The 122,080-nt window shown below is 40.9% G+C and overlaps 1 long non-coding RNA gene across 1 annotated transcript; it reads right to left on the bottom strand.

Annotated features, from left to right (window-relative positions):
* Window positions 1–40,833: 40,833 nt before the first annotated feature.
* LOC121614208 lies at window positions 40,834–116,308 on the bottom strand. Its single transcript, XR_006007221.1, has 4 exons — window positions 116,026–116,308; window positions 97,092–97,137; window positions 54,063–54,175; window positions 40,834–42,070 (listed from the first exon to the last, which is right to left on the bottom strand). It is a non-coding gene; the product is annotated as an uncharacterized LOC121614208 (long non-coding RNA).
* Window positions 116,309–122,080: the final 5,772 nt, after the last annotated feature.

Below are 122,080 nucleotides of genomic sequence, written 5' to 3'. Positions count from 1 at the left end.
TACATTTTCTCAGTTTGAGGAGTCACTTCTTCATTTCACATAAAAGCTTCCCAGCTGCTGCTGCAGAGTTAGAACAAAGGCAACACGCGAGGCCGCATCCAGTGACCCCGTTACATTACAGCTGTACGGTGGCTGGGACTGAATATGATACTAACCTTTAATGTGGTTGGCATCAATTTCATTGTTATGAAAAGCAACAACCACCACTTTGATTTAACATGTATTATGACAGCAAATTTCCACCATATATATTTTCTTTAGACTATAGGGGAAAAAAGCCTGTTAAAATGCTGATTTACGGTCATTCAAGTCATCATTTCAAATCAAAAGACACCAAGTCAGAAGAACTCGTGTTTTTAAGGTCAGAAGAAGTAGAAAATTGATCGTGAATCAAGTTCAGATTAACAAAATTACATGAGGGTAATGAGAGAAGAAGAGCTGATGAGTTCATGCATTATGTTTTACAGTGATTTCTATTAGTTTACTTTTATTATTTAATTTCTATGTTGTGGCTTTGCAGCAATGACTCACCAATCAACTTAATAAAAGAATACATATAAAAACAACAAATCGTAAGAAGTCCACTTTACCATAAACTAAATGTGATAAATAAATTAACAAACTGTTGATTTGAAAAAAAAAAATGCATTTAAAGAAAAACACAAAAGGACACAAAATACATTGATCCCATTCCAGAAAGGCCCTCAAACGCACCACAGTTCACTTCAGGTCAGTTTGTGGGCAGAAAGTTCATTTAGGTGAAATGAGGACAGATTTTTTTTTTTTTTTTTTTGAGAAGGCAGACGCTCTCTCTCTCTCTTCTTTTTATATTCTCCTCGTCCTGTGTGCGTGTGTGTATGTGTGTGTGCATGTGCGCGCGCGCGCGAACGCACGCATGGCTGTGCGTGCGTGCGCTCTTGTGCAGGACACGGAAAGTACGGTGCCTTCCACAGCTTGGCACAAACACATGCTGAGATAATTATATGTCTTCCACACACAGACACACACACAACTCATTAACACACATACGCACGGGCGCGCGCGTAAATGGCTCCCGCGTGCGCGGACGCACACATTCAACACACGCGTTTGTGAGTCAGAGTCCGGCAGGGTGGATTCCTCCATCTGCGCAGAAAGAGAAGTAACCAGTTTAACCCTTCGTGGTTTCAAGGTGAGAGAATAGACAGACTCACTTTGCTCTCATGCAGCAGCTTTGTTCTGTGGCAGATCTGCTTTGTAAAATCCATGAGGTGAACCGAATTTGTTATTTTAAATTTATTTTGTGTATAATATAGCATGCAGTCAGCCATACTGTTTGATTTTAAAGGTATTAAAACTCATTTAACCATCACTGTTGTCATCAGCTGATGATGACAAGGACAGCCAGTATTCATGAGCTCAATATAAACATTTAATGAATGATTTATAGAACACTATATAATGCAGTTGTAAGCAGATATAACACCTTTAACTGTTATTAATGTATAAGACCTATTATATTTTTCCTACATTGTTAGTAATTTTCTGTTTATTCACCGTCTTCCAGAGTTATCACTGTTGACGAATAAAATAAACACTTGTTTAAAACTACAATCTGTTTACAACTACATCATAGTGCAATATGAAACATTTTTTCTTCTGAATTACCAGAAGAAAAGTGCACCACGACCTTCAGTTTGCAAGCTAATTAGCTTATTCGCTATCGGTCGTAGCACACGAAGCAGATCTGTCATTTTATCTGTCGCTAATAGGTCTGGTCTTCATTCCTCAATACCACTGCTAACACATCACGACAACGTCTCTGCTCATTGTGTAGCGGTCGGTTTGCTGTAATTTAATTGTAAATGTGGGAATATGCCACCACTTCAGTGCAATCTCAACATGATCAGAGCCGTCATGTCGGTCCTGCTTAAGTCCCTGATCTGAAAAGAGCCACAGTGTCAAAGTGCAGCTGTAAGATATTTTATTTGAGTTTTGTGTCAAGACGTAAAACTACACTTTTAATCATGGTGCCTCTCTGCGGTTTTCAATGGTTGGTCGCAACCAACACCTGCCTCCTCCAAACTACCACAACCTACTGTGTGAAGAGCAGCAGGAACCAGGTGTGCACATGGTTTCCTCACACATGTACGCGAATGCGTGCAGCGGCTCGGCCCGCTGTGCGTTGGCTGTGTTGGGGCCCAGAGGAGACACATTCAGGATGCTGTGGTCAGAGACCTCCAGTCTATTCTCTTCCTCTATTGACTTGCACTCTGCGTGTGAGCAGTCTGAGCCACCACTGATGTAGGAAGTATTCAGATTATTTGTGACCGGGAGCACAAATGGCGTGACGTAAAAGTAATCTATTCCAAGTAAAAATCTTGCACTAACAAGTATTATCAGTAAAGAGCACAAGTAAGAGTGCAAGGTCCAGCAGTTTACACAAAGTCTGACGAGGTTGAACTTCACTTACCAGAGCGAGTCATTGTACAGAATGTGTTTAGGGGCACAGAAGGGCTGGATCCAGGATCACCTCCACCTTGTGACGAATGACAGGAAAGCCCACCGTTAAGTGTCTTAGCAACATGTTGTTCCGCCACTGGCCTCCTGAACGGCTTCAGTGCAGCTTAGCATAGATTCTACAGCAGATTTAAAGCATCAGCCCTTTATGAAAGCATCAGTCAGAAGCACAAATCAGAGTGGTTGTGGATTCAAAATGCTTCGCCGTTACAGTTGAGAACAAAACATGATGACAAAGTGAATTGATTTAAGCTGCAAAAGGTGTTTCCAGTTTTCTAAACGCCGTCATCTTTAGCTTCCACCTGCCATTAGTGGCACACATCACTAATATTAAGCTTGGTGATTGGATGTTTCCTGCTAAAATGCACCTTGGGAGTCGTAGTTGGCGTCTGCCTCCAAGTCTTCAGGTACACGAGCCGGTACCTTCATCATTCACCAAAGAAGCAGATATGTTGTAACGCAGCTCGCAATCCTCTGCACTGATGATTTAACTGAGAGGGTTTCTGCCATTTAAACAGCAAAGCGCCACATGCAGACTCACCTGGCTGTTAAAGGGAATGGGAGATGGCACTCTGATTGGTTTAATTCATGTTAAGCCCAACACACATCCATGATTAAATAAATACAACCCCTTTGCGCCTTGCAGAAGTGGATTCAGACTCACCCTCAATGCACCAGCACCGTGCACTCGATTGTTTTAACAGCACAGAGTGTTTGTTTTAACACTGAATGACCTGTGACAGCTGAACTGATCTGGATTTGATATTTCTAGCACACACACACACACACACACACGCAAATTGACACATCGAAACATACAGCAGGCTGCTCATACATGAACTGTCGCAAACACACACACATGGACATCACACGGTGACGCAGGAGTACAACATCACTGACAAAGCTTCCTTGTGCCTCATGATATTCAGTCTGACTTGTGACGGACAGCTCAGCCATCCCGACACACCTGATTGTATCTTAAACTGGATATTCAGAGTTTGTTTGTGCTTGTTGGGATTAGAGAGCTAACACTCCACGCGGCTGCGAGCATCAGAGAGGTATCAGATCTCACCCGTTTACCCTCTGCTGACAGCAAATATGGAAAAGTCGACGTTACGAAAGGCTTATGGGAATGCAACTGTTTTTTGTTTATTTTTTATGGTTCACAGGCAAAACTTAGAATACAGATTTTAGATAGAAATCTGCCTGTTGGAGTGTGAACATATCGTCAGGCTTGTATTGTCAGATGATATCGTCAGGATCAATATGTTTGTTGGCATCATTGGTGGATTATAGCAAAGTTTATTTACTCAAGTACTGTAGGTGAGTACAGTTTTGAGGTACCTGTGCTTGAGTGTTTCCATTTTATGTTACTTTTACTCGACTTCAGGGGCAAATATTGTTCTTTTTATTCCACTTCTTTTATTTGACTGCTGTAGTTACTGGTCGGCCAGTTGGCTAATACAGCCAGCTCCAGTTTAACATACATGTTTTATAGGCTACTGAAGTCTACTGTTCACAAGTTACTTTCATCTCACCTTTTACAGTATTGTTAAGCTCTCCTGACTCACTGCTCTAATAAACGAACAAGGGCTCATATTCTTGTTGAACAACAGAAAAAATTGGCCGATCTCGCTAAAATGTTTTGTTTTTTATCCTCACACAGCAGTGTTTGTCTGGGTAACACGTATTACAGCCGGAGTGTGACATGTATCACCCTGTGTGGATCACGATCGCTCATTAGCACTAAAAAAGAGACAGTGGAGATCATCCAGATCTGCATCGGACTGCAGAACAGAAAATAGCCAAAGAGATAAAATTAGCAATATGACTGAAATTGATGTAAACTGACATCATCTGAAAAAAAAAATGTATTGAAACTGCTGCAGCAGTGCAAAAAAGCAAAAAACTATTAAGAATATGAGAAGTGAGTGTAGTAATGAGTTGAGCCATACGGCATGTGTGTAGTGTTAACCCCTAAAAGAGATTTTTTTTATAGTAGTTCTGCTTTTCAGCTGGGTTTTTTTTTTATGGTGCTGGGTGATCAGAGGGACGACATGACAAAGGTCACAAGACGGATTTCAACACTGTGCGCCTTATGTCATTCTGCGCTGTGAGAGTTTTACCTCTTTTAAAGAAACGGTGAAATAAGACTTTCTCATCCTGCGTCCCTGTGTTAACTGTTCTGATGTTTCTGACAATAAATCAAGAAGTTGGTTAAAAAAAAACGTGAGTATTTAGATATCATAATTTCTTTCTTTATCTTCCTGTAATGTGGATTTTTGTGTGCCAATATAACTGATTACAATAATGAATAATACTGTTGGTTAAATCATTAAAATGAGCTAACTTCTAATGAGTTGGTAGGAGGAGAAAAAGGTGTAATATGTTAGAGTTGCTGTCAAATTCATATTCCAAACCAGTAGGGGGCAGCATATCACGAGAGTGATTGCTAACTGCTGCTGTTAGCTCAGTTAGCCGTGCAGCTAGCGGCCCTATCAGCTGACTCTACCTGGACTGTGAGCACGGAGCGCCACAGGAGCATTGGTTTACACAACTATAGCACAAGTGGACCCAGAAAGGAATGCTGGTGGGGGGTGGTGGAACCGGACTCCGCAGCCTGCCTGTGAACACAACTTGACCAAACACCACCTTCAAGACCGACGGAAGCCAGTTTGACGGCAGGGACTAAAGTATTGAGGTGAGTTACAGTGACATGGTTACAGCCCAGGACTCAAACCTGGCAAAAAAAACACCTCTGTGGTTTTGGACTGAGGGCAGACTGGATGCTACAGTGACTTACTATCACCTCTTGAGGTACAAAGTGGTATTACAGGACAGGACAGGGCTAGCTGGTTAGCATGCTAACTTCAGAAGATAGCTCTTCTACACATTCTGCTGATAAATTGTGTTAATTTTTGGATGTTTTATGATAAAGTTCTTGCATATTGCTAATTTAAAGACACAGTGAATAAAAAAAAATACATTTGCTAAATCTAAATGCTAATTCTGTCTCTCTGTGGGTAACTTCACCTTTTTCTTGTTGCATGCCGTTTTTAAAGTGTTGCTTTTACAGCAGTATCACTTCCTATTTTCACTAAAGCATCATTTGATGACTCATCTTGAAATTGGGGACGTAAACAAACTCATCCAATGCGATGTGATTTAGGGGGGTTAGCTAACAGCAGCCATCACATAAACCCACACTGTTAGCCAGCAGGTTGTAGCAGCTAGCACAGTCATACCACTGGTCTGTATTTGGATGTGTTTAATTTCTTCCTCATGCACCCAAAGAAAATAAGAAAGCCAGATACCCTCACACAGACATTCAGTATCACACAACTTTGTACCCTGATTAGAAGAAAACGCAGCTATAGTACAGTGATTAGTCATACTGGAGGCAGTATTTTCTTATCTGTGTACTGTGAACACTTTGCCTGAAGGAGAGCAACCCTCCGTTTTAAGGAAGTTATCCTCTCGCAGGCTTGGGTCTCATCAACACACACACACACACACACACAGACACACACACACACAGAGCATGGCCCACTGCTAAAACACTGTTTGACTTCGTAGGGCAGCTCTGTATTTGCATTTCTCCTGCAACACTTTCTCTACGACGTGTTTCCTCAGACACAAGCTTACATCCTGTGACCTTTCTTTTTAAAATTCACATCTCCTCAGTAAAAGCACTTCCTTCGACATGTGACATCCCTTTGGCGAAAAAAAGTTCCTCCTGCGTCTCTTCAGACGGCTGAGAACCCGTGTGCGTCCATGCACATCCAAATTATCTTGCATCAAAGCGTCTCTACACGCGAGCAGCGCTGCAGTGTCGGGCGCAGCGTTGCAGCTCTTTGGCTCAGCGTTACATCAGCCTCAGTGAAGCAGATATGCAGCTCAGGTCAGACCAGTGTATACCCACCAGAGTCATTGAGGCAAATCAAGCCAGCCGCTCCACAGTCAACCTAACAAATCCCAGCTAAAGAGGGGAACGACCACAAGTGAGCCGAAGTAAAAGGAAATAAAACCAACTTAAACAACCCACAGGAAAGGAAAGCGGTGAAATGTAAGAGTACAGACAGACACAACCAATTTAACACAAACTAGTCCAAACTAAAGTGATATGAGACCACGCTGCTCCATGAGACTAATCCCAAGCAAATGTGGCCAGAACGTGAGCCAGACCAAACCACAAAACACCAAATACCCACCGCCAGGAACCAATTTAAAACAACCGAGTGAACCCCCCCCCCCCCCCCGACCCAACCTGGACAAAATAATCCTGGTGAGACCGGCTGACAATAAAACATCTCCAGGCCAGTTAAAATGGATCCACACAAACCAAACAAACCAGCCGGCAAACAATAAATTAGCTCGCATACCAGCCCAGTAACTCAAGCAGTCATCCAAACAATGAGCCAATGACGTAATCAATCTGCTGACGGGCTTTGCAGCCAGTCGACTACAGGAGTAGTTCAGCGCTTTGGGAAATACTGCACACTTATTTGATGTCTTGTCAAGACCTGATGAGAAGATTTACACGACTTTTCATGTCTGCGCAGTAAATATGAAACTATAGCCAGCAGCCGGTTAGCTTAGCCGAGCTCAAAGACTGCAAACAGCCTTTTAAGCTCTCGGTTTGAATGTTTCATGCCGAAATGCACCTTGGGAGTCGTAGTTAACTGCTACACCCAGATCTCTTCACAGGCTTGCATTTTTGAAGTCTCATGCTGACCCAAGCCGTGAGTGAGTGAGTCATGTCGCGTTGTTTATAGGGAAAATGAATGAGAGCATCCACTTCACAACTCTATTGTTCCCATTGTCAACAAATTCCTTACAAAGAAAAAAAAATGAATAGATCACTGCCTCTGTATCCACAGCTGTTGTCTAAAATTAGTTGTACTTAAAATCTGCTGCCTGCTGATGTAAATGCTCACTGCTGCAAACGTGTATTAATCTGTGGCTAAAAATAGTCCCCAACAAATGCACTATTCACTCCTGTTGCTGACCCATGTTTGCAGAAACGGCAGCACTAAGACATTTTTTGATCCTCTTAATAAAAACCTCTACAAACTCATGGACATGAGGCTGAGAGGCACAGGGAAAAAATCTGGATAAAAGGTGGAAAATCATTATTAATCTCATTTTAAAAGATGAGGCATGAAATCTTAAATCTGGATTCTGATTCTGTTTCATGAAAAACTTTTTTAAGTTTAGGGAACAATAGTGAGAAAACGGTCAGTTACCTACTTGAACTGTGCCTCATCATCTCTATTAGACAGAGTGGAAACAATGATTTTCATATTGTCTAAACATGGTGCCCGTTGTGTCTGCATACTTGCCACTTACTGTAAAAGGCAACAAACTGAACCGTGTTATTGGAAATGATAAATTGTGTTTGACTGATGCACTTCCTGTACTGGCTCGCTCGTGCTCAACTTCCTGTTTACGGCTCCAACATCCCACAAACCCCTAGGAAAGCCTGCAGCCAGCTGGGTGTACGTCAGTGACACAGAGATCATTTCAGGGCTTTTCTGCTCTCTCTCTGTGAAACCTGTGGGATTACGTGTGGATGTTTGCACAGGTTTGGCTTGTGTGGGCTCAAACAGTTGAGTGGACAGTTCAATCTGTATGTTATTCTGCTAAAAGCTACTATCAATACAGCAGTATTGCCTTAGAAGGCTAATTTTGGTCATTTTGTAGGATCTGAAACTCCTCTTAAGATCAACAAGATGAAAGTGAACATATATGTATGTAAACTTTTGTGTCCTATATATCTGCGATTGGTTCTTTGATAGTGCTTACACTGTTCAAAGCCTTGCTCTAGAAATTCCCCTCCTGCCTTTATTTGTCTACAACAGGAGGAAGACATGAATGTTGAAACAGTTGCACAGGATCCTTCGTCTCCAACACAAAAACAGCGCATGGAGGATTTGCATGGTAGGAATTTTTTTTTTACTTTACAAACAGAGGATCAGAGTCACACACACAGGCGCTGCAATGGTTTCAAATCACCGGACGTCCCCGGGTCATACTTGTGTGTGCAAACAGCTTTTCAGGCCTTAATGACTTGGACTAATTGCTAATATGTGTGTTTTGTTGCCTTTTATTTACTAAAGGCTACGCTTCAGAGAAGGTGCCATGTACATTTGATTGGTAACTTTGTTTTAGAGGCTGAACTTTGACATTATTGTTAAATTTAGCCTTTTGGAAGTTCTAATTTTATCAGCTCTTTCATGCTCCGAGTTGGTTCACACAGTCACGAGTACATCTTCTTATCTTCCCTTTCTTACTACATATCCTGTACCATTTTTTTTTTTTTTGTTCTCAGTCAAACGTGACATGCAAGTGTGACAAATGTCATCCGAGTCTGAGAGGGTAAAAGGGCAAAAGTGCTGACAAACGGTTCAGGAAGTCAGTTTACGAGTGGCGAATACAGAACCGTCGCTTCTAAATGCTTCAAGTTTGTCATGTCAACATCTCACCAAACACATGCAGTAAAACAGATTTATTTTTACATTTTGGTGTCACTCAACCGTGTAGAAAATATGGCTAATCCGAAGGAGCAGTTTTGACTTTTGCTTAGGGAGGTTTGGTGCTCGGGCCCGGCCGCTGCTGCCTCTGTGCCCTCTGGGTTAATGACAGGTTTGTCTCACACAACATATAATCGCTGGCAGTTAGCAGCACAAGCACGTCATTCAGTGACTCACAGCGAGATTCAGTGTAATTCTGTCCAGACAAAAGAAGCTGTTATTCCCTCCTTGGTGTAAAAAAAAATACAGTTGAAGCTCATTAGAAACTTTATAAATGTGGACTGGTTTAGGATGAAGATGTGATGTTTTGCAGAGAAATAACATTTGCTTAAAGTTTAACTAAATTACTGAAGTGGAGAGAAAGTTGAGATTAACCAACATCACATCTGTGACTGACTGCAGCAGCTGTCTTATTCAAACAGGACACTGGATGCGGTTCTTAAAAATCATCTGACACTGGTGTCAGGCGTGTAGCTATCATTCAGGACACTGTTTTTCCACGGATTTTGGTGGTTTCAGCAACCTGGAAGGCTTTTATTTCCTACAGTTAAACCCTTCACATGGTGGGTGTTTTAGGGACAGATTCCAGATTCAATAGATCGTAAATTTGACTACATTTAAGCCAACAAATTGAATAAATAAAGAATTTAGTCTTTCACTGCCAGAGCTGTATTCCTGACAGTCTAAAGAAGAATTTGAATGAGCATTTTTCCTTTCACATCAAATAAAATGTCCTTAATTTGGCAGCTAAGTGAATGAATAAGATAGAAGATAGAAGACATAGACTCATGACCTCATTATTTATAAAACCTAGGCTGGATCTACTCGTGCACAGAGTCCTGTTCCAGACAAGTGCTGTTGTTGCTATTGTACCTGCAGACTAGTGCAGCTGTTGAAGATATTTTCAGATGACATTCAAGGCCAGGGTTTACATTGAAAAAACGAGCCCACGTTGCATTGAAAGCTTTGGTAACACAGAGTAATGGCTTCTGTTTCCACCATGCATTGGTGAATTTAACCTCCATTACACCAAATTTAGCTAAATGTTGTAAAATGATGCTGTAAATCATAGCCCACCATAAGAAGGACACATGTTGTTTAACCAGAAACTCTGCAAACTGTTGCAAATGTTTCACACTGAACGCAGCCCGGAGCCTTTCCAGCTGAAATGCTGCTCGGTTTGGACATATTTCAGTGATTCTTTAATGACAGGGAGTGAAACAAGACCAAGTCCAGCTGTGATGCATTTACTACTTTATCTGAAACTGATTTTAATAAGAAATTACTGTGATTTTACCACATAAAACAAAGTCTCACTGGTAATGTTAAGTCACATTAGGGATAGTGTGGAAGTCCTTTAACAAGGTGGCTTGACCGGATGGTAAAAATCAAAGACGGTGGGGTGGATTCACACTACATGTGCAGCTGTGGTTTAGCTGTAACACACGTTAAGGTTTCCCCTCCTCTCCTGCCATCGTGCCACTCTGTAATATTTCATCAGCCACTTTGACTCACTGTTTAACTGGAAAGCAGGCGTGCAGACAAATGGATCTAATCTCTGTGAAGCCAGTGAAAGACCTTTAAACCCCACTTAAGTTAAAAAAAAAATCAGGTGCTGTTGCAGAATCTCAACCGCAGGTTTCAGAATAAAAAGGCTTCAAAAACAAAGATATCAAAGCTGCTGCATCACCTCGGGCAACTTCACGCTCCTGAAATTGATTTTTCTGGCCGAACTCCGGGGAAAACGATGTGGGATACACCTGACTGCAGTGAAAAGTTGAAAGGCTTGTGCAACGTCCTTGATAAGATTTTCCATTTGCTGCTTTTATTTATTTTAGATGAGCAGTGTGGCTTTAAGGGTGTGTGTTGCAGAGCGTTTCGTTGTGCTGTTGTCCTGTTTCTGTGTTTGTTGCATTGCATCGGGTTGCTTTGTGTTGCATTGTGTTGCGTTACATTGCGCTGTGAATAAAATGCATGAAACTGATAAAGGGCCAGTCCACAGATTTCACAGATTAAGTTAAGTTAAGTTAAGTTTAGGTGTCACAGCTCAGCCTGTAAAAACAGTTTTTTAAAATGTTGCTCTGAGCAGTTTTCCAGAACTAGAGTGAATTAATCTCATCTTGGAGGCTGATATGACTTTTTTATCAGAAGGCCTGAGTCACAAACTGGGTAGGTTACGTTCTGATGAAATAGCCCATTGTGCTGCATTATGGGAAATGTAGGATTCAGTGTCTTTGAGGACACTAAAAATGAGAACATAAGGCAGCTGCTTTGATTTTTTTTGAATATCTCTCTTTTGTCTCAACTGAGATAGTAAATCACCAGAGTGCGCCATTAAATATCTTTGTAAAAAGCTTTGTAAGCTTGTTTTCATGCTCGTCTCATCTGGATCACTGAGTGAGTCACTGCAGGAATGACTTCACAAGGATATGAACACAGGAAGAGAGCTAATATGAAACTATTAAAAGAATCAAGTCACATATTGAGTATGAGAAAATGAATGGTCAGAGACAGTCGAACTGCAGTCTGTGTTGGTGTCTTTTCCCACAAACCATTCAGCATTCGCTAACCTTAACAAAGCAGCACTTTAACCCGGAACGCAATTTTTCATTAGCAAACTCGTTTTAGTGTCTAAAGCTTCATGTTGTGTTACTGAAGTGGCTAGTAGAGCATTTCCTTTGTCAGACATGTGAAAATGAACGCAGTTACTTATAACACTTAATTGTATTTATGAAATACATAGTTTGTTTTGCAAGACAGTTAGCCTGTACAGATGTAATTTATTGTTCTTATTTGCACCTCCACTTGCTGTTTGCACCCCCCTGTGTTCTGAGGAGCTTCTGTAACAGAAAATTTCTCCATTGTGAGATTAACAAAGTCTTATCTAATCTAATCAAATCTTAGGTAGCAGCTAAAATTAGCAGCCTCACCTGTGCTCATGCTGCTTCCTGTTTGAGAGCACAGCTGTTGCATGTTGGCACATTCCTTTAATCTGTGGCTTTATTGTGTGTGTTCTCGAGGTTAATTTGCGTTGTGGACGACGTCTCTTCATGTGAATTTATGCCTCTTAACCTTTGAGGGTGACGCAGACAAGACTTAGCTCTTTCTCGAGAAAAGTAGCAGCAGTGGAGGAGCTGGTGTAGAAGTGAGTGAATGTGTCATTTTCAACAACTGCACAAATAATTGTTATGAAAATGTCAAAATATATATACTGTATTTACACTTTACACTACATTACACTTTAAAATAACCTCCCCAGTGTCTTTGTATATAGATGTATATGTCAAATTGCGGTATTATTTTCATGTCTTCTTCCCTAATCGTGCCCCCAAGCAGAGGGATCAGATCAGAAAATGCTCATATGTGTCATTCTGGCAGGCACTTTTTTTTTGTTGTTGTGTAACGTGGAGGAGTTGCTGGGTTTTTTTTTTTTGTTTTTTTTTGTCATACCTTCAGTTTGTAGGAAAAACTAAATTAGATTACATTGCTTCACAAATGTGCTGGAACTTTCAAGCAAGCTTTCAAAGAGAAAAGGGAACTAAAGTAGTTATAGTAAGAAAAACATGTTGCTAATACTAATTGTTCCCGCTTAGCTACCTTGATTTCCCAGTAATGGAAACCCAGAGAGTCCAGATGAGGAAGTGGTATTTATCGTGTTGTGAGCTGTTGTAAGTTCATACAGCACATCAGCATTCAACTCATGACTCATGCTCAACCGCAAACTGAGGTCACTGCTACTACTCCTGTAAATTTGAGCAAATCGTTTCTGACAAATTGCAAATATACAGCAAATATGTCGAAACATCTGTAAAAACAACACAGGCAGCCTCTGTTTCTCAAGGTCTCGAGCATATTTGGGAGTTGACATGTGCATCCAGTCATCTATTGTCAGCCATCCTGTAGCTTTACTGCTCAATTTGAAATTGAGACACCTTGCCTGATATTTTTAGAGAGAAGAGGACTTTCACAATTCCTCTTTCAGTGCTGATTTGGATTCCAAGAATGTGTCCTTTGCGCATCACACCCTTCAGCTGAAATCATCATTATATGAATCATGCTGTGTGATAGACTGGCCACCTGTCCAGGGCGAGCGAGCTGGAGACCCAGCTGCAAAGATGAACTGATCATTCATCGTCTAACTATGCAAGCATGCGTTCATATCAAAATGTGAGCAACCTCCTCCTCCTTCTCTTTGTTGTCATTGTGTAACTCTGTGTTTCAGGGAGTGTGCAGAAGCTCCTGAAGTTGAGTACATTCAGTAAGTAAGTCTTAAAGGTTTAAAATTTGGAGGGTTACGATGGGGGTGGGCAACATTTTTCATATCAAGGTCTGTCCCAATTTTTCTGACATCCTACAAGGATCATACTAAATTACTGAACACATATATCACACTAATCTCCAATGCGATAGCTGGAACTACTTTCCTTTGGCGAGGTGTCTGATGTCAGATGGTGGTGATGACGATGCTACTCACAGCTGGTTTTCTTTCGGCCTGCATAACGCTGTCTGTCAGGATGTGGTCTTGTGATAGCTGCTTGTTGGACACACAGACTCCCCAAAGAGCGTTAACTTTATCCCAGAGCGTTTGTCCTCACAGCTCAGTTTAGCATGTTTGTAGCTGCTGTATCTACTTTTATTTTTTTGACGTTGACCATGATGCATGATATAAACCGCTACATGCGTGTTGCGTTCAGGGACCACTCAGAAGGACGTGTCAGTCTACTGGTTTATGTTATTTTCTTTTATCACTAGAATAAGGTAATTATAGCCAAGATCATTTTTTGTGTGTTTCTACAAAGATGCTTTGTATTTTAGAAAAGGTCTCGTGGGCCATATACAGAGACACCAATTAAAGGTGCAGCTCACACCATTTTCTTACCATTACTGTAAAGTTTGTCAGCCTAATAGCTTTTACATGAACTGATTTTTATTAAATTCAACCCTGTTCTTTGCACTGTTTGTGGCATTTTTACCACTATACCCTTTCAGTGTATTTGCATTCTATAATTACCTCTCTACTTACGCATAAGGGATTCACAGGAAACAATGCATCAATCAATCAGCCTCACTGTTTACTCTTCACTTGTTAAACCTTGTATAAGAGCTTTATTAAGTTCATGTTTATGTTTCCTGCTGCAGTCACAGGAAACACAGTGTATTGTTAGCGGCTGGCACTGACCACTTTGTGCATTTATGCAACCAACTCCTCATGCTGTGCCCTTCTGTTGTGTGGAAAAGTTGAAATCGGATCTCGGTGGCTCATGGCACAATGGAAAAAGACGATTACTGACTTCTTTATTAAAACAACATGAGTTTGTTTGGCTGCACTGTAAACAGACTCTCAACACGTGTTTGGATTATAATTTCAAACAATATTGTTTTGTTTTCTTATTTTCCATTCAGCCATTATATTTAAATTTATTACAGTAGTGTATGAAATTCACCTTGAAACTTGAAACAAAACCTCAGTGCGGTAAAGGCCACCCCAACGAAGGCAAGCTATGCCATGTGTTTTTGAAGGTGCTCCTATTTACAGTTACAAAAATATGGGAGGAAGGACTAAAGGGACGAAAAACAAACTATTTTGACGTTGTCTCCTTTTTAAAATTAATTTTGCCATAAGCTAGATAAGATAAGATAAGATACGACTTTATTTATCCCTAGCTGGGGAAATGTGGGCATTACAGCAGCGTGTGGTAACAGTGGGAAGAAAAATAGCAGCAGAGGTAGAGAACATTAAAAAAAAAACAAAAAAAGTAGACTATATATATACATATTATACAAGCAAAATGAAATTTGACTATATAAAAGAAAAATAAAATCTGTAGAAAAAAATACATAAAAATATGTAAAAAGTATGTATTGCCCCAGTAGCTGTGGAGAAAGAACAACGTAAGCTGCCTTCAGATGAAAAATAATAAATAGTGTTACCACTATTGCACAGAAGGCAATTGTAGCTACAGCAGCAGCAACAGCAGCTACTGTAAGACAATAACCCCTGTCCTTCTCTGCTTCTTTGCCAAATTAGGCAAAAATACTGTATATTGAAACAATCAAAAAGATGCTATTTGCCTGATGTTTTGCTGTTGTAGTAGACATGATTGTGTCATTTGGAGTTGTTTTGATGTGGACGCAGAGCCGTCTCACAGTCAGGTCAACCACATCTAAAAGCCTCCTGCAGGGTCATGGAAAATATGTGTCACTGAGCCAAACCGAGGCAAACAATGTATGGTTACACTAATGTGAGGAGCGTCTCTTTGTTTGTGTCTGCCTCCCTGCCTGGAAGTGTCTCTTTCTATCTTTTTCAATAAATGCTCAATTTAGTTTCAGTGATTTTAAAAATCACTGCAGAGCAAGCCTGCAGGCACACCTACATGACACACACACACACACACACATACACACACACACAAACACACACACAAAGAGAGAGAGAGAGATTTGAATACACTTGACCCTGCCCTGAGTCCTGGCCCATCTAAAATCTTCAGGTACTTTCCATATGGATCCCTCCCCGTTTACTGGTAATCACACCATACTGTAAGCCCCGCCTCTGTGTCGTCTGTGCACCAAAGAGTTCTTTGTCTCATAGGCTGAAGTTCATCTGTGAGCTCTGCTGGGAGTGCAAGGTGGCATCGTTGGTTCTCAATGAAGCTCCTCCTCTGAGTTTCAGAAGTTCTTGAAGGAAGATGTGGCTCAGGCAAACAATATGTTTCATACATTTCTCTGTGCCAGAGTAAGATTGGGAATGGCAGACTTTTACTTGTAGTGGAGTACTTCTTATGTTGTGCAACTGCTACTTTTACTTAAGAATTAGATCAGAGTATTTCCTCCCAACAAATGTGGACGTGTGCTTAAAGGTTGTAGGTGAAAACTTATTTCAACTCATACTCTGTTTCCTAATATAATATTCAAGCTCTTTGCGTTGGCATATCATTTCTACATCCATGTAGTCGCACATATTTTTTAATCATATTGTATATATTGTGTATTTTACACACTGTATGAGGTATGACTCTCATACCTCTCAGTATTTATTTGGAGTCTGATAATGTGAGCTAACTTTGCTTTTTCACATTCCGTGCACCAAGGTGACTTCCTGTCCCACCTGAAAGTACCTGGCAGCTAAGCCAGGTACTTTCAGCCATTTTAATAATTGTTCAAGGAACAAGACACAGTCTTCACCAAGGGTGTGGCATTCTTGCATATGGCTAATTTTGGTTCTTTTTTGAACTTCCCTGATTTGATGTCTCATACTCACAGTGTGTGTGGTGCTGTGCTGTGATTTTTTTTTTCCAAAGAATTTGTCCTCTTTCATGGACATAGTCATCTTAGTTTCACTTTTTGTGGGCGGTGAACAGCACTTTCTGTTGCAAAAGAGTTTAGAACAGCAAAAAGAATTTCACAAGTTGTACACTGTGTCTTCAAACAGTGGCCTTAAGATGTAATACATATGATGTATAAAAAAATAGCCTTCATATGTCCAGAATCACATACCTCTGAACTGACAGCGACATGTGTCAGGACTGAGTCAGAATGCAGAAATTCCAGAGTGGAGAATTATAGCAGGAGCAGGAAACTCTGCATGTCAGCTGCTCAAAATGGTAACCTGACGGTAATTTTCAGATTAGTCTTTGAGTCCTTGTATCAAATGATGCAACATAATGAGCCGGATTAATCAGTTTTAGTTTTTTACTTCCACTGGCTGGAGAGGCCATGCCCAACAACAGGATTTGGCAAACAATCAGTGTTCCTGAATCCGTGTAGTACAATCCTTTCTACAGCCACGTGTTCACAAAGTGGTGAACCTCGCTCCATCCTCGCTTGTGAACCACCAGGATGCTCCTTTCATACACAATCATGATCACCTGTTTACGTGTGGAATGTTCCAAACAGGTGTTTTTGGAGCGTTCCACATCTTTCCCAGTCTTTTGTTGCTCCTGTCCTAACTTGTTTGTTGCTTGTATGTTGCTGCATCAAATTCAGAATAAGCAGATATTTACAAAAATCAATGAAGCTGATGAGGTCAAACATTAAACATATTGTCTTTGTGCTGTTTTCAATGGAGTATATGTCAAAAAGGATTAGCAAGTGATCACATTCTGTTTTTTACACAGTGTCTCAAACTTTTTTAGGGTTTTAGTTCAATGTGTTTCATGTTTTGTGCACCATGGTAAATACCTTTTCCATCTGAAAGTACCTGGCAGCTAATCTATCGCTGATTCTCATTCAAATAGCAGGAATAAACTGCCTGCTCTAAAACATGCATAAACATGCGCTCTTTACCTCCTGACTCTATCTGCTCGCACTTCCCAGAAATTTCCTCTCATACTCGTAACGCTGTGCAGGGTGTGTGAGTGTGTACATGTGTGTGTGTGTGGCTGTGTATTACTCATGTTGTGGGGACATAAATGTGTTTACACTGTCACATTGTGGAGCTTTGCCTTCCCTATGGAGACAATACACAAGTCATCATAATGGAAATGATAAAATTTTAGGGTGAAGACTTCGGGTTCGGGTTTGGCAAGTAGTGGTTATGGTTATAGTAAGTCTCCAGGAAGTGAATCTAAGTCTATGGAATGTCAAGTGATGGAAGCACAACTGTGTGTGTGTGTGTGTGTGTGTGTGTGTGTGTGTGTGTGTGTGTGTGTGTGACTTCTTTGGAATTTATCTCACTGACCTTTCATTTTCTGGAAGCAATGTTCATCCCTTTGCCTGCACACACGTGGTGAATGATGCTAATGCTGCTACCCATTTCCTCTTACGTTCCAAATTAAACAGAAATGTTGACAAGTAGAACAGATTGGGGGTGGCATTTTTGGGATTCACTTATTAGGGTAGGATGAGAAGACTGATATCACTCTCATACCTGTGCAGGTGCCTGTTAGCTTAGCTTAGCCCAACGACTGGGAACAAGGGGGAAAAGCTAGCCTGAGTTTCTCCATTGTAGCAAAAACAAATTCACCTATCAATAGTCATGGCCAAGAAACAGTTCAGTACCGTGTGGATCAAAAACCAAAAAGGAGTATTTCGAAAAACTATTCCTTAAGATACTTCTGGTCGTCTGCTTTGAAGAACTTGGCAGGGAGGTTGTGGAATCTGACTGAGAATTAAGAGTTTAATCTTTTTAGTTTTGCGGAGTTTCTGGTTTGCAGTAGTTTTATGTCTTGGAAAGCAGGACCTTATATGAGTGCTAAGTTACAAAAATGTGTATGATAGATGTGTACTGTCTCATGCTTCTCATGCTGGTGACTTTTTCAGTATTTAACCCAGATCACAATCTCTCCCTAACGTTAACCAGTAAATGTGAGTAATTACACATAATAAAAAAACAAAAAACAAAAAAAACAGATATTGTAGCAATAGAAATAAAAATAATTGTCACTGGAGGTTATGCAGGTTGTCAACCACACACCAAAAATGATGTTATCCTCTCTTGAAAAAATAAGAAAACATGTACCATAACTGCATTATCATTTTAGCTCCTATTTCCTTGCACAACAAATGAGAATTCAAATTTAAATTTCTTTTAAGTTTAAAACATGCAGGAGACTTTCTATGCTCTTAAACACTGTAGCTCTTAAGAGACATCATTGTTAATTTAAAAATGGTGAATACTACTTCTGCAAACAGCAGCTTCTCCAACTTTGCAACGTTTTAAGGAAATGTTACAACCACAAACACATGAAGGTGTCTCTTTAGCAAGTCTTAGAGTTAGCAGGTATTTTGTGGGTGAATGGATGTCTACCAGGTTTTATATATTTGTGTGTGAAATAGTTGCCCCAGTGCTGCCAGTAACTGCATGTGGGATTTTCCACTGTTACTGGAGCGAGTAAGCTGATGTTATCACTCCCTGCTGTGTTGGGGAGAGACCGCAGAAGCAGCATTAACACAGTGAAGTCTTGTTGTGCTGCCACAACATGGATCACTTCTTCTGCCCATTAAGAACTTCATTAACATATCATACAGTCTGAGGTCAGACAGCATGCCCCCCAAATCCTCCATGCTTTCCTTTTTTTAAAAACCTCTTTGGCAGCAGATTGAGGTTTGGTTGTAGTTTTTCTGGGATGCCCTGAGGCTCTTTCCCATACTGACCCCCGCTCACCAACATTCACCACAGAAGTCACACTCTCAGCTGTGGAGGGCGCTGCACATCAAGGGGAAGAGTATAATTAGTCAGATAAGCTATCATCACGGACACTGATAAGCTGCTTCATTGTGTTACATAATAATTCCCTGTAAATGCATAGCATCCCCAAAACAAGCAAATATGCTATGAAATACTTCTTTTGTGCAACTTTTTCCACAATTCACTCATTGTATACAGTCTACGGCAGGGGTGGGGAACCTACAGCCTCTGGGACGTATACAGCGATAAAAGAAAATAACATAAAATAGAAGACTTACAGGTTTGTCACCTGAACGCAAGACACACTTTGTGGTTGAGATCACGTCAATCAGTCGTGGCAACTGTCAACAAAATGTGAGGAGATGCAGAGTGTCGCACGTTCTGAGAGATATGGACACTTGATTGTCATGTGACTTATACTGCTTATACTAATCATGTGACCTCTTTCATAATGGTCATGTGACTGCCAGCCTGTGTGTAAAAGAGCCCAAATGCGGCCATCTTGTATTTGCCCTGAAGAAGGCATTAAGGGCTGAAATGCATGGGTATGTGGCTACCTCTATTCTAAATTAATAGCCATGCACTATTCAAGGCTTTTTAATTCACTACTTTCCGGAGTGCCTCAGACCTCTTTTCCAGTTCTAAACTATTTGGATCCCCATACTGAAGAGCACCAGAAGGAAACTATTTTTTTTAAAACACAAGCAGCACTCCTTGCAAACTGTTTTTCTTATTGTTTTGTTGTTGTTGTTAAAGTAAAAGGCAAGCCAGTGTGTCTAAGTTAGTTTGTGGGGCTCGCAGTGATACAAAAAAAATTAATAAATAAAAAAAAAAAGGCCAATCTCGAGCATCATTACAACTGCAAACATGCTACACTGGATGAGCTGTGAGGACAAATGCACTTGGATAAAGTTAATGCTCTTCTGCAGAGTCTGTGTGGCCAACGAGCAGCTTGTGCAGAAGTGCCTTGTTGTTGCTGTAGAGCTGCTACCGCCCGAAGAAAAATGTTGTGTGTCAGTTTGTCTGGAAGAATTCATAGAGATGATGGAAAACCTGACTTGGAAACTCAGTGATAGCAAGTGTCTGTGTGATTTGGTCGTCATGGTGAACATTATTGGAGTACCTGTCAGACCTCAACCTCAACCTCCAGCAGCTTCTCAGCTCTCTGCTTTTCAAACGTAAAAGCAGTTGAAGTGAAATTAAAGCTGTGGCAAGTGCACTGGAAAGAAGTAACACAGCATTTTCATACTCTGCAAGAACAAAACTTTGCCATGACATCCAAATATGCTGGCGAGGGCGTGAACATCTTCAGGCATTTGGTGAGAGGTTTCAGGACATAAAAAGTAACAAAAAGAACTGAACATATTTACAGTTTAATTTGAATTTGGAACCAGTTAATGTGCCCGACAACCTGCAACAAGAAATCTTGGAACAGCAAAACAACAACCTGCTACTGTGAGCAGTTCAATCCAAAACTGACTCTCTGTGCTGCTGTAACATGTCAGTTTCCCCTCTGGAATTAAAAAAGTTTTATCTTATTTTCAGATGAGGGTGTAGGATAAGATTAGAATGTATTTGCTACACTTATCCATTAAGCGCAATGAATACTATTAGCCTAGCCAATGGAGTGTTGGACTGTAAACCAAAATACCCTTTTGTTTATAAATTAATTAATTAATTTGCCTTGGCTTCGTCTCATAGGCTTGTTGTGTGACTGTTTAGTCTAGTACACATTCAAACAGTTTGATTGTTTTTATTTGTAGTGCATTATGGGAACTGGCAGTGCACACCCTCCATTTATTTTACTAATTAATTTTATTATGATTTTATTCCACTTTAGTTGAGAGCTTCTTTACGTCAAACACTTTTACACTTAGCCTGAAACTCTTTGACTTGTTGCACTTAACTGATTTAATATGATTTGTTTGTACTATTGCATCCCTTTTAGGCTTTCATTAGCTGAATCAAGGGTCTAACTACAGGGGATATTGTATTTTGTATAGATTGTAAAATCCTTATGGGGCCAAACTGAGTTGACTTGACAGTGTGTAAGTTAGTCAGAAAAAGCACAATTTACTCATTAAACTCCATTAATCTGCAGATTTAAAAATGTACAGTCACTTGTTGTCAGGGCTAATAAAAGCATAATTTACTGTATAAATCAGATTTTTTATCCTTCCTTTTATTCTATTTATTGAGATCCCCACCATACTTTCATTTTTACCACCAAAGCCCAAACCAACACAGGGGAGAAAGCCTGGATATGGCTCTCATTAGCTGCCTCTTTGGATGAGAGCTCAGTGTTTATTCAAAACCACAAACTGTTTAATGGAAACTTCAGCATATAATTGAAAACCTCTGCTGAAACAAAGATGTCAAAAACAATCCCATCTGTGTGAGAGAGGGAGTGGGCAGCGTAAAGAAAAAGCAAGCTTTTCTTCACCAGGTGCCTTCTGTGTCAAGGGGGTGTCTGAAACTTTGGTCACCCCTCAGGCCCCCTCTGTGCCCAGATGTACGAATGTTTCTGGGACAGTGGTAAAGCCTGGAGGTTGAAGAGGTGTGGTTGTCATTGGTAGGTCAAGGTCTTCCTGTAAATCCCGGTCTGACTGAAATCTGGGCTAAGGAAGACAGAAAACAGAGGTGAAGTAGAGAGGTGGAGCTGTTGAAGGTTGAGGTTGGGCACAGCATTTGATGTATGTTACTGCAAGAACGTGAAGCGCTGCAGTGATGTGGATAGTCAGACATGTTCTGTTACCCAATTCTCTTGACACAGATTTGTTAAAAAAATGGCCTGAATACTGGTTTGCGAGAGGAGGAGACCTGTTCCTCTGTAAGGCATGCTTTTAAAAAGGGTTTATACTTTGTGATTTTGTAAAATATTGATCATTGGTTTGGTGACAAACTAAAGTCCTCCTAATCTCTTACTATCTTTTTTGAAGGATTCAACTCCATCACACAGCATTCACCGATCAATGGATAATTAGGTCCATTTGCCAGTGAAGATGTGGCTCAAACCTCAAAAAAGCTAATGACTAATAGTTTCATTAGTGGTTGATAATAACTGTTTACAGCCTTATCAGCTAGAGGGAAACCTTAGCCATTGTTCTCTGTCTCATTAAAGGAAAAATGAGTAAAAATGTAATCCCTGATCACTTTAACCATGAATGATCTGTGTGGGTAAGGCAGTGGCATGAGTAACCCCTAAATTCCACCGGGCGCGTAATGTCCGCGTTCCATCTGCGACTTGCCTGTAGCGTAGCTGAAAGCTGCCATTCTAGACAATATGTGCAATTCTACCGAGCACGTTCCACCTCTGTTACAGGAGCATCTGAGCATCTATTTTTGATTGACGACACATCCACCTGCACAGAGCAGATAACCAGATACTGGAATAGTGCAGAGAAGCCGGTAAAATTTCAAAATAAAACACCCTGTGTAAAGATGTGGCTCAAACCTCAAAAAAGCTAATGACTAATAGCTTCATTAGTGGTTGATAATAACTGTTTACAGCCTTATCAGCTAGAGGGAAACCTTGAACTACGGATGAACTGTTATCCAAGTCATCTGTAGCTGAAATTAGCCATTGTTCTCTGTCTCATGAAAAATTATGATTTCTACATGTCAAGTCAACAAAATCAGGCAGGCCAAACGCTCCACTTGAGAACAAAAACGCATCACAGATGCAACATCACACTGGAGTCTCGGGGTTAGAGCTCATGAAAACGATTTTGTCTTACTTGTAGTAAATACTATTCATTCATGTTAGTGTGATGGACAGTTGCTAGCTAGCTAGACAACGCAAGTGCAGAAGTTATAATTTTTTTGGCATTTGTGTCAGTTACCAACCACCTTCTGGGCTGGAGAAGGACCGACCCTGATTAGCATGTAGCTCGGGAAAACCAAGGTGGTTTGCAATTAGATTAGTGCCTGAACGAAAGCATCACTAAAATCTGGATGTTATCCAGATACACTGTATGAAACACTTGAAATGAGAATGAGAGCGGAAACTTAAACCTGGATTATTAACAGAAATGCGAACAATAGAATGAAAATAACCGATAAAAAACAGTTAGATTATACATATAGTTTATCATCAATATCTCTAAAATATTTGTCACTTTGTGCAAGTGTGACCTCTTTTTCATGCCTGTATATGTACTAACTTGTTTTATAAACTGTCAATCCACTGCTGAACATGAGCTAATATTAGCTAAAGTCAGAAATGTTCTCCCCTCTTATTCATGTTTTCCCTCCTAAACTGGTTCTCACGTTGAGCCTCACAGATTCTCACTTGTCATTGGTTAGCATTTCCACCAATAAGGAACTGTTGCCTGGTGACTCAGGACTCTTCCAACCAATCAGATCCCTGCCTCTATTTAGCCACTGTGACTCATGTTCCTAAGAGATGATTGGGCGATGATTCAGTCTACCTGTCACTGTTGGCTCATGTGATTGGCTGAGCTATTCTTGTACAGATATATAAACACAACAGAGATTTTGTGGATGTATTGAGACAGAGAGGGAGAGAGAGAGGCTACATGGGCTTATTGTATACGCAAGTTAATCATGGTAAACAAATTGCAAAGACATATTGTGGATATTCTTTGGCATATGAGGACTCATCTTGAAGGTCAATCAGATATTTGGCTGTGTGAAAATCATGTTTAAATATATAACAACCACAGAAGAACATGCGTTAGATTACACTTGATGATTTTTTAAGGTTAAATGAGAGTGAGACTGTTGTTCGAGGTCAGATTTAAAAAGAACTGTGTGTGTGTATTTGTGTGTGTGTGTTTTAATGAATCTTGCAAGGTTTCCAGTTAGAAATACTTCAGACACCCATGTAGTCTATGAACTCATCCAGGTTATGAAGAAGTAAACAAGCCTCCATTGCTGTAGTGGCACCTGTGCTGTGACTACTGCAAAGGATTTTTAGTTTTGAATGGCTGCCAATCACCTTTTGCAAGAAATGTATCCAGGAGATTGATTCAAATGCTGTTGAAGTAAAGTTTATAATCTGAAACTGCTTCCTGAACCACATTCCATTTTTTCATGTTTGAAGCGCACACTTCATGTGTTCAGAGCTGGTAATGCCCAAAGTCTGTGTCACTACCAATTTCACAGTCGTGTTTTGTGACTAAATAACTTCCACATTCACATAAGCTACTTCCAACTGTCATAGGAGGACTGGGATCAACCCAAACATCTGCACCTTTACTGTCAGTGAAAATACACTAATGTTGACTGTGCTGCTGCAATAATGGTGGGTTAGCCCCCTGATTATAGTAAACGTGTTTCGTGTCCACGTGGTTCCTGGGAAAACCAGAGCTATCTTTGGATCTGATTCAGGCCATGTCCAAATTCTGTTCAGTCATTGCCAGTCAGACTTGCTAGATGGTGATACTAGACCAACTCTGACGTGCAGGAAAAGTGACACATATTGCTGCTCGTCATGACTGCTCATTGATTGGTGGTGCACCATTCTGCTGCCAGTGTTGCTCCTCTCTGTACCACATTTTGGATCAGGCCTACGTGAACCGGGTCTGACTGTGCTCTGGTCCTTTCTTTGATGTGTGTCAGGCTCTACAGTTCTGTTTTGCTGAAGAACTCCATCCTGTAGCTCAAAGACGAGCATCCAGACTTGTTAAAAATGATGCCTTTCAACAGCTTTAAATCTGTTTTCCATATATTTTTTGGCTAAACCAGCGAGCAGCTGCACAAACACAGAATGTTGGAACATTCTTTTGATTAAGACACTGTAAAGTAACTGGGAAATGTTAATATTTGTGGCAAGAAACAAAGTTTCTCCATGACAGGCAGAGATTGGCCTATAATATGTATACCTGTACAATATGATGCAATTCAGTTCATGTGAAGGTTATGAAATACCATCCAGTTCAATACACCAGCTCCACAAATTACAGAATCAACTCTTTCCTAGTAGTGTTTTTGTTGAAGCGTTATTTTATTGGATATCATTATAATTTATAAGTATATTGTGACCACCCGTGCAGCCTCCTACATATCAACTGCTTTCTTTTTGTGCAACATCTTTCTAATAATTCAAATTTAACTGGAGGTTTACTTGAAATTGTCAGCAGCATTTGTTTTCCCATCTCACTGCTTTAATTGTTTTAATGTTTCTGCTGTTTTATAGCTCATTCTTATGTTGTTCTGTTGTTGTAGGCTCGTATTCCCGTTTTCATTTCCCCTCTGAGATCCTAAACGTTTTCTTTCATGTGCATATATAAGCCGCATTCAAGATCAGACTTGACCTCAGCAGATTGTCCAAATGCCACAAAGTGACTTGCTAAATCCTAATTAATGAGGGCGCACCAACACTCTCAGCGCCCTTGTACCAAAGCTGACTATGTACATAAACACAGACTGAAAGCACACAGTGTCAGTAGTCTGTTAGGGTGGCACTGTCAGCCTGTTTTCATTTCAGACATCAAGTTTCCACAGCTCCTCTTAGTATGCTGCAGCATCATTCATTAAATCATGGTCCCTATGTTTTCTGCTCATTTGGTTTAATAAATGTAATCAGTATAAATAAGAAATAGGGCTGTAAGTGGCCTTGACAGACAAAGTAACTAATTCTCACATAATCTTCTAACACACAAATGAAGTAAGTGCTTGTGCAAGTGTTTAATGTTACATTCACAAAGTTGTTAACATCAGAGTGTGATTTGGAGCTTTTATGTCAAATTACAACCACTGAATAAACAATTAAAAGCAAACAGAGCAGGCTCACGTATTCAGGAACACAAGAATTGCGACACTTCCCGATGATATCATACAAGACGACGTCAGCGTGAGTATGACTGTGCAGTTTCACATTTCAACATGGCCGCCTGATGTCCAGTTTGCCTGAACAAGACTGCGTGTTCCCAGACTCAACAGCAACCTCACAACGGTGCATGTGTGCTTGTGTGTGCTTGTGTGTGCATGTGTGCATGTGTTTGTGTGTGTGTGCACGCCTCCCCTTCTCCACAGCAACAAGCTTCTCCATTTTAACCAAAGCTCACTCTTAACCCTTCACGTGTAGCTTCACGTGAGTTGCAAAATCCTTTTTGCGTTTATGGATTTTTGTCGCTGTCGTTTGCACATTAATGTATTTGCAAGCAAAAAAACTCAGTCTCTTTACATCAGCACTTATTCGTATTTAATCGTGGAGGCAGATGATCTTTCAGGCTCATTGCTAAACCAAAGTGAGGAGATCATTTGGACAGTATTTCAGGAAATTAAAACGCTGACCAAGTGGGATATCATTTTTTTATGAGAATGTTAAGAAAATAGGCATATATAAGACGTAGCCTTGTGTAAAACAACACACAGTGACAAAAATAGATTTGACATTTGCAGTTGCCACACTGTATGTCCCACACCACCGATGCAAATCTTATCTACTCGGCTACTTTCAAAATAGCACATTTGTGTGTGTGTGTGTGTGTGTGTGGTTTCACACATGTCAGAGCAGGATTCGACTCACTTTCCATAGTATAACGAACAGTCTCTCTGCACAGTTCTTTCAAAATTAATTCTGCAGAAGTAGGAAATGCGTAACAATTCCCTTCAGCTGCACTCTGCGGGTTCGGTGCATCACTCAGCTCTAACAGCCACTTTGGCAGGTGACCAGACACGATTTGGAGGTGCAGCGATATTCCAGAGAAACATGGAAACGACACTGAAATGCAGTTGTGAATTATGGAATTACAAACCCCTGTGATCAAAAACAGTTTCCTTTCATGCAAATTGGCCACGTGTAATGCCAGTGTTACTCCTCTTCCTCTTTTGCGTCCGCAGCATGTTTCAATAACCACTAGTTTCATTAAAAAGAAAGGGAATGTTTTCAGAAATAAAGTTTGATTAGGCCACTCGTACTACTCTACTAAACTACGTATATAGTTTCACAACACACCAGAGAACCTCAAAAGATCTATGGCTTATACAGTAATGAACATTGGAAGGATAATTCTTGTTTGCTGGCGCAGTTTCAGCCATTATTCCTCTTGGTAACAACATTTTACTCTTCATGTTAATGGCTGGAGTTCAGCAACATTGCTAAGAAGTAATCTAGTGGTGCAAGAAACACAAACAGTCAGATTTCAGCAGCCCAGGATGCAACAAACTTGATCCATATTGGACGATTTCCCTCATTTCAATGTATGTGCAATTCCAACGTTCAGGTTTTGGTCTGAGGACAGAGATCCAATCTCAACGAGAACAATGAAACAAAGTAAAAATAGCAGGTGTAAACACAGATTGTGGAATATCCAGATAACATATCTGGTTATAGATCCCGTTTTAATAGCACGTGTAAATGGGGTGCAGGTTTCTTCCCTGGAGCTGCGTGGTGGGAATCGTGCCCAGCGTCCTTTTGTGTTGCCAACTGGACATCTCACAGCTCAGCAGTGGTTTCAGTTTATTAGGTTTACACATGAACACAGTTGGAAAGTCAACCAAACTACTTCCGGGATGAAGGATATATTCACTGTCCATCGCTATTCTGCTGCAACTCTACTGTATTTTCACCTTCTTCTTTCTCTTTTGCCTTTGCAGGTCTTGTCAAACGTAAGCCTGTGAAGCCAGTTTGTTATAAATCCAACCCTGCAGCTAACGTCACAAACTGGGGTTCAGCAAAGGTGTTTGGAAGGGAAAATGAAGGCAAACTGAAAATCTAACAACCTTCAGTACTTGCTGTTGTTTTTCTGTGTAGTGACGAACTCCTACTGACATTTCAATGGTTTGTCTGTGATTGTCATGTGACTATCTTGTGCCGTTGGTCTTCGTTGCAGCAATGTCACTGTCTTCCCAGATCTCAGCTCATTAAAATGGCAAAGTCAAACATTAAATCACATCCCTGAACATGCTGAGTGACGTCCAGAGACAAAACATGCAGCCGTAGAGCTGTTTTGGAATAAAACACACCAGCTACAGTCTGTGCGGTGACGGACAATAGTTTGCTCTTTTATACGTCCTTAATATTTTTTGGAACATGATGGATCTATTGCACAGAATCATAAGCTTTATCAGATTTAAGGTCCTTTCTTTCTCATCTTTTGTTTTGGTTCTATTCACCCTGAATGTGATTTTTACCAGTTTCCAACTCATCATCGCTCCCTCCCTCAGCTGACTCATGAAAATAAACAAGGGAATCACCATCATCCCTGCAAAAATATGCTTCTTCAGACTTATGAAACACAAACACATCACAGCCCTGTGATCGTCTGAGTGGGTGACACTGGTGTGAATCACCACTTTTGTTGCCAGGCACAGAGTGTCTGTTCGCTTGATCTGCAAACACGATCATATGCTACTGTAATTACTACAACCTCAATTCAGGAATACATGAATACAACAGAATGTAATAATTCAATCCTTTTTGACAAAGGCACAGTTCAGCTGTTTGATTGCATCCTGTTTTTATTTTTACTTTACACAGCATCCAAACCTTTTTGGAATCGGGGTTGTATATACACTTTATGTGTGAGTCTAGCAGCTGTTGAATTTGGCAGAAAAGGCCCTGATCTGTGAGGGAGCTGCCAAAGACTCTGAACTGCAGTGAGCAGCGAAGGGGCCATCGCTTGCATCTCAGGCCGTCTCACTGAAGACACATGGTGAGGGTGAGATGCAAGGGAAGCAGACGAGGAGAGAGGAAACACATTTTCAGAGAAATGAGTCGTCCTTTCCTCTGACCTGACATGTCAAGCGAGGTCTATTTCTAAAGGCAGCACAGCAGAATCAGCTCTGTAGCATGTTACCCATTTATGTACCGTTTGCGTATAGGTCTTAGGATGTTTAATTTCTCTACGTATGTTTCCTATTCAGCTAAGATGTTTAACAAAGCTCTGCACATCAAAAACCTGCATTATTCTGTATATACAGCATGTAAACAGACTTCAGTGTGCAGACGCTGAATATAAAGGCATTGTTTTGATTAAAGTATTTTCCTTATTAATTTACTGTTTGAGATTGGATGTGAAACGCTCCGGTGAGAAAGTTGGATTCTTTGCAAGCTTAGCTATCCAACTGAGTCAACTGCTGCTGAGTCTACGTAGCAGTCCAGATAAGAGCCATAGCAACTGCAGGAAAGTAAATGAAAATGCAAACATGTTCCACTTTTACCTTATTTCTCTTTTTCTTTTCCTGCCACTACCCCTGTACATGATCACTGTAGAGTTACATGTGTTGTTGGCAGCACTGAACTTTGTCCATACATACTGTGTGTAATACTGATGAGCTTTGAACTGCAGCTCATATCAACACATACACTGTGACGATTGGGGGAAAAATCTTGATTTATCACCTTTTGCTCTGGAAAACACAAGCTGGTTCCCCAAAATTACAAAACATATTTTCTCACTGACTCTAAGAACGTTTGGTCCAGACTGGTCCGAACCAGTGTTAAAGGTGTGAAACCTCCCCTGGCCCACGGTTCAGATCAAACCTTTTGACCATTTTGGTGACGCTCATCCTGCATGATCAGCATAAGATAGATAGATATACTTTATTTATCCCAAGCTGGGAAATTGCAGAATTACACGAACCCATGTGAGGAAATCAAATTCCTAATGCTCACATCAGGTCATACTGCACTTTCCTGCCTCTTATGCGTATATTCATGTTCTCACAAAGAAGTGATTTAATTGACTATGAGCATCATTAGTAGAGAACAGACAGATACAGAGGGGAGGAGAACGAGGTGTTATGTGAAAGAGGGTTGAGTTACTGGGTTGGTGCACTTCGTAAGCGCGACACACGCTGAGGGAAAACAGCTGAACTCACATGCTGACCAACATTCACTTAATCACTGTTACCAAATGATTTTGCATAACAACACAGATCACTAAACAGGTGATCAGTTTGTGGCCTTAATAGTAGTGTAGTTTTATAATCCCTGTGTAAATTACATATTTAATATCACTCAGCTGTTACGTCTGCTTCCACAACCACAAATGAGCCGAGTTAGAGCTTGAGAAGAACCAGACAGAGACCCCCATTTTCAGGTGTTCTCAGTTTGGTTGTTTAGTCCACACCAGTGCGATAGACTGCTTTTAGGCCAAACCAAATGAACTGAGCTGGTCCAAACGCGCAATTTGTTTGTTTGAACCAAATTAGTTAGGTGTACCTCAGTGTTATCTAACCATGCAGATGGTTTTGGTTTTATTTTCCCTGGATTTGAGATATCCATCTGTATGTCTGCCTCTGTCTAAATGCTATGAAGGAGAATGGAATTTTGGTTTGTGCTGCTCGGAGTGGTGGAAAATTCAACAGCAGCATTTCTTTGGTAGAAAGCAGCTCAGTGCACCTCCGCTGTGCTGGAGTGTCCCTCTGCCCCTCAGAGGCAGAAACTAAAACCAGCACAGGTAGAGACAACTAAGAGCGAGTGAGAAAATATGTTGTTATGCAGTTTGTGTGAAGCGCTCCTTTAAGCTTATCTTTGAAGCGAGCAGCTCGTACGTGCGATTTCACTAAATTCTTCCTTGCAAGGTGTCATTGAGGTCATTGGTTGTTGTTAATTTTACCAGAACAGTGAGTCCATGGTGTCAGAGTGAGGCTGAACCCAGGACTGTCTTATCTGGGCTGTAAACCAGCTGAGCAGCTGGCTTTAACCACAGTGCATGCCTGTGTGTGTGTGTGTGTGTGTGTGTGCACGCACAAGTGTGTGTATCTCTGCAGCATGTAGATTCAAATGTGATTATGCATGTGTGTGTGTATTTTAAAGTGTGTGTGGCAAGGTCGCTCTCAGACATGTCTGGGCGTATTCTCAGTCAGTGCTGCAAAGAGGCCCGAGGCGCTGCAATAACTAAGCCATACACACACAGGACGGCCTCCAGGTAGTTTGTATTGTCATATGAAGCATAAACCATAAATGCAAACTAATCCTAATCCTGATGAAAAGACTAACAATGGCATAAAAAGCAACAAGCAATAATTACTGATGAGGAATAAAATCGGAGACTCCGTTTCCTCTGCGGTGTTTCTGTTATGATCGCGTGTGCGTGTTTCATCTCCAGTTTTCTGTCATCACAATGTTCAATATCATCTAACAGGCTATTTGTTTTCTGTGTTTATGTAACAGCGTCTTTGTGATGAACACTGCAGCCTGGTTAAGTAATCATAATGTAACAAACAAGACAAAACTTTGTACTGCAGCTTGGCACAGTTACTTAACAATTAGTCAGCTCGCCTGCAGATAAAAACAAAACTGATTTTAATATATTAGTCGACAATAAAGACGTATGAAACAAGAGCAGAACAGTAACCCTACTAACAGCGTTTAATGTATGCGTCAACTTCATAAATACAATTTAAAGACAAAAACGGCTAATAAAATGTTTTGAGGGGAAGGGGGGGTCTTTTATTTTGGAAATAAGCCCCCACTTGCCTGAACAACATCACAGAATTTGGCTCCAATCAGATACCAAAAACCACTGAGTCATACAGATACTTCTTTAATTAAAAGCGGCTAATGTGCGTTTCGTTATCTCTGAGTGTTTTCACTGTGATTTCCCATTCTCCGTTAATTACTTCATCACATGCTGTAAAGCAGAATACAGTTCTTCAAGGTAAATTACAAAAATGATTATTGTGCGAATTCTCTGAACAGGTTTTCGTCCAAATGTAGCAGAAATCTTTACAGGATTTTGAGAAAAGCGGCAAAACAAATTCATTCACATTTCCATCCACTACTGTAATGTGTTCAATAGGAGTTGGTTCATTGAGATAAACAGCTGCTGGGGCTAATTTTCCAGCTGGGTGCTATCAAACTATTGCAGAGGAGGACAAGATGACTGTAATTAGAAGAGCGCCAGTCAAACCTGAAAAACAAAGTTGCAAACACGAGGGAAAAATGGCATTTGTGTTTGTTTCATGTATTAACGTGAGAAAAGTCTCCTCACTGCTCCACACAAGTCTGATGTTTTTCATCTCTTCTGAAAGCTTCGTGCTTCATGTATGTCGTAACTCATTTGTCTGTTTCCATCGCACTTGGCTGCATTTTGCTTTTAATTGATGCACTAGCTTGTCCTCCTCAGCCAAGCGTGAAACTTTTTTTGCATTATGTGGAGATTTTTATTTTGCCGTTTCTTCTCAGCTTTTTTGCTTATGTGCAAATTGAAACTGGGCATAAAAGCTGATGGATGGAAATGGACACGACAACAGCGGGGGGGAAAGAGTGCAGCACAAGCTACGTCCTGGGATCCATGTCTTTTGTATCGATTTAATTGCTCAATCCACCCACCCCTCTCCATAGAAAAACTACCTTTTAAGCCCTTAAAACTTGAAATGAATTGTGAAATAGAGAGGGGTTTACAGTATGAGTGAGTCAGCACAGTGAAGACAGTCCGGAGTACACATGAAGCACATCTTGATGAAAATGTGTTTACGTTCCTCTTATCATCTGATGTCTGCTGTAAAAACACTAAAATGAGTCATCGTTATCAGGGAATTGTGTTACAGTAGCCTCACGTGGGTCATCTACCTGCCTGCCTGCATGTACTGCCTGTGCTGCACCTGGACTTCAAGAAAAACAAGTGAAAAATGTACCAATTACTTCACTCACTTTCACAATTTGCAGACAAAGCAGGTTATTAGTGTACTTAGTGTGTGTGTGTGTGTGAGAGAGAGAGAGAGAGAGAGAGAGAGAGAAGTTCACGTCAGCTGCAAACAAGAAAAAATACTTCACCTTTTCAAGAGAGAGTAATGGTATGTCCCAAATTAATACTGGCCTACATACTGATTTGAAGCAGGTTGCTATTACATAGGCTGTTCACACTGGAAAAGTCACCAAATGAAGTACACTCAAAGCAGACAGTACACACAGTAAATTCAGTCAATTCTTGAGTGTGCTTTGGATGGATGCTATTCTCCCACAATGCAATGCACAAAGGAAATGAAGAATCTGCTTATCTTTCAACAACCCGCACTCTGATGGACGTCTAACGCTCCACATGCTGTCACTTTCTTTTAATGTGAGGTGGTTAAGCACATAGATTTTTCTGTATGCTAACTGCTAAAACTGTATCAGTATGACGTACATAGTGCATAGAATTAGTATGTACTGTGGAATTGGGACAGACATGCTAGCTCCTCTGTGAGGCTGCACATAGGCACAGTGTTGCTTTTAGCTAAACGCTAACATTAGCAAGCTAACACACTCTTAAAGGCAACACTAACATCAGCAGGTATAAGGCCAGTCTAAAAGTCCATGCTAAAATACTGCTGAGAGTTTTGTGTGTCCAGAACTGAAGTATGAACTAAATAGTACGTGAGGTCACGATGATCAGCGACTGAGGCAGTTCCAGCTCTGGTGTAGATCAGTTACGCTTCAATTTAAGTGTAATGTAAATTTATGATTATGATTATTGTTATGATTACCGTTAGATAAGGGATTATTGCATATGCCGGGGGAGACGAGGCTGAACAGTATGCTTGAAAAGATAACTGCTACTATTTATTTACACAAAAGTATGTTGAATGACAGTATATCTCCATGTATATGTGTGTATATATATATATATATATATATATATATATATATATATATATATATATATATATATATATATATATATATATATATATATATATATATATATATGTGTGTATATATACATATATACATGTGTGTATAAGAAGTGTATAGTATGGACTTTCGGACTGGCCCGTAGTGTTTACCATGTTCACTATCTTAGTTAAAATGTTAGCATGCTAACTTTTGCATAGCAGCATTAAACACAGAGTACAGAAGAGTTGAGCCTGATTTATTTTATTGTATTTAATCATAAACCAAAATATTGGACACATTTAAAATATGACCCTGTACTGCCACAAAATCACAAATATCAACCTGATGGTGGCGCTAGAGGAAGAGTCACAGGATCCCCAAAGTTATCAGGATTCACCCTCTGGGGGCCGTGGATGTGGGGTGTATTGGATCTGTACACTGATAACTGTAACTGACATTCACACAGCTCTTAGTGTGTGTGTGTGAGTGTCTTCACCTGATCTGATCAAAATGTCAGAATCAACCTCCTCTTTCCTTGTTTCTACTTTCGTCTTTCACGTCTGATCTCTGTTTAGGCCACCAGATCAAACCAAAGCCACAGACAGACATATTGTTCCAGTCTGCTGGCAAAGCTGCAGAGCAGCATCGACCTGCCCAAACTGTTGACTCATTTCATAGCATTTGCGGGTACGATTATATCTGATATCTAATGGTAGAAAATGCCAGAGTTTACTGGGGGTTGTTTACTTTATACTTTCATACTTAATACAATCCACAAAAGATATTTTTACATTCATTCTTTTGATCAACAAATGCAATTACAGTCTACTAGTCCATTTTTCCCTTTTAGCTTATTAAATACATTGTTGATGACATTGTAATTCCAGCATCCAGAAAGACAGAATAATCTAAGACAAAAGGTGAAATATTTACTTATTTTAGGTTGTTTTGAGTGAGAAAGCTGTAGGAAGTCCTGAAATTGATTATTTAAGATCTAAAAAAAAACTGTTTCAAACAAACCAACCATGGGACTCATCATGTTTTAGACCTCTCACCTCTGCACAGAAACTTTAACCAACCCTTATCTAACCTTGATATTAGGTTGTGAACTTTCAGTGTGAGTGATTTTTGTCGTTGCACAGCACCATCCACACCCCCCGCCCCCACATCACTCTCCAATCAGTCAAATATGTCAATCTATTTGACCCTGGGTGACATTTTCAAACTGTCACTTAAAGTAAGGAATGAATCTCTTGTCTTGATGCTGAAGCTAATCATGCTACACTTTGCACACAATGATCCATTGAGAAAAATATTCTGAAGCCACTCCTATATATCCAGTCCTACAGATTTAAATAAAAGTATATTCTGAACAACTTATTATGACAAGCCTAAAAAAAAAATCCTTAAAGCATTGATCAGCCCACAAACAAACATTTAAGGTGGCCAAAAGAGCACAAAACTAGTCAAAATGTGTGTAAAACCCATAAAAAACAACATGAAAAAGTGTCCAAAAACTAAGCTTTTCATGAGCTAACGGCTTTATTTAAAGCATCACTGTCGTGTCACCTTTGGGCTACAACTTCAACCAATATTTAGGCAATATTTGTTTACATTTTGGCAGACGAGCACTGTTAACGTATGCCGAATGTACAGGGACCTACTGCTGGATTAGTTTGACACTGAACAAAACTTAAAAACATCACGATTCTCAGGCAAGTTCTACACACATAAGTAGCATATTTTTCATGATTTCTCCACACAAGTATGAGCTTTAGAGGTGCTGGTAGATGGATTTTGGTACTGTTTCCCCCTCTTTCAGTCTTTATGCTAAGCTTAGCATTATTAAGCTAATTAAAACTCTTATCTAACCCTCCATCAGAAGGTGAATAAGCCTATTGTCCAAAATGTCTACCTGGTCCTTTAATACCAGGCTGAAAAGCAGTGTTGCTCTGGTTGAAAGTCTGTTGCACCCTTGTTGGGTGTGGTCAGAAGTGACACATCCTCAATTCAAACTCAAACTTCCACATCATTGCAGCAAGAAGCTAAATACATTCCTGTGCTCAAAAATAAAGAACTATTGTCTTAAAAAGTGTTCAAATCTGGTTCACGCGTGGATCAGCGGATCTTACTGCACCGACTCCCATTCTATCTGTCCAAAGTGGCGCTAGTGGTACATTTAACAGTGTGAGCACACCCACAAACGTTTTCACTTTTTGTGTCAATCAAACGCGAGTTGTGTTGTTGCACTCTGCATTCTGCGCAGCTCGGTTTCACACTGACAGAGTTGTAAATGTACAGTTTTGACAAAACAGCTTGGGTCACTTGCTGCCATCATCACTGTGTAGCGTTTTTGAAACCAAAAAGTCTCTTCCTGTGGTTAACACCTGAAATAGTTGAATATGAGCATCAGTGGAAACTGCAGCTGCACCATATCCATCAGAGAAACCAAAAAGAGGAGCGATTAGAAAGAGCAGGAGGAGGCAACACATCCTGACTGATGGCGGTCGTGTGCAAAATCAAGTGTCTACTACCACACACGTGACGTCAATATTACACTCCATGTGGACAGAGATGCCTAATTTTCAGTGCACACCTCGGCTTTGAATTGTTCTTGCGTATGTGAGCACGTCCTGAAACCGCTTCACAGAAACGGGAACTGCAGTTTCGTCACTCTCCTTCAAACATACCAACAACAACAACGGTTCGAGATGCTTTATTGGCATATTGTCATCGTGTCTTACAGTCAGGATTCACTTCTGCTAAACTTTACACGACAGGCCCCGGTTCCAAAACGAGAAGCATGCCGAGCTTTAACGGCAGACGAATATATCCGCCCTCCTCTTTCTCTCCCTCCCTGACTCACTCCGTCTCTTTCCTGCTCGGTCTTTGTCCCTCTCTTCCTTCTTCACACGCTCTGTTTCAGACACTTCTCGCACGCTTTCTGCCTTGTTTCTTTTCTCTCGCTCAGGATCTCTTTTCTCTGCACTTCTTAAGATGCTGCAGATGAGATTTTGTGATAACAGCACAATGTCAGACAAGCTCAGAAATCAGGCCACCGGTCAGGTCGACCTCTCCTGCAGGGGTCGCCTGAACTGCTCTGCCCACCTCTGCTGGACTGTTCAGAGCCCCTCAAGTGTCATACAGAACAAAATATTTGAGTGGAAATCTGTGCAAACAGATGAATAAAGTGTGGGAACAGGTTGGTAAAAGAGCACACGGATTAGCGGGTGGTGAAAAGTACATTAATTACTTACTGCATTTAAGGGGAAACCTCAGTATTTTTCCACCTGGACTGTATTTTCTCATGTTTTTGTGTGTAAGTGACTAATGGGGACAGCCAGCAGCCACAAATTGAACTGCAAAGTAATTTAAATCTCAGGACGTTCAGGTTGTTAAATAAGTGTTTGGAACATGATGGAAAGGACACTACAGAGAAGTTAAGGGCTTTTCTTTACCTTTGACTTGATCTGGTCTGTTTGTTATTGTGTCTAACCCAGTATCACTCAAGCAGAAGTCTCGTTCTGAAGTCTCGTGAGAGTTGAGTTGTTGCAGGAAGACGCCGGTGGAAACGTGAGTGACAGTTGGAGCGAGGAGTACAGAAGGTGTAGCTTCGTGTTATCTAGAAGACTTCCTGTGTCATGGCTGAATATTTGCCTGATTTCAACAAACAAGTCACCTCTTGTGAGACTTCAGAGCGAGATTTCTCCCCTGAGCGAGACTTTGTTAGACACAAGAATTAACAGACAGCAAGCAAGAGGTAAAGAAAAGCTGTCTCGCTCAATACTGGACCAGGATCAAAACTGTTTGTCCCTTTTAGTCACTTGGACACAAGAACATGGGACAACAGGGTCCAGTTTGAAACATTCTTAAGTTTACCTTTTGTGGTAGTTGTACTAGCGTATTTCAATTAATGCCACTTTATACTTCTACATATTGTACTTTTTGCTGCCCTGCATTTATCTTACAGCTGTCATTTTACATTGAGAGTCATATGTGAAAAACACGTTTTTAAAGATTAAAGCAGTGGTTCCCAACAATTTTAGCTTGTGACAAAAAAAAAAAATCCACAAGATGTTTGTTTTTGTTTTTTTCTGAATCATCTTGTGACTCCTGAGGTTTATTATTGTGATCCTATGAAGAGGGACGAATTTAAAAACTAAAACTGGCTCCACCTCCACCTGCCACAGTAAAATAACCTGAATCTGATACTTTTACATATCATAACTTATCAGACACTTTTCTGCATGATGAGTACTTTTACTTTTGATACTTTAACTATGTTTTGTTGATAATACTTCTTTACTTAAATAGGATTTTGAATGTAGGACTTTTAAAATGTAATGGAGTATTTCTACTATGTAGTATTTGTACTTTTACTTTTACCATCTGCACTAGAAATCTTTTCCATGCATTCACATTTACAATTTCAGTCCTGCTGGATACAAACTACTATAAGGATGTTTAAAATTTAATATTTTTATTATGTTTCATTAACATGTACAGTAACATTATTATTTGCTTTGCAGTTGTCGCTGCTTGTAGTTTACACAGTTAACATGACATAAAGAGGGATTTTTATGCTCCAATTTTGCAGCCTGGAAAATGTAATGAAATGAACGGCTTTGGGGAAAATGGTCGAAAATAAGACATTTGTGGGCCAGATGACACAATAAATCAGTTAACTGATGGACATGTTTCGTGCTGTTGTCACATGATCCGCAGTGTTCACATTATTTCAGCTTTGTTGACTCGGTCACAACATTCGGTCTCTGGTCTCCAGCTGTGTTCTGTGTCTCCTCCTTCCTGTCTGTCTCTGGCCGTGTTCACATTAATGCAGATTAAGTCTGAAAACGCGGTCGGCGTCTCCTAAAACACTGTCCACGCTGAAGTTCTAAAACAAAAACAGCTAAAAAACAAGTTTTCCTCGCAACAGTGGTGGAAGAAGTACGCAGAACTTTCACTTAAAACAGTTAAAATAGCTAAAATAGTGTCACATGTAAAAGTGCTGCAGTCAAAACCTTAAGTACAAAAGTATTAACATCAAACGATTATTTAAAGCACCAAAATTAAAAGTGAAGAATGGCCCATGTCAGCATAATAGATATATTCCTGGTTTATAATTATTGATGCATTAATGTGTTAAAAGTTGCAACTGATAAAAGAAGGGATGATGTATATACTGCAGGAGAGGTTAATCTAATGTACAACAATTTATTAGTTATTTTCTGAGTATTATTACATGATATTAATAATCTGAATCTGCAAAGTAGCTAGTCGTAACTAAAGTCAATTAATACATGTAGTGGAGTAAAAAGTACAGTATTTGCTTCCGAAATACACTAGAGTACAAGTATAAAGTAGCAGACAGTAGAAATACTGAAGTAAAGTACTAGTACCTGAAAACTGCTTTGAGTGAATCGAAGTAAAAGAGAGAAAATATTAAAGTTGTTCTGCATTCGTGCGGATTTGATCTCAGTGACCAGCTGAGGCCAAAATGTGGTTATTTCATGCCTGTTCTCCCTGAGAGCATTAGCTGCGCCTGCAGACGCAGCATTGATAAACAAATTTCTGTCCTCTGCACAAACAACCCCATCTTTTTGATGTGGTCGTCACTTTGAGGCCGAAACTTGCCTTTTGGACGACAGAAAATTCGGTTCATCTCAGGACAAACAGAAGGTCGCTGTTGCGCGGAGGGGAAAATCTTTCAGGCATGATGAATGTTCTCACTGATAACCACATTCTGCAATTTAACAATGTGGCTTTACAGCCCGAGGGTCATGGAACTCACTCAGCTCATAAATGATGACCTGTTAACAGTCTTAAAACGCTGCAGTGTTACTCCACAGTCACACTCGGCCACAAGTTTAATGATCAGCAGTTTATTGACTCAACTATGAAACCTCCACCATTGTTCAAATAAAATCAATTATTTTGCATTGTGTTCTTTTAGAGAGTTTTATATAGAAGCTGTGCTATACGAGGATGTATCTAAAAATACTTCAAATTATATGTCTTTTCGCTGGGATCTATTATAAGAATCAAAATTTCCTCAACCTACATAAATATCTGAAAACAAATCATTAGGGTCTGATGATTCTTAAGAGCTGTCTCAGACTGTCAGAATGAATGTTTCCATCTATTTATTCATGCAAATGCATCACAGCTGGGCTTCTTTTCAGCTCCACTTGTTGCAGAATCACTGAAATCAGTCCAGTCATGCCAGCTTGCAGTTCTACAAGTGGAAACTTTCCGCTACCAAGACACACAGGGACCACATTGAAGCTCCAACATGTGCAACCCTGATTCCAAAAAAACTAATCCTAATCCGTTTTGACATCCACTCAATTGAAAACACCACAAAGACAATATATTTAATGTTTGACCTCATTAACTTAATTGATTTTTGTAAATATCTGCTTATTCTGAATGTGATGCAGCAACATGTTTCATTTATGTTTACGCACAGTCCCACCTTTCTAAGAGTCAGGAAGAGCAGAAGAATCCCGCCTCCATGTGCAGCCTCTGATGCAGCAGAATAAATCCAACTTTATAATATCTTTTATAGTCAGTAGTTAAAATTTCCATCAACTAGTTTGCACGAACTGCTGCCACACAGAGAGAAAATATTGATTTATCCTTTAAAAACAAAAGTTAGTCATGTGTGCGGATAAAAAAAGAACAAATCATTTTTATAATCGATACTATGGCTGTAAGAGCAGTTCTTCAGAGCTGCGGGCTCTGCAGAGCGTTAACAGTCCTCGGAGGAAGTCAGCTGATCACCTCGCAAAGCAGGAGGCTGAAATTTAAATGATGTCTGAGCTGAACTCCTAAATCGCGATGATTTGCTGCTTTTATTCGTCTCGTGATTCGACTCTTGCGAGTTTTGGATGGGAGGACGTCACGTTGAGCTTTAATGATGGGAAACTTCAACATGTGCTGACATTTAACTCCAACCAAACGATTAAACCAGAAAATGATCAGATTGACTCACAATGAAAATCAACGTGATAATTAACAAGCTGGTCACTGATACGTGCTCACGGTCACATGACACACTGTTAGACTGCACTCGCTCTTATTAGAGTCATTTATGTGTTTTTCATGGTCTTACATTATAATACAAAAACAAGAGCTGGATTTAACTGAACTGGAAGTTAATCTTTAAGTTGATTTATTTATTTAGATTCTGAAAATACAGGCAAGGTGCATTATTTACAACATACAGAGAGGAAGCACAAATTCATTCAGTCACTCAGGCTGGCGGACGCTTCACAGGTGTTTCAGACAGTGTTTATAATAATTATGATTATAATAATAATTAACGTTTAAAGTTTAATTACAAAGTCATATAATTTATCTGTCTGAATTACAAGATTTTGACTACAGATGAGCTTTAAACCTCTGAAAATGACGGTCCTCAAAATAGTATTTGTTTCACTGTAGTTTTAGTTTATCGCCTTTAAATGAACACCTTTACCTGAATACATTCACACCTTTGAAACTGTCCTTCAACCACATACATCCATCCTTTTTTTCAGCAGGAACTCAGCTACAAATCTGTTGAATAATTCTGTTAATTTAGTTATTAAGCTGCCACAAACTTAAATTACAATTAAAAATGACACAGCAGTCTATTAAAAGGTACAAATCCTTAGTGATAATCACTCAGGATATTATTATAGTACAGTTCAAGGTGGTAAAAAAAATATTGTTCTGGTATTTATACACACAAATACAGAAGAAAAATATTAGAAATAAAACTATAATTTACATATAAAGTGACAAAGTGCCTGTAAATCACTGAAAATATTAATTCACTGTCTGCAGAGATAAATGAGATGTGGTGTGAAAGCCCCTCATCAGCACTTCCAGCTGTTTTTCTGAGCTTGTCTCTACATGATGTTAAATAAAGTTGTGTTAGTGTAAACGCAAAATGCTCAGGACTCCAGTAATCTTTGACTTGTGTGTTCACCACCAGCTGGGATTTCAACAGCCCCAGCATGACTTCACTGGGTGTGGAGATTTAGCTCCACAACAGACCACAAGCCGGAAAGCCGGTTTGAAAAGCCCAAAAACCTCAACACCTGGACAATTAACAACACTATCAGCCTCCTGCAGGTGTTTTATGGTCATTTGGTGCAACGTGACAATAAAAATCTTACTTACTGCCTTTTTAAACCTCTTGAATTTGTTCTTCCTTTCGACATTTGAGCAAATTATTCCCTGAGGCAACTGCAAAGCGCAATTTTTTTTTGTCTGCCAAGAGCCGGCAGCTGCAAACCACGACACACAGGCACCTCCTCTTCTGTCGCTGCCTGTGGTCACCGCTCACCAGCCTCCCATCTCATGATGATGATGTCATGACCCCAAACTGAGTCAGCAACATTTCGACTGAAACAGAACAAGAGAAAAACAGCGTCAGGATGCAGGATAGGAACACAGAGAGCGGCGGTGACGGCCGTACATGGAGGAAAATAGCGTTAAAAGGCGAGAAAACGTCAAGTGACACAAGGCATTAAGTTGTAGTGGAAGCATCATTAAGTGTATTACAGGCCTACTGTGAGCAAATAAAATACAACAGGCTGGAACGGTGCACAGCAACACAATAAAGTGTCAAGCTTTTATTGCCCACAAATAAAAATGTTCTGCAAAGCTGCAGAGAGGGAAACATATTTTAATTCCCTAAAAAAAAAAAGCGAACAAAAGGATTAACCTGGATTTAAAACTAATCAAGGTTCCTCAGATTGTCCCGTATCGTCCAATCAGGTATTAGAACAGCCTATAAGATCGTATACAAACAGTGCATTAATTAAGCAATGACCTGTTTGAGGTAATGCTCATAATGGCTGCTGGCTGATGTGTTACAGTCACAGCAAACAGATGCACCAGAATCTGGAGTGTGTTACTGCTTTTACACGTTTTTCTTTTAAATTCTGGTAAAATCTTTAATTTTATATGATTGAAGCTCTCAGTCGGTGTTCTGGAATAAATGAGCTGTGTTTAATATCCTGTTATTTCTATCAAACATGTCGTTCTGTCTTTCTTTCTGACTCAATTTAGATTAAAAACTAAACTAAACCCGCAAAGACATTAATCTTCTTAAATCCTTCATTCACTCATTTGTGATTACAGATCAATTAATGAATTATATAGGATCATAACCAAATATCTTGTATATAAAACTGAATATTTCTTTGTTTCCTTCTTGATCTTCCTGACTTACCAAACTAAGGCCTACAAACATAATACATGGCTTGATATAAACAAGTATCAATACATCAGTCTCAACAGTCCCTTCTGCACATCAGGCATCCCTCAAGAGCAAAACTTTATCTAATTATAGTAAAAACACACTTTAATTCACTTCCATAATTACTGCCTTCACAAATATAAATACAAGTCTAGACAAAAATCAACTTGGCGAATGTCAACATGTGATTTCTTTACTGCAACACTCGTATTTAATAAACATCTGTGTACAATGTTCAGCGTCATTGCAGCTTCCTGCTTTAATTCCAGACTTTCTGTCCGGTTTCTGGATCAGACTGTTGACGTGACACAGGACACGCACACACGCACACACGCACACACACACACACCGAGAGGCAGCATCGACGAAAACAAAGGAAATGTCGGGCTATGATTTTGACTAAAAATACACGTTAAGTCACAATCCAGAGATGATCTTCCCGCTCTTATTAAACCAGAATTTTATTTCTTTTTCCTTCCACAGACGGAGGCTCAACAACAACAGAAATTAGGTTTAGAAAAAACAAAAAAAGGGACGGCAACTAATCCTTTCTTTCTGTTAGCACATTGCTCCAGACCAACACGTGTTCCACTGTGGCATTATTCATTGGTGAATGTGTCTATGAGTCATATTTATTACAGTGCAAATCTATTTTTAAAGTGCCTTTTTAACATCTGGTCAGGAACACCTGATAAAAGATTGAGCTCCTGAGGGAACTACGGCTCGTTTATGGTCCATTTGTCCCTGTGAAATAAACTAAAAGCAAAATAATATGCAGTTGCAGGTATAGTTCCATGTATATACAGTAGATATATATACACACACAGGCTTGGAGCCAGAAGTGCAGCAGCTGACAAACCTTATTTGAGAGCTGAAAGGAAAGAGTTGACCTGATTGTTGGAAACAGTTAGGCCTTAAAAATGAATGCAGCATGTCTGTATTCACCTTTCGGTCTTCTAGCTGATCAAAAGGGAAATCAAAAGTTACATCTTTATATATTGTGAGTAAAAAATCAGTGTTTAAAAACCTGCAGGGTTCAACGGCGCCACGTTTGATGCTACACAGACAGAAAACCTGCTGTGCAGCACATTAAAATTAAGCCACTCATGTATAAAAAGAGCGGTAGTAAAAGTATTAGAAGCAACACAATTCCTGGAAATTGTGTAGAAAGAAGAAGAAGTGTGAGTGAGACTCGCCTGAGTCCCCTGCACACATACCGTCCACGCTCTCTGCAAAGGGAAAGGGCGACACAGTCGGCAGCACAGATAGAGCACAGTGACGTGGGCACGTTCAAGTTTCAAGTTTAATTTTTCCTCTAAGGCACCGGGTGAACATGCACTCAGCTCACTGACACACTGAAACAAAGGCCATTCTGCAGGTTATTGTCAAGGATTATGTATCATAATTTACTGCAAAGCCTGAAAAGAATTAAATCACTGCATCAGTTCGGTCCTGGCATTTACCTTTTATGGATATTCTTCATTTACTCACTTTGGCCTTGCTGAACTAAACTCGCTGAATTTAAATATTTGCGTTTTTGATATGTGGATCACAGTTAAACAGGACCAGAGCCAATTTAAATTTCTGCGACTGTATCTTAACAAAGCATCATCTGCAATCTCAGATTTGCTTTAAAGACTAATAATTAGGCTCGCTTTGATCTGACCACGCTTTGTTTAGTCATGACGGACCCCGTCTGCCCAGTCTAAACTGATTAAAGCAAACTGGGCTTTTCTTTGAAGCTTTGCCTCAGTGGTAGAATAGAAGCGCCGCACACTTTTGGCTATACAACAGACAGTAGGACCTCCTCTCCGGAGCTTTGTGCATTGCTGGAAAAGATGAGGCAGACGGCTGTTTGCAGACATTTACACATTTAGGCTTTTAGCAGACGATGTTCTGGAAAGCTTACAGCGACTGTAGTGTCAAACAACACAAGTGAGATGTTTTGATTTTGGATGAGATGACATGTGTTTTCTTTTAGCGCTAATCTGATCACAGAATTTCCCCGTCATCATGTGTTTATTTGATTATAAACACTCTAAACACTAAGCGCTGGGGAAACGTGTGTTGCTCTCCTGCAAAGGCTGCAGCGCTTTAAATGCATGTTTTCTGTTGGCTTGAGTTTACTTGTCAGCACATATTGATGATTAGGACTCAGAATTTCTACTCTGTTAATATGTGTTTTTGTTTTTTTTGTTTTTTTTTTTGGGAGAAAGCGATTTAAAATTTGGTGAAGAGTATATATGTATAACATTCCCACTGCAGTCTGTTACAATACACAGCTAAAACTTTTCGTCAATTACTGAGATTTTAAAGTCTGAGATAATTTAAAAATAATCCAACCTTTTCAAGAATTAAAGCACTGTTTCATGGTTCAAAGGCAGTGATTTGCCTTCTATGAAGATTCTTTCATGTATTTTAGGAAAACAAGGATTTAATGACTCAAAAATAAACAAAATTACTTGATAAAATGAGATAATATGTACACACACAAATTCCTCCTGTTGTCTGTTTAAAATTAAAATCCCCAGGAACAGCTATATAAATACATGTTAAACAAACACATACGCAGCCCTTTTTTTGAAGACAAATCTCTAATTATCTGCTAACTGACGGGCTCTTCCCCCGAGGATGAATGTCTTTAGCCATCTTGAGGTCCCATAGGTGGACACTGTGATGAATTACAGTCTTCCATTTATAACCAGCGTCTTTTCTCGCGCCGTGGCCATTACACCGACCGCGGGCCAGACAAATTTCTCAGCTTTGGTGACGCTGTTAATCATTCTGTTAAGAGCTGAGGAGATGAATTAGCTGGCTGCCCTTTGAGTGGAGTACCACTTAGTTTCAGACTCGTCGTCCAGCTGCGAGAGGAAGCTTCAATCCCACTCTGAGATTTAGATTTAAAGATTTTACTGCGTCAGCAGCAAATCAGATTCTCAGGACTTGAAAATGCAGATTTCAGAGGTAAATTCTGAAACTTTAATTCCAAGAATCACCTGCAGCAGCATTTGACCCACAATCAGCTTCTCTTTAAACATAAGCGTATGACTGTTTTTATAAAAGGCAGGGATTTAACAGGGCTGCCTCTCACTGCGGCGATCACTCTCGCTCAGGACAGTGACGTATAACTGTGATGAATAATTTACTGCAGGGACAGGATTAACCAGTCTGATAGATGACTCTGTGCTTTGTCTTCCCTGCCTGATGAAGCGGATCTGCATTTAGCTCTCGCTCAGAGCAGCTTCGAACACTGTGGAGAACATTTACCGACGAGAAAGCGACAGGATGCTTTAAAAGCTTGTTGCTGTTTATATTTAACGGCGGCGGCAGCTCGTCAATGGAATGAAATATTGGTTTGCATATCGATCTTAATGTGTCAGAGCAACATTCAAAAGATTTCCATTAAATTATTAAAAATTCTAATTCTAAAGATACTTTGATGAGTTAATGCTGCATTTTCATTGGCAGGATGGAAAAAAAAGAAAACCTTGAATTGATGCATTACTCAAACACTGTTATCTCATTACTGAGCTTTATTCAAAGCCTTCACTGTGTTTCATATCTGTAGCAATTTATTAACAGTGAAACTAGAAACAAAAATAACCAATTTATAATCAGCTCAGCTGATTGTATTTGTGTAAATATGGAATTCCATTTACATTTAGGAAGTTATTGTGGTTTTCAGCCGTTTTGCCAACAGATTGTTGTCATTTCTGGGGAAATTTCTGTCTTTGTGGGAGATTTTGTAGCTGTCAGAAACATGAGCATGTTCCCCCTACTTGCCATCTTGTTATCACAGTCTTAAAAATACAACATTAATTAAGCAGTAGCACATATGAGCCCACGAGGCCTTCCTTCCTTCTGATATAATCAACAGAACATTAGCATGCAATGCTAACAGGTAGCTTTTTAAATTGTGTTTGTTTGGCTTTTTTTTATTGTGTAGCTGGAAAGAGACAGGAAAGGAGGACAGACGGCGGACAACAAAGGGGTCCGGGCCGGACAGCCGAGCAACACAAATTAATTTACTACCTAATTAGCCTAAGTATTCTTCCAAATATAGCATGCAGGTTAGTTAGCCTGTTATCATTAATAGCAAAAAAAAAAAATGCAAGTCATGGCCATTGCACTTCTTCTGTATTTATCTGTTAATTTATTCTATTTAACTTATTTTGAATGGAGCTTCTTATTTGAAAGTTATGTAACTTTAATTGCAGTTTTACCCACATTTCTATCTTCAGGCCTGCTTCCACATCATATTTGAGCTCTTATCTGCCGCTGGCTCATTTTATGCAGCCGGTAAGTGCGAATACAAATTGCAATTTGGTTGAAGGTCGAGGGTTACGCCATGGGTCTGTGTGACGCCTATTCATCACCGGCGAAAGAAGATTAACCAGTTTGATGCATGAGTCGATGTTTTGTCTTGTTGTCTCTTTGGATTAAGTGGAAACCTGCATCAGCGTTAGGCAGGTTTAAGAGTACTTAACACCAGCTGTATGTATTGGCTGGGGATCAAAGGTGAAGACGAAGGACAGCAGCGGATAAGTCATCCTCCTGACAGTCCTCTGTTTGCAGAATCTGAGTCATCCACCTGCCCTGAATGTCACTCTCACTGTGGGTGAGCTGCGTACGATCGACACTCCACTGCCAGCTTATCAGGCACATCTGCCTACCTACCATCAAACTAATGTAATAAACCCTCCCCTTATAAAGGTTATAATGCTCAGAGAGGTGTTGATTCAACTTTATGGTCTTTGCGGAGGCTGTAGCCTGTGGTGCTGTTAAATTGAGTTGCACAACCTGTGTAATGTATATATATAAATATAAGAAAAACACCTCTCAGTATAACACAGCACATTTCAACAGCACCACAAAATACTGTCAAAAAGTGTTTTAATTTATTTTATTAATTTTTGTCTTATGTGGCCTTGAAACATGCAGGAAACGATTAAAATATTTTATAAAGAATAGAAGGTGAATTTATGTAAAATACTTTAATAATAATAATAATAAGAGCTTAAACTTGTTGCTGCAGTAATGCCAGAAGGGTAAAGAGGGTAAAGTTAAGTCGGACGGCGATTTCTTCTCAAATATTTACTCGACAGATGAGTATGAGGCACAATGAAAAGCTACGGCAGTATAGTGCGATCAATTTAAGATCACGCCAACGCCTGTTAAGTTTTCAGAGCTCAGAGAAGCCAATTTGCACGTGGGACTGAGAATACACCCAGAGAACAAATCAACATTTAACTTACTGATCCTTCGTGATCAAATGAAGAAAGAGCCGCCTACAACGGCACAGAGAAACCACACAGGGCATTTAACGTGGTGTGTTCATCAAAGGCTCACCTTAAAAAGCCTCTTCGCAGTGCGTGTGTATGTGTGTGTGTGTTAGCATTATATAATTTCTCTGCTGTTGCCTCGTCATCCTCCTGGTTGCTCTGAAGCTCTGCAGTTCACACTTTGTTGGTAAAAGTTTTGCAGTTACCTGTAGTCAGAGCTGTGCAGCTTCTCATACCTGCCACACGTCTGATGTCGGTTAGGATCTTCTCCCATTTCTTTTATAATTTACATTTTCTTTTCTTAATAGAATACTCACATGTGCATTGAAAGAGTTATTGGTTGCTGTAATAATTATATATATTTAGGTATATGCCTTTCTAATGCAATTCCAATATAAGAGATGGGGCACATGGCTGAAAACGCATTTTATTTTTTCTCTTTTGATTTGTTGTTGATGAGTTTTTGAATCACTTTCAGTCAAAGTAGGAAAAATATTCATTTCACTGGTTTTTGATTCAAATGTGGAAAGAATTGTGGAATAAGATTAAACATCTTGGACAATTTACTAACTCAAAATCATCCAAAATATATTGATGGCAAATGTGACAGATGCCACAACTCTCCTTGTAACTTCAGCCATATGTTTTCATCTCAGGAGATGTAAGGGACTGTTTTCCAAAGCTCTGTTTGACATCCTGACAATGACACGTTCCACATATCTGTCTAAAATAAATACAACAGCTTTTATGTCATTTATGCGCATGTAGCACAGCTTTATCTTGTTAGAAATCTCCCGTTTCTCATTTCCTTCTGGTTGGTTGCACAGCGACCGATCTCTCCTTCCTAGGCCTTTAAATTACAGAAGAAAATCTGACATGTCAGAGGAGGAAAAGCACAGGTGTGAACGATACAAATCACGGCTGCTTCGGTCTCAGGTTCACACTATCATCAGGACACTTGGACAGGGCAGAGGCATGTTGCTGCTGTGCTTTACCTGCTCCAACAAGTCAAAATGTGACAAAGACCTATTGTGCATGCACACATGTGAGTATTGGAAAAGAATGTGAAGCTGTCGTCGGAGGCGGACAAAGTCAGCGGTGCAAAAGAAATTACTTTGGAGTCGGAGTGAGCGATTTACTCCCCGCCGGACTCTGCTCTCACTTTTACATTTCACGGGAGAAGGAGCTCATTTGCTGACTGGAGAGATGGATGTGGAGATAAAATGGCTGAGCCTGGGACCAAAATGAGAGAGGTGGGACATGTACTACAAATTCTGATCTGCGCACACACACACACACACACACACACACACACACACACACACACACACACACACACACACACACACACACACACACAGCTGTCAAAACAAGTCAATGAATAGAGGCTCTTTTGCACAAGACTGTTAAGAGGGAAAATTTACATCTGCTGCTTTTGTGCTCCATGACTGTGTGTGTGTGTGTGTGTGTGTGTGTGTGTGTGTGTTGGCCAAGTGGCCGTGTCCACACTGAGCACAGGGAAGATGACTGGAAACATGCTGCACTTTCAGTTTCCACTTAGCGAACACACAGATGCACACAGGCTCTCTCTCTCTCACACACACACACACACACACACACACTAAAGAGACTCAGTTACAATAATTAAGTGATGTCGCTGTCAGACAGACGCCTCAAAGGTCGCAGAGGATCGGTCTGCTGTCTGCTCTCTCCCGGTGAAGACCCAACCTGCATAAAAGAAGCTGTACTCTAAGAGATGCCGTCAAACATGAAGTCCAAACCACCAGGACCAATACCACTCTCATATCTGTATGATAAATATGTAGCTAAAGCCAGCCGCTAGCTGGCTTAGCTTAGCATAAAAACTGGAAGCCGGCACCTCTAAAGCTGGCTGATTAACGTGGTATGACTTGTTTGTTTAGTCTGTGCAAAAACTCAAGTGTAAGAATCAACTGCTTCTTCAATTAAATGACAAAATGCCTCCAAAGCCATTAAAAAATCACTGCTGAAAACTAAATCTGTTGAATGATGTGACAACGCTGCGGTCGAAGGTTTGGTCACAAACAACTTGTTAAGGGTTAGGGAAAGAGCACGCTTCGGGTTAAAATAAGTACTTGGTTAAGGTTAGAAAACCATCATGTTTCGGTTACAGTCGCAACTTCGTTAAGATCAGGGGACCTTTGTTGTCACGGATACAGTAATAACCCCTTGGACTAGGTCAGGGAAGGATTGTGGTCACGCTTTAAAAAAAATGCTGACTTTAACAGGAAATGAACAGCTGGCTAACTCCCACTTGTTTTGGTCCCATCCATCCACCATCTGAAACATCACTCATTAGTTTTCTGTGATCCAAACCTGTAACCACATTAACTCGTCCATGACTGGTTGTGTGTAGCCGAGCTGACTTTTAATGGAGCCTGCTGTATAAACTCAAGAATACAAAAACATCAAGGTAGACACCAGATTTATTTGTGTTTTCTTACAAGCCAGCATTTTGGAGTAATAATGTTTTCATCTGAAAGCAATAATTGAACGCGTTCAGTGGTTTTGTTCACGTGCCTGCACTGCCACCATAATCAAGAGACTCAGGAAGACGACCGTGGCGTTAGCGTGTACCAATAATCCTCTCGCATTTCAAATGTTGTTCTTGCAAATGACAGTAAGACACGAGCTAGCCAGCGATTTCATCACACTTTAATAACTGTGATGACGGTGTAAACATGTTTTGACTGGTCTTCATTAAAGCCAGTCGAATCTGAGGGCTGCAGATGCCGGAGGTCGCTGTGATACAACCCTGATTCCACAAAAGTTGGGACACTGCGTAAAACATTTATAATAATAATAATAATTATAACAATGCAATCATTTGCACAAGGACTGTGTTTACAGACAACAGTTTTACAAAGTGCTCCTGAGCCCATGTAGCAATATCCTAGACTGAGCCTTTCCAGGATGCTCCTTTCATACCCGTTCATGATGCTGTCACCTGCTGCCAATCAACCTGTTTACCTGTGGAATGCTCCAAACAGGTGTTTTTGGAGCAGTCCACAACTTTCCCAGTCTTTTTTTCAGTAGATGCCATAAAGGATCAACAAATGATGGCATTCTGTCATATCATAGCAGAAAATCGTCCGTAAAAAGGTCGCCTGTGTAGGTTGGTTATTACACCCCATAGTTACGTGTATTGTCGGGCAGTGACCTCTAGTGGCCGTAGTAATTACGTAGTATAGAGAGCAAGACAGTCTGCCTGTGCAGGAAGATGAGGCGGATGGTGAAACCGAAAGGCAATCTCGACTTACTTTAAGTTACGCAACATACATTCACAGCAACGTTTTTAACCCAAACTATGATCTTTTCCTAAACCTAACCAGGTAGTTTTGTTGTCTAAACCCAAGCAAACTGCGACCGTGCCTCAAACGTTAGCCATGTGCAGGTCTGGTACACCTGTCCCTGGTGCTCTCCAACAGTCATATATGACATTTTGGGAGTCCCTGGCAATCGACCTAAACAGTAATCTGTAATCACACTTAAACAACCAGTGTCAGTCCTACTGTACATTTATCTTCAAATTAAAGACACTGTAACCTTGATAAAAAGCAAAAGTACCAGTTATACTTGCCTAATGCAGAATCACTCCACCCTCATCTGTAGTTTTTCTGAATGCTACGTCAGCTGCTTCACAGTTCTTGGCATCTCCTCTGTTGCCATGCAGTCTCTCCCTGCACACGATCACACACACACACACAAGCTTTTTGGTGTCGACACACACCCGTCTGAAGCCATGACACTTATAGCATTGATCATTAGGACTTTGTGATGAATGGATGGACTCCACTTTAGCTAATTAATCTGAGCCACTGCAGCTGCACTCACTGTCAGTCAGCCAGCATTAGAGGCGAGGAAACGGTAGACGAGGGCGGATAGCTGAAGGAGGGAAGGAGGAGAGAAGAGGAGGGAGGATGTGGCATAACATTTGGGTTAGGTGTTAATGAAAAGCTTGCAATTTGTATGGGGGTTTTTTCTCATACCTGAAGGAAGCTGCAGTGAAAAAATACCCCCATGATGTATTTCCAGTAAAAAAAAAAAAGAAAGGTGCAACATGAAGAATTTGACTTGTGACTTGAAAATGGTGACACAGCTTCTTTTCTTGCTCTACCTCCACAACAAAAGTCAAATTGTTTTTTCTCATCTTGGCTACAGGTATCTAAGATATTTATTGATCCTGTTATAAGAACCTCGCTCCACAAGACACATTACTGCCGCGGTAGAGAGAGAAGTAATGACAAGCTGACAGAGTCATCACTACATTATTCTCCTATTAATTAGTGACATTAATTATTTCAAAATGTCCAGATCACACACTATAAATACAAAGCTGGGTCATATTTCAAGGTAGAACAACATATTTGATATCCTATTAGCCAACAGCTAATAGTAGTATTCGACCACTTCGTAGCTAACATTTCTGTTCAATAATACGTTACGATAACATGTAACATGTCTGTGACACAACACGGGAGGACAGGCAATCAAACAATCTTCAACGCATTTATTTAAGCCTGGAAGTAAAACACACTGGATGTGAGCGAGTTAGCGACACAAGGTAACGTCACGTAAGGTAACGTCACGTAACGTCACGTAACAAAGCAGGCATGTCGGCCTCTTAATGCCACACGAAACGATCACTGCTAAAGTGCTTGGACTTTTGTGTTGGATGTTATCTGGATGAACATTACGCAGAAATGTGCGCTCCGGTGCGACAGCAGGACAGCTAACGTTAGCTAACTTACAATACCAGCCTGATTACAACCGAGGTGTCAGTTGACATTTCATTGTTAATTCACACTTTTCCAGCTGGATCGTGTCACACTATCAGTCCAGAATGTTAGCTAGGAAGTGGACAAATGCTAGCATTAGCTTTTATCTAACGATAGCTAATTGGCTAGCAAATATGTTGTGTTACAATGAAATACGGCTTGATGGCCCTCCGGATTTTCATGTCTTTTCAGTTGCTGATCAATGAGAACTGGTGAAACGATAACGATTTGTCAAATTCAATGTTTTAATGACTGGAACACAACAGTAGGCTACGGCGTTATCGTTTTACGACAGCTTTCCACCCCGACCATAACGTAATATTCCTGTTTAATCCAATTTATTATGTTTCACTATGTAAAGTTCAAGAGCTCGTGGTCTCTTTTGTTTTCTATGGACCCTCTGTTGGTTAATAACCAAGATTTTGCTGAAAAAAAAACCATTCACAGGCAGCTGCTGGAGACATGACAATTTAGTCAAGGTTTATTGTCTTGCTCAAAGGCCCGCATAGAAGGAAAAACACACACACACACACACACATACAGTGTATTTCCTCCAGTCACAGCACCATACTGCTGTAACCTGCACACAGACAGTGAGAGACTGTGTGGGAGGATTGTTTTGTAACCCTAATTGATTTTTTACGAAGCAGGTTTTGAAGATTTAGGCCAAGTATCGCACACTTGAACAGGACAATCGGCGCTATCCTGACCTTCAATATTTACCAATAAAACAAAGATAAACCACAAAACGAGAACATGTGCTCTTTTCTTACTGAGAGCTGGAAATGAGCAGGCGGCAGCAGAAACAGGGTAATGTCAGGCAGGCTTGTCAACCACACTTGATGTTGAGGAACGTCTATGAGCTCTCCATTACTACCACTAATGTTGTGTAACTCCATCTAACACTACCTGTGCACAGCTCGCACAGCTGATTCACACAACAGCAGCAGTTTGGGATTTTGTCAGGTAAACATGTTTGATATTATCGACAAGGCACTGATCAGACTGCCACTACAGGCTTGTAACACTCCTACCGGATGAGCTGCGCGGAGGTGGTTTCCCCAGCGGCTGTCAGGATGGGTGAATGTGGTGGAAACCAGCCTGATAGTCCTGTGGTGAAGCAATTTCTCAATCCTGCGTCTCAGCCCTGCGAAAGAAAGAAAAATCCCCACTTTAATGAGTCACTTAGCATATAATTGAGTACTAAAATGCATTCATTCATTTTTCAGTTATTAAAGAACTTCTCATCTCAATCCACTGGAATTCTTCCTGTTTTATAGAAAAAAGGCTCAAAGGCTGGATATGAGGTCTTGAGCAGATGGATATTTAAGTAATTTGGGAGTTTTTTAATGCGGCTAGTTAGAAATACTTTCTTGCATTCATCTGGTGTTGCAGGTTCACACCAGCCTCTCTAATACAATGAGGATGTACTCGGAGAAGTCGGTCATGCACAGAAGCAAAATGCAAATAGGGTTTTCGCACCCAATCAAAGCCCTGAAGAAGCATTGTTCAGTGTTGCATCTCTCCATACACAAGTGAACAAGCCTACAGCGTGACTGACACATTCACTTATCCATAAATGAATGATGAGCTTATCATACCAGTCTAACGATCTGTTGTTTGTTATTCTCGGTCCAGGACTACATGTAAAACCCTTAAAACATTACTACTCGGATCAGATCTGACGAGTTTAAGGCTTCAAATAAAAAGCTGCCCGCGTTCTCCCTTTGATGTTATCATTTTCTTTGGCGCTGGTGATCACACTCCTTTCAGCTGACTCATGAACATCTCCGTGCGACTGGCGCAGTGTGTGTGTGGAGGCACACGCGCACACACACACACACACACACACACGCTCAGCACGTTCAAACAGACTGATACCTGCTTGCATGCGGAAATTCAAATCACGTTATAGATCAGAGAACAGCTGCTAAACTGCATTTGTTTTTTCTCACAGAAAACTGGATTTCTGAACTCTCCACTGCGACACAGAATTTTCTTTTTCTGTGATACCGAGATGCCCTCAGCGCTGGAGTCAGTCGTCTCTCATGTGTTAACCACTGAAAGATGCTGGATGACTACGCCTTGTTTCACAATTAAATGAAACATACATGTCAAATACGCCTCATAAGCGTTCCGCAAGATCAGTATGTCCAGTGATTCACTTCGCTGATATTTGTTATTTTAATAGCAGAAAAATGTTTTTAACATTTTTATCTGGGTCAGTAAACACATCAGGAAAAACAAATACATCTGGATCTGCACTACTGCGCATATGGCAAACCTCTGAAAACTGTAAACAGGTTTTGGAGATATCCTACTAACAATCAGGGCTGGAAAACATGCCCCGAAGACAAACACACGCTTGACGTAGGTGAAACTTTAGGCTCTGAAATTTTTCAAATTTTGTAAACAGTTCCCGCTCGTAGTCCACGACAACAAACCCCCCCAGACTACCCTACATGTTTCAAGGCCATGCTAACCCTGGGTTTAGAGTGTGTGCACACAGCAAAGGCTCGCTCACCGTTCTGCATGTGTTAGTGTATTGTTTGACACATGAGGCAATGTCTGAAAAGCCGTCCCACACACAGGAGACAGATGCAAAGAGGCCTTTGTGTGGGCAGCGTTTTGACTAAACCTAGGGCCTGTTTGTGCATATGTGTGTGTGAGAGAGAGAGAGAGAAAGAGGGTGAAACAAGATCTGACGTGGGTGGTTAACTTTGAATCCGTCTCATCTCTTACTTTTAATTTTTATTCAAATTAATTTCAGTGTTATTTATATTCTTTTAAACCTTGGCCTCTCTCGTCTGCAGGGTGCATGTTGAATTTTGTGCTGCTGCCGTGACAATTTCCCCTCAAAGATCTCTAATAAAATATCATATTTATTAAAAGTGGCTTAAGGTAAAAATAAAACTTGCATGTCCTCTGCTACCACACATCCTTGTTATTAGATAATCTATAGATAAATACAAAACACCTGCAAGTTGTTTTCACCTCCTACTGTCTCCCTTTCTGTCAGCTTGAATTTCAAGTTTTCTTCTTTCCTTTCTTTTCTGTCTCATTCTTCCTCTCTCTCTCTCTCTCTGTTTCTTCTTCCCACGCTGTTTTGAACAGACAGTCATGTGATGAAACAACCATTCAGCCCGGGGGGTCTCCGTCTGCACCCGCACACACGACACATCATGTTTCAAGGAGCTAAACCTGTACTGTTGTTAACCATGAATTTATCCTCAACTAACCTTCAGCTGAACTAGTGCTCTTATCTTCAATTCACTCCATGACAACAGCGACAGCTACAAAGGCTCTCGATCACATCATATAAATGAAGGTGTGCAGAGTCGGCGTGTTTTCACAGTGCTGCAGGGTTAGACAGTCAGTCAGATACCTCAAAATACACCTACCAAGCTAGCAGGTGTAGCATCACATACTGTAAATGCTGTGGTAAAAAAGCTAAAAAAAGGGGAACTGCATTAATTTAAATGATGTATTTTGCCCATTCATCAGCATCAGACCGTAGCTGAATTTGTTCTTACTTGCTACAGCACTCACATTTTCACACTTTGCACTGTAGAAATGCTCATTATGCCGAGCAGTTGCTGTTATTACTCCACTAGCTTTTGTGGATTATATGACTGAGTCTTAAAAGTTAATTAAAAAAAATAATATTGTGTTATAGAGGCAATAATATGCTTTGGTTTGCTCTCTCATTGCAGTTGTTTTAAGTTGTTTTCTTGAGCAGTATTTCAGCTGTGATTCTTATGAAACTCAGCTCAAACTGCAGTATGAACATTACAAACCTTCCTCCTTACTGTTACTACTTATATTGCCACAACTAACATGCTCACTACTACTGGACTCATTATGACTACTATTACTAATCCCACTACTATTTCTTCTTCGTCACACTGCAACTGAAAACGTGTAAATACAGTTACGTGTTTTTTCAGGCATGGACACAGAGAGCTGCTAGCTTCAGAGCTGAGTCAACCTCAAAGAGAGCATAAGTGCATTACAAAAAGCAAAAGGGGTTGATAGTGACACATAATTGGTTGTTCAACTGTGTACCCTGAAGGCACCGTGATTCAGCTGTATATGAAGCCACAGCCAGGAGGCGATTAGCTTAGCTTACCATAAAGGCCTGAAGCAGGGGGAAACTGCTAGCCTGTCCATAGGTAAACAATAACTAGACATTCTTGCACTTTGGTTTTTGTTCAGAACAAACAAAGAAGATAATCTGCTCTAATACGAAGAGGGATGAGGCAAATAGTTTAATAATTCATCACCTCTTCATTTAGAAATGCATAACTTCATGTTTATGCTTCGACTGCCGACAACAAGCAGGGAGGAATCCCAACTACGTGGAAGAAGGAAAAAGGCACCAAAGCGAAAGCACATCATCACACATGGCATATTCCACCTCTTGCATCCTACACAAAAAAAAACGTTGCACTGAAGAATAACACAAGTTAATTAAAGGACACGTCCTTTTTCGAGAGTGAGCTGAGGCTGTGAGCGAGCACAGAGGCCTCCAGTAAAAATAGCATGTTGCCTGGTAAACAAAGCGGCTTCAAAAAGGAAGTGAGAGGTTTAATATCAGTGAGCTGCTGAGGCGGCGGAGCACAGGGAAAATCCAGTCAGTCAAATTCTCGGTGCATAGCCAACTGCTGCATGTTTACATTGAGCTGGGGTTCCTGTGTTGTCACTGGCAATGCCTGCGATGGCGTGATTCCTACAGCAAGAGCAAGCACTGATGAGCCACTGTGAGTGACGCTCCTGGGTCACTGTGGTGCTCAACATTGCTGCAAAAAAAATCATGAAGACTCGGAGCAATGCTTCTTATTCTATCATCACTAGACATGTGCCCTCAGCAACCAAACAGAGACAATGAGAACAACATATTACACTATCTCTGTGCTTTGATAGCCCACAAGCTAACGTTAGGTTTCACATCTCATCCCACTTGATTATACATCCACATATTTTAACTTGAAGGTGCTCCAGAGATTTCCTGCAGCATTGCACTCACCTGCAAACTTGTGAGAAACAGAGGAAAAGTCCAAATTGAATCAACAGTAATGCAAAAATAATTAAGCTAAAAAAACACTGGATCCTACGTTTCCCACAATGCAACTGAATAGTGTCTTTTCATAAGAAGCTTCTGTTAAAAATTGCTAAATGCATATTTATTAAAAAATGAGTTTTTTCCAGTTAGACACTGGGCTTGGATTGGTCTTCCCTTCGTACCCATGTTAAAAACTAATTCAAATTTGTAAATATTGAAAAAAAAATCATAATTTTGGCTCTAGTTCTTGAAGTTAAAGTCAGCAGTTTAAACCAGGTCAGCTGACGGCAGCAGTGATGCAACGTCGTACAAATGATATGAGGAAAGTAGACATCAGCTCTTTGTCGTTAGCTGAGTATCAGTGCCGCACAATAGAGTCCTAAACTCTTGCTGTGACTTGGCTGAAAGACTGACAGATTGTCCAATCATAGCTTTGCTTCATGGCGTGTGATGTCATCAGGAAGAAGGTGCAAGGAACTGACTTTTGGAAACGAGTGTTTGCATCTGCACAACAGGAGCGCTGATCTGACAGGAGCCGGCTGGCAGTCGGTACAGCAGCATCTCTCCTGTGTGACAGGGTCGTTCAGCAGTCTCCGAGATTACACAACACGCCAGCTGAGATAACTTCCTGCATTAACGTACTTATTTTAACCCAAACCGTGATCTTTTCAGTGGACAGCAACAGAAGACAGCAATGAAAACATGAAACACACTCTGCACACTGTTGCTCCCTAATGTGCAATTTGATATCAAACTGGAGGATTTTTTAAAAAAACTTTTCCTAAGTAGGTTTAACTAAACTACCACCGGTTCAAGGGTGTATTATGCATCCTGTAGTACTGTACGTTGCTTCAGTTCCATTTTTTAAGGCTACTGTTACAAGCCATTGTCTACACTGCTAATGTTTCACACAGCTTTTTCAAAATGGCAGTCACCATCTTGTGGTGGGAGAGCACCGTCTGTAGGAGTAGGAGCCACAAAAGTCCCTACTGCAACTCATGGTTGCTATGGTTACTAGATTACATGGCCAAAAGTCTTTGGGATGATGCTGGCTGTTAACTTCAAATACCATCATCAGCACCACTGACACAATGTACCACATCAACCATGATCACACACAAACACACACACGCACACACACAGCTGATAGAAACGACATATTAATAATTAATAATGGGTACAAGTGAGTGTTGTTGGTGGTAGTGCTCATCTGTTCCACACTTGACAAGATTTGACTTTCAGGCTACAGTAGTAGTAGTTGTGTAATTTTCCCATTAACTAAATATTTAACTGGAACTGTCTGTATAACTGTGCACTTGACATAATTTTTCAGTTACTGATGCTTGAGGAGATTTGATAGATTGTGCTGTCTGTGATGAATAACCCAACACGTCACTTCACAAAAAAGCAATTTTCCACCAGAAAACCAACAAACTATGACAAGCTGAAAGCAGTTATTTCCACTTTTGTGAGTGACACTGCACAAAAGCAACTAAGAAAGTATAGAAACTTGACAGAAAATGGTTATCAGCCACAGGTTAGAAGATGAAGTTGTCCACAAACCAGCAATTTACTCCCCAGGGCTTGAAAAATTACACAATTTGAGAAAAAATACCCTCGGACAAATTATCCCGTAAGCTAATATATGAACCAAAGCGTGAACCAGCTCCAGGCTGTAAAAGGAAACTATGAAAGTTACATTCAAGGTTTTTAGAAACGGTGAGTTCAACACTGTTCCTTCTGAAAAGTAAGTATTATTCAGAGGAAAAAGAAAACGCTTGGTGACATGAGAAGAGCTGAGCAGCCATGTGGAGATCATACAGTTCACATGCAGACCAAAGAGTTCAGTAACTGCTGAGCTTTGTTCACACTGATAGTACTTCCTCCTCGTTTGGACCTCCCTGCTGCATGTTTAAAAATAATAATAGGGTGACATGTTAAAATGTTTTCTTCTGACTGACTATTAAAGCACTGAAGTCCTGACTCCTCCCTTTGGCACAAACTGCATGTGACAAAATGTGAAAATGACCACAAAGTATTGTTATCACACCAATTAAAGAAATATTAAATGTTGTATGTTTATTGGGCTGTGTGTTAACAAATATACATTAATTAAATAATTCACTGACAAAGAAATCTATTAAAATGTTTTAAAATGTATGTTTTAAAATTCCAATTACATAAATTCAAAGAGTCCAAGACCCCAAAATAGAAGTGATGCATCATTTTCTGTAGCGGGTTGTGAAACATGCAATAAGTTTAAAATAATGTCTACTTTCATAAAATTAGGAAACATAATGACGTCTCACAGTGTTTTGTTTGTTTTTTTTTTTTGAGCTGTTAAAGAGAGGCCGGGGTCTCCAGGACCCCAAAATGAATGAAAACATCAACAAACATCAATATGAACCACCCTTCAGAGAGCATAAATCTTAATCCTAAAAAAAAGTCAACAACATGGTGGTCAAGCTAGAAACCAGGCAGTCTCTTGGTTCCTGAAAAGTGAACCTTTGGGACATGTGAGGCTTTTACTTGACGTCAACAGAGCTTCACATCTGTGTCGAGTGAGTCTTAAAGTATGAAACAGAGTCTGCAGCAACGCGAGTGACAACCTTAAAGCATGAAATCTTGTCATGTGCCTCAAACGACGATAAACAGCCTCTGATTTGAATGTGTAAATGTCAGCCGGGACAGACGGATGATGAGCAGAGAGAAGAGGGAACAAGCTGTTTCACACGTCCACATGCATGCAAATAAATACATACACAGTGCTGCACACACGCACACAGACACACATGCTACATGCAGTAGTAACATACAACTTATGGTGACAAATGCTGTACTATAAATACGCACACACATGCAGATAGCTGACAAGTTAAAGAAAAAATCAATAGCTAGTGAGGCGTTGGTCCACCACAGAGCTCCAGAGCAGCTTCAGTGCTGCTCCGTATGGATTCTACAAGATATTCCATCGTTTGTTTTTTTGATGATAGGATGGATGATCACATCATTTTCATCAAAACAGGTCCTGTACAGAGGATTCTGCCTGCAGGAGGGCTGCAAAATGCTATAATTCGTGGCTATTTTGAAACATGCATGTCACTATTCATTAATGGTTATTAGTAATATGTAATATGCTCATTGTTTTGTTCTACTAACAATACATCTGTGACAGGTTGAAGGTAAAAAGTGTCAAAAATCAAACAGGAATATAAAAAATAACAGTAACAGTGGGGGGAAAACAAGCAGCTGGTGCTGGGTGCATTTTGAAGCCCAGTGATTTTAGTGTGTATATTTCTCCTGTAATTTCACCCATCGGCATCTGCAGAGGAGCAGAGGCACATGCACAGCCACAAATGAACACGCATGCAGGCATACGTGCATGTACATAATATTACTAATAATAAATAATACATACAGTATATGCACACACACACTCAAATTACCCACGTAAAAACACACCCTGACACACACCTTGTACACATACTGTACAAATAAATGCACACATACTGTCTGTAAACACACACAACTGGAAGTACACACTTATAGAATTACACAAGACATAAATGTACACATTCACAAACACACACACACAAGTAGGCAGTAGTAGTATTAGTAGGAACAATAAATACATATGCACACATACAAAGACTCATAACATCATTTAAAAAGACATACACATTAATAAAAATATGAAGACAGAGCCATACTCTCATACACACATACACATACGCACACAATCAGAAATAAATGCACATATTCATGTACATACACAATAGAAATTCATTCATGCACATAGTAGTAGTAGGAGTATTAGTAGTAGTGGTAATGGTGGTGGTAGTAGTCATGCAATATGTGTAATAATTACATATGCATACAGCACAGACTGTACACACAAACAAATACACAGAGGAACATCGAACATGTAAAAAAACACACACAAACACACAGGACACACACACGTACACACAGACTCATACACAGACTGTACACACACACACACAACTGCAAGTACACTGACTTTTAGAGCCACACCCAATCAGAAATAAATGTACACATTCACATTCACATACACAACTACACATACTGTATGTTCATATATAGTAGTATTAGTAGTACTAATAATTACATATGCACACATACTCAGTCTACAGTAAATATCAACAGACAGGCATATTATGCACATAAAAAGAACTGTACAAATACATGCACAAAAATACTGTATGTACACACACACCTATACACAACTGCAGACGAGTGGGGGAAGTGGGAAGTCGAACCCCAGATGGTCAGAAATAAATATATACATTCACAAACACTACTACTAATATTAATAATACTAAAAAGAACAATAAAGAGTTGTAAACATACTGTATAAATACATGCACACTAAAATCTGTCAAAAATAAACATACAAATTCACAAAAACAGACAAGGAGACATTCGTTTAAATACTGCTTTGTATTAGTAGTAGTAGTAATAATAATAAAATATTTCCACACATACTGTGTACATCTATGTAGTATACATGAGGAATGTATGGATATGGCTTAAAGACAACACCACACACCACATGTCAAAAGACACACTATAAATACTGTACATACACAGACAACTGTAGAAGTACACACACTCAAAGAACCACAGAAACAGAAAAACCTGTAAAGACACACACATCCACACTGACTAGTATATGTACATGTACACACCAGTTGAATGCTTGTGGACGTATTTGCACCCACACTTACAACTGGAGAAATTACCCTCATAGAACCGCATAGACTGTCAGAAATAACACCCATCCACCCACACAAGTAGACAAACAATATGTTCACACACATACAAGTAGTGAGTAAGTACATAGATGCACACATACTGTAAACACACGTAGTCTGACTGAGACAAAAACACAAACATAAATACACACACGAGCACACATTATATGTTCCCATATGTACTAGTAGCTGTAATATTACAAGCACACACACACACATTTGCAAACATACTGATACATGCACACATATAAATATATGCACAGATACTGTTTAATCAAACACACACACACACCTGCAGAAACACACACACACTGAAAAAGCAGCCAAAAAAATACAAACACGTGTACAAAAACACACAGTACACACACACACAGATACTGTAAATATACACGCACGACATATACTGCACACATGTGCATATGTGCACACACTCATATACACGCAGGTCAATACATAAAAGTAGCTGCATGAACACACACACACACACACACACACACACACAGACACACAGACAGACACACAGACACACAGACACACACGGAACAAGTTAGTGAGGTGATTAGTCAAACACTCACTGATGGCAACAAAGTGATGCCACCCACGGACTATGAGCACGCAACACTGCCTAACTGAAACCATAAACATGTTTATATTTATTCTGCCTCATTTTAGATCAGGAAGACTCAACAAACAGCAGCATTTAATATCTTAAAGCCACCAGTGCAGGCAATCATGTTCAGAAAACTCCCTGCAGAGAACGACTGGGGTGACAATCAGGGTTAAAGTCAAGTATTTAATGTATGGCTTTTTATAATTTCTCTAACCAAAAGAAAAAACACACACACACCACAGCACTGAAGGAAATATTAAACCAATCACCTGGGTTACAAGAAACAGAAGAAAAAAGAGAAGTGAGTCAAAGTAATTAACATTTTAAAGCTCCTTGAAAATAAAACCCCTAAATTGAATTTTAAGCTAATGATTAAAAAAAACCTTCAACTGCATTTGAGTCATCAGCAGAGGCAAACGTAGTCAACACACCTACAGTCCAGTCAGCAAAAGTCCCCAAATAAAACCATCAGCGGCACAAATTAAAGTGCAACTAAAGCAGCAACGTCACGGTCACGTCAACAAAAATAAACATTGTCAGCGCTACGAAATATCGTCTCTATTGTCTCATTCTGAAACCGCTCGTCTCAGTCATAAACAAGAAATTATCAGACCGCCACGTTCGGCAGGAGATGAGAAATAAAGGATGTAAAAATATGCAAAAGCTCAAGAGAGACAAAAAAAAACAGAACAAAAAAACCCAAGTGATTGAAATTGTGTATTAAGATGATTGTGTGATCCTGCAGAATGATTTGTCTTTGCACCCAACAGCAGGATTTTTACTCTGAAGTGTCTGCATGCAAACACACACACACACACACACACACACACACACACACACACACACACAGCCGCCTGTAATATTCAGCCACCTTCATTTCACTCGTTTCTTTTCTGCTTTTCTTTTAAACGTGCATTTGTTGTTGCTGAAAAGGTTAAAAGATTTTTTTTTTTTCCAGTCGAAACTGAGTGGGTTGCCAGATACAGAACATTTCAAGGGAAATTTCCCCTTGTGCTCTGGTATTATTATCACTCCAAAGCATCATAGTTTCAGAATGACTTGGATGGATTTATTTATAAGAAGAAAACAAGCCTGACACCAATTAACACAAAACTCAGTCACCAGTGAGAGCTTCTATGTCATTTTGAACAGCATATTTTGAAAGTGACACAAGTCTTGAAAAGCATATTTGACACAATTAAATGTCATGTTAAGAGTTTCGGTGTCTGCAACACTTTCAATATGACCAACCGTTTTATAGATCAAATTCAACAGTGGGGCGGAGCTCATATTGTAGATTTTATATTGTTTAATTTAATTAAATCAGTTGAATCTCAAAACAAGCTTTAAAAAGGTCACACTGACAAACTATAATTTAAATGTCAGTGAGGAATTATATGGTTCCATAAATAATGTAAAATATTGCATAAAATTGTTTCAGCACATTAAACCTTTGTTGGTAAATAATAGATGAACTATCACTCTGAAGCATCACACTCTCAGAAATGAAGATTGTACCTAAAAAAGAAGAAAACCGTTTGCCAACATTAACTCTGCTCCACCCACGCCACTCAACAGTCTGTATGTCACCTTTAAAGGATCATCGATCAAAGTAATTCTCATTCTGATTCAGAGTTTCACTATTACTGGTAGTTTTATTTATTAAAAAACATAAAGCAGAAGCAAACAAACCACACTTTGTGCTCAAGTCCAGCTCCAAATAATTACTTTGCATTCTTTCACACCAGCAACAGCAGCTTAGTTTTGCTGCTCACACTGAGGCACCCTGAGATGCGTTCAGGGGCCTGTGACTAAACACCAACCAGCCGACTCCGACGACAATTTTCTGGCGTCCGACAAAATCAGTAAACACGAAGTCAAATCAGAACTGGGGTGGACAATTTTTCCCCAGACGGCACAGCCCGGGTTTGCCTCTGTGGGATGTAAACAACCGTCGCAGGAGACGATCGCCCCGTCGACCTATTTCAAAAAGTACACCTGAAAAACATGACATAATCCAGCATGACTGCGGCGCCTAAAAATATAAAGGGGAGACAGATCGGCTGTACTCTGCGTCTGGCACTATCAAAATTAGTCAGAGAGCGAAGGAGAAGACGTCGAGGCTGGGCTTTGATGCGATCAGCCGCGGTGTGCGTTTCAAAAAGTGAAAAGGAAGCGGAGAGGATGAGAGAACGGTGGGTAGAGGAGCTGAAACACTTTTCCTCTTTCTCTGCCGCTGATATTTTTAAGTTGAAAGAGAGCAGAAAATGAAAGACAAGAGGGCAAGAAAGAAGCAGAAAAGACAGGAGGGAGGAATCGAGATGAGAAATTAATCAGAGATTTTGCACAGATAAGTGGAAGTCTATTAATTTCTGCATTTGAAAAATGCATTTCAAATTTACGGCCCGCCATCTTTAAATTAGTAGCGTTTTCGAAAGAAAGGCAGACTGATAATAGAAGACGAAGAAGAAGAAAGGAAAGTAGAAAAAGACGGGGGCTAAATTCTGAAACGATACTGAAAAGAAGTGTGAGATGCTTTTCATGTATTAAAAACCGTCCTGCATTATATTCACTAGTCATAGTTTAAATTTCACTCTGAAGCGTTAGTTTCTAAAACGTGGGATCAGTCTGAATCATGTCACCTTTAATGCCTCGCCGATCAAAGTAGTTCTCTTTTTGATTCAGTTTCACAGCGAGCAGAGGATTAACAAAGTCTACCCCTCTCTGTCTCTGTCTCTGCCTCTGAATGTTTCGAAGCAGAAACAAGAGAAAAGTGAAAGAAAAAAAAAACAGGTATGAAAGAAGCCAAAAAAAGACAAGAGGGAGTAAAGCAAGACAGAAAGATTGTGGTGTGCACAGACCTGAGAGAAATGTAGGAGGCTGAACAGAGAGAGAGAACAAAAGTCCGTAGGAGAGCTGTGGTCTCCATTTTGAAGTGACATGTGAAAACGACAGCACCATCTGTTGAAAGTGTTGAAGTGGTGGCGAGACGAGCAGTTAAACACAGGCCTCACACACCTCCACACTAACCGAACTCGTCTCAAGATAACGAGCCCTTCGTGATTAGAGCTATTATCTGCTCTGCACGTTACAATCTGACACCTTTTAATGAATGCACCTTTTGTTTATGATTTATTTTATCAAGGTGCACATATTCACCATTAACTAGCTGCTTATTAGCATGCATATGAGCAGCATGTTGCCTCTTTCTTAGACAGTATAAAGCAATTATTAATGCCTTTTTCTGGGGTTTAGGGGGTTATTAAGATCATAATTCATGTATAACAACTTCCTTACATGCTGTCAATAAGCAGTAATTAGGAGGTTATTAATTGAAAACTCTACATGAATATGTTCATGCAGAATAAGGCATTAATAAGTGCTTTATAACGACTAATAAAGAGATAATATGCTGCTAATATGCATGCTAATAAGAAGCTAGTTTTTGGTGAGCATGTGTTCCTTAATATGAGGTGTTTAAAACTTAATCCAATCACTGAAGGTGTGCTTGGTGATTTAAGTTCTGAATCACGTGGATTAAACCGAGCGGTTTGAACTTTTACTCATCGTGACTAATAACACGTCCTCCCTGAGTGCTACTGGTGCAAAGTAAGACGACGAGAAAGCCGAGGTCGGAAAAACTATGTGGAGAAAGTGAATGAGCAACACCCCCCCACACACACACACCACCACCACCTCAGAATCTACCATCATGCCCTTGAGCAAGGCGCTTAACCCCAAATCATGAGCTCACCTAACCCTAACCCTAACCCCAGATTTTTAGCGCCACCAGCCGGACAGCTTGACCAGGACGAGCCCCACGAGTGCCCGAAATTACTCTCCGTTTGTGCACTTTTCCACCATTTCACTGCATAATTAGTGAGTGTAAAGCTGATCCGCTGCAGCGCCTCCATGTTTCCCACAATACAACAAAGCACGCAGCCTCCATATCATCGGCACTTGGTAATTCCAGTGACTGCATGTCTCATGTGGGGCCACTTTCAAAACGACGGGGGTCTCTGGGCAACAGCGGACTGAAAATTAACCCTTCAGCAGCCCTGAAAACTGAGATATTATTCTGGTTTTAGAAGCATGCTTTGAAAATGTATACAGTGCGTTTGGACTCATTTGTCTCATTTTGGGTTTTCACCACAGTTTAGGACACATGGCCTCTTGTCTGTTTACGGTCAGCTCTGTGTGTGTGGTAAACAAACCAGGCAGCCAACAGTTTGCAAAGCTGCAGCAGAGATGCATGCACAAAGCAACAGCCCACATTTCTGGTCAGAAGGAGAAACACACTAACTCTGACACATTATGGATGTCAACAGGTTTCTGGCCAACCTTCTGAAGAAAATGGCTGAACGAATGAACGTCACGTCATTATTAATGTTGTTACGTAACAAAAACATGCATATTTTGGGCACGTTAGCGTCGCCACTTTCTGCTTGCTACCATTGTACCGTCACTTAAGATGGCAACGGGGAGCTTCCAAGGGGAAGTCAACAGGGGGAAGTCAGCAGGGGGAAGTCAACAAACCACTACTGAGGGAGTAAAGACACTCAAAAGCATTTTAAATGCATTCTGTGAATTTTCCAGGGATGCTGAACTTCCGACCACTGCAGTGCTGTTTACATTAGGACTTACAGAAAATGCCTCACAACGTGAGCAGTTCGTGACCCACTGATCACAGTTTCACACAGCACTGGTTATTCCAGCGGTCCCCCAGCAACAGGCAACAATGGGAGACAACAAGCAGAACAAAAACTCCATTCAAATGTAAGCAGACCATGTGAAAAACACAAGCAAATATCTGCAAATATCGATGGACACAACAAATAAATAATGGACTACACACTCGTAATGGATCTGATGCACAAATAGAGACCAGACATCATTTTAACACTGAATCTTTGCTGTAGCTGCAACAATGAACACAAGGTCCTTTGTGCAGCATAACCCCACCAAGTTTAAGGGTCGGGTTATGCTCGCACAGAACTAGTTCGTACGTGTTTTTGGACCACGTTGGAAATCAAACGTGTTCAGAGCAGCAACGCTGGAAGGAGGAGAGGAAAGCCGGCCATCATGCATTAAGCGGAGGTTGCGATACTGTTTAAATAACGGGGAAAACTGTGCATTGGAGGGCATTCATAGTGTTGTTTGTTCACATGAAAAGTGGTAGAAATAGTTGAGAGAGTAGTTCCTTTTCTCACCTCCCTACAGAGGGTCAATCACTGCATTAATTCGGCAAATGTGAATGGAGGGGGTTTCCGAAGCTGAATCTGACCACCGGACAAGCACTTCTGATGAAGCATACGGGCAGTTTAAGAGTCCGCTAAAGTTTCACTTTGAAACTCAGTTCACCCCACATGTGCTCAGAGATGAGAAGATACTGTGATCAAAGCTGAATCATCTAACCCCATTATTGCAATCAGATTCATAAACACATGTTCATTAAAGAAATCTGGCCATTGCAGGAACAAACGTCTCTCAGTGGGGCAGTTAAACATCATTATGTGTTCACTGTGTGATGGGTGGCCATAAAGATGCAGAACAGTTCGTTCAAAGTAGAGAAACCTCCAATGAGCCAATAAAGAAAGAGACGTTTCAGAGAAAACTAATGAGTAATACTGATAGACAACTGTTTTCTTTGTGGCGAACCTCTATTCGTGATTTTGAGGCTTAAGTTTTGCAGGCTGAGGTCCAGAAAACAGACAGACCGTGACTCCAGCGTTAGTGTAGGCCATCCAGTTTTATGCTAAAATCTATGCTTGCATTTCATTAAAATGCCATCAAATAAAACAATCCAAGAGGAAACAGAACTACCTGCTGTTTCCAGGTGCAGTGAAGCTTACAGAACAGTGCAGCACTGACTCCCACTCTCTTCCTATATGCAAAGTGTGAAGGATCTAGAAACAATGAGGCATGTCTGCTCAAATGTCCTTAGGTTACACTGGGTTACAGAGCATTTTATTATCTGAGAGGTGAAACGATGCTGCTGTAAACGCTTCTATGGCTACATTTAGAGGCTGGCTGCATTTGTCAGTCAGGGTTAGGCAAAGACCGTAGTCTTGTTTAAATGTCTCCAGTGACTTCAGCCATCATGTGATTATCAGCATTTAACCGAAATGATCTTTCCCAAACCCAAACCACAGACAGGAGTCTGGACCCTGCGACTCCAGCGTGCTACATAAATATAGTGCTTTGTTCACCCAAAAAACACATTTTCCTCCTAACATGATTGAATCGGTGATTACATACAGTATTCGTCACCACAACATTTTACTGTAAAGACTTAATTTCTAGGAGACAGGGTGGGTCCCCACACTGGTGGACAAAAAAATAGTTGTTTGAAATGACAATAGATGAACTCATTTTCTTCAAAAACAGCTTCAGGGTAAATATGAAGTTATTCTATATTTTTATTACTGTTAACAAAGTAGCAATGTCCTTCAGTACTTTCAGACTTCCCTGACATGTCTGTGGCCCTAAGTCCATTTGTCCCTGAGGACATATATCTTTAGAAAACTGATCACTTAGACAAAGTCAGCATCCTGAAAGGTGGCAGATTTTCCATAAAATCCAGTAAAATAGATCATCTACAAGATAGATTGGCACAAGGTGTTGTACATGTATTCATAGTCTCCAGATGATGCATCCCACTGGTTTTGGTAATCCCCCAACTTTCCCACTAGCACAAGGCTGACTTGAGAGAAATGTTTCAACAGCTGTTCAGTGACATACAATGAAATGTGAAATGCTGTACTTTTTTTTGCAAATGAGCTAATATTAGCATGCTAGCATACCTGTTAAACATCAGCATGTTAGCATTGTCATTGTGAGCATGGCAGCATTGCTGATGTTAGCATTTAGCTCAAAGTACAGCCTCACAGAGCTGCTGGCACGCCTGCAGATTTACAGTCTTGTTTGAAAAAGGTGAAATAATTTCTCAAAACAACTGTAGTTTTTAAGCAAATACTTAAACAGGGGTAAGTTTGCTGTTTTGTTTTGGCCTCTACATGTAATTAGTTGAATAAGAAAATATGGAATATTATTAGCCTTCTTCTTAAAATCTCACATAAATGCTTAGCAATCAGTTTATATATTCAGCATTAACTAGCTTCTTATTAGTATGCATATTAGCAGCATATTAGCTCTTTATTAGTCATTATAAATCACTTATTAATGCCTTGTTCTGCATGACAATATCCTACAACTACTAATCAATTAGAGTTTTCCTAATTATTGCTTATTGATAATAAGTAAGGAAGCTGTTGAACATGAGTGATGCTCTTAATAACTTTAACCCCTGGAGTACAGCAATAGTAAGAGCTTCATAACATGCTACCATACTAATAAGCATGCTAGTAGGTAACTAGCTAATGGCTAATATGTCCAACTTAATATAAAGTGTTAGCATTTAGCCTAGCGGCTGTTTTGTCCAGTGCAGCATTCAGTGTGAGTAGAGTACTTCGCCCAGACACAGGGCTGTTATGTGTTACATTGGCTGTTGCAGGAATCAAACCTGTGATCTCTACCACATCTCTTTTATTGCTCTTTGCTCGGCTCTCTACACACAACCATCAGTCTTTATGCAAAGTTATCAATAAAATAGAACTGGCCAAAAAAAAGTGCAAAAGAAAGATATGACAGAACCATTAAATGACAGCACAATGTTTAAGAAAAGCCTCGATCCTCGAACAGCCCTACTGTATTTACACTTTGGTGCATCTTCTGACAGAAAGAAGTTGATGTTATCTGATGCAGTGGGAGGTATACTGACTGTTTGGCTCGCACTTATTTCTCTCCCCGCCAACAAACGTGTGTGTGTGTGTGTGTGTGTGTGTGTTTATCAGCCTGCTCTTCACAGAGCGGTGTGTGTATGTTGGTGGCATGCAGACATCTCGCTGTCCTGATGTGAGAGACTGCAGGCCTCCTACGGTCTGGGAGACAAGACAACCACAAGTGGTAGATGTCTCTCTCTCTCACACACACACACACAAATGGCACACTGTTGATAAAACAATCATTACTAATTTTCAAAAAGCTTACAAAGAAACGTCATAAAAAGCTTATTTTCTTAAAACAAGTGGTAACAATTGGCGGTGATGTGAGAATATAGACATCAACATCAAGAAAAGAACATTTGGATTTTAGAAGCTAATTTAGACGTTATCTAGCTTTAATTAAGTCGCAAAGGAGATTTTTCACGCGTGTTTATATTCTTTTTTTCTTACACTGCTGATGAATCACTTCTATTAACGTGATGTACAACAAATTTAGAGCTTCAGGTGTCGCGTTACACACACCTCAGTGAGATCACTCCAATTTTAAATTCACTATATTTCATGTGATCGTGCAGTTTTCCCACAAAATTGCAAATAATTACAGTAATTACACATACAGCAGTGGCAAAGAATGTTCTTTACTGTGGCTACAGCACAACGGCAGTGAGGTAAGAGATGCAGCCGCGTTGTCAGCACCCAAAATAATGTTGTATTTATTATATTTTCCTACGCGGTGAGCCTCAATGGCAGCTCCATCTGAGAACAAACCTTGTGGTGACAGACGTGACAACATTGTTGGTTAACGCTGCCCAGCAACAGACCCTAAAGCGAGACAACACAACTGGACAAGCGTTTGCAGATACCTGAAAAGTTTGTTGTGCTTCAGAGGCGAAACTTGTGCTGCCCTCAGGGTGACAGAAAACACGATCTGAGGCAAGGCAGGTGAAACGCCGGGCAGCAAATCAAGCGAATGTGGCGAATACTGTGCGTTTCCCGGTGAGTTTCACAGCGTGTGCAGCATCAACAAAGCCACCGTAACGCAACACCTGAGCACGGTTGCCCAGCGGCGCGACTGTTCTTTCTAAAACAAATCTGGACACAAGCAACAAACTGATGAAGAGAGTGTGAAAAAGACTGAATTTAAGGCACCAGTTTATAAATTTTCCCTCACATTTCCCACATTTTCACTGCCACATCAGTTGCATCAGTTTGTGATGTTTTAAGAGAAGTATTATGTGTTTTCCCACGTGATAAAGCAGGGTACACCCAGGCGATTTGGTAACTCTTAACGAAACATTATGAAATATCTGCAAGTCACTGTTTAACCCAGTTCAGCCTCTCTGCTGTCACAACAGGAACAGTGAATGACGGAAATGTTTGACTTTGCACCGGCTTTCTTTTATTGTCACAATTCATGAATTTCCAGTTAAAGTCGAGTTCAGCCTTTACAGCTTCTGGGGAACAATCACTGTGATGTCAGATGTTGAGGGAAATTAATAAGCAGAAGCTAAAGCAAAAAAATGAATCATTGAGTATTTTCACACTTGCTTTTCACACCTCAGAGGTTTTGGCAGAGCTTTGGTGGCTCTCAGGGAGAAAAGCGTTGGATGTGTTGGTAAAGAGTCATTTTTCCTGGCAGCAGGAAGTCCTCCTCACCCACCGTGAAACGTGAAGTTTCAGAAAGTGGATGACGTTAAAAGCTGATGAGGGTTTTGGATCAGATTTTTCTTTGCAAACTCTCATTCTCACCTTGCTCATCACCTCACTGAGCCTCCGACAACTTTGCAAAGCTTCCAGGTCAATGAGCTAATTCAGACCGATGTCTGTTTACATGATGTCAGACTCCTTTACTTGAAAGTATAATTATCCCGAACCAGCTTTTTCCACCATAATGATCGATTCCGACCGAGCTGTTGACCACCGAGCAGGTCTGAGTTTAAGCAGTGGGTTCCTGAAGGAGTTTTATTGAGCCTCGAAGGCCGCAGACTTTTCTCAATCCATCCTTCACTTGAAATGAAAACATGAAAACCAAAACAGCGGTGGCTTTGTGGTAAGTTTTCAGACATCGACAATAGGCCAATTATCTGAGCGCACATTTTTAAACAAGTGAGCTTACAAAGATAAAACACCGCTTCACGGCGGAGGCCACGTCTTTGCTGCCAGGTCGCAGCCGTCCACTGCAGTCCTCAGTGTCTCTTTTCCTACGCACGGGTGACTCATGACCGTAAAAGTAATAAAAATGATCTAAAGTCAAACTTTTCTCGAATTGTAGATGCCATCTTAGTCACTGCTTCAGTTCTGCTTTGTTTTGCATTTGCCAGCTGGCAGCTCTCTCTGCAATTTAAAGCAGGGCAACAATAAATCAAGATGGCAGGTCCAGCTGAATTGAACCGCATGGTTTTTTTGTTCTGCTACAGCGCACAGATCTGCTTTCTAAGTCATAAAATCAAATTTGATTGTCTGTATGCTACTTTTTTTTTTTTTTGTTAAAAAGACAGAACAGGACTTAAACTGTATTTGCATAAAGCCGTCTAGCGTCAGCCGGCTACGACACCAGCAAGACACAACACAACAAGCGACTGAGCAACGATCCACACTAGCTTTCTGGCTAACGCTTCCCACATCTACAAACATGGGCGCACACACCTTGACTTCCTCTACGAGTGATCAAACAAACATCTGGATACACTTGGCTGAAATTAATGCAGCTTAATACAAAAGCCCTGCAATAAATCCTACATTCATGAAGGTTTTCACATTCAGTTTTAATTCAACTTTATGTTCATTTCTGAGGTATTCATCGGTGGTTATGCTGAACTGTGTTGTGTTATAGTGGCAGGTGTTTCTATTATTTTGCCCAACCCGCTTATGTCAGTGAGGCAGGTTTCCAGAGGTGATATTCAGATTTCTCGCTGCAACGTCAACTTAACAAACAGTGAACCTGTACCACAAAGTAGGAACAGAGAAATCATGAATATAAACATATATGTTTAAATTTTAAACAGAAACACCTCTCTGTATTCATGAAGGTAGGATTTTTTGGCAGGACAAACTGGCAACCGAGTGTCGTCTCGCTGCTCCTGCTGGATCGTTGGCTCCTGCGCATCCAGCCAAGGGTAACGACAATCAAATTTGATGAAATGTGATAAAAACACTGTATAGTTTACAACTCTGTGTACTGCTGCTGCTCACGTTACCCATGGCCCGCAGCTTTCGGCCGTACCATGTGAGCATGTTTTGCCAGACAAAATTCAGTGTGACTGCACCTTAAAGGAATATTTCTGATGTGGATATTTATCTGTAACGATCATTTAAATTTGTTTTTGTTTTGATCATGTAGAGTGAACAGCTACAGTGCGTTTGGCATTCCTGCACAGCAGTTAATGAATGAACTAATATCGATTGATGCTATCAGCCCAGGGGATTTATCTGTCTCGTGTGATTTCAGTTTGACTTAAAATACTGAAAACACATCATAAAGATGCTGTTTTGAGTCCGTGCTGCGATGCTGCACTCAGGCGGGTCCGACGTGAGCTCGCAGCTGAAGAGATTTCGGTCAGAATCGACGAATATGAGAGAAACACAACGGGAAAGTCCAGCTCATGTCAGAGTTCTGCTTTGATAATGACACAGATGAGCGAGAGGAGGATCAGATAAGAGGCTGGCGGTAAACAGGTCGCCTGTGATCGCTCAGCACATGATCGCTGTACCTCAAAGTGGCAGATTGTTTCCTCGCACAGGAACACAGGCCCGTGACGGGGGAATCCATCACAAACCAACTGTTTCAGATAAATAAACAGGTGATGAGTGGCAGGGATACTGTTCGTGTTCCAGGAATACGAATATCTCGGTTCAAAACATACCATATTTAGTCAGCCTCGAGGTGAAACAACAGCTTTTTTTTTTCTTGTCAACTTCTGAAAAACAAAACTGAGAAAAGGTTTGTGGCTTTCATGCTTTACTATTCAGGGAGATGTGTTTGACAGGAGGCAACGGTATTGCTGCATGCTGACATTTAACGTTTGGCGTGTGCCATCTGCAGAGCCAAATAAAGCCCACACACTCCTCTCACCTGAACTCACAGCACTTAACGTTTTCTCCTTTCATTTTCAGTGGTGTAGTAGCCATGTGGAGGTTTCTCCCCTCTTCACAACAATATTCATGAGGAGCTGATCGTAGAGCTGAAACAAACAGCCAATTAATCGATTGGTGAAGAAATTAATTGGAAATTGTTTGGAAAGCCAATTAATATGAATGTAATTTGAGCAAAATTCACTGGTTTAAGTTTCTGTTCTTGTTCCAAATGTGAATATTTGTTAGTTTTCTTTGTCTCCTTCGATGATAAATTGAGTATATCTGGGTTTTAGACTGTTTTCCAAAAAACAAGCAATTTTAAAGACGACACTTTACAGTATTTTCAGACATTTCATAGAACAAACAATCGATTAATAAAGACATTAGTTTGATGAATGAATGAATAAAAATCAACTCAACTGAATAATCTCTCTTTTTTATGTGCAGGGCACGGATCATTTCATCGCTGATATGCTTAGTTAACATCTTCTTCTAGCAAACTGCTGTCTGTCTTGTAAACATATCTGAGCAGCTCCCGAGCCATCAAAAGTGATCTTTTAGATAACAGCATGCAGTAGCAGCTTGTTCACTTGTCGACAAATTTTCTATAACAAAAAACTTAAAATTGGAAGTGAATCTGCGCATCATGCACAATATTCACCTTCACCTCAATGCTCAGCTGAAAGCTCCAAGATGGCACCAGTTGTTAGCACACGGTGAAGTCGACAGAGCACACACCTCCTGCAGAGTTCAACTCGTCACACACTCACTGTTTTTCTGTTAAGTGGGAGTCACACACTCCTCTTTGCAAAACTGCGTATTTTTAGGCAGTAACAGGGTGATGTACCTGCTATTTACAGCTGTGTGCAAGATTCAAATTAGATTTTCTCTTAATGTTAACGTTCAAAGGTCATGCTCATCTGCTCTAAATGCCATGCTCACAACTCGTGAAACATCAGGAAATGCACCAAACTGCAGAGAAGAAAGTGACATTTCTCGCAGATAAGGCGAGCCAGGTGGTTAATATTTTACTCAATTTACTGTAGCGATCGGCAAAAAAAGTCACACTGCTGCTCGTACGGCTGTACAGTATGTGGCTGCAACTGTACAAATCCTCCCTCATGCATGCACCTCTGCTGAAAAAACACAGCTTAAAGCTGGTTGCTGCTGTGTAGATGCTCTGAGCTCATTTCTGATGGAAACCAACACGAACACGCTAAATTATTTTCCAATTATTCAGTTCTTTACTTACTAAATTATGTCTTTAGTGATATTTTATGTATTTTATTCTTTCAATGAAATTCCTCTTAAAATGAACAACTAAACTCAAATTACTGTCAGATCTTTGTCTATAATTTCCCAGTAATTAGTACCAAATTACATAGTTTTTTCCAGTGCTTTTGGAAATTATTAGGAAATTACAAGACCATAAAATAAAGTGTTACAGTTATGACGGTCCAAATACTGTTTCAAAGCCTCCTCCACGCTTCCAGAAATAAAAATCTGGTGAAGAAATACAAAATCCTTTATTCATTATTTTAGCATTATGTCTCATGTGTCATAACAGTAGTCAAATCTGAACATATTGAGACCAAAAACGCAGAAATCAGCCTGTTAAACACACACTGAGGACCTGACCTCAGTCCTGGAAACACAGCGGTTCTGCAGCTGGGCGCCTGTTGGTCAGGAACTGAGTGATGCTCGTTACATGGTGAATGAGGTAAATGCTGGTTGACCACACACGACGAACATGCTCAGAATACTGTACTACCCGGAACTAGTGACCAGCTAAACCAGTAATTGTGGTCAGGGCATGACCGTCATACACCGGGGTCAAGCTGGTGCAGCCTCGCTGAGCCATTCGTCAAACAGCTGGCTGAGCAGTCCAGCCTTCCTTTGTCACCAGTTTTATCAGCAACAAACCAAAATGTGACTGTCCAACACTCGTTTAAGCTCACGTTGTATGCATGGACGTGTGGGCCGGCGAAGGTCCACGTGACGTCAAGATCATCATCCACATGCAGCCCGATAGGTGTGTTTGTACGCGGCGACAAACACATGAAAATGCAGTATAAACAGAACAGCGTGCATCTCTGCATCGTCTCTACTCAACTATATTCAGCCCTTTATATAACCAAAGGAGCAGCAGCCATTATGAGCTGCCTCAGCCGCGTTTCCGAGGTACTGCAGACTATTCGGCCTTACACTGCAGAGCTACAGCAGAATACTGCAACATCACCCAAACACTGCTCACTGTGCATAACATAGAGAAGCAACAACAAAATAATGCATTCAAACATAATGTAGTACATCATCATCAGAAACAAAACAAATACGTGGTTCTAAATTAATTAATTAATGGTAATAATAAATATAGTAATTGTTATAGTAGCTGGTGTAGCAGGAGTGATTGTGCTAACGTCAATAGTATTAATAGTAATGTAACAGTCGGAATATTAGTAGAAGAAACTGTAATATAACACAAGTAGAAATAATGGCAGTAATTTTAATGCAATAGTAGCAGTTATTGTAGATGCTGTAATAGTATTTGCACTTTTGTAATGTTAAGAGTATTAATAGTAGTGCTATCGGTCATAAGTCGTCCTAATGGTAAAAACTGTCATTTAAATAACTCATAACAGAAGTGGGAACAATAGCAGTAATGGTAGCAGTAACAGTAGTTTATATGCAGTAGCTACAGTAGCGGTTCTACTTAATCTCAAATAAAATATTACTCGTAATGATAGTAATGGTGGCAGGAATTCTACACCAGTCATAGTACAGTAGGAGTAATATTAGTATCATTTATATAATTGCCTCCAAAATGTTTCACACATTTTAATTTACATTAAAACAATTAAACATTTAATTTAATTTTAATTACAAATAAACTCTCCTTCCTTCCATGCAAACTTTATGACAGCGGAGGGGAGAGTGATAGTCGGTCACATGAAGTCCTCAGCAAATCACAGCAAGGCGCACCAACACAAAGACAAAGCTCACACAGCAGATTTCTAATATCGGTCAAGGTGACCCGGGAGGATCCTACACACACCTGACAGACTCTCAGTGTGGTTATAAGATGCACATAGAAGTGCGTGCTGAGAGTATGTGGGTGTCTGAGTGTTTACCTGCATCAGACAGAATGAGGGTGTCTGCAGGTGTGTGTGTGTGTGTGTGTGTGTGTGTCGGACAGGAGGACTTAATGATAACAATCTCTCATTTCCATAGCCGGCATGCTTCACGGCAGGATCCTTCCCTGATTTCCTTACGAAGCTTCACAACAGCAGCGAGCTGACACAAACATCGGGTTTCACTCCGCACTGAAACCTCCTCGCCCTCCTCCTGCGATACGATCCAAGCTTAAATTTAATTACACGCGGCTTTAAATTAGACCCCGGCTGGAAAACAAGGCCTCTGAAACTGAGCTGTACCGAGCGGCCGAGTTATTTTGGGACAGCTGCATCTCCGTCGGATGTAAACACTGTGACGGTGACGTGTTTTTAATGCTGTTATTGATTCAACACCGTCTCGCACGGAGGCCTTACATAACCTGCTGTGTGACAGTGTGTCAGCATGCACGCCAGACACAGGGAGATTATTCGAGTCCAGTCCATCCACTAACTGACAGCATCACATTGTGTGGATTGTGTATTCTGCTTGGTTCAGCTCATCTTTGAAGCTGCACGATGCTCTTGTCGAAATGCTAAAATCCAAAAGCTTTTAGCAATCAGGCGTTATTGATGTTTTCTGCATCGCTTCACACACGTTTCCTCATGTTCAGTCTTGCAGAGGTCACATTAAGTTTTTTCTTCAAATCCGTCACACACGTTTCCCAACATTGAGTCGGCTGTTTCAAAACTCCTCGCGCAGTTCTCTTTACAGACGGGCAGCTAATCCAGCAATAATGCAACATTTCATACACATCACGGGTTCAGCTTGTGCCACAACACCGACAACATGTGTCTGCATACAGTCACACTTTGTTGCTGATTACACAACAGCCTCAAAAGTCACTCACAGCAGGCAGCATGACAGTACGTGTCACTACTGTCTTTGAGGTGTCTCTATTTATCCTTTACATTAAAAAGCAGGTCACTGCTTTAGTGCATGGATTGTGCTACTTTCCAGGCTGTGTCACAGACATTAATCCAGCTTCAATAAGCTTTTTTTGAGCAAACTGAAACTTAATTCCAGTAATGTTACACAAAACTATACATATTTAGTATACACAGCAGTGCAGAGCTGCAGAAATAAAACAGAGCAAGTCAACCATGCCGTCTGTATTTGGACACAGTTTCTCATTCACATCACACCTTGTGTCCTCTCTCGTGATTCACCTGGGAAATCATCTTTTTTCATGCCTGACTCATCCATATGTCCACGCATCCAGCGTTCATTGTGTCGTAACCCTCCTCTGTTGGGGAAAAGTGACACCCCCCCCGGGACGAGCCGTGAGCCGCCCTGTGACTGGACTGAAGCGTCACATCGTCCCACACAATAACAAAACGATCTGGTTTCCGCCTCACTCGTCCTCTTTCCTCGCCCGGCGTAAGGCTTTCACAGAGGTCATCAAGGGATGGAAACAGAAGCTCGGTGTCTCAAAGTGGAGCCTAATTTACAGCTATTTTGTGTTTTTCAACCTACATTTAACAGTTTTTACAACAGGAGATTTGGTGGGAGTGGTAAAAAAAAAAAAAAAAAAGCTGTCATGGTGTGTAGTTTTGTAATTCTCTGCTTTCTGTTTGCTGCCTCATCAGAGTGAACAGATACTTTCAGGAGCATGATGGCAGTTTGTTTAAATCTGTTTTAAGCATCTGAACATGTTGTTCCATCACTGCAGAGAAGCACGGCTCAGATAGTGACCAGCAGGAGTTTAGTTACAGCGGTTTCTTTAATACAAAGCTAAAAAAAAAAAGAAACTGCAAATTTCTACATGACATGAATAAACAAATAAATAGATGATGAGTCATTGCTTTTCTTCACCTGCTGAATCAGTTTGAATCATGTATTAAATCTGCAAAGTAAAAAGGGACTTTTATTTTCTTATTAAGACTAGAAAAGCTTAGTGAAACAAGAGCACGAGTTTCAATTTCTGCACCCAAAAACTACAGAAGGCGCGCCAGTGAGAACAAACCAGAATAAAGCTCCTGCGTCCTCGCGTGAACGGTTCAGTCCGTGTCTGTACGGCAGCACATCTGATCTCAAATGAGCCAGAGACGACAAGGTGACAGTGCTGACATTCAGCTTTAATTTCAGGCTGTTTATATTCACGTGCAGTGAAGCGTGTATAAACTGCAGTCTTTTTTATACACAAGCTCAAATTCAACCTTGCAGCTTGAATTGGAGCTATCGCTATAATACCTGCAGACTACGCGCTATAATCAATACTGTGCATGCTACAGAAGAAACATAGAAACACGCAGGAGAGAGCGGGGGGCTGATATTACTTCCCCTCTTGGAACATAAATGAGTTGAACTGAGCAGGTTTAATGTCAGCGTTGGACATCATATGTCTGAGAGTGAAGAGTCACGTCTGCAGAAACACGCAGCTGTATCCTCATTAACTCGACTCGTAACCACAACAATATAACAGGCGTTGCTTTGATGCCCACGGTGCTGTTTGTAGAAGCAGGTGTCACTTTATCCCCCGATTAGATGATCACGGCCTGAATGAAAGTATCGCATTTATTGTGCAGTTTCACTAGATGTTTATCTGACATTCAGAGGAGTGTGAATTATTCCACTCAGCACTACCAGCAGATATATGCTGTTTCACTTGGATGTTTGAGCGTCGCTGTGCGGGATGATGAACCGTTTGACACTAAAATCATCTGCAGAAAGGAGTCAAATCTGATTTATGTGCATTATTTTCATCACAACCAGTTTGGTCCAACATGCAGCTCACTCCCTCTCCTCACAAATGCAGGAGTGGTCGCTTTTATCCAGAGCTCTCACACTCGATTTCTGCGAGCAAAATATTCCACACAGCTGATGAAACCAGATTAATCTGAATGCAGGCTAAAGCTCTCTAAGTAACAGATGACTGAGGCCTCACAACCACACACAGAGGACTCGCCCCCCTCAATATTTACTGTAGAAAACACAGAAATAAAACAGTCTTGCTCAACACTGCAGGAGTCATCCGTTAAGGTTAAAGATGAGCTTTCAACTGTCGTGGCTTGTGTGCAGATTTAAACTTATAAACTAATAAACCTGACCATGATGTCTGTGCTCTTGTCTTGGTTGAATAAGTTGAGATGTAAATTATTTCCAAAACAAACCTGTTGAATGTGCAGAAAGTTTTGAATTCCCTCCGAAACACATGTGAGCTATTAAAGTCCAGGTCACTTCAAATGGATTCGCTGGTCGTGGATGTGAGTAGGTGCCACACGCACACTTAAAGAGGAAGGCACAAAAGAGGACGGAAGAGCCAATCAGGCCGGCACGGGTGTCGACTCAGCAGCTTTGAAGCTCTGCAGGAAAGTCGTACTGCTTTATATTCCTTTATTTTCTGAAGTGTCACCTGCAGGCTGAACCGTGTCTTTTATTTTACATCAATGAAAACATTTCCACCATAGACTGATGCAGAATCTGAGCATAAAACTTCACCAGAATGCAGGAAACTAAATGTTTCTGTTCACAATTTCCAGGGAGACGAACCCCAGCTTGATATGTGTCCTCCCTTTCCCCAAAAGGAGCAGAAAACGGTGTCGCTAACACCCAAAATACGTGATCTAACGCTGGTGTGCCCTGTGGCTATGGGGGCTTTGACTCATTTGACAATGACTAATGCACTCGAGCACAACAGGCGCAGTAAACCCTCCCTTCACGCAGGTTGGCATGTTCACCTGACGTGTAACCGTTGATCCCACCGTCTATCGTGTCAGAGGCTGCAGTTTGTGCTGCTGCTGAACTGAACAGCCTTAAACTGACTGATGTTCATATCACTTTGTCCACCTGATTTACATCGATGAGGCTGAAAAAAAACAGAAGTGCCTCTCCGTCTTAAAAACAGCACCACTAACTATATTAAAGCCTCCATGAAGGATTTACTGCAGGACTGTTGTTCAACCCCAGTTCCAGAGGAGCCGGGTCACGTAAATAAAAATAGGATTCAGTCATTTGCAAACAAACTGTGTTCACTGACAGCAGTTTTACAAACTGTTTCTGAGCCCGTGTAGTAAAATCCTTTATGTATCATGTGTTCACAAAGTGGTGAACCTCGCTCCATCCTTGATTGTGAGCGACTGAGCCTATCCAGGATGCTCCTTTCATACCCAATCATGATACTATCACCTGTTACCAATCAGCCTGTTTACCTGTGGAATGATCCAAACAGGTGTTTTTGGAGCTTTTGCTGCTCCTGTCCCAACTTGTTTGAACTATGTTGCTGCATCAAATTCAGAATAAGCAGATATTTACAAAAATCAATGAAGCTGATGAGGTCAAACATTAAATACTGTTTCTCCTGTTTTCAGTTGAGTGCGTAATAAATGTTCGTTTTAATTTATATTTTATTTATGATTTAAACAGCATCCCAACGTTTTTGAAATCATGGTTGTGTCAGACTGCATTAGTCTTAGCCTGGTGTTCCTAATAAACTGGCAACTGAGTGCAGCTTCACACAGTGTTCATGTGATTGAGAGTTTGTGATTGGCTGCAGTGAAAATCCCACACATGCAATTCTAACTGTTTCGACTGAATTATGATAGAAAGTAAAGAGATTTTCATGAAGGGATTTGGTGTTGGTTAACGTTTATCTTTACACTGTAAATTTATAATATACATCATCTTATAGCAGCACAAACATTTAGGATCTCTAAGAAGGGAGAGTATAAATTAATTTCAGCTGGTTGCCTGAGGCTTGAGCTCACCCTCCTTTATTTTCCACCCGTCAAACCTCGTAAATGGACACGAACCGTCTGAGCTGCAGCTTTTCTCTTCTAATATCCGCCTTGTGCTGATTTAAACTGAGAGACACCAGTGGGGTGAATATTATCTCCCTCACAACCGCAGGTGACTCACATGAGAATAAAGATGTGAAACTTTATATATTCAAAGTTCAAAGAAAATGAAATTCAAACGCTGAAGTTGATTTCACAGCCGGCAGATCGTTCGAGCTTGTTTAAACCTGTTTTGGGATTTTTCTGCCGCATTTGTGAGGCTGTAGAGAGTCGTGACTCAGATGCTGAAGAAGAGGGATAAAGTTATTGTCTTCTTTAATTATTTCAGCTCTGTTCTGTACAGTTCATGGCTGTAAATTTATGAGCCAATTCCACAATCAAACAGAAAATAGATTATTGATCCTTTACTTAAATATGAGTTCTGCTATTCTAACCTCTGCAGTGACAGCTTTAATAATTCTGTTGTTTTTAAAATAACACCCAATTCAAATACTTCACATCCTAAAAACAGTTAAAGGGATGTTTATGTTGCAGTAAATACCTCAGCATTAATGCACCACCTTCATTTGTTTGCACATCTTTTTTTTTTAAACACACCTTCATCATTAATTCCTGCTCCTGTGACTTTTCTCTGTGTGACAAAGCGTGAGAAGGAAAACAAACCTAAAATGTCAAATGTCAGATGTCTCATCACACAGGAAGCTTATCAGGCTGTGACATTTCAACCATGTGCTCTTGTTGTTTTTCTGTTTACAGACTAATAAACAGGCCGGTCAGTAATATCCACGCACGTTTCCGTGTCGTGCACAGGAAGTCGTGACATTTTGTTAGATGTTTTTTAAATTAAAATCAGACGTTTTTTTTTTTTCTCCACAAGAATTAAACCGCTTTTAATTATGAAAAATGTCTAAATTGCTGTTTTAATTAGGACTTATTTTATCTGATAAATCAGTGGTTTATTTTAATAGATGAATAAAACAAACTTCTGCCGACTTTTATTCTTCACATTCCTCGTTTAAAATCATGCTCCCGTTCAAAGATGCACTAAATAATAAACAACACGGGTGCAGGGTGAGAACAAGATTAATAACTACATCAAAACCGCAGAAATACAAATTTAAAATTGCGCTAAAAACGCGCAGACGCGCCGCAAAATCCCGCATGATGCGTGGAGCGCGCAGTGAAGGACGCACGGAGGATTTCAGACGTGAGAAGGACGGAAGTTAAAAACGGGGCTCATGTTTGGATTTCAGGACTTTTCCTCGTTGTTCCTCTTGTTTTGTGTGTGAACGCGTCGGAGGCTGCGGTCGAGTCTGAGCGGCTCTGAGTGTGATCTGTCAGCATTAACACACATTAACACACACAGTCAGTCTCATTGCGGCCTAATTAATCACCACACAGACCAATAACAAGTATTACTTCTCGACTAATCTCGAGTCTTTTTCTGCAGCTGCAGCCGATTTTTGATTTAATTTCCAGCAGCAGCCGAAAATCAAAATTAGAAACTTTACATTGCACTTAAATTTTAAGAAATGTGTCATTTTCTGCTTCTGATTTTTATAAAATCATCCGAAGTGACTACGGGCTTAGAGACGTCTAAGTAAGTCATGCAACATATATTTCTTTGAGTCTTTTCGGCTCGTGCATGTTTGCTGCAGTTAAAAAAATCACCTGAAGTGACATAATATTTCTGTGTCCACCCCATCAGCACTGTGCTGTTAAATGCATTATCTACTGTGCAAATCCTGCACAGCACACACAGACAGGCATGTCATTTTTATTTCGTTATTGATGGTGAGATATTCCTCAGGTGTGTAACATGTAGGTCAAATCCCTCGATGGGCTCACGTGGGGGAAAACTCTCACGCATTTTTTCGTTTCGGTAAAAATCACATTTGACTTGTGGTTGTCTTGAAATTCTGCTAAGAAAGGTGAGAAAGTGAGAAAAGCACCGCAGTTTTTAACGGATCTGATCGGCTGCGCGCTGCAGGGACCCAGAGGAGGGCTGCAGCGAATCATTTCACAGCAAAGGCGGTGTTTAAAAATGCATTTAATGTGGCTTTTAATGAATGCAATTAAACAGATCAAACGTGTGTGTCTACACCACAACAGCAGCGCAATTCGGTTTGCAGGAATATTAGTAATACTTCAAGAGTTCATCAGAGGGAAAACACAGAGCATAAAGCAGAATAAAATGAGTTTAAACCCAGTACTAAGCGCCACAGTTGCACTATCACAAACTAAAGTAATATTATTTCTATATTATATTGATTATTGTTATAAAATGTGTTATTTATGGCCGACAACCGCTGAGTAAACCATTAGACTGAAGAGATAATATTCCTCCTGTGACACAGAGTGTGTTTAATAATTAAACAATAATAATAAATGTGGCTGGTTGTGGTTTGTGTTGGTGTTAGATCGAAATTTAATAGAAAAGCGTCGAAAATAATGCTTGAGGTTAAAGCAAAAGGTGTTTTAGAGGCAGATAATTGAAGCATTCAGCTGAGGAGAGTCCTGTTGGAGTGAACAGGCTGTTTCTGTGGGAAGGAGTCTCCCTCTAGTGGAGAAAACGCTGAACTACACCTGTGTCCCTCTCCCCTCTGTCTTTTTTTCCTTTCTTTCTTTACACAACAGTGACATTTACCGAGTATCATGACCTCATATTACTGTCAGTCACCTTGCCTGGTTTCAGTTTCTTACACTCATACAACGACTCCTGCTCCCACCCAGGTAAACACCCCAGACACGAGCTACTGACACTGCGATGAGGTGGAAACACAGTCAAACACGGCTGCGGCTGTTTTCAGAAAGCAGCACGGTTAATCCACTAGAAACGCCTCACTTACACTTCATTTCGACGCAGTTTCTGCTCCACAGATTCACACATCCCTCTACACATTTTCTCACTGCTCAGGTGGGCTGGAGCCTCTCCCAGCATGCACTGCTTCCCTCACCTAGTGTAAACAAGTTTCCATCTAACATCAGGGCTAAAAACTCTGATAAGCTTAAAATACTTCACATGTCGATATTAAATACTGTAAATGCACTGAAACAACTGCACACACTTACACTTTAGGTGCTTAAGACACATTTCACTGCTAATAATACTGTACTTTTTCCATATGTACTCACAATGGAGTTTTTTCTTCTTTTAGTACCATTTCAAAGACTTTAAAGAGGCTCTTTAAAGACACAGATAAACAAGTGAGGACAGAGGAGCTTTGGGGACTTTGGGGCACAATAACAATCTTCAATGGAAAAACATTTAGTAGTGTTTTCTGTAATGTTAACATGCGCTGTATTGTGATTATTGTTTGTTATGTTGTAATGTCTGCTGACTTTTGAAATAAACAGTAAGTTTTTCATTGCAGTACAATGAGGCAAACAGCCACCAATATTAAAGAAAAAAACGTTAATTTCTACTTGTTTCCCATGAAGCAATTCTACCTTCACTTGATTTACACCTGTTATCCAATCAAAACGATGCACGGCATTTCTCTGTCTACATTAAGATAAGACAAACCTTATAAATCCCCAGCTGGGGAGATTTGGGCATTACAGCAGCATGTAATAGCAGTTGGAAAGAAAAATAGCAACAGAGATAGAGAAATTCAAAAAACAAAAAAACAAAATAAAAGCTCCCTATATACGTGTACATATTATACAAGCGGCTATATAAAAGAAAAATATATGTAGAAAAAATATTTTAAAAAATATGCATTGGCGCAATAACTATGGAAAAATTGCCATAAAAAACAGATTTTACACTAATTGCACATTAAAAGACTTACTTCTGCAAAGAAAAGAAAAGAAAGGATATTTGTTAACTCATCCGCCTGTAAACTCCAACCTCTTCCGTCACTATTTATTCACTCCCAGTGTTGGAAAGTAACTCAGCACATTTACACAAGTACTGTCCTTAAGCACAACTTTGCAGTACTTGTACTACAGTTGAGTATTTCCATTTTATGCTTCTTGAAACTTCTACTCCGCTATGTTTCAAAGGGAAATATTACATGTTGCTGCACTACATTTGCAGTATCAGTGGTTCTTCAGCTTTAGTCGGAGCCGCTTTTCACATTTCAGATGTCTACGAGATGTTTTCCCCTCTGAACATCTCAGGTGGTTTTATTTAAATGCGTGTTTGAGGAAAAGCAGGACAAATTATCTGAATATTCCTCAGAAAACAAAGATTAAAGAAACGTCCACAAAAAAAAAAAAAACATGTCACAGAACTTTTTTCTTACTTCCTGTCCTGTTATTTATCGCATGACCCCTCAGATTTACCTCATGGCCCTTTGGAGGGCCCGGCCCGTAGGTTAGGAACCACAGTACTGAGCTACCATGAGTGTATGTAAAGTCATTAAGAGCAGCTTCACCTCCAGCAGCAATGACAGTAAAAAGCAGCTTACTGTGCACAGTGATGCATTACAAATACTTTTACTCTTGATACTTTGAGCACATTTTGCTGATAATACATTTAACTTAAGTGGGATTTTGAATGCAGATCTTTAACTTGTGGTGAAGTATTTGTGGATACTTGTATTGGTAATGAGCAGATAATGAGCAGGTGCATTTTTAAATTAACTTAATGTAGGTGGACTCTGAACATCTTCTCCCTGCAGGCTGCTTAATTTAGAAGAAATCAGCTCCATGTCGCACTTCAATATGTTCTTGTCGATGCTGATTCCCTCATTAGAGTCTTCACAACCGAATGATTCCACGGTGGAGATGACTGACATGTGCTAATGATTCCCAGAACAAGACTTAATGTACTTTCCCTGAAGCCCAGCTGGTTTCTCTACACGCCCTCCCCTCTCGCCGCTCTGTTTGTTTTGAAGCTTAAGAAGAAGAATGGAAAGAGCCGCTAAGAGTCACCTCACGTTTAGACCCGGCGACCTGACATGAGGGTGAAACTGTGTGGTTAGAATTGAGAGGCAGAGGATGGCGAGGCTTTTGGAGGCTGCGAAGTTATTATTTCTGCTGTTTGGTACCAAGAATCTCTGCGGAAAATCTGATTTTCTGAAGGGATTTACAAGAAACATCAAAATGAAAGGCCGACTTATTAGCAACACACTGGTTTTGTTCCACCATGGAAAAAAACCTTACGTGACACCAGCACTGCGCGTTTCTACCCCGACTCTATAAACTGTTGCCACTTAAATATCCAAAATACACAGCAATAAAGTCCGATCACACTGCCAACTGTTATCTTTTCTACCACTGTCGTCCAATTAATCAATTAATAGTTCAATTTGTAAAATTTGCTCACATTTGAGGTTTGAGCAGAGAATATTTGACATTTTTGCTGCAATTTGCATTAAAATAGAGACTATAAAATACATTCTGCTGCTATCTGCACTTGGACTCACTGTATTTGCACTAAATTGTGTGTATATATACCTAAATATAAATGTATCCTTACACTTTTTAATGTCTTTGTACTCTTCAGTACTTTTGCACCCCTGTACCCTCTGTACATCCTGTACATACAGTGTAACTGACAATAAAGCTGACCTTTTCCTTTTAATTTTGACTTAAACAATTAATCGGTTATCAAAATAGCTGTTAATTAATTCCCTCTCGATAGACTAATCAATAAACCGGCTGATCCTCGCTGTTCTTGTGCTTGCTACCCTTTATTTCAGCCTTGTCGTGCTCCATTTGTAAGCAGCAGACGCTCACAACAGATACAGTTTCTTTCTAAAGTTATGAAACCGAGCATCTGTTCTTGTACTTCTGCAGCGCGCGATCAATACGTGCAGCCAAGTGAATGAAAACACTGAAAGAGCCAAACCTGGCTATTGATTGCAGTGCCACGAGAAGGCTAAATGCATCACAGAGGCCACTAGAGGCTGACAGTCCTCTCATATTTCAAATACTCCACGGCGAGCTGAACTCTGTAACCTCCTCATTTCACGCAGCGCAGTCAGTAGAGGAATGAGGTCTGACATCAGTCATTTTTCTCAGCGAGTCCAACCAGTTAGAGGGAATAAGAGTTTTAGCAGACGAGTGAGAGCGCGAGCTGGAGAATATGAGCTTCTGAAAACCTCTTTGTCATTCGTGACTTATCTTACAACCCCTGAGTAATGAGAGGAGTGATGTTTGTGGCGTTCTTAGTCATTTACTGTATCTCGAAGCGTAAATCGTGATGAGTAAAGGTGCAACAGAACACACACACCCACACACGCCCACGGACGAGTGACCTACTACTGTTTTCACCCTGACAGGATATTCAGCTTTGACATTTATTGATCTGGAACCTGACATCTGAGTCATGAGAACACACACTTTATTCTTTTCTGATCTATATTTGAGACCATGAAGGGAGCTCACTTCCAATTAATTTCTATTTTAACCCAATTTAAAGTTTAATTAAAATCTAGAAAAACAGCAAATTTCCAGCGACTGCACGTGATGAGAGCCCACATGTACCTCGAGCCCCGGCCGAGAAACTTCACCGACTCATGAATTTCTGCAGTGAGAAGGCATTTTAAGGACACAGACGAATCAAAACCAGTTTGATTGAAAGCAGTACCAAGCTCTCTCTCACACACACACACACACACACAAGCAATTCTGCCCCATTTTGCTCGTTCTGTTGTTTTAATGCAGCTTGTTTTTGGGGTTCATTTACTGTAAAGCACCAGCAGGACAAAAATATGCTTCCCTTGGCTCATTGAGTTTAAGTTGCTCTTGTAAATATCTGCTCATTCTGAATTTGATGCAGAAACATGTTTTAAACAAGTTGGGACAGGAGCAACAAAAGACTGGGAAAGTTGTGGAACGCTCCAAAAACACCTGTTTGGATCATTCCACAGGTAAACAGGTTGATTGGTTGTAGGTTATTGCTACATGGGCTAATTCACAATCAAAGATGGAGAGCGTTCATCACTTTGTGAACACATGATTGCATAAAGGACGTTACTACATGGACTCGGAAACATTTCATAAAACTGTTGTTGGTAAATACAGTTTGTTTGCAATGACTGAGTTTTACACAGCCTCTTAATTTCTTTGAATCAGGGTTGTATTAACTTTCATTTATTCCGCTAAAAATATGCTCAGTTTCACTGCAAACTTTCTATATACTCTCAGCGGCCACTTTATTAGGTACACCCATGCAATCTATTGCAACTCAATACAACAGCTCTGCCATGAATTCTACTTTTGGAAATTTACATTCATCAGTTTAGGCTACCATAGTTGGAAATGTGTACATTTAATTGTTAATATGTTTTTTTTTAATGAGGTCATAGCTAAAGGTAACATTGTACTGGACTACATCATATTGAGAGCTGTTTCTATTTAATTGTCCTCCCTATTAACATAGAGGAAGGGGAATAATAGTACAAATACCTCTCGATATAACTCAGTTCAGTACAAGACCAATATAAACTAGAACCTTAATGCTAAAACATACTGTTGAATTAACACCTGTCAACAAACACTGATCATCAAAGGCTTCAGAAAACTAAACTTGGAGGAGGAACAGTGTTAGACTGCCTTAGATTCTACAAGTGTTCCTAATAAAGTGGCCACTGAGTGTATGTAGAGAGTGAAAGTTCATTCCTGACCTTGGAAACAGTTGTTTTTTAACACATGGTCCACTTAGTAGCGGTTAGAGAAGTAAAGATTGTGTTTCTGGACTCTCCCACTGCAGAGCAGCTACAAAACAGACTTTGTGGGGAGATTGTCTCCAAGGTCAAGAGACTTTTAACAGTAACATTTAAGAAAACATAGCTGAGAAGTCCTTGAAGTGCACCGAAAAATTCAGAATTGAACCTCTGACAACTGGACAAACTTCCTCTGCTGAAGAAGACTGTGTAATTCAATGAAAAGCTCAGGAAGAGCCACTAAATGGACTTTGTCAGTCTATAAATGTATTTTTGATCAAATGGAGGAAAGTGAAATCATCAATACTCTATCTTAATGTGCATTAACAGAATATTACCTCAAGACTAACTCCTTTTAAAGCAGAGACGTAAACGATCATTTGTGAATTCATTCGTTTGTTAGTTAGTGAGAACGGTGCAGATCGTCGGTCACGTTCTTTGAGGGAGCTGTGGTGCAAAGTCATTTTCTAACCTCTCGGTTCTGCTTCAGTCCTCTGGATGACACATCGCGAGTTCTCACTCCTTCTGTAGCTGCTCTTATCTGCCGAACTCAAACCTCCAAATATAAAATCCACATTCCCGTCAAACCCGGTCGAAAAAGAAAATGTTCTAAATGTCGTCTTGTCCATCTAAAGGTGTAAAATGAGGCCCAGTCGACTGAAACCCCTTCAGTTCATGCTTTTGCAGAGCGCTGCTGAATTTCAGGATTCATTACTTTCATTTCATTCATCTGTTCGGACAACAAGAAGTTTAAATATTTACCATTAGCTCACTTTAAGCTACAGCACTTAGCACTTCCTGCTTGTAGGATAGCAGCTTAACAGTGTGCTCACATAAACCCACAGACAGTTACAGGTGTCCTTTACTTCTGTTAAGTCATGTCAGGGGACTCCCAGGAGTCCTTGTGGAGTTTATCAACCATGTGGCCCACAGCCAAAAATAATAATTACATCAAGTCTCCAGGTGCCAGATTCCTAATAATTAGTTCAGTGACTAAAATAACAATTTTATATAAAACAAAGAGCTTTGCATTCGAGTTATTCAGCCAGGCAACTGACAGCAAAACCGATTAATTATTTTCTGCTGATATTTAAAAACATCATTGGACTGTAACTTAAAGAGATCTGAATATTTCCACTTACTTCCACTTATCTACATGCACAAACATTAAACTGTGAATAATGTTGCAAAAAGACATCATTAAACTTAAAGCACTGCTGGCTCTGTAAATCCATGTTTTGATCATTGCTTATTTGCGTGAAGTACACATATGAATGCCTTGAGCGGGGAGGGAGGGGGGTGTGGAACGTGTCTAACACTTCCGCCCCCTGTATAATATTTAAGTGGAAGGCTTAGCAAATCTTTCAGGAAAAATAATTAAACACATGTGTTAGGAGATTAACAAAATGCTTATACTGCAGGTAAGAAATACTGAATACAAACAAAACCTGGGTTATTTATAATAAACTCCACAAGGTACCTTTAATCAAGTCAAACCTAAACATAACCGTCTCTACAGGAATGTTTAGACGGGTGACACAGAGTTTAGAGGCGGGGTGACTCAGGAAGTTAGAAATACTTTCATATATTACTTTATTGTTGTCCTGATTAGGCCGTGCTGTCAAACCTAATGGCTGGCTGGATCATGTGCAACATTTCAGAGTGAATGAAGTCATGCCTAAAATAAATGTGTCTCAGTGGAGGTGCAGGGAGGTGGTTGAAGTGGATGGTGGCTCTAGAAAATGAAGGACTTTGACACCAGAGTTCAGGGTTTGCATCCAGACTTCTGTCTCATGTTTGGGGTTAAATGTTAATTAATTTGTGTAAATGCTGTGTCTTATTTCACTGCTGACTTTTCCTGTATTAAACTAGGGTGCAATCTTTTCCTGACATTAACAACATTAAGTGCTGCCAGTGCACAAACATAATCATAGAAAAGTTGAATAATGCTGTCGTCACAGATACTGTTTTGCGAGATTGGATAATGTGGTGTGTGTGTGTGTGTGTGTGTGTGTGTGTGTGTGTGTGTGTGTGTATACACTCACACATTTCTGTCAAAACGTATTTGTAGTCACATGAGTTGTGAATATAAATAGAATTTCTGGGAGACGGTTGGTTGAACTGAATTTAATCACTGATACTGATACAGGTGTTTAGGTAGCGTGACCCTGCAGACTTCAGTATCTGGCTTTTGGTTTGATTGTTGGTGGGTGCCTATATGCAGCAGACACTGGCTTTAGAAGTGGCTTGTTTCATGTTCAAGTCAACACTGGTTGCTTTGCTTGTTTGCTAGCTAACAAAGCTAACGGCACCCCTTCGACATCAGCCCCACCACGACGATCTTTCCAGGTATTTCTCTGTTTTTTTGCCCGGCTTTGTTATTTATTCGTCCATCTCCAACGGAAAGCGGTTGCTGGGAAATACGTCATGCAAATATTATCCACGTACAGTTTAGATAAGTGTTTCCCCCGAGGATGGAGCATGAATGACAGACAGATACTGTAGATTTTAATGTATGGGGGTGGGAGAGCGTCTGGTGCTTCTCTACCCGGCAAAAGAGCGCTGAGTCATCTCTGTCGCAGCCCTCCCACGCCTACCCACGCTGCACTGCTCTCGGTCTCTGTCAGTGGTGGAGGTGCATGGCCACGGACTTGATACCAAAACTAACTGCATCACTTGATCCAGGCCCACAGATGACAAAAACACACATTTACCGTAAACGGGGGGAGCCTTGACGGAACAGGGCTGGCATGGTGGGTGTGAGTATGTGTGTGTGTGTGTGTTTGTGAGCCTTTTTCTGACAATCTACGGAAACTGATACCACCTATAGATCATTACGAAGAGTGTGTTGAATGAAAGGAGTGGGGGAAAAAGAGCAGAGAGCGAAAAAGAGAGTGAAAGAGATATTACAGGTACTATACTATATTACAAAAAAACCACGAGAAGAGCATCCCGCTGACCAAATCTCCAGCCAAGGTCAAAATGTATCAAGAAAGTCCAGTGGAGAAACGGGCCCGCTAAAAAATAAACAAAGCATCTGATAGCAGACGAGTCAAATGAGACGCACAGGTGTGACTTTATTCAAAATGCAAATAAGTTGAGTGTGTCTGGATGGACAGCTCTCGACAGATGCAAATCAACACACTTGTTCATACGAAGCGGACCGTAACCACCGCTAAGACATCAAGTTATTCATGTTTTTGTCATGTCAATTCTTCAATTTTTACACAAAGGAATTTCTTTGGAAAGTAGATAAAGAGGTCTTAAATCTTTGCCTCATATGGAGGGCATCAACAGGTTAAAATATAACCACAACCACTGCCCCTTCTGGGTCTTTTATTTTCCAGATTGAATGAACAATCCTGTTGCATCTAAGATCAAGAATGACACGTTTGTTCTTTTACAGTTGCGCAGCTGGGAGCCCAAATTTCACCGTCCACGCCAGCCTAGCCACGAGGATCTGAGAGACATCAAATCTGTCATCTGTATGTCTGGACATGAGCGGGACATGGGCGGCGCCTTCGCATCTGCATCTATCAATGAAGAAACCCAGAGCGGTATGTACAGACCAGCACGTGCAGCCACTGTCTGAAGCCCTCCACCGCTGCAAACCATGGTTCATTCTTAATATTAATGCTGTGGAGCTGTGATTCACAACATGAATGTTGACTCAAAATCAATGCAGCAGGCGGTGTTACCCCTCCCACTGCTGCAAGCAGGGAAGGTTCAGTGCGGCAAATCCACGGTTATAGTATTTTTAGATTAATGTATGAGATTATGTGGCAGGTAGTCCAGTGATGATTGTGTTTTTGCAGATCTGATAGTAGCGAGTAAATCAGGTACATCTCTTTTCTTTGTATGAGATTGTTTTTTTTGTACGTGGGATAGCATTGCGGTACCATTACAGTCAACGCGAAGACGTAAACACACATGGACTGACACGTTTTCACCCAGGGTGGAATGAAGTTTGGCCAAAAATGTTTTAAAATTTGAGCAAAATTTCATATGACTCCCAGGGCTTTATGAATCTACTTCATATACATACAGAGATAAGAGAAAAATAACAGGAATAGGAGCTCTTAGTGACTTCTGAGAACATTAAACTGCTGAACCGAACACAAACACATACCGCCGGTAGTTAGCTAACAGCTAATGTCTGTGCAGTCAGTTGTTTAGGTCTGTTTAAACATAGACTGCACGAATAAGTCATAATAATTCACACGAATAACGCAAGGTGAAAATTTCCTTTCACTCTCTCTGAAACCTTCACACAACGCATGTTTATCTAGCTAAGGAGTGAGTTGGCTAAATTAGCAAAGCAACTATTATAAGTTGCAACTGTTAGCACTAATGCTAGCTTCTACTAGCTATGCTAGCTAGTGGGCAGCGATGCAGCTCCCAGGAACAGCACTGACTGTGAGGAGATTTTGGCTGTATTGAAAACTGGAGCGGTCACAACAACCATTCGGGCCCGCAACAGAATGTTTTTTTTTTACAATTCTCGTGTGCTATTTCATCACTAAATTCACTTCTGAGACTTTCTGAGGTGATATATCAACTGTGTAGCGAATGTTAGCAGTTTTACGTAAATTGATAACAGAGTTGAGAAGCTCCATAAGTGGCGGCGAGGGTAGCTAGCTAGCCAGCCGGCCAGTCACAGACCACAGCAGCCAACATAGCAGACTTCAGTAACAATGGCTTCCTCAAGATTTGAGCTATTACTGTAGGTCCAAACAACTTCTTCAGTGAATGCGTCTGGTGCGCAAATGTCATTGAAATGAATGGGGCGCTGTCTTCTAACCAGATCTCTGCATACAACCATGGAAGTGATGGTTTCACAATGGTTCTAGCTAGCTGAGAGTCAGCCAAACACAAAGTCAGACAGATGCATCAGTGAAATTATCACTACCCAGTCAGCCACATAGATCTTAATCATGCCCGTTGCTTGCTGAGACAGCAAGTTTGTACAATCACGATGTTTGCAGCTACTGCACACCCAAGAGCAACCCAAGGCAGCTGCCGGAGGGTGCAAAATGTGTCCTTAATGCAAAGTAAAGCAAACTGATATGTGGCATCTATATATGTCAAAGGCTTTAATCATTTAATTATTACTGGACCTAAAAAGTAATTTGTTATTTAAGTAAACAAACAAGATACACCTTCATCTTCCAAGTGACAGCTTACAAAGTATACAAAAAATAGGAGTTCTTGGCATCGCTGCATGTCCAACACATTACAAAAGTACACAGGAGCACAAAAAAAATTTGCAAAAACACAGTCGCCACTCATAGCTAGCTGACTCGAGACAGCCAGAGTGTGAATCTGCAGTACAGTACGTGTGTTTTTGATAGTCTCCTCACATGCACAGTAAAATAACATGCCGCTCACATATCTTGTATAACATGCGTCAGTGCAGATTGTGAAACTCTCACTAACGTCAGAACCAGACTCATTCCTGTACACAGATTGATCGAGTTGATCAAAGTGCTCCTGAAGTGGAGCTCTTTGATCAGCTCGCTCCATCTGAAGACAGCTGCTGTAATATCGCCAGGATATAGAGCACTTTCACTTCAGCCCCTCACAGGTGCGGTCAATGCGTCACACCATGATTACATGACTAAGTTTGGAGAAGCGGGCATGCAGCCAAGTGCCAAATATAGCCAATATTTGCCGCAACCGGACCAGCTGCCAACAAACTGAGCACATTTGTCTTCACAGTGCTGTTCTCCACCTCTGATTATCCACTGCCACACTTTACATTACATTTCTTATTTTTAACCCATTGCTGCCGCATGCTGTCCGACTTATCGATCAATAAAAATCACTATGATCTAATAACAAAAAAGGAGATTCATCAACTGCTTTTTGAAGACGAAAGAGAACTGAAATACACTCACAGTAACATCAAGGAGCCTCTCAGCCCAATCCACCCAAAACTCGGAAAACATTTGCAATATTTTCCGTCTAGCTCTTGAACCCTTCCTGTTCTTCAGCCTTCTGTTTTCTCAAGTCTTACAACACAGTCTGGTATTTTTTCCTTTTGATTTGTTTTATCAAACCTCTTGAAGCAGAAAAGCTGATCTAGAATGGCAGAACGATTGTCCTCGAGCAGCCCATGCATTCAAATCTGAGAGAAAAGGGTTTCCTACACCTGCATTTCTTCTTAGCTTGATAAATACCAGCCAGTGTTGGGGGAAAGAAAACCCCCCATGTCCAGCTTGCTTTCACTTACCAGTTAGCCTTCATCCTCCTCTTCATCAGAAAGTCTTCACTGACAACTGAGAAGGGCAGAGAAAGAGAGAGGAGAGAGGAAAAAGAAGAGAGAAGGAATGTTTTAATCACTCTGAAGGAAACCAGTTATCTTCCCACACACATTGCTGAGTGTCCTACTCACAAAGACACACACACACACACACACACACACACACACACACACACACACACACACACACACACACACACACACACACACACACACACGCTGAGATACCTCCAAAAGGTCAAGATGAATCAGGAAGAGAGAGAACAGAAGAGGGGGGACAGAGAGAGAGAGAGAGTGAGACAATGACAGGACAGAAAATAAAAGAGCCAGAATAGAAAAGAGGAATGAATAGAATGCAGCCAGAAAAGCAGATGACAGAGGGAGGAGAGCGCAAAGAGAGAGAGAGAGACCAGAGAGAGAAAGAATGAAATGCATGGCTTGGCTGAGTCATCGGTAACCACCACTTCCTCCAAGAGCTCTCTACTAATGAGTGGCCAACTTTCTGAGGCAAGCACAAACACACACACACACACACACATACAGCAAATACACAAGAATCTCTTACTTAAACTGCAGCCGTTCTTCCTCTTTCAGCTTCAAACAGCTCGAGCTAAGCAGATATGGGATGACTGTGTGTGTGTGTGTGTGTGTGTGTGTGTGTGTGTGTGTGTGTGTGTGTGTGTGTGCATAAGAGAAAGCCTGAGAAGTCGACCCATGGACTGACCTCACTGCGAGTGTCATGAGAAACGGCACAATCGGCCGCTGAATTCAGAAATAAACAGCTTTTTCCCAGAATTCCCAGAGGTACCAGTAACCCTTTCCCAGCATCCAGGGAAGAGCTACTGATGGGCTCTGCTTCACACCCGTGCTATACGCCACTGGAGAAGTCAGGCCAAACACCTTGCTGCGAGGAAGAGTTCATCATTTTGGGGAAAACGTGCGTTTGTTGGCTGTCCGAAAGTGAAAAATGCGTGTTTTAGTGAGCCCTGTAACCTTCATAAACTATAAAACACACTGTCGCTCTATTCAGTACGCTCAGTGCTTTGTTTGGTACGACCAGTAGCTTACGTAGCTAACGTTAGCTACCTTGCAGTAGCTACTGCTGCATAGCGGAGTCAGTCTTATCAAAGTCTTTTCTTGCTTACTGGCCTGTGCTACTGTCACACACAACATTGTAGCATTTACTGTTATTCTGTAATTGTCAGCTGTAGCTACACTAGCTGCTGTTTAGCAAAGACACGGGACATGTTTAGTGAAAACAGCTGATCCGACTACAACGACTCTAAAGCTCACTGATCAACACTTTGTATCTCGTCTGTTTAATCAGTGCATTTTTAGAGGGGGTTACTGTATGTGCTGGAACTGCTTCTTGACAAACACCAGATTACAGTATCCTGCAAGCAGCATCGCTGGCTAATGCAGGTTATCTGATACAGCACAGCTTTCAGTTTTGATGTTGGCCTCCGTGGCTGCACGCAGTAACTTCACCCAACTATCATCATTAGCCAAGAAATAGTTTCACCACATATGAAACTCCTGCTAAAACCACAGTTTTTATGCTTCTATTAAACCATCGTGGACAACATATTAATTGGCGAGCTTGTGGGCATGTTTTTCAAACTCTTGACAAAGCCCGGCTAGCCATAAGTCTTGATGCTAAGTTAAGCTAACCACATCCTGACTCCAGCTCTGTGCATCGCTAAAACATGAGGCTCATCTCACTCTCCGAAGAAAAGCAAGAGTATTTCCCAAAACGTTCAACTGTTCTTGTAAGCGCACCTTGTTACAGCACACCTGGGCTTTGAGGAAAAGTTCTGTGATTTGAGAGGTTGGTCTCAGGTGAGCAAGTTTGAGCTAAACATGCTTTGCCTCTAAAGTGCTTCCACTGAAATCCTGCAAAGCACAAATAAAAAAATCACCACAATACAAAAAGTGAAGCTCAGTCAGTAAAGCCCTAAAAAAGTGGAAATAAGGCTGATGGGTTCAGCCCATTAAAGACTTTAACTTCCTTAAATTTACTTTGGCGATGTGAAATCATTTTATTCTATGTCGTTTTCTTTGCCTACGTTTTTTTTTTTTTTGTAAATCAGAGCACTTGAAACATCTAAGCCTGACAAGTACTTTCTGTGACATTTAGAGATTTGTCATCTTGCCTAATGTTAAACATGCTGACGTAGCAGTAATGAGACAGATACAGTGAAAACATGACTGTAGCGTCCTGTGAATGTACCATCCTGTTTTTACAGTCAGATGAAACCTTAGCGCCACTCACTCTGATACAAGTTTTAGCGCTGCTGAGAGGCAGCCGGCCTGAAATCACCCGCAACACCAAAAAGCGTGAATCCTGGATTTGGCCACTATTGTTGTACTGTTTTCTATATTCACAGCATAAATCAGCGCGCCTCTGGGGTCACTGTGATACAAATGAGCTCCCGCCCCATCCAGCGCTGCCTCCTATCCTCCTATCCGGAGGAAATCATGGGAACTCAGAGCCAAATTTTCTAAATACACATCCTCCTCTGCAGTTCCCATGCTTTTCACAGCACACACATGTACACAAGCCCTCATACACCCATAGACACACAAGCAAGTACAGACATGTCTCATGTATATGTGGTGTAGTCATACTGGCAGTGACAGACATGGGGAACATGCACAGACCATTGCACCGGATGCTACTTCAGCCTGCTTAATTATATGTACTGTATATTGCTGATGAACAGGATATGACAGTTCTGCAGTCTTACTGCAGCAGCACAGACTCGTGTGCCAGTTTCTGGTAAAACACCATCCAGCTAGAAGCCATCCTGCATAACCACTGTCAACTTTGAATAGAGAAATACAACAGTGGCCCACTCTAACGGGCACACACAGAAACAAGGCTGTACTCCAGCACAGTGGCGCCTTGAGCTGAATGCTAACATGCTCACAATTATGACAATGTTAACATGCTGATGCATAATGTGGGCCAAGCTCATTATTTTTGTTGAGCATGTAAGCGGGCTAATATTTGCCAATTAGCTAAAACACAAAGTACAGCTGAGGCAGGTGGAAATATCATTAGTTTTCTGGCATTTCGTCATTAATAGTATTGGACAAATTAAAGGTGGTAAGTCAGGGCGATCAGCAAGTCAGTAGGACCAATCCTCTGAGGACCATGAATGTTGGATAGTTCATCCTGGATCAACTAGGTGAACCAGCTAAAGGGCAGGCCAACATTGCCATCCATAGAGCCACACTGTTATTAAATATATTTGAATTTCCTATATGGTACATATAGTTAAGTTGCTGAATGTTGCTTGATATGGAAAAGCAGCAGGGGCCACAGGGATGGCCATGGAGCCATACCTTGTTGCAGTGTCCAGTACGTCACTATAGCTCACAGTAAATCAATTAACATGAGGCTGATCGTAATGAAAACGAAAATACATTTTCTTAGATTGTTTTCTTACTCGTTTACTTCACTGACCTGCAGCTGCACAGACTCGGTGCATGAGGAGGAAAAGAGAAAGTAAGACTTTGAGAAATGCTGGCTCAGCAGTGCTTACTGTGGGAGGATTGTGGGAGATTGAGTCTACAGATGAGTCAAGGAGAACCCATTACACATAATATCAGAATGAATGGCACAGGGGTCTATCTTTAGTATCCGTGTGGGAATCAAACCCTCATACTGTTGTTACTATGGGTTACGTGCCCATAACTAAATACTGTACTACTGTACTTTGAAGACATGCTGTTATACTTCTTTAAAATAAGACTGCTGAACATTTATTTGAACATAAGGACTGATTAAAAGGTGTGTTTTTTAGAACTGCTAGTATTGTAGTTCATAGTAAAAATTGTGTTTTTTATACCCGTTTGGTGCCAAAGATACATGCATGTGTGTGTGTGCAGGGATGTATGAATAAATGCATTACAGTTGGATGAGGTTTAATAATGTATATTTTTAAAAATCAGATGAAGAGCACGACTGACTATGAACAGCAACATGATGGCAGCCCCCTAAATGACCTCAGTTACAGAAAAATAATCTGAACAGCCTGAATCAAATGTATTTTACACATTTTTAGCCATTTTGCTAAAGGCAATAATACACTTCAGAACAACCACTCAGTGGCCCTGGTGTCTTACAACTAAAACAGCTGGTAAACACATAAAAACATGTCTGGTTTATGTGAGCATTTAAATATCTTATGATGGTATGATGGTACACAAATACAACAGTCCTTTATATAGAAATACTGAGTCTTTCAAGGGCACAGCAGGATTTTCCTTCTTAACATGCCATATAATTACTTTTCCTACAAAGTCATTACTTATGGCTGGTTAGTAGTCTGTCGGCGTCCGTGTCTGCAGAGACCCTGCCCTCTGCCTGTGTTACTGCTGTTGTATTATTTCTGGATGTTCAGGACATTTGATCTTTCGCTGGGCAGTGGTTGGGTGAGCCTGTAGGCGTCTGAGTCCAGTACCGCAGAACATGGCTCTTTGAAACAGTAAAATCCAGTTGTTTTGGCTGCTGAGTTAGTTTAGCAAAACTTATTTTGCTTGTTCACACAGTAAATCCAGCAAATACAGACCAACCCAGCATCTCTCTCCACAGAGACGCTAGAGCTGTGGACGCAGGAAGCGGGCCTTATAGAATGCCAGTCCAGGGTCCAGAACTTTGTGCTACACCCCTGTAAACCAGTAATCATTGGTATTCAGTCCAGTTTTGGTCCTGATTAAAACACTTACTAAATGTTTGACTTTTGTGTCTCAACACTATCAGTTGTAATTTATTAAATTGCCTTATTTTAAGAAGTGTAGAAACAGAACGTTGCGTTTAAGGAGCAGCTACTGAGTGACCAGCCTAATGTGATGCTAACTCTTAGCCTTGAAGTAGCACTCTTGTGCTTTTGGTTTGGGAAAGACAGTTTAAAAAAAAAAAAAAAAAAAGGACTCTTCAGAGGCAGAGTATCGCTCTTACTGTGAGACAGTCTTGCCTACTTACAGTTGCTAATTGGACAAGCAAACAGTCAATTCAACCCACGTGAAATCCAAGACGCCATATAATAGCCACTCACTGGAGGGCTGCCACTCAACAATGGAAGCTGCAGCAGTCTATTCTGCTGCACTAGCATTGACTCATTTAGACACTCTCATGTGTCTGTGCTGAGTAACCAGCAACTCCTTCCACGTCTTCACCCTGCAGCCCATCCAACTGCCCTGCTGGGCGACGACGTGGAAGGTGAGTCAGCAGGTGAGAGGGGGTCCAACTGCTGACCTCACTCCAGGGTGCTTGCCAATGGAAAGAGTCAGAGTGGGCTGTGTCACTTCTTTAAACGGCCTTTTTCCTACTGGTAAGAATTGTATTTAACACGATTTAACAACGTTCAGAGGGTTTTCCCAGAAGTGGTGTTAATGTAATGTTGTGGGTCAGGTAACAACTGATGTCCAATCCAAATAGGTAGCTTAATATTGTTTCTTGTAGTGCATTTGGTGTAAAAGATGTACTCTTCTGAAATACAAAAACCTCACTGTGACTATAGCTCAGGACTATGTCTGTCCAGTTGTAGTATCACACATTTATTATATTTATGTAAATCCTCTGGGGTGAAATGGACACCATCTGCCCCTGTCTTATGTTGCCTTTCCATCTCCTCAAAGCAACATTTGCACCTCCGTCCTCTAAACTCTGAATTTACCATGACTGCTTGCTGCTGTTGCCGCGTTGACATAAAGTGGAACTATTTTTCATGAGATGTTTTACCATGGAAACACTGCTGGGCAGGAGGACTCAGAGATTTCACAACGAGTTGGAATGAACCAGCACCCACGCAGCCATTTACTGTAGCATTATCTCATGTACAGGGGTGGACAAGGTAACATAAGCAGCCATCAGCATAGTACGGTAATGCTGCAGGCAATAGACATTTGGTTGGTTACAAACTGGGGAAAGATCATGGTTATAATTAATAAAGAATAATAGTTAGACTCGTCCATCCCCCTCACCAACCTGCATGCTCTGGACAGTCTCTCCTTGATGTTGCACTTGTACTTAAGCAAGTTTGTGATGGAAGCGTTTGAGGAAAAACAGCAGAAAAAAGAGCTGGAGAGAGAAGTTCAAGGCCCGCAAACCTTCTCACCTTCACACACCTCATCAATGGGTGTGACCACTGGAGTCGTTCTGGCCTGTGCCACGATAAATAACGCTGCACTGTGTACTTATACGGTACTTTTCTAGTCTGACGCCACTCAAAGAGCTTTTTTACAACACAAGTCTGCATTCTCCCATTCACACACACATTCGTACGACGGCCAAGGATTCTTTGACATGTCGACTGCCGAGGCCGGGGATCGAACCACCAACCTTCTGCTCTAACTCCTGAACCAACGCCTCCCTGATACTCCCCTGATACTGACACAGTTCAGGCAGCAGCTACTGGAAATCACTGCTACAAAGGCACCTACACCACTGAGTCATATGAAGTTGAACAGGCGGTTTGTGTAAGCTTTAGTCAAAATCCAAAGTCGCCATTGTCATATGCGAGTTTACAAAATTAGCCAAACAGAGCAACGCAAATAGCTGCGGCCTGATTGGCTGCTGCATCAGCCGCAAATTCTGCAAAAACATTGAGTGTTAAAAAGCCGAAGTGTCCAAAATAAAGGCAACATCAAACATACTGTTGGAAAATTGTATAATCAAAGAGGAACAGTGGTCGCTCGGCAACAGTGATGTAATGATGTTCAACAGGATATTTACTGATAAACACAAACAAGCTACAGCCTCCAAACCGACCATCAAGACAGCCTCAACAAAACTCATCGTGGCCTAAAGCACATTTTTCATTGCAGTGTTTATTCTGTTTCGTCTCATATTAATCCCCCGCTCACCTCCCTCATTCCTGCCCCCCCCCAGGCCAACGTTTGCTTTCTCCATCCAGTCTGGGAGAGTCCGTCCTGGGTCATGAGTCAGAGGGAGCAGAGGATCTGACTCACCTCCTCTTGAGTCTAAACACTATTAGTTTCCAGGTGCTACACTGAGACGCTATTGTGTTTCTGATTAGCCCGGCGAGACACAGGCGGTGGGGGGAGAGGAGCGAGGCGGCATGGGGGGAGAGGAGCGAGGCCTCAGAAAAAGTGGGTTGTCGGTTTGGGAGCCTGTGTGGATTTGCCGGTCTTCATCTGATGAGTTTGTGTACCAGTGTGGGAGGTATTTCTGTGTATTCCCAGATTAGTGTGTGTGGTCCTGTGGGCTGAGTGTATGGACAGAAAGAGAGAAAACATGTTCGGGTTTCCACTATGATTAATGCCTGAGTGAGACCACCGGGGCTGCCGCTGCAGGTGGGATGTCTTTGTCTCCACTGAGGGTCCAGCAGTGACTCAGCCTCTCTGAAAAACTTAATTTAATAAAAGTGAAGCACTAATCTGAAACACTGGATCGGCATCATTTCCGCTATTCTGGGACCGCGGATCAGTCAGATGACTAAAACACATCTCTCAACACAAAAATGATTAGTCAATTAACTGATTAGTGAACAGACAAATAATCAGCAACTATTTTTATAAGCAATTAACTGTTTTAGTCATTTTTTCAAGCACGTTCTCAAACTGAGACATTAACTTGTCTTCATTTCAGGAAATTAAATATGGCTGATTTGTGGACAGTTGGTCAAGAAGAGATATTTGATGATGTCACTTTTTCTTTACCATTTTCTGATGTCAATTAATCAAGACTGTGAATTGAGGAAATAATCTGCACACTGATTAATAATGTAGTGTAAAGGCACAATTTTAGAAACCTTCAAGAACACAGTAATGAAAATGTACATAAGCCTAACAGGTTGGTTAATGAAACAGAAGTAGGATCGGTTAATGTATTAATTAGATAAGATCTGTCTGTGACTCTAACGTCACTCCAGGAATTAGTCTGTGATAAAGTGAGCCGCCCGTCTTAATGCACAGCTCCACTGTGATTCAGTTCCTCCTTGGGCAGCAACTAATGATCATTTTCATTGTGGATTAATCTGTAGATTATTTCCTCTTTAATTGATTAGTTTATTGGTCAAAAAAATGTCAGAAAACGGTGACAAAGTCGGTGAGTGTTTCCCAAAGATCGAGATGACGTCCTAAAATGTCTTGTTTCATCCACAACTCAAAGATATTCAGTTAACTGTCATAAAGGATGAAAGAAACCAGAAAATATTCACATTTAAGAAGTTGGAATCAGAGAATTTTTTCCTTAAAGAATTACTCACACCGATTAATTTACTATAAAAATAGCTGTCGATTAATTTAACAGTTAAAAACTAATGGACTGATTGTTGCAGCCATAGTTTTTTCCTTTCTGCTTTACGCTTTTGAATTTTCCAACATGAGACTATAAGTCTGTACGCTCGCCATTCACATTCATATGAGCACATCAAACTGGATGAGACCAGAGGACGTGTCTGATTTTTGCTTTGTGTCATAAAACTCTCACCTTTCTTTTATATTCAGCTAAGATGAAGAAACAGCAACACATAATCTCACACATGATAAAAGCAAGGAAATCCCTGACAGTGATGTGAAACAGTGAAGGAGATGAGTAAACATCAGGCTGGATTCACTGTCTGCACTACAGACTTACTGGCATCCTGAGCAGATTTAAGAACAAAATCCATGAACAACATGTAGTGTTTTAAAGCAACAGTCAAATATATACCATCTGATTTTGTTGCATGTAATTCCCAATTATGCCTCAAAATCAATAAATTCTCTCAGATTTAAGTGTTGAATGCTCTGCCTTCGCGGACTTGAGAGGTGGCTGTGAGAGGTTAGCATCAGCAGCTGTGGCCTCATTAATATCTCATTAATTCCAATGGTGGCCCTGTTTCATAGCAACAAAAAAAGGGTTTGGTTTATGACCAATTAATAAACTTGTTACATTCTCATCAGTCTCAGCTGCACGTGTTAAGTGCTCATCAGCCGACATTAGCATGCTAACAATCTAAATCAAGATGGTGAACATTATACCTGCCGCACATCAGCATGTTAGCATTGTCACTTTGAGCATGTTAGCATGCTAATGTTAGCATTTAGCTGAAAACACCACTGTGCCTCGCACTGTTGTTGGAATCCTCTTCTAAAGAACTGAAGTGAGTGGACGATTGATCGGGACAAGTGATGAACAAGGGCCGAGTGTTCGGATTTTCTTCTTTAATTAACTTAATTATCTTTAATTAATACCCTGAGAGGGCCCTGAACAGGTGCAGCTGCCCCTCTGTCCCAATAACACCGGAACACTTTGACTGCAGCTCAATCAATATTCACTGTAAGGACACACACACACACACACACACACACACACACACACACACACACACACACACACACACACACACACACACACACACACACACACACACACACACTTAGCCTAATGCATTTCTACAGCTGCCTCTGCCTTCACTGAGCTGATCTACTGTGTGAAACCAATCCCGGCAGCTTCTCACTGCTCTCCTCCATTGTTGCCTTTAAGTATGCCAATCAATACCGCCAGCTGGCACACACCAACCAATCAATACCATCCATCATTCCTCGGGGGGCGGGGCTTCAAACGTTCACCCTCTGGATATAACAGCGGTTGAAAGAATCCACCGATTGTGTGCTGGAGGGCACAAACACCCTGGGCCTTAATTCCAGCACACAGACCCCTCTGATGGGGATGATGTGGAAAACGCTGCCCCCTTCTGGCAGCAGCAGGACTCATACAGCACAGAACAGGCTCACTTATAGAGTATTTTATCCACACTGTTTAGTAGTCAAGGAGATGTTCAGAATAAAATAGAGCCTCGAGATGCCGCCTAAAGCTGACTGAGACAATAACTTCACTGGATAAATGTATTAAATTAGATTTTTTTTTTTTCTATTGATTTCAGTATGGGATGAATATAACTGCATCTTAAATGCCTTAAAAAGCCTGTTCTGTTCAGTTTAGGATTAAAATGTTAAAGAGACAGTTTCTTACATAACTCTTGATAAAACTAAAGCCCACAAGTGGAGATTATATTTTCTACCTCAAAGCTGATTTACATACAAACTTTTTTATTCGTGGCAAGACAGTAATTGATAGAAGAAGGTGTTTTTTCAATGTTATGAAAATGTATCTAGCCACAAAGAGGTAAGAGATCAGCAAATGAGGTCTGGCTCTTACTTGGATACTTGTACTTAAAGCTTCTTTATGTATTAATATAGATATTTGCCTTTCTTGTTTCAAGGTCCAAAGGCCCTCTAGGTTAATCAAGATTTAAATCTTACAAGACTGCAAAAATTAAGAATGAGACAAGTAAAATCCTGCAAGTAACAAAACGGCAGGAGATAAAATGTGGCTAACATGAACAAAAGGTATGTTTTTAGGAGAGGTTTAAGGGCTCAAAGGTTTCAAATTCAGCAGCATTCAAAGTCAAACAGCAGGGGGAGGCAGAGTGGTCCTGCAGGTTTGAGGCTGACCCCACTCTCTGTGGAGTGCAGGGCTGCAACAAACGGCTATTTTCACCCTTGATTAATGTCTAGATTATTTCTTTAATTACTCGTTTAGGGTCAGAGCTGATGTCTTCATATTACACATATAACAGTCCAAAACTAAAAGATTTTTAAGTTAATCATCACAGAAGACAAAGACATGCAGGAAATGCTCACAATGGAGAGCTGGAAATGCCTGACAAGCAACACATGATTAACTGATTGTTTAATTACATGCAGAATAATTTTCTGTCAGTCGTCTATTCGATTAATCAACACAGTGGATTGTGTGAGTGGCAAACGAGTGACAGCAGTGAACCCTCGACTGTCAGTGGCCAACAATAAAAGCCAGTAAAGTGAATGTAATGTCACGGCTTCTCCACTAGGTGGTGATATAAGCTTGTGTACAGCGTAGGGGTTGTGACCTTATCCAAAAAATGCAAAAAGTACTAAATACAGTAAATAAAAAGGAGATTAGGATTGTTTTCGACTTTTCTAGGTCTTTAAGCCTAACCTGATTGATTAACTGTCACAAACTCTAAACATTGAGCTCATACATGTTATGTCAGCTTTTATGTTTTTAAGAATAAATGATAAGAATTGTGTGATCAAGTGGCCTCAAGGTGCATAAAACATGGATATTTGTTCCGCTCATTGTAAACTTTGACCTTTTCTTTCACAACGTGTGCTCACAGGAAGTAGCTGCAGTATCAGCTCAATGAAATAAAAAGCAGATATGTAAATGCTTGTGAGGCAAAAACAATTTGCATGAAAAGATAAGCAATCGACACATGAAAACTTTTTCTTTTTCTGAAGTTTCAGGCTGCACCACCACCACTTCCTCTACTGTGAGGCCACTGGGTGCAGGTCTTTATTGGAAACCAGTAGCTCTGACTAAAAACCCCACAGCAGTCGTGTACGGCGCACTTGTGGCAGCCGTTAGTTACATGTAAGTTGCACAGCATGAGACAGTTAACCCCTGAGTGGCGTCTACACGAGAACTGTCGCACATCCTCCATCCACCCAGCTGCACCCTATGGCAACATCTTACTGGAAACCAGTAGCTGTAACTGTAAACCTGCGTGGTCGCAAAGCAGAACCTGCCCACAAAACCCTGAGTGTATTATGGGTGTGATTGAACTGTCATTGCTACAGTTCACTGTCAATTCAGGAAGAGGATTTGTTTCAAAGTGCAGGCTCTGATAACACACATGGGAGTGTTGCCTATTAAGGTATGAATGCAGTTACAGCTGCTGAAGGCACTTCAGCTTTTCTGACTGAACTGAGTGAGACCAGTTCCCGGTGGTCTCACTGCAGAATCTAAACCTCCACACACAAAAAAAACTGCAACTTTTATTATTAGCCCTTTCCACTGGGATGGGCTGAGTTTGACAATACTCACAAGAACCCCGGATGTTTTTTACGCCCAGGAGTGAAGAAAAAGGTCACTAATGTTTGAAATCAAACCAGAAATCACATGAGCTCATCTCTTCCACTGAGGGCTCTCTGTGCGGCCAAATCTGAGACATTTCTAAGTAACAGGCAGGAATGAAAACATCAGCTTCTGATAAGAACGCCACCCAAGTTAATTACACGATCTGAAAGTTATCAACTGATAAGATTTTAAAACATGAACAGTGAAAAAAAAACGCAGCGTGATAAGGCAGGAATGCTGCTGGCGGCTCAGGCTGCTCACTGTACTTTCACTTAAGCTCCAAAATGAAAGGATCAGAGGTTCCAGCTGGCCACAGGAGCAGCAGGTATGCACACACACTGCACCCACCCACTCATATGGTGTGCACAAACACCCTCATAAAATTCACACTGACAGGCCTGAGAAGTCAATGAAAACAGCCACACCAAGAGCATTGGTTCAGTTCAGTGAGGATTTTGCATGAAACAAATTTTGTGGTTTTCGCGTTTTACCCTCAGGAGAAGGATCTTGTTTTTCCACCAACTCTCAGGCTTGCAGAAAACGTTCAAATCCCCACTGGCAGATCTAAAGAGCGGCTGTCGAGCTACAAACAAGGCTGCTGCTATTAGTTCCTGAAAAGTTGAGATGTTGGCGATAAGAGGTTTTTGTTGCCTGACGTATCATATCAAAATCGAGGCTTGACAATGACAGATGAGGAAGTGCTTCTGTCCCCGTGCTGCGAGTGACGCGCGTGTTTGCGTTAACGTGCACCGTGATGATGCACATGCTGTACACTCACTGTGAGGGCCCACGCACACTCCTGAGGGCCCAAAGAGGATCCAGGCGTCTAGTTTACGAGCTGCCAGTTTCATGCTGGGTAGTCGTGTGCACATCCCCAAAACTTCAGCAGGATAGGTGCTCGACAGGAGAGGCGAGGAGTACCTGCACACTAGAATCACAGCTCACTGTAGTGCGGTTGCACTTTCAAGTCAGACGTTGTCTGAATTCGGTATTTCCCCTTTAAATATTCTTCTTGTCAGCGTGGAAAAGCATTTCAGAACATTAAAGGAATAACTGTCGTTTTGGGAAAAATGTTTAATTGCCAAGAATTTCATAAAAAAGATTGATACCACTCTCTGTCTGTACATTAAATATGAAGCTAGCGCCGGAGATTATTTTAGCTTAGCATAAAGACTGGAAGTGGAGGGAAACTGCTAGCCTGGCTGGCATTAAACTTCAAACACACCTACCAGCACCTCTAAAGCTCACTAGTTACCATACTGCATCTTATTTCACACACACACACACAACAAAAAAAAAAAATGTGAAAAACGTATTTGTGGTTTTGGTGGAGGTCTGTGCTGTAACTACAACCTGAAGAACAGATGCAGACCTGAGAGCCGTTTCTATCTTTTAATCCAACTCTGAGCAAGAAAGCAAATAATTCCCTAAATGTCAAACTATTCCTTCAAGGTCACAATGAGACGCTGTTACTCTCCACTGAAACCACGACCGTTGGAAATGAAACATAGCGGCTGCCCAGCGTTAAGAAGTGTCAAGAAAAAACACTTTGCATCTGTGACTTTATCCACTGTGGTTTCATAAGACCACAGGTGGTAAAAGAGGAGGAACACACAGAGGAACAAGGTACTCCTTCAACTGAAGTGTGAACATAAAAATGGCGGCAGAGCTGCAAAGGTTTGCTTTTCAGTGCTGATTTACTGAATAATTAAATCATTTCAGGCTCTGGGCCTACCACAGAAAACAAGTTTCATTTTTCAAATCTAGTATCTGATCAAACACACTGACTGACACGTCAGCTGTATTGGTAGAGTTAACAGTCAATATCATCCCTGCTAAGCTGCAGCTCTAACTCATTTCCCATCTGGCCAATGAGACGGCACAATTCAGGTGCAAAGGGAGCCGCTAGGGATTACAAATTTGACAAAGAGATGACTTGAGCTAATTTCAGTTTGCATGTGATGTAAAAGCGGCCTACTCATTTGGTTTTGTCACAGCACAAATAGACACAGGGGTTACTTTCATTTGAATGAGCTATCTGTGGTTTGCATCTCCCTCTGCAACATATAGAGCAGAAGTAGCCTCTAAAAACATCTGCTGCCTGCATGCTCAGGAAAGCCGAGCAGCCCCACTGCTGCGGTGCAGGCCGGGGAGGCAACGGTTGAACCTCTTCTGTAATTGACTGGGCGGTAAATGAGAGCTCGGTCCTCTTGTTGGGAGTAACTCTGCCCACCGAAGAGCTGCTGCTTTATGCTCCAATGCTCTGAGGTTGGTGGTGCTGGGCAACTTAAAGCTGCTATAATACATATTTATACTAACAATGAATCAAAAAAGTACAAAAAATAACTTATCAAATGAAGTATGACTGCTCTATGGGGCATTTCAGCATCTTTCAGCTTATTGTTTTGGTTTTAGGGCTCCAACTTTACTCTTTTGGTTTTCTGTCATGGCTGTTCATCAGCGTCGTTTCCAGCCACAACAAAAGCTGTTACAGCTGCAGAAAAAGGAATTTAGCAGCTAAAGAAGCAAATATTTGCCTTGGGAGTTGGTAGAGAACAAAACTGAGCTAAAAGGAGAGTGTTTCTTGGACTAAAATTCATCATTTGGACACAAACACGACTGGAAATGAATGAAAATGTTGCTCTGTATCTGCTGGGTGTGTAAAAAGCAGCTGCCTGCTAACAAAGTTTGCTGCATCAGCTTAAAAAAAGGTGATGTGTCTTTGTGGGTGAGTGTGTCTGGACTCCTTTCCAGCTTGGCACTGAGCTGCTCTCTTTGCTTCAAATTCCCCCAGACCTCTGCGAGGCTGACAGGAAGGAGCTGTGGCTGCACAACATAAACTCTGGTTACATGACTTCATTTTGGACACGCTTTCGACATGCTTTCACTCTCCGCTGCGGCTGACACTTCACACATGACCTGACGATAAAATTAAACCGAATATCACTTGAGCCTGAATCTCACCTGGCTGACTCATTTCAAGTAGAACTTGAAATTAACCTCACACTTTTCCCTGCATCTGCCCGCGTCTCCATAGCAACGTCTCTCGTGTACATTTCCCCTAATTTGTCTATACGGAGGCAGAGCACACACAGCAGCCTATAACCAGCCGGTTCATGCTTTGAATTGATTTCCATGCTTACAGACACACAACGCAACGACTGAATGTCACAGATATGCTGGAGAGCTCATTCATTACTGTGATCATGGTTAGAGCGGATGGGACTTCATGGTGAATATATTGCTAGAGTAAAAGTGGAAGAGGTTTTAAACAGGGCCAAGTTTAACTCCCCAGAGCTGATGTGCAAAAATCCAAAGATATCAAGTTTACAGAGATATGAAACAAACCAAAGCAGGAAATCCTAATATTTGCAAAGCTGCACGTTTCATTTTTTGGCTTGAATAGAATTATAATCAATATAGTTAAGCAATTATTTCAGCTCGAAGCTAGCAAGCTGACATCTACGTCATAGCAGGACCAAAGAAGTGGCACACCTAAATGGAATGCAGCCATCATTTATATTATTAGCTATGTTTAAAAAACAAGTAGCAATTAAGAAAGTTAATCTATCTCAGATAAGGTGCCGAACACGTCAACATAAAAACTGTGTATGAGACCAACAAGTAAGACCACAAATGACGCCAAGTCAGAATGAGGGAAGGATCTGAATCTCCTCGTCTCGATTTCCAAAAGTGTTGCTTAAAGGTCCTGCACACCCACGCAGGAGGTCAGCACACTGTCCCGTTTGGGTGGACCTAACGTATTGCACCAATAGTTCAGGTTTATCCTACTTTAATCAGCCTTTGTCTGCTGAAGAGATGTTGACATGTCACAGTTCCATTTAGCTGCTCTGAGTCCTGGCATTGTGCATGCTGGCTCACTATTGAACAGAACAGAGGCGGCGGCGTGTTACTAGTAACACGTGAAGCATTCCTGCTATGACAAGTCAAAATGTCTGCTTTGAAAAAGCCCTTTAGATGTCAATCAAGCAGTCACAACTCCCACACACACCTGAGAACGCGTCTGATTGGGTAAAATAAGAGTGACGGTGCTTTTTTTTAAGAGTTTCACTTGTCTGTAACATGCTTGTGGGGGATGATGGGACTGCCAATTAATCAATTACTTTGCCAGCTGCTCAGATTTTTGGATTTGGAATTTATTTTAGGCCACATCCGATTTTGGACTAACACTGCCCCCTAGTGGCATGTCAGAACATCTCACCAAAAGAGAACAATGCTACGACTGACTGGAAATTTTAGTTTAAAACGTGGGATTATGAATTCAGTGCTTCAGCATAATTATAAAAGAACATCTCTTTTGTGTGAAGAACAGACTGAAAGAACATAATAAGACTCACAGATTACCTGAAGCTCGGTAACCAGCTTTATGCCTTGCTGGCTTAACTTGATTCATCAGCAAGGCTGGAACACGTCTTTCCAATTTACAAGTATTTTACATGTAATCTCTCATCATGTGTCGATGCCAGAAATACATACGATGTGACATGGATTAATTGAGGATGCAAAATGCTGCAAGTAACAAGAGGAAGCTTGCTGCTGAGGTCACTAGGAAACACAATGAGGAAATGACTGAGCCACTGTCTTTATATATCTCTCTCTCTCTCTCACACACACACACACACACACACACACACACAGAGAGAGACACACACACAATACAATACATGACCAGGCCTCTTAAAATAAAGGTTGTATAAATAAAAGATGCAAACACACCTCCTATTGTCTCTCTTTCACACACACATTTTCTGGTTCCCCCTGTCACACACGCACACACATGTGCTGTCTCTCTTCCTCTCTCTCCCTCACACACACTTAATATTGAGGTCATATCCGGGTTGACAGCTCTATACTTCTCAGTCTTCCAGCCACATGAATGGAGGAAACAGGGCGCAGGGAAACCCCATGTCAATCATTATGAAACTCACACACCAGCATGCAGAATTCATCTCCATCTTCGCTTTTAATGAGCCCAAATAGCGGAGACATGAGGTGGTGACAACAGGCAAAAGGAAATATGGAGGAGAAAGTTATTAGAAAGTTGAGCAATATTCTCTCAAGCTATTTCTCTGAATGCTGAAGTTCAGCATCAGAGGAAACAGAAGCAAGACACTTCTTAAAAAGTGAAAATAAGAGAAAAGTCGAGCGTTTGCAGCAGGTTGTGTCATGAGAAAAAAAAAGGAGAAGAAATATTCTCCAGTGTGGTGATGAGTTCAAATACTGTTGGAAATATTAAAACCCTGTCATAGCAAATTTGACCCGTGATTGTAGCCAAAGAGATTAATTATGTAATGAGAAATAAAATGTGCATGATGGACAAAGAAAAGAGGACAGAAACGACCACAGAGTACGTTAGAACAGCTTGACAAAACAATCTTAACTCAAGGTCTGCTTACTTACTTTCCTCTGAGCTTTCAATCATACCTCAATTTCTTCATCAGTGGATAGATAGAGCTGCTTGGCCGTCATTCATTAATATCACTGCGGGTTGCAGCTGAAGTATAACTTCATTTCAGTTTTTCTTTGGTCAAACTATTATTTCCAAGGTCACGCCTCAACCTTCATGCTTGAAATTCAACTAGTTGCCAAAATGCTCTTCCATTAAAGAACTTGCACCCAAGATGGCAGCACAAGAGACCAAAAGCCACCAAATTCCTCATTTGAGCAGTTTCATAGTGTGTGCATCATTCGTCATATTCCTTATATGTTACTGTATTTGTGCTAGTTCAGGCAGCTTCAACAATCTTCTTGTTGTATTAAGGCAGCTGTAGCTCAGCTCAGCCATTAATCGCAGGGTTTATGGCCAAAGCCTCTTTGGAAAGAAAGCGTGGGCCAGTTTTTCTGAGCACTAAGGATACCCTGCCATCATGGATGAGAAGTCCTCAAAGTGCCCAGAGAAATGGAAATAAAAACATCGACGTTTCCATGACAAGTAGACAAACTCCACGTCGACAAGGAAGATGGTGTGATGGAACTGAAAGCACCAGAACAGCTACTAAATGGACCTTGAGCTGAGATTGTTTCATCATGCAACTAGCACTTGTCCTGTGCAACTGCAAAAAAAAAAAAACTGAATCTGATGAGGCACAGTAGTAATATGTTTATCTAAATTTCTGATTAATGTTTTACTGAAATAAATCTCTTTCCTGCAAAACCCTCAATCATATTTTTTTTTAATTCTGATGCGGCAGCAGAAAGTATGTTGTGTCCAAACAGTTAACCATAGTCTGTCGGTTTGCCAGAACTGTTTAGCTAAAGCACAGTTAGTTGTGTTTTAGAGGTTTTAATTCAGCAGGCGTTGGCACATTAAGGCCGCCTTGCTCTTTTCCGACATCACGTGAACGCAGCATCTCCCAGTCACTTCCCTGATTGCAGCAGTTCATGAGGCGTTTAAGTGACGCCCACTGCGTTCTGGTAAGACTCTTTCCAGGAGGTGACGCTCAGCAGCCACACTTCACATGCTGATAAGAATCATCAGACTATAAAAAGATCAGTGAAGTTCACACAAGTCACAGGTTTAATGTGTAATGAGCGGCCGCTGCTGCGCGGACGCTTCACGTCCAGAGTCAAAGACAGGAGAGAAAAAAAAAGGTGCAACCAAGTCAAAGAAACGTGTTTCAGAACGAGTCATTCAATAACTTTTTTAAAAAAGTAAAAAAAAAAAAAAGGAAGAGGAAGACCGGGTTACTATCTCTGTCTGACACCGCACACTTCCTTTTATCTCTTTTCAAACCGCCCATTACGCATGAGAGCAGTTGACTGTTCTGCAATGTCAAATTCTGTGCAAATAAATTCATGAAACACCGGCGTGGAATTGCACAAATTCAGCCTCAGTGAGCGCAGACTTTTATCAGTCACAGGCTGCTTCCTCGTCTGGACTTTGAAGGGAGCCCAGCTGTGATGTGATAAAACCTGTCTGAGTTTCACGCGTTTAATTCATCATTGAAAATCATCTGGCGGACTTACCTCGCGTCACCGGCGGCCAGGCGCAAACTTTGCACGCCTTTTCTTGCTCTTTTTAAACTCTGCCAACATTTGCGGGCCTCGCATCTGCACCAATATCTGACCTGACACATTTTCTTTCACTTTCAGACTTTTGCGTTGCGGAGTGAAAATCTTCGTGAACGCACCGCGAGCCATGTGCGCGTCTCCCCCCGTTTCTCTGTGCCTCCTCACTAACTTTCTTAATTGCTGCACCAATTGTCCGCTGCAGTTCCACCATTCAATACTGACGGAGCTGCGAGACTTGCAGTGTAATACATTTTTGTATTTTTGGTCACACCCACCTCCTGTCAGTCCTTCCCTCTCTGCTGCACCAGAGGAAGCCTCATCATGAATGGAGCTGTTTGTCATCAGTGTTGAACTAGATCACACACACTCTCTCTCTCTCTCTCTCTCTCTCACACACACACACACACACACACACACAGCGAGGCATGCTGTAAAGTACATAGGCACATTCATTTATTTAACAATAGCTGAAGGTGCAAACACACCAGTCACTCACCTTTGAACACTGCAGTGAACTCACAGCCTGAGGATCAGCATTACAGATCAGTCACATGCTGCTTCTCCTGCAAAATACACACAGTACAGGAAGTTTAGGAAACACAAAATACAGTGAAGGTGCCTGAAAATCTGTTTCTTACAGGTGATAACATACCTGCTTGATGTTTTCATTATGGTGGCCTCCATGTTTCCACCCGTCTGGGAGTCCAAGCAGTGTAAATCAAACCTAACTGTCTTTTAAGAATCTAATAATGTGTTTAGTGTATTTGGCATTACTAACAGGAAGGCAGTACGTGACACACGTCTATGAAAATGTCAAGAATAAGAGAAGAAAGTCCAAAACTTTCCATCGTGGTATGTGTCCTGAAAACGGATGATGAAGAGGCCTGTTTGAACACGGGCCTACGAGCTTCAAAGTTCAATTTCTTTATCCAAACAAGCCTAAAAGTGACTTTTTTTCCAGTTGAGACTATATTTAAACAATCAACAGGGTCGGCAGCTGTGCTAGCAGCTATGTGAGACCGTACACACCAGTGCTTTGAACTAAATGCTAATATTAGCAATACCAACATGCTCAGAGTGACTCTTTAACTGGAATAATGTTTAACATGTTACATACAGCTTAGTTTTGTGTTGTCATGTAAGAATGCTAACATTTGTTAATTAGCATTGAAAACAAAGTAAAGCTGAGGCTGATGGGAGTTTCATTAGTTTTACAGGCGTTGAACCAAAGTACCAGAAAAGGTCAAATTTTGACCTGATGATGATGCCGGAGGAAATATTAAAGGATCATCCTGAGGGGAGCCGGACCACGTTTTAACCAATCCATCCAATAGCTTTCATGCATTTTACTAAAACCAACAAATGTGGAGCTGGAGGAAAAGTCAGGGGAACAACAAAGTCATCAGGATTCACCCTCTGGGGGCCAGGTGTGCTTTACCGCATGAGAACTTACCTGGCTGGTGTTTCCACCACAAGTGATCTGTAAGTTCTTGTTCCCACCCACCTGGGAGTCCAAGCAGTGTAAATGAAACCAAACTATTTGTAAGAAGCTCGTCACAATAAAAGAAATAAAAGAAACACAATAAAACCTAGAATTAAAATGAGTTATTGAATTCAGTACGACAATCCACATCCTCCACATGCAGAGGATATCCGTCGTCGTTCCTCTTTTATTCTCACGTTTCACAGGCTAATGATACAGAACAATATGCAGATATATCAAACGCTAGCATGCACAAAAAGGCTGGGGAATTCAGCGCATTTTCATGAACACACACAGGAATTAAAAGCAGAAGTTGTGGCAAAAGCTGGGGTGACTTCCCTGCAGCTTGTTTCATTTAGCTTTTGATGCCTTGCTCAAAAGTAGACATGGGCCATCAGTACAGGGGACAGAGTGTCTTTTCCACTGCTCTGAATCCTCGGAAATGTCAACCTCACTGTTCCCACTCAAGTCTCAATGGGATGGATATGATGACTTCCTCGTGTGGACGCACTTTTGTCTCGAACAAACCGAGATCCGGCCCAGTTTCTGCATATTTGCTGGGTGAGAAATTTCCTGTTTGGATTTACATAATTTCTGCAGCGCGTGATGCTGACCTGGTGAAGAAAAGTGGACGTTAGAGGAGAGGGAAGTGAAGATGTGTTGTCATGTCGGGATTACGAACTCCTCCCAGCACAGATGTTTCAATAGCTTTGTCCCACACATGACCCAAATGTCATCTGCTGAATTTCTCCTGAAATGAACAGATGGTATCATTTTCTGAGTATTGGACTGAAACGTAGGGAAGTATGTGAGGAAGGGTGTGATACCAGCTAATGTTACCATGATTAGTGGGTTGGGTCCCACACATGGAGTTCCAAGATAAATCTAATGTGTCGTGAGATGATTATCAGGGGAAAAAAAGCAGAAAAACATTACTTTATTACACAAAATGCTGTGTGTTTTTAAAAACTGTTTCTAACGAATCACTGGATTTTACTTGTTCAAGCTGAATCGCTAACAGCTGGTAATCAAATGCCGAGGGATCGCGAGTAGACATTGCTTGGTTTTAAAGGAATAGTTTGACATTTTCTAAAACATGTTGATACATTGAGACCACTTTCATAGCTGTCTGCTAAATATGATGCAAAAGCCAGCAAGCGACTAGCTAGGCTTAGCTTAGCTTAGCATAAACACTGAAAACAGTGGACAACACATAGCCTGACAATTTCCATTTTTTAACCAAGAAACAACAACAACAACAACAAAGAGAAAAGATCAGATTTACCCACGCGAAGACAAATATTAACATGATTCTTGATACTCAGTTAATGTATTTCCTGTCGAGAGAACCTTTAAACAAGTGTAATGCGAGTTAATTTAGGTCAATACAGGAATGGGACAGTGTTGTTAAAACATACGTAGTCCAGGCCTATTTGTAATATAAAAACATACATAAAAGTCAGTCACGAAAGGGCAAAGACTGTTTCTGTCATACTTCAACACAAATATAATTTACTTAGAATTACATTTTTCATTGATTTTCTTTCAGATCCAGTAGATTGAACTGTTGAGACTCTCAGCTCCCACAATGAAAAGATGTCAAAGTTCACAAAGAGCCCCTTTTTTAAAAATCATCTTACACTTTTTTCTCCTTGGTGGTCCAGTTGTTGAAGCAAGGGTTAAAACGAAAGCCGCTTCATGCGGCTGTGTGTAAAGCTACACGTGAGAAAAGCCGCAGGGTTCGAGGGTGTGTTCGCCGTGACACACTTAGATTGGCTTATTGTGGAAACAAACACGACAGGATTTTTTCCTGGAGGCATCGCTCTTTTTCCCACAGGCTCAATGCAGACAGACAGTCCTTACAAACACTGGACTCAGTCAAGGTTTCCCAACACATGCCTCGGTGTAGTCTGGGACAAAACAACTCCCACACTATTACACAACCTGGCATCCTGCAAGGCATTCAAATCTGATCCAGAGCGACTTACAGTGAATCCAGCAGTAGAAAGGCTCGACAATCACCAGGATGATTGATTCGGTGGCAGACCACCGTGACAGCTAGCATGACTACAAAGCAAAGAGTGGCGGTCCGGCTTTGTGTTATTTGCAGTTTGTTTGTTTTTTGAGCATTGACGTACTCCGTGGTAACATTTTCAGGACAGGCGAAGATCAACTGTGGTATGCATGAAGCTATTTGCTTGTTAAGCTAGCAGTCAGGAAGTCTGCTACGCTTCCAGCAAAAAAAAAAAAAAAAAAAAAAAGTGTTAAACACAACAAAACAAATTGGACATGCTAACGTGTTATCATTAGCATGATAGCACGCTGAAGTTGACAGACTGCCCCGAAACAACATGAACTCAAGTACGGATGAGACGGCTATTTGAGTCGTAAAATTAGTTGATTCTTTGACTTGCTCTCGGCCCAACAACTCACTTCAAGTCCACATTTAGCCAAGTGTGGTCCGAACGCCTGAAAGTGATTCTGCAGCACCCACTTTCCTGGGGAGGCATTAGCTGCAAGTCCAGATGTGGGGTACACAAGTTACCCAGCATGCATCATGCATACATGAACATACCACAACAGCTGCTGTTTTTGTTCTCTAACTGTTATTGTGACACCAAATTTAGTTTTCAGATTTGTTTTTTCTTTAGGAAAGAGATAAATCAATTGAATATTAAACATGAGGAAGATTTAATGCTCTTTTAAACGTTTGCTCAGTTTTTGCAGCTCCAAGGGCCTACTAGTGGGGTAAGCTAGCCCTAGCTAGTAGGCCAGACCGCGAGATTAGTCAAGGTCCAAGGTCGTATCCTATCAGAACAGTGTTATCTCAGCAAGCCCTTTGGTACCAGTGCCATGATGTCACCGATCTTGCCACGCAAAAATGACAACTAATATAAATGAACATGAGCAGAAGCAGATTAGTGCATAGCTGCACGCAAGAACGTCCCAACTGCACACTGAGTGGACTGCCGAGTTCAAACTCCTAGAAAATGGGACTTTGAACTTGGTGTACTGTGTTGAGAAAAGCAAGCTGGATGCGCCTGGAACTTAGCTATGGCGAGCACAGATTTTTACCTGCTAGTGCTGCTACATGATCAACCAAATCATTGGCATTTATCCTTTAAGAGCCACGGATGTCGCTTGAGGATGTTGCACAATGTTATGGCAATCGAAACAATAGTGGCAGAGCAATAACATCTCTTGCTTCAGTTAGTTTAACTCTTGCTACCAGTTTGACCTCTTTGATATAGATTATACAGTATCAGCTTTAAGGTTCAGGCTTAACGTCCGTTCGGTTTCCTTATTCAGGACTGGCTCAAGTCAGGACCGTGATGGCTTTGACACATTTGGTGGGGCATCATATCCCTGCTGCCACACTGGTAGCTTTCTGTTTGAGTGTTGTTGGGTGTTGCTATCTGCTGGTATCATTAAGTTAGAAAGCAACCGCAATGAAATGAAGACCAGATAAAGTCAGCTTCAGTTTAGTTTCACTTTCAGTCTTTTTTTGTCCCTCTTTGACTCCTCTTTAATCTCCATCCATAGTTTACAGCAAGTATCAAAACAGGCAGATGCCGCTTGATAAGACCTGAACGTATATTCCACGAACAAGCACGTGCACCAACAAACAACCTGCATCGTGTAATGAGCTGCAGTCACTGAACCGCTGCAGACTAAGTGTCTCCTTGTCAGCACGAGACATTACTTAACTAGTAAAATCTGTGATTCCTCTTTTTCTACCCCTCTCTGTTTTAGCTTTTTAGTTCACTTCGCACACACTGTAGCCCTGCGGTGTCACAGAAGCAGGATGCAAGTCGCTTATACAAGTTCAGGAAAGACGAAGAGTCCTTTAAAAGGCCTTCAGCGGAGCCTCCAGGACTATTAAAACTACCAGACTTTGATGATCTTAAAGACACACCACAGACAGGCACGGCTGTCCCAGTTCCTGTTGGCCCCGGACTTTCCGTCGACTGGTTAATGTCATGTGACGTCTCTCTGGAATGTTTGTGAAGAGATGTTGACTGAGACGCCGCATGTTTCCAGGAAACCACACACACATTATCAGCTAGCTAAACACAGAGAATGTACTAAAGGCCTGGTAATCTTACAAATTACACTGCGTGGTTCTGGATACAGAGTCAAACACGATACCACAGGGGTGGCACGTTGGCATGGCGACGCAGGAGGTCAGCGAAGGTGGCAGAGCTCCTGATGAGCAGATTTAAGATAATCCTCAGGTGTTCTTACGAGTTTAATGCAGACAGTGCGCGCAAGTAAACCTGTTATGTTTGGAGTAGAGCTGCAACCATTAGTTGATCGGGATCGTTGATTAACCGTTTGGAGACTTATTATGTTTATTATTATTTACCAGTCCCAGAGTTTGGAGCATTAAAGCTGCATTTAACTTAGGAGTGAACACAAGAATCATGTCAAGAATCCACCCAAAACAACTCTGAGTGCAGATAAAAGCCAGGAAGTCACAAGACATAACAGAAATAACCGCAAAATGTCAAAATCAAACTCCGAGTC

The sequence above is a fragment of the Chelmon rostratus genome, chromosome 11, assembly GCF_017976325.1.
Source record: "Chelmon rostratus isolate fCheRos1 chromosome 11, fCheRos1.pri, whole genome shotgun sequence".
Taxonomy (NCBI): domain Eukaryota; kingdom Metazoa; phylum Chordata; class Actinopteri; order Chaetodontiformes; family Chaetodontidae; genus Chelmon; species Chelmon rostratus.
The sequence above is the reverse complement of the archived record's forward strand: the minus strand, read 5'-3'. Positions and strand labels throughout refer to the sequence as shown.